This window comes from Lepeophtheirus salmonis, chromosome 13 (genome assembly GCF_016086655.4).
Source record: "Lepeophtheirus salmonis chromosome 13, UVic_Lsal_1.4, whole genome shotgun sequence".
In the NCBI taxonomy this organism is placed as follows: domain Eukaryota; kingdom Metazoa; phylum Arthropoda; class Copepoda; order Siphonostomatoida; family Caligidae; genus Lepeophtheirus; species Lepeophtheirus salmonis.
This window is the reverse complement of record NC_052143.2, coordinates 12,337,384-12,481,562: the sequence shown is the minus strand read 5'-3', so window position 1 is coordinate 12,481,562 and position 144,179 is coordinate 12,337,384. Positions and strand designations below refer to the sequence as shown.

Here is a 144,179-nt window from a genome sequence, read left to right as displayed (position 1 = left end):
AGGGTTCGAATACTTTTGGGCTTAAATATATAATTAGTCTTGTTTGATCGTTGAGTTTATAAACATGAACTTCAATTAAACGCAAAAAGTACAAAAACATATATTTTGTACCGCTTTGTCACTAAACTTTCCGGTTGAGATAATTTACATTCGAGTTATTCTACCACTGCTATTAAAAAATGTTTAAATACGATAAGAAAAGGGATGGTTTAGTTGGAAATATTTCATCCAAAATTAAAGGAACGGGGTTTCCTTGTGCAAGTGTTTATTCAAACCTTTCCAATGCCAGAAAATGAACGTTTCTATATATTTAAAAGATATTTATTTGTTATTTTGCATAGGAAAGATCGGGGTAAGTCAGCAACCTTCTCAGTTTTTGGCATACAACTCCATAATATGTACAAGGGATTTCAACCCATTAGAGGCGATGTGTGAATTATTTTACTGCTACATATAAGTATGATTTTTTTAATCTACGTGCATCATTTAATTAGTTTCAGTTTATCTGTCGCCCTGAGTACTTTGCTTAAAGTTACAAAGGTCCAATATGTATAGAAATTGCAAAATTTGCGCATTTCAGATATAATACCTCTTTGTATATATAAATGTTACTGATACTGGCGATAGGTTAATTAATTAACCGGCTCCTATCCAGATCCCATCAATATTTTGATATTTTTTATAAATATAATTCCCTTATTTGAATCGTATATATATATATATATGAACTACATCCGAGAATTTTTTATGACAGTCCTAAATAATTATCACCTCTAATGGGTAAAAATAACAACATGCATCTTTTGTCAGATGGCGCAGTAGTAGTTATTGATAAATAACTATAATAAATATATAGTAATTTTTCTTTGGAGGCTTTTTGAATTGTATTTTTTCGTTTTCTCCCCAACTATTCTTTAAATTGAAACATAAATATATTACTGAATAATTAACCTATCAACTCCATTTAATAATAAGATTAATTTTCTGATAATTATCATTTTCATAATTTTACAGGGCTTAAGAATGTAAACAAAACTTGACTTTTAGAAGAAAATTAATGAACAAAGGAAAAATTACTCCGAAGTCGTCAATTCAGAAAATGAATCCCAGCTCAAGATTGAGTGTACTTACCACCCATAAAGAACCGTAGCTAATGAAAAACTAATATGTGGTCCTTCTACAAAATTGTTGTCTCATAACTCCTAAAAATTTACAAGAAATTGAAGAGCAATAACCTACACGGATAGGTCGTTATTCTCAAAATTCAAATATAATCCATAATATTCTTGTTTAGTATATGCATGACTATTGCATACATAAGTATGTGAAAATGTACGTATATATGAATATTGCTTTGAATATCTACAACTAAATTATTCATAATCCTTACCAAATTTAGCATTTTGACTTCCCAAATCAATTAATGGTATAGAATTTTCATATATCGTCACGTAGAACACAATGTTATTTTTACGGCTTTCACTATGAGGATTATTTAAGCTATTTGAATATACATACAAATAAAATGGGTTTTTTTTTTCTTCTTTGCATTGTTAAGACAATTTTTGATGTGATGTATATACATATTTATTTCTATTATATTTTATGAAAAGATGAAAAAAAAAAGAAGTCATGAAACATGAATGGGAGGAAAACAACTGTAACAATGCTATTGAATAATAAAAAAGAAAGATATCAAATATTTTTACACCAGAAAAAAGTTTTTTAAGAAAAATATAAATTGTATTTCTTAATTGTAAGTAAGGAAGAAAAAGAGTTTGAAAAGAAACATCTGTTCTTACGCTCAATGTCATCATTCATTTTTTATTTTTTTTTATCCATTATTAAGTAAATAAGACTTTACTCCAAAACATTAATACTATTAAAAATAATAAGTAGCTTACTTGACAACGTGAGTAGCATTTAAGTCAAGGAAGGACAAATCGCTTAGACATAAAGTAATTACAAATCTCCTGAATGAAATGAACATTTGCGGAAAGATTTTATCCTTCTTACCTATTCTTGGAGTGACTCATTCAGTCCAAGGAGCGGAAGAACAAGATGAACTATGTATAGCCGGGAGGAGGTTATTTATCTCTGATATTCAACTTTTTGCTTGATGTTTGGAAATACTTCTGAGGCCCCATCAAACTCTATCTTTAAAGAAAAATCCCATTAGTTTTTTAAAATTATGTTTGAGCGATAGTGCCTAAAAATCAAATTTACTTCTTAACCTCAACATACCACTAAAATTAAATACCTTACAAACCATTTCAACACTTTTTAAACCCATACCCCATTCAGCTTTAGGAGCACACTGACGAACCATAGATGCAAATAGTCTTTTAGAACAGCAAATGAAGCTTCCCATATTCAAAAAGAATCAAGGACAGGTTGTAACTTGTCCTTTAATCTCTTTGAATAGGGAAAACATCTGAGTAATTGTGTTAAAGGACAGATTACATGAGAATTCTAAATTTTAATATATCTAATTGTTTTATGAACGCATGATAAAATAAGCTACGAATTGATCTGAATTCCAAAAACTATATCTTCGCTGGATATGTGTATTCCTACTGAAATTATTGAGTCACTTATTTTTTTTATGGAAAGAATTTCATCATTGTTTACTTCTAACAATGGAGACATAAAATCTTATTTATATATTACGAGGCAATCCCTGAAATACCCGACCCATGAAGAAAACACAAGAGATGCGGGATAATTTTTTTGAATTTTGAATAAAAAAACTCCAAGAATTATGTTCTGTTGCTGTAAAAATTTGCTAAACACTCTATTGAAACTATTTTTGCTCGAGTATGATCACTCATTTTGCTGACATTTCTTATGTTTAAATTTTCAAATAACAGTATACCACAAAATATTTGTTTTGGAACCCCCAGCCTTTTTTTAAGAAATCACGTTTTTTGGAGTATAACTTCGATTCAGATCCATATTTCGAAATGAAATAACTACTTATATAACTTGAAAATTAAAGGTAAATACAATAGATAAAAAACGCAACGATAAAATATTTTTAAAGTTATTTTGATTACAATTCCTACAAAAAGCGTCAATCATACAAAAATAAAGCAAAAGGATGAGGAAACTAATATTTTTTGGAATATTTTCAAGTCTAGGTATCAAATATAAATAAGTCCATCAGATTACTTACATCTTATCAATAAACACTAATCATTACACTACATTGGATAATGTATATGAAACATATTTATAAATTTTCCTGTCTTTAAAATATTAATTACTTATTACAATTAGTGAAATAATTAAGTTAATTATATTTAATTTACAAAAAAAAATGCGTGCAAAGATTCTATAAGAAAATTAAATTTTAAATTGAAAAAAATCAAACAAAATAAAACTTATTTTTGACAGAAAGTCTTTCGAACTGGTTATATAACTTGTCTTCTTTTTTTCCAGCTCTAATACAAAGATACAAATACAAAAAAAAAATATTAGTGTCTATATATGATAGCTATATATGATATATATGAAATATAGCTCTGAATCGACTTTTTTTTATAAAGGGTAAAGTAAGCAAAGAAAAATCATTCTACTTTGGACAATTCCACACAAAATCAAAATAATGCAATGTGCATTTGTAGGTCATAAGTCCATATATGTTAAATAGTGTTGAATTTATTTCTATTGGTTTCATTTCTTACACATTTTCACTTCTTCCTTTTTAGAAATAAAAAACTTTAGATTGATGTTCTATTCAAATTGAAACTTCTAATATTAAAATCCAAACTAACGATGGACTTATTTTTAATCTAAAAATTTGCATAGATATAGAATAAAAATCGGGGAAATCATTTTTTTTTTAATAATTCTTAGGATTGTTTCTTTAGTTATTAGAATATAGGGAAAATATACATACAGATGCATTTGTCCTAAAAGAAAGCATAAACAACTCAGTCTGTTTTTATATCTTTAACTCGTCAAAATGGTTCAAAATATTTACTTTCTATTTGTTTATTAATTTTTGATTATTATTACTTTCTTCGTCAAAAATATTTTTCTGAAATATTTTTTATTAACTTATTTAATTACAGTAAAAAGAGTTCAAATCACTTCCACTAAAATGTTTATAATTAATTCAATAACCAATACCATAATTTATCACAATTTTTAAATCGTTTATATACCTTTCTTGGAAGCTCTTATTTTGTGCACATTTATATAACAGCTGAATCACAATGTTATTGTGTAGTTTCATTCTATTATTTTCTTTGTTATTACTTTTTGCAAGAACATTTAATTCCTTATTCAATCAAAAATTGTGTTTTATTTTTGGTGATCAGCGTTGAATAAAAACAACTGATAATTTTAAATACTGTGCACGATTACTTGAATTCAAAAAGTGTGTTCTACTTTGTCTTGTAGGATTTTATTTTGTTATTTCATCTCTTTATTGGTTCTTCTAAGTTATCAAATCAAGGTATGTTTGTCAATGACCTTATTCCGAACTGAAACTTGGGTTTTCTTAACTTTTGCAATCGTCCGTGGCTAGGGGGCGTTGCAAAATTTGACAAGATATATTCTAAGCAAAATAGATATGAGCAAATTAAATGAATTTATCTGTATGGGGGTGTGGCAGTCTGTAGCTTGTTGTTTGAACCAGTTCTACAAGAAACGGGCATGCTGAGAATAATTTTCAGAGCGCCTTCTATTTGATAATGGAAAAAAATACATTTTGATAGTAAAATCATGTCTCTAGCTTCAATATAAAGAAAGTTATGACAAATTAATCATCGAGATTACACCTTTTTTCGTACAGTTTATATTATAACCTACACCAAAATCTGTAATCTAATAAAATATGATATTTCAATAAAACAACACAACTTTTTTAAACACCAAGATAATTGTTGTTTTTTGAGGAATTACTGAGTACAGTATTGAGCAAAGGATAATACTTTTAAATACCTACAAATTAATTTTATAATATGAATGTCTTCCTACGCTCTCCATACAATAAATGATAATTATTGAAGAAAAAAAAAAAGAATCAGAGTTTAAAAACTAAGACAAAGAACTTTCAAATTGTGCAGTAATAAAGATTGAAGGTGATAATGTCGGGTAAAAAATTATTTACTTCGCATATACAAATGAAGTAAAAACTTAATAAAACATTAGATTAATAAATATTTTAAGATTCATTGTACCTTTTGTTTAATCCATTATTCTTAATTAAGGATTTTGAAGGCTATCTTGAGAAGTCTTACTTTCGAAAAAACGTGCAATTAAACGAAACAACGGATTAAAAAGTTTTTGGGACTCGGTGAAAGATTAAAAACTTATTTACATTAAATATGATGGACATATAATGGGGAAAAAATTCTTAGGTACGTAACTCTGAATTCTAAACAACTTTTATTTTATAATTAAAGAATGTATCCGTCTCCGTTTTTGAAAATACAAAAAAAATTTAAAAATACAAAAATTGAATAACGGAAAAAGGAGAACGTATATTGAATACGAATACAAAAAGGAATTAGGAAGAAGATTAGCAAGTTAGTCTTAGTATGTATCTTTATTATATTTGAATGATGAGCATATTTCTAATGGCTAGAAGGAAATATAATGAACAGAAAAACTTCAAATATTGCCTAGCGACAAGTTTTACTAAATTCTTGAGTTATTTAATGTATTAAAAAAATAATTCAAAATAAAATATAAAATACGGGTATGTCCTAGTTTTATCAATCGGGGAACTGTATTATTATAGCGCAATACGGTGTTACTCTCTTTCGCTTCTTATTTTTAATTAATATGAGGAAACAATGATGTTGCTTCATTTAGGGAAAAAAACTGACTCGTATAATCTCAAAATAGATTTAAACAATAGTGTGCATATGTTTCTATTTTGTGTTAAATTTTGGAATGTCAATTAATTGATCCAGATAAGGAAAGTGTTGCAACTGTTCTCAGTCTCTTTTCTTATACTTACTTAAAATGTGTAATGGGAAGACTGGCATAGTTTCAGAACGGAACAGTTGTTCTTTGTTTTTGATAAAAATAGCTTTTAAGAGGAAAAATATTAATACATTTTAAATTTATCATGAGGGTGATCAATAATAATTACTGTGTTGTATTTTAAAATGGTTGTTCTTTTTCCAAAATTAGTTAAATATAATTAATTGGTTAACAGAATGATAGTTTCATTAAATTAGTCTAATTATATAATTATGATTGGACCAAATCATTAAATGCCTTTGATGAAATACAAAGAGTGAAGTAAATTTAACTATATAATAAATTTTGATGTCAATTTACTTGACTTACAATTTTTCGAAGTCAAGATATAAGTAAACATTGAGTTCTATAACACTCTGGGATCAAACGGTTATCAGTTCAAAGTATTAAAAGCGTATATTAAGAGTATCATATATCATTGACTTAGAATAAGCTCATTTCATAGCTTTTGATTCATAAAAATCTTTAAAAAACTTTATATAATCAATTTTATAAATATAAATATGTATTTTTTAATATATGAGTACGTATCTATGTACAAAATTTTTATCTAATTCTTTCTATTTATTTATTTAATAGAACAGAAAGATAATTTTCGGTTTCTAAACATATTTTTTACCTAGTCATACTAACTGGCAAAACATTAAATAAATATTTTATAAGTATACCCATATTTCAGGAGCGCAAATAGCAAATAGATAACTGTTATGTCCTCTGAATTTATTCAATGCTAAACCGTTCTATGTAGCTTTAAATATAGATTACTTAAAACTTTACACATTGAAGGAATAGAATTGAACATTCAGATAAAGTGCATTCCTATAGTTCCTTGACTACAATAAAATTGACAGTGTGGGACTGACGGTTCACGATATATTGCTGTACATCTTAGTGATCTTATAAAATAAAGTTTATTCATTTTCTATGTAAAAAATAATACATATGATATTTAGTAAGAAATAACTCAAAACTGTTTTGCAAATAGTAACAGACCTGAATCATAATATCTTGTTTCTATTAATATATAAATATCTTATAATATCCCTAAACCGTACCGAACTCTAGAACCATGCACACCATACCGAATCACTGTTCGATACTCTATCGTCCGAGACATCATATATGAATATCAATATTTGTTTGAAATATAAATTCATTATAAATCAATTCTCAAATCTAGCAGAAAAATATTAATCCTTTGTTTGAAAAGGTATGGATTTAGTACATACTTATTGTATGAAGATGGTGGCAGTGCTCTTAAACAAAGCTTACAAATTGTTATGGTAGAGTTTGTTTATATTCATTTCATATTCAATTCATCCATGTGATGCTTTAAATAATATTATGCATAAATTTTCCTAATTTTACATTTTAATCTAAGAACAAAGAAACTATTTAGTGACGGTTGATTTATTCTATGAATGGATAATTTGCTTTTTGAATTCTTTTGAATAGAAAAAAACATATCCCATGTGTCGTATTTAAGTTTACAGCTAAAGAAATACCCAGAGCTTGTGTTTTGATAGGATTTTTTTTTTTTTTTACAATTGTGAGGATGCATTATATTCAGATAATCATTTGCAATTGTTTTTATTTATAAATATTGGTTATATCTTCAAAGAAGACAAAATGGAAGTCAGAAGAATCCTTGTGCTGAAAATCCTCAACGTGTCCAAAAAAAAAACGTGATTGCCAATTACCTCAAGATCACCCAAACGGCCGTGTATGGCATTAAAAAGTGATTCAAACCCAAGAAAAAGTCGCTGAAAAGGTCGGAAACGAACAGTGAGAATAAAAGTCCTTATTATACCTGTTAAAAACTGCCTAACTATTAATCCAGTGAGGACTATTCGCAGTATGGTCAATAAGATGAATGTGAGCAAAGTTGCGCTCCGAAGAATCATTAAAAATGACTTGGGAGCAAAATCAAGAGTATCAAGGAAAAAACATCTCATTAAGACTGCCACAAAGGAAAAGAGGTTGTCCATAACCAAGCTTATTTTGAATGCACTCAAAACAAACCACCGGTCACAATGGTTCGAATAAGTTTTTATGTTTTACAGGAACAACTGTCATTTCTGACAATTGGGCATCCTTTCACAAACTTGGGGATGAGTTAGATATGACACACTTTACTGTTGTGAATCCATTAACTGGAGCTCATACTCAGACGATTGAGGCTTTCTGGAGTAATTTTAATAGTATGCTCAGACGGTTAGGAGTAATGAGTACCTAAGAGAGTATTTATTTATTATAATTGTCATTGCTAACTTGTCATGTTCCTTCTTCAACCATAATGAAGAAACATACTAAGACTAACTCATAGTCATCTTCTTCCTCCATTCACCTAATTCCCTTTTTAATCCTATTTACTATACGTTCTCCCTTTTTCCGTTTGTACAATAATTCTGTTTTTGGAATTTTAATTTTTTCGTGCATTTACAAATCAACAATCAATATCTTTAAAAAAACTTTGAGACACGGGGAATCGACCTTATTTTATGAAAAAAAAACCAAATTATTTATGAAAAAGACAAACTTGCCCTCCAAGTTGGTGTGATCCGTCTAATGTCGATATTTGTCTCCGTTTTTGAAGTTTTAATTATTGGTTTTCCAAAAGAGAGAAAGGAAATCAGATGCAAACATAAATTATTTGATTACTATGTAGGATATTTTAAATCATTTAATTACATATTTGTTAATATTATGCATAATAAAAAAAGGGTGTCTTCGAATATCAGTTCAAATATGATAGAATATACCTACAATCAAGGACACAGTTAATTTTATTTTTTCGCATCTCAATCTTTAATTATCTCTTTCTTACTACTCAACATACTCGTATGTACATGTAGAAGTATTTTTATTATAATGTGTTTAGCTCTCATAACCTTTTGTAGATAATTTATTTAGTTCTTATAATCTTTATATAAAATTTCTTCATCCAGTAAGTCATTTTTATTGTTACAATCTCATTGGAAAATATATATATATTTAAGCAGTGGCCTCACAAAAGGGGAGATGGGGGACATGAACACTCCACTTTCTGAAAATGTACAACTATCGTATAGCTAGGTTTTAAATATTTTGATTTCCAAACAAGGCTTTCGACTTTATACATAAAAATATGCGATAATAGAATGAATGATCTCCCTATTCCTAGTTTCATTAAAGAAGAAAACATTATTTTAGTTTTACATAATATCCTAGATTTAGAACGATACTCAACCGTATAAAACATATTAATAAGATAATGGGCATTGATAAGGCAACATTACTTCCGTTGGTGTTGTGTTTTTATCTTATTGAGATCCATTGTTTCTATTTCCCTTTTGTAACATGCCACACTAATTTGTAGACGATTTTCCCTTTTATCTTTATTATTTAGATATATATTATATAGGCAGTACTTAACATAAAAAAGAAAAAAAAATTAGCGCTAAGTTTTTTATTAATATTTACTAATAATTAAATTTATACAATAGGCAAATTCAATCAATGCTACATAATATAAAGTATGAAGGATAAACCGCAAATCAAATAGGGTAAAAATATGATTAGCAAGTATTTTTTTATCTATCTACAAATAATACTAATGATAGTCTTTAGTTTGGGGTTCAAAATTAAATATATGCTATGTTCTCTCTAGAGTTAAGAGCGGTCCCAAAATTTCGACGTCCTACCCAATCACACCCAGGACATCGTTTGGCACCGATTTTAAGCCTTATATTAAGGCCCAATAGAAACCTAGTTCAATTTATTGGAAAACAACACAATATTAAGAACGAATAGTTCAAAAGTTGAGTTTGACAGTACAACCATCCATGATCCAATGACAAATCATAAATATGTGTTTAATGTACTCAACTTCAAAAAAAAAAAAGGATTTTGTTTAGATTTCGACACCGTAAGGTATTATTCTTATCTTGGTTCTGGGTGAAGTAGCCTTGAGCATAGCAGTTGGTATTTTTAGGCAGTGAAACTTATCAGGTAGGACAGATTTTTCCTTAAATGAAATATACTAAGAGTCTATAAATTATATATTTATGTATTAATTGTTTTTTAAAGAAAAATAGTTTGTTCAGATTTTGCTGTGAAAACATTTCTTTTATAATCACTGTACCTTTATTTTAATTACATCCGCTAAGAGGCCTTTTTGTTTTTCCCTCACCTTTTTAATTTGAATTACTTTATGAATAACCTTTTTATGTATATATATGTTTTGGGAATGTAGAAAATTGGGCGTTTTGAAAAATTACATAACAATGATATCACATAAATAAAAATTCTAATAGTTTTGTCATTTTACGTTCATTTATATGTCAGGTAAAATTATTGTGGGCAATTTGATTATTATTAAACAATTTAATAATTAAGGATTTCATTATGATACAATTTCATTTCAAGCAATTTAATAATCTAGTGCAAGGATGTCCAGCCTGTGGATCGCGGGCAGCATTGCTGCCCACCTAATGTTTATGTGCAGCCTACTATTCATTTCCACTTAAAGTAGTATTTTTTACCAAAATTGTCGCAATATCATCAAAAGGCGTAGAACCTTCATAATACGTACAAACATTAAACATATTTGACATTATCTCGTATTTTCTAAAACTCTAACGGGCTTACCAGATTGACTTTTTTAAAAGAATTTTAGCCTTGAAAAATTAAACTTGGCTTCTTTTTATATTTGCTTTAAAATTGAAATAAATTGTTATTTAATAGTTTTGTTTTATATAGGCATTTTTGATGTAATTTAACTAAATAGGTTTCATACAATAGTTTGATTGTCTGAATACAATATAAATTTCAATTAAAATAAACTAGATCAGTGATGTCTAAACTTTTCATATAATGAATGGGCTGCATTGCCACTTGAAATATTGTTGCAAATTCCAATGAAATTTTACCACAATCAAATCCTTAATGATCAAATTGCCCATGATCCTTTAACCTGACAATGTAAATGAACCTAACATGACCACTCTATTAGGCATCTTGTAGATTCCCAGGGCATTTTGCAAAATGTGCAGGTTTCCATATTGCCCGTATCATATACATATATTGTAAATTTATAAGTTTTAACATTTAAGGATACATTTTAGCTTTCCTCTCCTTAATGCTAAAAATATTTAATAAAGATTACAAATTTAAGGAATATAATTCATAAAGTATATTGCATAAGAAATGAATTAACAAGACATTTGCACTCACTAAAATTTCAACTTTTGTAGGAGGTCTATGCCTATTTCTTTCTTTCTATTTTTAAGAAGGCAAAATTTTATACATTTTTGGGAGTCCTAAACCTCTAAAGTGAGTGCAAATGGCATCTCTGTGTCTATTTGCTTACAAATATCTGTTGCAAATTTTATAGTTTATTGCAACATTAAAATAATACATATATGTATTTAGTAACTTATCTTACAATTGTGTAAGTATATAATTTTTTTGCTAATTGATTGTTTAGTTATGGTATGTCAATATACATGATTCATTTCTTTGACAAAATCAATTAACAACAAATAATAACATTAATCATTAAAAAATATGAAAAAAACAATGGAAGGGCTGAAATGACTTTCACATTGGTAAGAAAATTTAAAAAATGTTTCGTGAGGATCATTTTATCATCCAAAAGAGATTCATACAGTGGGTGTTTATTGCTAAGCCTATGCAATTTGTTTTTGTATGTATCACTTCCGGTTTATCGAAGCATAGATAAATTCGAATGTGTCTATTATGATATAGGGAAACTTGAGGTGACCTGTGTTTATTGTTTTAATTGACTTCATTATTTCCCATTAAGGTATGTACATTGACCAATTCAGTCATATTATATACTATAGCATTATCTGCGCTAGCAATAATCATTTTAACAAAAATATATAATTTAAAAGATGTTAATAGCTTTCCTAAAAAGCTAATCGCTGGCAAAACTAGTTCCTAATTCAGAATGAGTTTTGTCTTTGGAGAGAACACATTAGGGGGAAATTGTAACATTAATTAACTATCGAAGTAAAACAGCGGTTATAATATTACTAAAAATATATAAATACAATATTTTCATTATGGCATCTTACTTCATTATAGGTACATTTATTAAAAGAAAACCAAATTTATTAATTTTTATCAAAGATTAGGATGTATTGGATTCATCTTTTCCTTTTAATTTCAATTTATTTTTCATTTCACCCATTTTCCTTTAGTTCTTTTTTTTCGTATTTTCCAGTTTTATCTTCTTAGATGTGCTGGTGATTATTTTAAATTATACGTTTTTGTCATTCTTGCTGTAACTCAACCAAATTTGAAGAAATGCAGTGGTTATGAATTGAAATTATATATCCTACATAGGGTTATGCAATAGGCATACCAAAACACTAAAACACGTTTTAAGTGTTTTCAAACATGACTAGGGTCATTAAGATAAAAACCCTTAAAATAATATTGATCATATAAATTTTACATATGAAGGCAAAAAGCAGTTAATTCAGCTTAAATCAGCTATTTCTGTTGTTTTTTAGATCAATTCATTTTCTGATTCCCAAGAAACAAGCAACTCTCAATTACCTCTACAAATTTATACTTCCAATATCAAGATGTCCTATAATGATATTTTTAAATTTGCAAATCCCTTTGGGGATTTAACTAATATTAATAGATAATAATGTAAAAGAGAACTTAACTAATAAAATAGACTGTTAATAAAAATTTAGGAATCTCTAATGCACAAAAGCTTCATGTTTATACTAAAAAATTTATTTTTCCCAGTTATTTATCGTAGAAAAATTATATAAATATTCCTTTAGACTCTTTTATAGTTAAAATTTCATTCGTATGTAAACTACTTTTTACAATATACCGGGTGTAGAAAAAGTAATGAGACGTTATAAAAATACAGTTTTTATAAGGTGTTGTTAATTAAATCTTAATGTTCCGATTATTTTTGAAAAGCTTAGATTCAATACCTTTGTTTGATGTACATGTTGTAAACAAAAATTATGTATATGTCGCTATGCATTCAATAAGAGCCATCATAGACAATTTAATCCTTTCTGGGATGACCCCCTCAGACATGAAGAAAACCTTAAACATCAGCAAGGCCACTGTCTTTCAGGTCAAAAATCATTTAGCTGATGGGAGCAACCTTAAGGACAACCCTAGGAGTGGAAGACCGACCAAAGTGAAGCCTATGTACATCATGGAGGCCTTTAAGGTCAACAGAAAGATGAAGATGTCAGAGTACGCTAAGAAGAATAAGTTGCCTCGGTCTACTGTGGGCAATGCCATCCGAAAGGCTGGAGAAAGATCGTTTAGAAGAATTGAGAGGTCACTCCTATCCAACGTCAAAAAGAACTCTGTCTTCAGTGATGTCAACGACTCTTGAAGAATCTGAAGCACAACAGCAACCGGGAAATTTTTTTCCCTGATGAAAAGACCTTTACTGTTGACCCCGTCTAAAATAAGTAAAATGATAGGGTGGTATGCTTTGGCAAGACTGACATCACCATCAGGACAGTCGCCAAGACCAAACATCCGACCTCTGTGATGATGTTGGGGGTTGTGGTATCGACTGGAGAAAAATGCATCCAATTTGGTCTTTTGTTAGATACCGTCTACACACGGCCGACTACTTGTTGGTGTTGAAGGAAAATGTGGTCCCATAAATCACCAAGACATTGAAGAAGTCCAACAAGGTAATTACGTATTTCAGCAGGACACGAATCCAGGCCATTTTATTAATATTGTACAAGACTGGATGGGTAACAATATGAAATTCTGGTCCAAAATACTTTCGCCCTGTCAGAGCCCAGACCTGAATCCACTGGATTACTCCATTTGCTGGCAAATTGAAAAGAAAGCCTGCAATATCTGCCACCCGAATATTGATGCCCTGAAGACCTCCGTTAACCGCTATAGTGTATCATGAAAAATGAATCATTTTCCAATGTGTGCAAGGGGATCCGGAGGAGGTTGGAGGCTGTCATTGAGGCTTATGGTGACCAGATTCATAATTAATGTGCATTGTTATTGTGTTATAGTAAAAAATATTATAAAATAAAATTTTCTATGTACAATATCATCCTAATTAATTATGAGTATTTTAAGGACTACTTAGAGACAGATCATTGTACTTTTTAAACACCTGGTACAATATTATTTAATTATGTATTGTCATTTTCAACTTTTCTTTTACAACACATTTGAAAATATATACTTTCAGTTTTATTGTTATTTTTCTTTATTTGTTTAAAATCTACAAGATGGCCTGAAAAACATAATAATTATATCCTCATATGGTTAATTTTGGAGAATAAATCTCCTAAATACAATTAAGCGGTACATAACATTTTTTTAAATATGATTTAAAATTTTATCTACTCGTACATTTGATAGTCCTTGTTGAAAATGATATTTTCCATATTTTTTTAAGATGTGGTCTTTTTTTTAAATTTGCTATTCCATAACGCTACAATTAATAGTTAAACAAACAACTGGAGGAATTGCATAATGAAAATATAAGTACACATTTTAGTTTAAAATTAGACCTCCAAAAATAGACCAGTTTTTCCATCCTCCTCCACTTAACAGTATTGGGAAAAAAATCATGATATTCATGAAAAACATATACAGAAATATTTTAAAAAAAAAGAGAAATATACCCAGAAAATTTATAAAGTCATAATTAAAAATAAAATAATAATAAATCTAATAAAGATATTCACAGCTATAACATATTGAAGGACAATAATGCTTTCTAAAAATATGTTTCAAGTTTGTTTTTTTTAACTGACGTTCTGATTTTGAGGACATAAACTTCAATATGCCCTAGGCATAAATTCTCTGTATTTTGATACCAAAAGCATTTTATCTTGCTGTGGTATCTATTATTTTGTCCACACCAAGAGATTTTAGTATTTATGCAAAAATAATGTGTACAAAGTTTCATCTTTCAAAAGTCCTTTTTGCACCCTCTCAATCTATTTATAACTTGACAATGAACCTTTTTGTACCGCACTTGTCAATTTTGAAAGGTCTTGAGAGGTCTCAAATATAAAAACTATGAGGTCCAATTTTTTCATATGACTTGGTAATGATGTAGTTGGAACAATTATTACGATTATACATATTTTGTTAAATCATCAATTAGTTATTTAACACAAAAGAACTATAATTATAAATTGGTTATAACTAATAAATAAATTAAAAATTCAAATTATGAAGACCTTTTTTTCTTCTTCTTATCTTAAAAACATGCCCAAACTCCATTACACTACAACTTAATTAGGATCTCAAGTTTAAAAAAAAATTTGTTTCAATCCAGGAAATATTAATTTCATTTAATTTCCGACGAATATGTATGTATTTGTATACCTCTAGGAGACAAAAATACCTCAATACAAACCAAGGGTGTAGACTCGCACTCAGAACTGTGTACTCGTATGTTTGCTATGTTTTAGTAGAACTTGTTTAAATTTAGTACCAATTCCTTCCTTCCGTTTTTTATTATTCATAAAAGTTTATTAAAGCTCTGTCAGTCTCTTGCAAAAGAATTCATCAAAAAATTTACCTTAGCTCAGAAAAAAAAGTATTGAAGGCTGTAATAATTAACTTAGAGAATAGAACTCGACTTTGAGAAAAACAGACTTTGACGCCATAAACAAAGATCCTTTTATATATTTTTCGGACGTATACGTATACCCTTATGTACAGATTAGTGGCATTGCCGTCCTCCCAATTTAGTATCGAACGATTGTTCTCCACTATAAAATTAATTTTATGTTACAAGAGGGCATCAATGAAGAAGGATCTTGTGAATACAATCCTTTTCTTAGGAGAAAACTGGAATATGTAAATACTTGTTTTTTTTTTTTCTTATATAGTATTTGTAAATATACATCATCTAAACAAAAATATTTGGTTTGGAAGATGATGTTTACATTCTGTTTCTATGAAAATCAAAAGTATATACTTAAGTTTCTATGACTCACCTACTTTTGTATGTGGACCACTTTGCAGAGTATGAGAGTGTCTTTTCATATTTTTGTGATAGTGATCATCAAAATTGGTAAACAGATTACAATATACCTATTCAAGCATGTGACTTGCCAGATTAAGGACACGGACATGAAATGTATGTTAGACTAGGGACTTATCTTGAATTTCAAGTTAGACTCGGAACTTGCTCTAGAAGTTAAAATCGGACTCGAACTCGTTCTAAAATTTCAGTCAGTCCACAACACTGATGAATACAGCTTTTGAACTTAATGTAAGTGAACCATAGCTTCTTACCATTGTCAATATTGATACAAAGTACAGTAAATCACTTAATTCTCTTTAAAAAATCATTATCGCAGGTTTCGTTCGATTTTCTTTTCTCAACTGATAAAGAAGAATGTAATAACTTTCTTTTCATTTAAGAATGACAAAAACAAACATACTTTAGACCTTTTTACTGCTCAAAATGGTTATATGTATCAATAGCTCACTTTTGAAGTACTTTAATAGTATAGGATATTAAATAATTAATTACATTACATTAAAAAAATTATTAATGTTATTATTTACCCTACTTGGATATTGTGCGGAAAATATGCGGTGTTCATTCTTTCCGTTCATTTTTAAGAACTCGAACAGAGGAAGAGGGAGGTGAGAATGAACAAACAATTGGGAGATCATTGAACAGCTTACATTTACCTGTTCAATATATTTTTTTCCTTTTTCATTTTGTACTCCTTTTTTATTTATCTCCTTGACTTTGTGGAGACTTTTTAAATCCATATCCTACATGTTTGGATTGATAAATGTTATTTATATTGATTATATCTCTACGATTTAATCCTTAATTAAATTAAATAATTGAAGGATGCGAATGAAACTTTAATTAACCTAATGAGCTTCTCTATTTATAATCATCTTTTCTACTTCTATAGAACTTAATATCGTATCTATTTTAATTATTTATGTTTTAAAGTATATCAAAATACCATTTTTATTAATTTTTTTATCTAAATTGTAATTCTACGTACACAAATAGAAATTGTACATGAGTATTGATTTCTGTATAAAAGTGAAATAAATTCTTTCAGATCACTTTTCTTCACATGCTCGTACATATAGGTATAGTATGTCTCAATATCGGACAGACACTATTATTATGTAAACAAATATGTTAATAACGTTTTTAATACTGATTGTACATTTTTTTTTTGTTTACAATAATTTAAATGGCTACATTATATAAGTTTGCCCGTACGTCATACTTTCTCTTTTTATTTCGTAATTAGAGACAGCGACAATGAATAGTTGAAATTCAATCCGCACAAAGAATATATTATTGGAGAAGGAGAAGAGAGATCCCATCTCAATCGATCACAATTGTTCGAATAAGTTTCAACCAAGGATTAGAGAACAATTGGAGTTTGTACGACATATTTTTATTTAAGTAATCTCCATGATACCTATTACGTTAATTTTGAATTAAACTGTAATAATTCATGGTAGATACAAGAAAAAGTCTTAGTGTTTTAAAAAATGAGATGTGATCTCTAACGGTTTCGTCCGTCATTCCCCAAATCGACTAGAAGTCTCCCCCCTCGAATATTTCATAAGAGACAAACTCAGAATCTCCATTACATAATGGGATCCTCCATCGTCTGAATATCTCAGAAAAGTCAAGATCACTTTCCTAATACTCCAGTACTCTTAGATAATTGAATATTAACTATCTGCTATCTCAATTTGGAGATAGAAAGAGAAAATATGACGTGGGGTAAAATTTATTCAATGACCCCAGTTAAATTAAATAATATCCACAAAGCTTTTCAGTCTGGTAATATCTTTGTGGTAGGTAATACAGGTGTGTTTCTATAAAAGTCACTTCACACATAATAGTCAAGGGGATTTAAATTTTGACTAAAAACCTCCTGATCATCTCTTTATGTCGGATTGAGTTACCTTTAATTTGTGGCATAGAGCTCCATCTTCTGTCCATAGTCAATTCTGAACCCTATAGGATAGGTTAAGAATAGCAAACACATATTAAATGTAATACATTTTGCTATTCACACAGACTCCCTTCTCCAACAATTTTTCTAACCCTCTCTTATATCTAACTCTTGGGCCACATCCTCTAGATTACTGGTGATGTGCTTCGTACTCCTGGAATTGCCCACACAGTCCACAGAACATATTTTATATTAAAAATAAATACTATATAATATGTAGCTGAGTTATTATAAAATTACTCTGATATTTGTTGACATTGTTACTTCAAAAAGTGTTTCAGGGATATTGAAATCATGTTACTATACACTGGTCCATTTCAAATTTTAAATAAGTATTTGGTTAAAAAATAATGACTGACAAATTTATAAAAAGTTTAAAGGTCCCTCAACACCATTTAAGTTTTGAAAACTCAGGTTTTTTTTCAAAAATTTTGTTTACTTTTCATATTACCTTCCAAACATGGCAAATATGAGTAAATATTTTTGTAACTTATCCTTATATAAGTAAATTACTTTTAATTTTTTCTTTATATTTCTTTGTTCTTAAATTAGTTTATATCAATTTTATACAGAATAAGAGTAAAAGATTTTTTTTTTTACTTATTATTCACAGGCCGCATTATTTATCTTTATATATTTAATTAAACAGCAATATTACTACCCATTTTTTATGCTAAGAAATTACACAATACCTTCAAAAGGATTTTTATTCTTCATTAAAATGATGTTCAATAACCTCAATTATCTCTTTTTGTAACAATAAGTTATGGAATTTCTTTAAAAATTTAAAAAATCATTCTTTAAATAATTTTCTTCTCATTTTTTCCTGAAAAATGAAACAAAAAATTGACACAACTTAATTTATTCAAAGGAATGTTTTTAATATTGAAACAATCTCTAACAGTCTTCTGTACTTTAGGCTTATTACTTCATAAGGAACCTCCATAACTCCATCGATACAGTAAACTTATAAAACATGCATTCCAACACAATAATGCTTTTGTAAGAAAAATGAAATGAATATTTTTGAAGCATTTTAATTACAAAAGTAAGGAATTTAAAAAATTTGCTGTGTATGTAACAGCAATTATTAATGATAATTAAATTAATTATAATATACACAAAAAAAGGTAAGAATTAGAACGGAGAGAAAGCCGTGGGCTAGCTAAGGAAGGAAACAGTGAATGGATTATGTAAAATGTTTCTTATACATACAATATATGTAAGAATTTAAATAATAATCTTCTTATTATAGTCAAAGAATGTATACTTTATACATAGACTTGGTATGGACAATATACAATATGGGTAAATGTTATGTATTATTTTAAGAAACAGACTTTAAGCGAGAAATGTTATTACTTTATTTTAAGACTTTCAAAACAATGGCATACATCCATTTAATAGTGAATAGAAAAAATTGAAAAGCTATATTATAAATATAGTCATTATGAAAATAGAGTGGGGAATTCAATGAATCCTTTGATATTTCCTTGGGGTTCTTATACATCCCAGATACTGAAATTCCCTTGTTACATCTTGTATGTATTTAATTTTTGCTTCACATTCTGTGTAAATTGTTAATTAACCATATACTTCCTGTTTCAACTTTTGGAAGATAGTGCTTAATTCGTGTCTGAGTTAATAAAAAATTTTGGAATTCACTATCCAGGTTTCAAGAAATGTTACTCATACATTTATATTACGTATAACTGGGCATAACAATAACAATACATGAGCTGTGAATGTAGGATGATGAGTCTCACAGTTCCACACCCAGGCTCTTTCTATCGAATATTATGTATTTTTATGGAGTCTCTTAGTTTTTATAGAAGTATACGATTATTCCAGGCGTCTAGTAGGAGGGCTGTAAGGGGTTTGACATTTAACATCACTTATATTCAATATTGTACTTTGGTAAGTGGCAAACTATAGATTCTTTATTTGAGAGAGACGTTATCACAACAATGATCTGGCAAATAATGAAGAAAAAAGAGCACACGCAACAAACGTTTTTCCTTTTTCTAACCTCAAAGTAGTTATTTATCGATACTTTTTGCAAAGCCTTAAATATAAAAAAGACTTGAAAGAAGGGGAGTGAGAGATGTCTTATTCTGTATACATAAAACAGGTCTTATTTGATATTAGTTTTGAAATAATTTATCCTCTACAGTCAACAAAATTAAATATTCGACAATTAACATTTTAGATCATGAGTTCCCACTTATAAAATACTATAGAAAAAAATGATTACATTTGTTCACTGATGCTTATAGTAACATGCAAATGTAACAACTACTAAGGGCAAATAATATTTTTCAATGTTTAAATGTCCATTTTAATGTTGGGGTGTCTTAAGACGGCAAGAAGTTATTTATGTTAGAAGTTGAAAAGAAGTCACAGAAGTCCAGGCACATGATGCTATTGATAAAGTGATCTTCATTAATTTTTTACACCTTTACTCAATTTTTTTAAAAGTTTTTTTTAAGTAAAAGTATATTATTCAATAAGAAATACACTAATTGGTCAACTTCACATAGCTGAAAGAATCTTAATTTCTTGTCAGTTTCAAAAGGGGAGCAACGTTCATTTTTTTCTATAAAAAAATGGTTCTAAGTAATTTGGCCTTAAATTATTTTGCCTCAGGACATTTTGCCTGAATCCAATTTGCCTAAAGTTCATTTTTTATGTAGGTTATTTTTTATTATTTTTGGTTAAAATTGATGTTCCTATGGAATTTCCAATCAAAATATGCAATGCGTATTACTATGAAACCCATTAAATAGTTGTGTTCTGTTGAAAAAATTGATATAATCATCTTTCAAAAGTTCAATGCATACACCATCAAAATCTCACTATCTAATGAATTCGAACCAGAAACAAAGTATGTAAGTAATGAAATTAGTTTAATAATAAGAAGAAGAAAAAAAGACACGTCAACGATTCGAATAGAAGAATTAATAATCATTTTTCAGTTAGACACTATCATAAGACATTATAGATTGTTCATAGTAGAAAAGGCTTATGGATTGACAAACAAGCAAGAAACGATATGAAACAAGCATTTAGTGCATATTATATTACTAAATATTATTTTTCTTTAGGAAATTCAAAGGGTGCATCAATTTCAACCAAAAATAAACAATAATAACGTATAAACTTCATATATTTATATATCAACGCTAAATAGTATTGAGTCAAAATGGATTTAAGGAAAAATATCTTCAGCCAAAATAGTTTAAGGCAAAATGTCCTGAGGCAAGATAGCTTAAGCTTATTATTATAGTCACTAATTATCTTGGTAATACAAAGTATGGATATGATTGGGTATCTCTTAAGATTCTAATACTATTTCCAATATGACTGTGCTCTATATAAGTTATTCTTAAACTTGCGAAACTATCAAGATCTCCAAATTCCATCATTATAAAAAACTTAAAAAATTTGACATAATGTTATGCATAATATAAAATATTTGAAGACTACTTGATAAAAAAATTGTTTTTTATATTGAAAATTTAAAAGTTATTTATAATTTTTACAACAAAATTGTAACAAGGGTAGTTTTATTATCTCCTCTTCCCCGCAAATCCCCACCTTACTCAAGCTTACAAAAGTAGTTTACATATCACCATTGGTACACAAATTAAAGTTTGAGAGCCCCTACTCCAAATGTATTATGTACCTATTAGAAATATCTAAAATATATATTATACAGCGAACAAGCAATTATACAATACAAATAATCTCATTTGAATAATATTTTTACATAAACCTCTTTGGTTATATTTTTTAGTATTTAATTTATGAGAGGAATATTTTATGAAGATATATTCCTCATTGGTTATAAATTTTGAGCTGGTGAAGTCTACAGATTTTCTTCTCAATTTGTGGCCAGAAGGCAAAATCGTTTGGGTTGAGATCCGGGATGTAGGGTGCCACATCAACTTACTTCATAAAAGGGCATGGTCATCCAAGAACATCTTGGCCACTGATGAGGAGTAGGCTGGGGAAGCATTCTGCTGCATTACATAGTTCCTATCTGGGGAATCATGGGCCAACTGTGGGACAAATTGCTCTTTTAATATACTATTATAGATAGTTAGTCTCATTCAGGCAAAATACAGTTTTGAAACAAATCAGTGGTCTCCTTTACAACATTGGGGTCCAATTTAGGATTCCTACCAGAGCCAAGGGTTCTATACATGCCTTTCTTGGCGTATATCCTCCTTTTAACACTGCAAAATGGTTGACCTGGTTATTCCTACCCACCTTTGTATATCTAACTGAGTAGTTCCCGGGGGGGTTAAATACGGATTCTTTTGTTTTACTATTCGAATATCTTTGATCTCAAAAAATGTTTTTCATCAGAAAAATCTCTGATTATACGTCATATCTTTAATTTTTTAGTAGTTTCAAAAAAAGTCAAGTTAACTTTGAAAAAATGATTTTCAGGGGTGTAAACTTGTTTTTCGTCATTCCTGCTATATCACTTGCTTCTTAAAGGATCTTGTATCTGAACATATGGAATCTCCAATAGTCTATAAAAATGTATTATTGAACATAGTTTTTAATTTCATTTAGTTTGAAAAATTGTCATTGGGAAAATTTCCTGTCAAAAATCAAAATCAGATACATGTAGCCATTTATGCTCTCTTCAAAAGCTCCAAAATATGCCCCAGGCTCATGAGTTGATTAATACTACGACAGTGACAACAAGAAGGTTAAAAACAATTACTTCATAAAGCATTATGCCCTTCCAAAAGCTCCAAAATAAACCCCGGGACCATTAGTTGATTAAGACTACGGCAAAGCCACCAAAAAGGTTATAAATTACCTCTGTCACTTCACGAAGCAATTAAGGCACCTCTAAATAATTCAAAATAAACCTTTAGTTCATGGGATGATTAATACTACTACTAAGACACCAAGCAGGATAAAAACCACCGCCAACACTTCACAAATCATTTTGGCCCCCTCAAAATACAGGGACTCAGTGTTTGAGTACTCGTAGACAACATGAAAGCAACACTGTGGTGGAACTAATCCCAAGTAGGTGGTAGAATTTGAGTTTTTTTATCATCTATTGGTCGTAATTGCATCATTAATTTTCCTTTCGCTTTGCATCCTCATCAGCGAGTTTTTGTCAAAAAGAGCGTAGGATTTATCGAAACAAATGGACATATTTTTTTTTATATTCACAGAGGTGAATGAAAAAACTGTGTCTTTGGTATGACAACACCAAGTTTTGATGTTTAATGCTACAATATTTGGCACCATTATGAAACTTAGCATTGTGAAAAATATAACAGTTGTCAGGGAGAACTTAGAAAAAAATTACTGTAGGAATAATTCTTTTGTTCAAAATGTTATCCAAATGTTGAAAAGTAGTATTTTAAAGTTCCACAAAGCTGTGACCAGATCTCTTGCAACATTGTTACTATCTTTGTGATCAATTATGCATAACGCACATAAATAAATGTTTAACTGGGTAAAAGTCTGCTTAAAATTGCGCATAATTTTTTGAATTCTTAGGTAGTTCCTAATGTATATAATAAATAAATATATGATTTGTTTTTCTTTGCATGTATTATTGATGTTCCATGTCTCCAATCATAAATGTTATACATGAAAGTCTTTTTACGTAGATATATGTATTATACAATAAAGTAATTTTATGATAAGTGTACTATTAAAATTAATTCTTATTCATTCTATTCTTGTTTTTTTATAGGTTATTATATGAATTGTGGACTATTTATCTTTTGCTCAATTTGCAATATATATAGGAATAAAATCAACAAATTATGCAAACATATAAAATATTATTTTCCTTGACTTTTTATCAAGATATGTATGACTGGTCACATACTTGGAATTAATCGAGCAAAAGAAGAAAGTAGGCAAAGTAAACTGTATATTTAACTTATTTATACAGATCCTTCGTTATTTTTTAACAATGGTCCGGATTTGAATAACTTGAAAATAGAGTATATTTTAAAGGTTTTTTAGTAGGTACCTGAAAAATATTACGATTTATTTGGATTTCAAAGAATACGAATCCACCTTTTATACTTAGATCCACAAAAACTTTTGAATTTCATGAGTTTTTGTGAGGCTCCTTTTCTATTTTCAAAACAAAGGATTCAAATCAAACATTGAAAATGTCTGCATTTTTGCAGAAGCTACACTTTGACTTGGTTCCACATCCATTGAATTATCCAAATTAGATCCCAACGACTATTGCCCTTTCAATAGACCTCCAAGAAAACAAGGGGTACTCTGTACAATTTTATCATACGTCATAATTTCTCTTTCCATCTCCTTTTTGGGGACTTCTTTGAGTTTTCAAAATGGAATATTTAAATTCAATTATATGTTAATTGAACCATGCGTGTTATTTAAATAATTAGCCATCCATGTTCACAAATCGGATCAAAGTGATCCACATGCTACATAAGAGACAAATTTACAACCTGTCTAAAGTAATGAGGACGAAAAAATATTTTCAAGATCTTTCTCAGTACTACTTATCCAAAAAAAAAAAAAAAGTGATATAATCTTTTATTTTATCCTTGCAAACTTGAATCTTTACCCAAAAACAAATTAATAGTTCAGGCCTAGGGGTCTCATTTTTTAAACTAAGCAACATATTTTACGAATAAACTTATTAAATTTGATTTTATTAATTATGTGTACTATACTTATGAAAAATACGGCTTCTCCTGTACTATTCATTTTAATCATATTTTCTTATTAGAAGGCACAATTAACTTATAGATATATAAATACATCAGGTAGAAATTGAAGATAAAGTTTCACATTTTTATTATGATAATTTAAGGATAAAGGTAATTTTTGTAGGAAAGCAATACGTAGGCACTGTGAAAAAAAAATATTTTTAGTTGCAATATGTATTTAATTTTGATTTCTTTGAACCTAATATAAATAGGTAAATAATTGAGTTTGTATATATTATTATATAAATTCCTTTTTTTTACACAATAAAAATAGACACCCCAATTTATAAATAATTAACTAACTAATGTGAATTACTTATTTTTTTCTTACTTAAAAGTTGTCTTAAATCTATAAAAAGGGTACAAAAAATCAGAAAATTCAAATTCAAAAGTCTCAAACCCCAGATTTGCCATGAGAAATCTAATTACATATTCGTAATTCTTGCATTAAGTACTACTAAAATTGAATATGCAATTTAAAATATTTTTTAAACGTTGGTTACTAACGATTTATGTTTTATAACATATTATTATATACTAATGAAATCAAGCATTCATTAGGAAAATTCTATAAACTATAACATTCCATGAATAAACCCTAATGAGAGGAAGAATATCTAATTTTTCATTTCTACTTGATAAATTTGAGGGCAATGTTTTACCATTATTTGGGTCAATTGATGCTAGGGTAGACAAATAATATTTATAAGATGTTGATATTGACAGAGTGAATTAGGTTGAAAGGGTTTGGAATTGTGAGATATGAAAGAGATATTTCAGTGTCATTTAACCATTTGCATTTCTTATATTTGTTGACCGATTGTTAATATATATAAAATTTTAAAAAAAGCTTCTGTTCAAACTGAGTAGTTATTATATAATCCTACAAGTAACTAAAATGTCCATAAAATACAGTTGTTATTGTATTCTCACTTTATTTGGAAAAAAATGCAAATTTATCTATATTTCTTATATTTGTGAATTTTATATTAAAATTCAGAATTTAGTAAAGGCAAGTAAAATTGGATAATTATTATTTTATAACATAAAAACTTTCATGTCAAGTTGTTTTACAACTAAAACGCTTTTGAAAACTAATAAAGTGCATCCTTACGTTTGTTATAGAACTAAAATTACAGATCGATAAGCTTCTTTTTTTTTTTTAATGTTTCTTTGATTGGTTGGATGGATCTCACTGATTAAGTATAAGTAAACATTATAGTATTACATTTACTCCATCTAACCTAGGAATCTTTTGGTGAAATCCATATACATAAAGTATATAAATGGCAAATTTAGTCTTTCACATTTTTTTTTTTTTAATGCTCCTTTAATTGGTTAGATAGAGTTGCACTGATGAAGTATAAATAAACATTATAGTATTACATTTACTCCATCTAAACTAGGAATCTTTTTGGTGAAATCCATATTAATAAAGTATATTTCTTTGTCTAGGAATCACCTGTGCGCGAACGTACACAAACTGAATTCAAAAGAATAACTTCTCTCGAGCGCGTTGTCCATAAGCTACGGCGATTCGAAAAGCTTTTTGTAGTAGGTATAATAGTATTATAAATTTCAAAAGTATTCAGTAATATAACTGTAGATATTAAAATATATATAATTTAAATAGATCAAAATAAAATGATAGCATAGTATAGCTGTTAAATAAAATAGCTGGTTTAATAATAAAACAAGGAATTATAAAACGGAAAAATTGAAAATTTTACACAACATAATATATTATTTCATATATACCAACATGTAAGAGTTGTTTTAAGCGGTAAGGCAATGGAAACTGAAAAAGACATCGCGAAGTGTAAGGGACAGTTTTAAATTTGAAAAATGTCTATGGCTTCTGGAAGGACCACTCTGCTCCAAAGCTCGCGATTTGCATAGTCTTGAGGTTGGATATAGCGAAGCTAAATCCGGGATTTTATAAAAATTGACAAATATCTAATGTTGTTACATTAGATATTTTAAATCAGAAATATAACTTAAAATCATTTGTTCTCATTTTCTCTTTGTTATGTTTTTTGAATAACAAAGGATTATTATTATCGGTTTAATTTCAATCCATTAGTAAAAAATGGAAAACAAAGTGCTAAGCCACAAAAAAAAATTTATAGTATCCTAGTGAAGAGCATATCGGAATCAAAATTTCCAAGTAATAAATAAGTTTTTTTGATGGGCATTAGCAAACGTTAAACGCCTTAAAGTTGATATCTTCCTTTCAGCGAAGAAAAAAGTATAAATATAAAGAAGGCCAATGTGTTACAAATCAAATTTTCTTTTGATAGAAGATCAGTTCACAAAAAGGTTTTGCGTTTTCATGAGAAACTAAAAAAAAACCCCATGCCATTATCCCATTGAAGACATATTGACAAAAATAACCTTTACCTTTTTACCAAAAGGCAAAATTTGTGAAGCTACTTTATTTAAACAAAATATGAGATAAGTGTCCAAGAGTTTGCAATAAAAAAAAGAGATGTGCTAGTCTGAATCTTCAACTTTAACAAACTTCAATTCATCTGATGCAGAAGTAAATCAAATATATATTTTTATATAATTTTTTATTTAATTTCAATTGTAGATTTTTTTAAATATTCATGCCAATATTTTATTTTTTCTCTAAAATTCATCTTTAAATTTTCAAATAGAAACTCAGTCGGAGAGTTATCTTCCTTGTTCACTCAGTGTACATCCCCTCAAGTGTGTGCCAATGTCGAAAACATCGTTAAATTTTTGAATTTGGAGCTTCAGGTTTCTGGCCACATGATGATACTCTTATTGAGTCTGCCGTCAGAAATAATGTTTCAGTCATTGTCTTGATAGAAATAACGCCAACGCTGTCATTTAGAAGATTAATTTAAGTGATGATCAATCCTACAAATATTGTATATGAAACAATTACTACTATTGCAAAAGAAATTAGAAATTCATGTAAATCCCCACCCAATATCGCAGTGCACTGGGATGGAAACTCTTGAAACCCCTAATTGATTGGGGAAAAAAATTAAGCATACTGAAATGTCGGGTATCGTCAGGGTCTTCTTTACTGGGAGACATTTTAATGAGCTCAGGCGTTTTGTGGGGAGAACAATCCATTAGAACTCACCTTTTTCGGGACTGTGGAACTCTGAGTGGCGGCATTATAGAGAACGTTGGGAAGGGTGTAAGATAAAAAAAAGGGAGAAACCATGATCCAAATGAGCTTCTATACGGTTTGAAGGAACCAAGGAGGAACTCTGTTTGGTGCCGAAGGTGATATGCAGGCTCCAGACTCTTATCTCTACAGTACGTTTCAGCAGAGTTGCCTCTCAACCATGAGATGAGAAATATGAGAAAGGCAACTCAGGTGCAGAATGGCTATCACTGGAGGTGACATGTCAATTCATCAATCATCAGCATCATTAAATAACAATGCATCGGTCTTCCAAACAGACATCATCACCATCACACAATCAGTGGTAGCTCTTCTTAGTAAAGATAAGCCATCAAAAAACGTAATAACTCGATTGATTCTCAATCGACAATTGCTGCTATTCTAAATCATTTTTCAAAAAGTGATACAATTAAGAAGTGCAAAGAAATATTAAACATCGGAAAATGTGAAATAAACATATATCTCGATTGATGCAAAGGCCAGGAAACGAATTTGCAGACTATCTTGCAAAGGGTGGTACTGAAAGTCATACCTTGTGTGCGTTGAAGCGCCTGCTAGATACATAAAGAAGGTAGTGTGTGACTCCTTCTTCGAAGTTTGGTGCAACAGATACAGAGAAGATCAAAGAATGAAACATATACATCACATGTTGAAGAAACCAAAAGAAAAGGGTGTCAAACTTTCTTTTCCTACAATTGTTGACCTGTGTGAGACAATATGCAGAAGCTTACCCTGGTACAAATCTGGATCGTATGTGTTTGGCTCTCACTATGGCTATTTGGTTCCACATTATTTGATATATCTAGTTGTTGTGATTGTGTACAATCTATAGAGGAAGTGGAAATGTCGTCACCCTTATTTTCTACTTCATTATTATCAGAAGTTGTAGAACTGGCGAGGATGTTGTCATCAACTCCAAGAGTGGATTCATCATTAAGAATTTCCACTTCTCCACCATCCCAGGCTGTAATGCTACCGTAGTTGTTGTTGTCTTCAAAATTGTTTGTGCGCCTCCCAGCTACATAAAGAAAGTAGTGTGGGACGTCTTCTTCGAAGTTTGGCACAACAGATATAGGGAAGATCAAAGAATGAAACATACACATAACATGTTGAAGAAACCAAAACAAAAGAGTGTCAAACTTTCGTGACAAAACATGAACTTACTTGTTTAAGCCTACACAGGTCATGGGCTATTTTTAGCGTCATCACAGCTGATCGTAGATGATTTAATGAAATGTCATGACGGCTCAAATTTTCAGGGTTACCATGTTGATTTTGGTTTTTTTAACATACCCAAAATAAAAACGATTTTTATCACTACTTATAACTCCCGAGTAATCCCTCATTTTTACCCTCAATTTTTTCTGACCACACCCACAAGCTACTTCATACTTAGATGTTATCTCTTTAAAAATTGAATAATAATGATAACGGCTCAGGAAAGCAAAACCCCTATTCAGTCTGTTATCTATAAAAAGCCGCTTCCACTTTTTTGTACATATTTAATCATCTCTGATAATTATTATTGTATCAAAGATATACATATTAACTATCCTTACTAGGGGTTGCAAGGGTCCTTAATTATATCATGTATAGACATTTTTATTATGTGGAGGTTTTAAAATTCTAAAACTTGACGTTATAGAAATAAAATAAGGCCAACTTTCGATTCTTCAATCAAAAATTTATTATAAACAGTTATTGACCAACTAAACAGAAATTAGTTTCTTCAGTGTAATTGGTAAATTATATTAAAATCCAATTCAGACCCATCCCTTCTTTCGGGTCTAAAAAAACATGGTTTGTATCAGAAAGTGTAACCACTAAAAAAAGTCGGAAGAAAATGTAAACAGAGTCTGCATGTGTGATGACCGAGTGTAGTGGATGTTAGCATGCTAATGCCAGCAGTAACTCATGGAGCAGGCTCCTTGTAGCTGCTGGTATGGCACTTAGTGAACCCATAAGACGAATCGAGTGACAGAACATTTTTCAAAAGCTCTATGTTATATATTTTATTTTTAAGAGCAGCGCTTATTTTACCTGAAATGAGAAAAAAAATACTCATTAGTTAAATACAGACGTTGATGCATACTAGGCTACTTTAATAAATATGGCACTGAATTAGAATGCAAGCTTATAACATTATGATGTTCTGTCCCTCTTACCTCTTTGAATTTTAATTGAATTTCCCTGCTCTGGGTCGCGAAAATTGTGATTTTCGCATGTGAGTCTCGAGAATCCTTATTTCTGCTCTTTGTTTTTTCTTGTATCGACATTCTCGAAGGTGTAAGTAGTAAGTTCATCACTTTATGGTTGAAAAAATATATATAATTTTTTTCTTTCAACTAAAAAGCAAGTACTAACAATAAACAGACTTTCAAAACTATTATCAATGTAATAAATTGTATATAAGATAGTTTTGAAGCTGCTAAATAAACTATCAAATATAATTTAAAACAGTGTTATGTAGGGAAACTATAAGCTTTTTTAATAAAATGAATATATATAAAGCAAGGTAATAAAAATTGTATTCGTCTGCATTATTTTTGTTTATTCGGATCCATGTTTGCTATTGGTTTATGACCACAACCCCATCCTACCTTAATATCACTCATTGTCAAATAAAAAAAATAATGGTGCAACTTTTTTAACAGGCAATTGTTGTTCAATATATTTTGTAAAAAGAATGCATTTAGATTACAAATAGTGTCATTTATTAATTAAAAAATATTTTTGTACGAGTTTTATTATTATGAAGGACAATCAAATTTTTAAAAAGTTGAGGGAAAATGAGTACAACTGATCGTAAGCTGTCGCCATTTCTTGAATTCACAACCTCGGAGTAATTTTTAAGTTCATTCATTCCCTTCAAAAACATAGGTATTCCTATAAATTATATGTGTGATTTATTTAAAAGTTAAATTGAGTTAATCAGTTAAGTATTCAGGTAGATATTAGTGTTTGAAGTCAGTGAGTAGATGAGAGTAAGTTATTACATATGCTAATTAAAGCAACTTTGGACAGTAGGACATGTACATATAATAAAACAGGATTTTTTTTTAATTGTTGTGAGTAAAGAAGCAGCACCTGCACTTTACATGTTTAAATGGTTTGAAATGAATAAAAGGGAATCAAAAATCAAATAATACTTTTGGTCAAAATAAGTTTATACTATTATTTTCTAGTTTACATAATCACTGCTTCAAAAAATTTAAAAAAGTAAATAATTCAATTTGTAATATAGCTAAAGTATAATTAACATTTTATGAAATTTGTGCCAAAAGTAACATATCATTTTGAACTATGCAAAAAAAAACAGGTCATATTCTTATCTTGAGAAGTTTAATACAGCTCTAGTCTACTTGTAGATTTTATTTAAAAATACAAAACGAAAAAATCAGTCTATTAAATTGATGGTTGTTTTGGCAAAACACTATGCCTTAAGCATAGTAATGTTAACAGCTGAAAGCAATGGAACAATCTTTTGCATACCGTGTGCTTTTATATTTTCTTCGTCTAAGGTGCCAACCACAAATGAATAATAATTCACTTTTTAAGCTAAAATCGACGTCTTTAGTCATCACAAAAACTTGGATTTTGTTGATTAGTACCTACTTTACCTATATTTTTAATAAATATAGGTGAACATTAGTTATGCCGAAAAGGAGATTTTGTGCCAACTATTCTCTATATATAATGTGCATACTATTTCAAGGTGTAACTTCTACAAATATATTGAACAAATTGTAAGTTCATTGTCCTATAATGCCTTACTTAGCTATACATCAACCATTTAAATTACCAACTATACAATTATCAGTAATCAAGGAGGGGGGGGGGCGTATGGGGGGTGGAGTCATTCCCCAAATAATGTTTTATAATCGTTTTATTTATTACCCTTGTTAATATTAATGGTGATTTACCAATAGTTAATCAAATCAAGAACCTTAATAGCAAAATCGTGATCACGGCACCGATTATACATTAATGCTTTCATTTAATTTACGATTAATAAAACTTACGTATTTATGATGTATTTGTGAGTAATATAACTATAGAAATTTGAATATTATAATGTGGGCCAGATTACTTGTCAATTATTAATGTTCATCATAAAGTCAAATAGTGCTCCGTTTGATCATCTAATGGAATTTCAAGTATTGCATTTTATACTAACTATCACAAGCTACTGTAAATTCCTCATGTACAATGTTTCTTCTCATTTTTTGGTTGCAACTTGTACAAGTTACAACTCGTACACAATATAAATATAGGTATGTATATTATAAACTTACATCACGATATCACGGCCTTGCTTACACAAACATATCTTATGTATTTTCTTTTCCACTGTCGATTCCCTAGTCTGACTTGAGACGTCATGGCTATTCCATAATTTTTGATAAATAAACGAAGTAATCAGTTATCAATACTTATGTTCTGTTTCCAAAAGAAAAGGAATACAATTTCTTGTTGATCCTTCGTCGTGTAAATATATTACAGGCATTGCGTAAAATTGGGCATTCTACAAAATGTTGGTGCAAAATGCCAGCAATATTTATAAAATTTCCTCTAGAGTGGTCTATGGTCATTTTAACTTCATTTACATTGTCAAGTAAAATGATTCTAAGTAATTTGATTACTAAACAATTCATTGCAAACAATTTGATCATCAAGGATTTGATTAGGATACAATTTCATAGAAGTAGTTTGATCATCAAGGATTTGATTAGGATACAATTTCATAGAAGCAATTTGATCATCAAGGATTTGATTAGGATACAATTTCATAGAAACAATTTGATAATCTAGTGCAAGGATGTCAAACTGTGGATTGCAGGCTGCATTGCAGCCGGCCTAATGTGTAGGTGTAATCCACTACTCGTTCTCACTTCAAGTAGTATTTTTTAGCAATATTGTCGAAATATCATTAAAAAGGATAGAACTCTCATAATACATACAAAGATTGAAAAATAAATGATAGTATCTCGTATTTTCTGAGACTCTAAGAGGTTTGCCAAATTAGCTTTTTAGCAGTTTTGTCTTGAAAAATTAGATTTGCCCCTTTTTTTATATTTGGTCTCAAATTTAAATAAATTGGTATTTAATAGTTTTTTTTATATAGGCCTTTTTCAAAAAATTTAACTTGATAGGTTCTGCAGCCCATTAAAATATTTAAGTAGCAATGTGGCCCATTACATTAAAAGGTTATACATCTCTGATTTAGTACATTTTCATTGAAATTATATTCAGACATTCAAACTATAGTATGATCAGAAATTTTTACAAGAGACTCTTTAGAGAATATTGTTCATTTTATTATTTCCATAGAAAATTTTGGGATATTATTTAGAAATACAAATTTAGAGCTTCACTTTTAATACAATTTTATGAAGCAAGGCTAGCAATAAAGTTTATATTGGAATTAAATCATTAAATAAAAACTGTTATTTAGGATTTTGACAGGCCTGATTTTTTTATATAGGTATATGTTTGACTATTTAAATCTAATCAATATTTTTTTTCTCAATAAAAATATGACAAATGGTCTTTTGAACATATGTTATGCCATTGCTAAAAATTTTCAGTTCTTCTACCCGATTTTTATGGGGTGCAGTTGAGCCTACGATACCAGGTGTCCAGTATTATATGCTTTACAATAACTGTTCTTAGAAGTTGGCAGAAACTTTTAACGCAGCCTCTCATTTTCTCATAATATTTAAGGTAAGAAGAAGGAAGAGAATGTACTGAGAATCATGAGTAAGTTGTTTGAACTGTGCAGAAAAGTGATTTTGGATGTGTGTAAATGAGTCTTATGCATACAAAGATTTCGGATATATTGTAAAAAGAAAAAGTTTAAAAAAAAAAACATATAAAAACTTTTGAATCTGACATATTTCGAATAATTCAAAGGAGTAACACTGCTTATGTTAATTGAAGTAAATAAGAATTAATTATTATATATAGTCCAGAGCCAAATCCAACAAGAGTAATTGGTTTGTCTTACACTGTATGTTAGTACTATATTTTGTTGATATTTCGTTTAATTTTCATGAATAGATTTGCTTGGTTTATAGTAGAGATGAAAATGTATCATTTGAAGAAGCACAAAAATAATCATTCCATTAAGAGAGAATTAAACCTTCTAGAAAAAAGTATAGATGTTATTTATTGGCCCATTCTCAAATGTAAAGTACATTAAATAAAAGTAATATCTTATCGTATGAATATTATAGGTACATACCTATACGAGTATGTATATATTTTATTGGTATATTATGAGTTTGCTGTTATGACTTTACCAAAAATTTCATGGCTTTCTAATGTCTAAAGACGTTGATTTTAGCCTAAAAAGTGAATTACTATTATTATTTTGTAATTGCTACTTACAACTCATATAAAGGACGTGTATTATGAAATAAAAGCGTCGTCAGAGATCGCCAATATTCTTTGTTATCTTTGAGGAAGGATATTTTGATTAATGGCCTAAATCTCACAACTCTAATGCAATTTGTGTGAAATCCACGCATTTATATCCCATTTAAGCTCTCACGCCACATATAGTATTTTCACGCATTTTTATTGTATCATGAAAATATAAACCGCTGATTTAGATTCACAATTTTTGAAATAAAAAATGCCTAATAAAATACCACTTTGTTTTTTTTTAATTTTGTGTCAGAATTTAATAAATATTTATATTTGTAAATGCGATTCTTCATTTGTTAGAACTTGTATAAAAACTTGAGAACCCAGTCAAACTTTGAAATATTAATTATGACGTCAAGTTGAACTCATTCCAGCACTTGATAGTCCTGATAAACTCTGGGTAAATAATGGTTGATGTCTCAGTCACAAAGTAGTATAGATATTATAACCAGCCAAACTATATCTGCAATTTTTTATTATATTGATATTAAAATTATAAACGAACGAGCAGAAAATTAATTCTTAGAGATATATCTATAATCATCTTTGGGGAATCATGATAAAACTAAAAAAATATATTATCCTCAAGGTGGTGTGACAGTGAGTAGTTTAGGGTACAAATATGTAAATAAATTAAAAAGAGTGTTCCCTTTTCAATTATTTTTCTAGTGCCTCAGATACAATTTTGAATTTGAATTTACAAATAATAAATCTATTCATGTATTAAGTAATATTATCATTCAAAGATTTCTATTATTTTTTGGAAAGATAGCGCCACTCTCAATCTTTTGTGAACAAACAAATATATCTATTTTTAAATAGAATATATATTTTTTTTTTTAAATTCAAATTTAAAAAAAGAAAAAAGCTAGCCCTAATGCTTTTTAAATGTTTCTATAAATAGTTTAATTCATACTTATCTTCGCTGATATAGCACCTACTCTCTACTTATATAATCTATCACTTTATAATGATTCCAATATATTCATAAATAACTCATTGGAAATATTTATTTTTAGGTATGTAATATTCTGCAATATCTACATATTTATGACGTAACCTTTATGTTTATTATTCATTAAATACGGTGTCACTTTATAGAAGTATGTACTTATCCTAAATAATATGATTTTTCTCTCAGGACCCGTCAACCCAGGACTTCTTGGGGCTTTACACCTACTAGAATTTTAGGGAATATCCTGCTTTTAATTATATAATAACATTAGGTTTATTCATAGTAAATATGATTCATTAAATTAAACATTAAATACATACTGAGGAATCACTCGGTGTAGAATTTTTACACTTAATGATTTACAAATTTTGTATCAATAATAATAAATGCCCAACGAAGCACAAAAATGTTTTCAATGATGAAACTTAACTACCATAACTGTCTTATAAGTCGTAGACCCTTTTCTTCCTATGTATACCTCATATAGGGGATGTTTAAAACCATGTGGTCCAGAGTTTTTATTGACACAACCTCATGTGTACGCTCCATCCAGTTGTAATTTACTACCAAAATGAAAATAATGTTCTTTCTCACTTGTCGTACACCGTCATCTCTGATGACAACACCCATGATGAGAATTTTTGTGTACATGGTTTTTGATATAATCATCAATGATCTCAAGACAAAAATCCCATAGAGTATGATTCATTTCTTCACAGATGGGTGTGCTAGACAGTACAAAAATAGATAACCCCTTTCTAATCTCTGCCAAATTGAACATGAATTTGGTTTGAAAGCTCATTGGAACTTTTTTGCGACATTTGACAGGAAATCTTCATGTGATGGCATAGACGGGACTGTGAAAGGACTCACTGCAGTAGAAAATCTAACTAGACATACAACAACCAGATTTTGACACCAGAAAATATGTTTAAGTTTTGTGAAAGTCATATACCTGATGTGATATTTAAGTTTTTTCATCAGAAGGAAATGAACCAAGTCTGCACTCTTGATGCTGATCGGTATGCAAACATTCAAGATTCCATTCCTGGTACAAGATCTTATCATCATTCCATTCCAAAAAATTGGAGCTTAAACGATGCAGTGAAGATGTTGAATTTGCTCGCACTCACAACTTTAATGAAGTGTTCTGTCCGGAAGAAGAGATTGTTGTGGGATCATATGCTGTTGTCATATACGATGGTGGATTGTCATGATCCTTCAGAAGAATGATTCTGAATGTGATGTTCAAGTTAAATTTATGCACCCATCTCATCCATCTCAATTCTTTCATTGGCCTCAACATGAAGATATATGCTTCATACAAAATGATTGTGGGATTAAGTTGATTGGAGTACCAAAAGTTTTATACTCTCAACGAAACTATTCCATTAATGATAAAAAAAAGCAGATAATAATCAATAAACTCAACCTATTTTTAAGGAAAGTATAACCTCATTATATTTATCAAATTGTACTTATTCCATTATTTGTTATATGGTATTAAAAAGTATAAACAGGTTTCATTAAGCTTATACTACACATTCTTAAACAACTTTTTAGTGTTTTGATTTGAACTTTTTCTTATGAAAACGAATCAAAAATTGCATGAAATGATAAGTTAAAAATTTCTAACTAACTGATGCTGATCTACAACTATTATTTTCAAAATGCGACATGGAGTAACCTATAACCTTAGATATATTATAAAATATAATTACTAGACATAACGTATCCATAAATCTAAAATCTGTAGTTATCAATCACTTCCTTTCCTTTATAGGAGTAATAATGTGTTTTTCGAAACCTGCATCAAAAACTGATGATATATGCTTATTTTTATTTCTTTATGAATATTCCTTGACACAATAATGTCACTTTTAGTTTTCAACGTACGGTGTAGTCAGACCATAATATTGGAAACCAGGCCTTAACAAAAACGTCAATATCTCTAGAACCGTTCATGCAAATGAAAAGTTTTAAAATTAAATTTAAATAATTCAATTAGAATACTTCATCAGTATTAAATACTAAGTAAAGACATTGAATATGGAACAAATTTAAATTGGAGTTTATCTCCTTGCCTCTAAAATATTAATTACATATTACAATTATATTATATTTTATTAACGTGCGGTCATCAATCTTCAGTGCTCATTGAAATATTTTTTTATAGGGGATTTAAGTGCTTTTATATTGATTACTTTTGCGCGGGGGGTTTTCATAAGGAATCATTCCATCTCTATTCGGATACTGAAGACAGCATCCTATTATCTTATTAATAAATAAGAAGATAATTAGGATCCCTAAGATCTATTGCATCTCATCATACGTCTTCAAAAAGGTGAGAGGGGAAGGTCTCTTTCAAAAATCTCAGGCGAAAAATGTGATGGGGCCTGCCTGATGGGCCCTCTGAGATGGAGACTCCGCGCATACTTTATTAAAGAGCTGTAAGGAAAGGAAATAATTTGAATGCGAAGGAAGAAAATACTCTTTTCTGGTAAAGAAAGTATGAATGGCAGATATTTGTTATTCTACTTGAAGATTATCAGCAGTGATGAACATCCAAGTTATTTTTTAGCCAGCCCGTTAATTTTTGGAATTGGTAGTCTGAAATCTAACCGTTTAATCCAATAAAAATCGGTAATTTGTGAACATCTACTCTTAAATTCAAGACATTACAATTTATTCGAAGAAAAAGGAAGAGAGGAGTATAATTTAAAAAAGAGCTTGAAGATATTTTGAATAACGGATCTATCTTTTGATGCTCAAACACAACAGAAACCGCCGATTTATTTAGTACTTTTGAGATCGCTGAGATGGAGTTGAAAACAGAAACAAACGCATTTTGAATTAAAAATGTTTTTTTTGTGAAAGACCGATGAACTACCTTAATTAAGAAAATCACTAAAGGGGCTAAACTATCACTGATCCACTTGGAATTTTGAAGAATGAAATAAGGTCCGGTTTGAAGATTAACTATAAAAAACCGTTTTTCTTCCGGGTTATAAATGGAGACTACAAATGGATATTCAAATTGCCAGCTGTTCAATTTAGGATACTGTGTGGATATTTGGAATTATATGGGATACAAAAGGTGCCTCTAATTCAAACATTGCTAAAAAAATATGTATGCCGAAAATCTATCAAAAAATCTAATTGACCTTTCGAGACATTCAGAGACTGTGTGGCGAGCTACTATTTCCTCATACCCGGTCTACACTGGGATTAGGCTAGGAACAGATTTTATGTGAAATTATCCCCGTCTTTATTAGCAGCAAATATGATTATTTGGAACGGAATAGTTTCATTTTCATTCACCTCCACTATTGCTATGTTCTGTCAGAACTGCAAAAATTAGTTTTATTGTAAAAACCTCACGGAATCAAAAAAAAAATTGAATGTTTAGAGCCTTATCGAGGGTATCATCCTTTATCACTATTTGAGCAAAGACTCAAAGTTGAGCTGTGGGAAATTTTTTAAACGCCAAAGAGATTCCATGGCATTTGAGAATGTATTATGCACTAAATTATAAGAAGGAAACTGACAAAATCTGCGACAAGCTCTTAAAAATATTGGACCTTCCCAGTTTTGCAATTTCAAATATATTCAGTATGTATGTTCTTCAAGGCTCCTTGCAAGGACTGTAAAAAATTATTTAATACTGTTATTCATGCCTTCTGCGGAGTCTTCTAATCTAACATGGAAGTACATGGGTGATCTGATACGCTACTGCCCAATGTATAATACGCATCCATAGACAATTTAAATAGTTTTGTGCATCTAATATTTAATTGTTCTTCTTTTTGTCTCTATCCTACTTTTTTTAGTCGTATGAAGAAGCTATATTTATCTAATTTTTATTACCATGTTTTTTGCCAGATCATTTTACTTATTTATTTGAAGATTTTTATTAAATGTGATAAGCTACTACAGAGTATCTTTATTATCTTTCTACGCACCTTGCTAATTAGCTGTTGTATTTACTTTTGGTTCATGATTTAATTATAAAATAAAAAATTTATTTATAAATGGGTTGACAGGGTGCCCACGATAAATTGGAGCTATCTTAAAATTCAACCTGCTTGATAAAAATAGAATTTGGAGTGTGTTTGTTAATATGAAAAAGTTAGACATGATATTAAACAATAAATTTATTCAACATGTCCTCCCTCAGCAGCCACCATCTTCTCCATCCTGCCCCTAAAGGATTTGCATGCCCTGATGACTTCCGCAGAATCGACAGCATTCCACTCCCTCGTAATGGAACCCTTCAGAGCTGTGATGCTCTTGTGTCTGACCTTGCACACTTCTCTCTCCAACTTCCCCTACCAGTAGTAATCACACGGATTGAGGTCACATGAGTTGGAGGACCAGGTGTTGCGATCCCAGAAAGTGATGTTGTGGGAGTTGAAGAGGTTAGTGTTCCTCATGGCGATGTGTGCGGGCGCTGAGTCTTGTTGGAATATGAACTCCCTCCCAGCGGTCGTATCCTTCATCCAGGGGATGACGAACTCCTACATTACTTCGCAGTACCTTATCACGTTAACCCTTTCCTTGGGATTGAAGAAGAAAGGAGGCATCACCTCACCGGTGCTGCAGATGACACCCAGGGTCATCACAGAGGCCGGGAACTTTGTAGTGAAGACCGCAGGGACCTCTTCTCTCTCCTTGGCAAGCCAACTGTCATTCTGGACGTTGTAGCTTCTGTCGACAGTCCAGTTCTTCTCGTCGGAGAAGAAGATGATTCTTCCACCATGGCTTTTAGGCTATTGAGGAGACACTTACCGTTGGTGAGCCTGGTGGCCTTCAAGGATGCCGTGAGTATGTGTTGTTTGGCCTTTCGGTATGACCTGTACCCGAGGTCCTCATTCACAGCCTTAGAGACCAGCTGCTTGCTCACTCCATGTTTCTTGGCCAACCTCGACAAGTAAGTCCCCGGCGAAGCCTTGATGGACTTCCGGAGGCCTTCAAGGAAGCGGGGAGTGCGGATTCGGTCACTTCTCATGTTGTGGGTCTTGCGGCAGACCTTCCCCTCAACCTCCCAGGCATTGAAGACCCGGTACACCGTGGTCTTGGGGTAGTTAAGAAGCTTGTAGATAGCAGAGGGCTTGTGTCCCGCGCGAGCCAATTCGAGGATGGCGTCTCTCCTTGCTTGTTCAATGATGACTATCGTTTGTTGTCAAAACAATTGTGGTGGAAGTTATAGTGTATTGTTCACGCAACCTTTTATATTAGTATGATTTAATGCCGAATATCCACATTATGGATCTGGATGAAGTTTAAAGTAGTTCCAATTTATCGTGGACACCCTGTATATATGTAACTTTTCTAAAGTATTTTTGTGGGGAAAAAAATAGTAATAATAATAATTTACAAAAGCAAATTTTAAACAAAAAAAAAGTGTTTTTTTTGTTAAGCCTGGAACTTTTCAGTCCATGTTTTACACTACAAATAAACTTCTTTCACGAAAAATAACAGCACTTTAAAACCTAAGGTCCTATTTATTTTTAAACAAAACCTTGAAAATTTGTTGGTTATTAACTTTAAGTTGTATTTATTTAGGAGTGGGTTACCGTATATAAAATATAATAACATATCATAATAAATCAACATAAAATTTAAAAAGAAATAAACAAATTTTTATGTGGATGATGGATACCGTTTCTTAGAGAAAAGTTGGTTCAAAGGGTTCAAATATTTTTTATAAATAAAATAAAAATTCTCGAAAATCATATTTAATACAAAGAAAATGTAGAGAGAGATTCCTAATTATTGGGTCAATTACTAGTAACTAGAGTTGAGTAGATAAGTTTAAAAAACATTTTATTATTCTATATATACTGTAATGGGTAATTTATTAATGAAGGGATAAAAATGAAGTCATTTGTGCATAATGAACTAGAATGTATTATCATCTAAAAATGCAGTATAGTGTAAGAAGCGTTTGTAAAATAGAAAGTTTTAAAATCATATTTGAATCTTTTATTTTTGTAAATTATTAGTAGGTAAATTAAAAGTTAATTTAAAAGTTTTTGCTTATGTTTTTATAAAGAGGTTTTTAAATTTGTTTTTTCTCAACTTTTTTTAGGAGAAACTTCATTAATTGGTCCTTTCAAGATTGTATCTATTCATTATGATATTACCTTTATTAAGTTGATATAGTTTTAATAAAAAAAGAATGTAGAAAATTCATGATAAGATTTGATCTCGGTCTATTCATTTATTTTTAGTTGAAGCTTGAAAGGTCTTTAAAGTATCATAGTTTGTCATGTATTCAACTTTTATTATGAGTAGTTTATGGAGCTATAATACAAAATAATTATAGAATTTTATAATACCATAAGATCATAAATGTTAGGAAACCACAGTGTTTTGGGTCCTTCAGTGGGTTTTTTTAGAGATATTAAACAAATAATAGACGGTCATTGCATTATCAGAATAGAGCTTTTTTACTGATGTCAAAGATTACTGGGTGTGTAATTGAAAAATGGACATTTTGAATGTAGAATTTTAATCAGTTTAATTTTGGAAACTGGGGATGCTACATTATCTAAACTTTGTACATATTTTGGCACGTATGCTGCCATTTTTAATCTTCAATGTAGCCTCAATCGACTTTGATAATGGCATTGATGCGCTTCTGAAAGCTCTGACAAGTGATAATAAGAAAATTGGAACTCATGGAGTACCATTGCTCATGAACTTAAGTCTTGAGAGCTTTGAGATTCGAAGACTTTGTCCGGTAGGCCCCAGCTCGACATCCAGCCAGAAGGAAAAATCTAGCAGGTTGGCATCTGGCGAGTAAGGTGGCCACATTGTTTTCGGACAGAATGTAATCTTGGTCTCCAAGAAAGACTGTGTAACCTGTATGTGCCGGTGCATCATCTTTCTGAAGGTCGTCTCAATGTCATTAATGGCCTTCTTGGCGTATTAAAAAGCCTACATATTTTCTTAAGTCAAGTTTCCGATATCTGTTGGTGTTTGTTCGGCACGAAATAAAGCAGCAATCTCGATTCTTTTGCCTCTTTGTGAAGCCATTTTTTGATTTATTGTTTTAATTTTTTGGAGGGGTGTCAATACACACATTTTGTCAGGTGATGGGTGGAATTATCAAATTCTCTCTTGTATTTTTCTTATTCCTCTCTATTATGAGTGTGTAGATTTCAACTATGCGCTCGGTACATAATAAACTGAACGTTATTTTATGAAAGAGGCATATTTATGCTGGTAGTTACAATAAAAAATTAACAAATTTTCAAAAAAAATATTTATAAAACCTCATATTATGGCTCCCAAAATGAAAACATATAAACTGTTGCATTATTTAATTAAAAATACACATTCCAAATTTATTGGAATGGGTTTCCAGTTGTATCTATTTGAATAAATTAATCCTTGTATTTTACTAATTATGGTCTCATCTTAAGAACCCTAGGAAGGTTCAAACCCGTGACCACTACCCAATTTGTCTTTGACAATGGTTGTGTCACTCCTGTTCTATATTATTTTCAATTGACTAATATTATGACTATTCATTCTCAAACATTTTATACAAATAATGGAGAGGGATAGAGGAACATCATGTAACTAACTGTTTCGTAACCTTACATCTATATAAAATTATGTAGACTGATTATTAAAAGGTTATAAGTATACCAAAAAATACAACAAACAAACCGAGACCGATAAGCAATATATTGCAGTTTCGGTTCCAATTTTTGGGTTCCGGTTCTAGCAGTTCAAGAAACGAAACCACTTGAACTGCTAGACCAATAAGGGCACAACCTTTGGTCTTTGAGGTCCTGACTTGTAGATTGTCTTTCATTTTTGTTCACACATTCGTACTAAAGGATCAATCTTAACATATTTGCTGAGAATGTGTACAGACATTTCTTATTTCTCGCTACATAATGTACAATTTACACTATTACCTAGCTGATTCAATTTATTAGAATAAATTTAGGAGGCATCTATTCTGGAGCGTACGGTCCATTTTTGCTTAGAAGCAGTAAAATATTTTTTTAAAGTCTTTTTTAAATCGGTGTCGGACCTCGAGAAAACTAATCTGTCCAACCGTTTGGTAACTAGTTCTTTCGCTAAGTGTTCTCCTCGACCTAGTATTTCCCTCATCATCTGTCTATTTTTGATTGACTCGAAAGCCTGAATTCTCCAGTTGTAGTAATATTAAAAACTGAATAGTAATCATTCCTTGTATCCGGTTGTAGTTAATTATTTAGTCATGGCTTAGGATCATTCTAACTTGTAAAAAGGGTTTTGACCCCCCTTCAGAAATTATTTTTTAGGATTACTTAAGCGTATTTCTCATGTTCAAAAATTATATAGTCCCTTTCAATATGTTTCCCTTGAAAGTGATTTTTCATTAGAAATACTTTAATATAGGATAATATTCACTTTTTAGTAGTCACTTACTCTTACATATGTATATAATAATTAACTGGCTTTTAATTTATGTTAAGTGGGGCGTTCTTATAGGGAGTCTAAGGGGATCCATCATTCACCCCCATCTCACAGAAAAAATGTATTTCATAAAATAATCAATCTGTTGTTGATTAGAGTTAAATATAATTTGTCTGAGGTATATTTAACCCTACCCTTACCCCAAAGAAAAAAAAATATTTATATTGGTGCCCTTCTTTAAAGTTTGTAATGATGTTGCATAGGTTTAGTAATTAAAGGTTTTTTAGTTCTATTATGACCTCCAAATGCCCGTACACAGTAATTATTAAGAAAAAAGAGACAAGGATTTTTTTTTTTAAATATACTGCATAATTATACGTCCAAAATAACTTACTTCCAGAATAATGTCTTCATTTAAAAAAACACTCTGTTGACTGATTACATTGAAAGGTTTATCATATTTGATATTCATAAAATCCTATAACTTTTATATTTTGTTTTTTTTATCTAATAGTTTTTAAGAAATAAAAAAGGGTGAAAGTTAGATATCTTCTAATCAGAGGCGTAATTGAATGCAGTGATAACGTGAAAACATTTCAATTATTATTCATTGTGTTTTATGTTGTTTAAAATAAATTAAATGACCATTTAATACGATAATGGCATCTCAACAACAACTATTATAACAAGTTAAAAACCAGATTTCTATCAAGTAAAAACCACAAATAAACAAAAGCACATAAGTGTATATTTTGTAATTATTTTATTGGTTTTCGAAGTATATACTAATTTCATAGAACACTTTGGACCACAATATCAACAATACAACATATAAGATGTTGTAAGGAGGTGAGTAGGCATTATTCTGAGGACGATTTCATTTGGCTTTAACTGGGGTTATGAAATAACATCAATATTTGGAGAAAAAAATGTTGTACAATAGTCAAAAGATACTAATTGTAAGCTGGAACAATTTTTTGAGTCCAAAAATTAGATGATGATACTGATAAATTTATATGTAAAATTGAAGTAAAGTTAGTACAACAGTGGTTGCAGTTGATTTTGCACTCCACATGGGCATCATACTTGATTTAAAATAGAAATTTAATTTTAATTTTTTTTTTTTAAAGTATCTTTGAAAAATATAACAAAAAACGTCATTTAACGATATATGGACACAAAGAAAAAGGATATTTAAATAAAGTCATTCAATAAAAATTATTAAAAAATTTCTGACTTCTAAAAAAATTGTTTTTGGAAAAAAAAGAGAGGTCCCTTCATTTTTATTTATAAAAAGTACTTATATTTTTAAATTATAAGATAATATCTTAAAATACAGATAATTTAATTGATCAAAAATAAATTTGATGTTTTAGGGGTAAAATTACAATTACACAAAATTTTCTCTAATTCTGAGCTGATTTTTTACATTCAACACCTTGTTACTCATATTGTATCTTTCAACCTTTCCTCAAAAAATAAACAGAAAAAAAAACACACAAATCAGTTAGTCATTAGTCCATTTATTTTGCAACATGTAAAATTAGAATACAAAAAAAATACCGGAATAAGGTTCCAGGAAAGCTCATCTTTATAAAAAAAAAAAAAAGTCTTTGGAAGCGTCTACTTGTAGAAAGCTTGTCGTGAGTAAAATTAGCCGGGAGGAGGAAAATTTGCATTCTCTTATATAACATAAATAATAAGATTTTACAAAACATATTATTGAGCATTTGAATATCTATATCCTGCTATGATAATTATAATCTGAAGGGATTATTTAAAATGTATTAGGCTAACACTTATATACAAATTTGTAAAATGTTTTCCTACAACTATGAAAGATGATCATGCTTTGACCTAAGAAATTGTCTTGAATTATCTTATAGAATCGAAGAATTTTCCCAAAGCAAGTTTTCCATAAGGCGAGTAATTCGGGGGCCAATTTTCCAAAGGCGAGCTTGCTTCGATCCGGAAAATAAATAGTGATTAATAAATTAATTATTTGTACATTTTATTTATATTTATAAGATTCCTTTAGGATTTTATATGAAACGAGATTTAATGAATTTAAGGACAAAAATAAATTTACGTATTTTTTTAAAAATAAACTGAGAACTCATTACAAACATCACTCATAGATGAAAATAATATGATAATGACTTTTTGTAGTTTCTACATGAATAGATTTTTTTTTACCCCAAAGCCTATATCAATTATCATTATTACTATTGAAGATTAATAAGAACAATAAGTATAAAGTAATCACTAGTGCATGAAAGACATAAAGTGTTTTGTTGCTGAGCCATGGCTCCTCACACCTAATTTAATGGAATTCCATGACAGCTATACTGCTCTTCTCCCAAACATTCATAAAATTCTTAGAGTGACTTCGTTAATTTTTCGGGTGTTTTTTTAGCATACTGGCAGATCATAATATTTTTAGCTATGAACGGCATCCAATAGTATTTTTCTTAAGCCTCTTTAACTAAAATAACTTTCCTCTAAAAATTATTTACGTTCTTGCACAGTCTCAAGAACATCATTGTCAATGAACAAATTATCAGTAAACATAATAGTGGGTTTAAAAAATGTTTGTATAAAATATTGCTATGTAAATTAAAACTTAAATTATTTTCTTCCATTGAAACTCACTCGAGGTTTTCTTTATACAAATATATTCATTGTTCCGTCATAATATCACCACAAAATAATAATGTTTAACATAATTAATGCATCCCAGACTGAAAAAAAGGGGGGTGGGACTGATATTTACTGGCTATTGTTGAGAAGGGGAAATATTACTATGACCTACCTAATAGTCGAAAATTCAAATTAAGACAATTTTTTTATAGGGTACTTTTCGTATCGATATTCACCTTAATAATATGATTTTCAAGTGTAAGAATTAAAATACTGACATCAGCTTATCATAAAAACTCATAGTAAACAAGGGCTTTGTTGCTTCAAATTATATTGAATATAGATTTCTTGTATATTAAGAATGATATTTCGTAAAATGGAACCTCTCAAAAATAATAGATAGCTATGAAACATGTTCGAGTAATTTTATGATATAATATATTCCTAATAATAAAATACACTGAATCATTGTTATTTCGATACAATGATGAAAATCCAGTGTAGAATGACCATGTTCAAAAAAGAAACCAAGAATCCACATGGTAACTCTGACAATTTGATGAATGTTTCAAAAGTGAGAAAGAATAATGCCCATGACATTTCATTAGATTAGCTGTGACAAGGGAGGAAGGAGATATGGAAATCAACTAGTACATTTGCTAGAATTACTCCGATATCGATCCTCAATTCTACTCTAAATCCAAAAAGGACTTAGAATTATAACTCTGCAACAAATCCTCAGGGTTATCCCAGCTAACTCATACCATAGTATTAACTTTAGAATATAGTTGAATAAAGGTTGGTTAGAACTTTACCAGAAACTAACGTTATATTTACGTTGACTCATGTTTATAAATATAAAAAGTACATTCGTTATTTTAATAAATATAAGACAACTTAATAAAAATTTAGACGGATCAAAATAAAGTTATTATGACGTTGTTTCACTGTTATGAAAATAACGAAACAGCTAAGTTATTATAACTTTGTATCATAATTATTAAAGTATCGAACCCAAAATCGATGATATGATATAACGGACGATTAGACAAGTATATACTGATCAATGGTGCATTTACTAATAACCATTGTATATTACTATTTTTTTTTTTTTTTGAGCTGAATACAAATTTGGCATCAAATTTTAGATTTGAACAGCCAATAAACAGAAAATTGGAACTATATTAATTTAGAAATTTGTCCTATTTTTATATGATTATCTGCTTGGGTGAAAGATAGAGGAAAAATTATTAAAATGACTTTTTTCGACAATAATTCGGGGAAAAAGCTAACAGTTTTTAATCATTCCATTAATTCAAATCAAGAATATTCCACTCTTTGTGAAACGCCCATAATGAAGGATGTCATATAAAATCGGCCATTTTGCAAAATGTCCGATTTCATACATTGCCCATTACATATAGTCTTACCTGTAGTCGCGACCCCGTTTGGGGTCGCTAATCGATTTTGATCCGAACGTGAATATTATATTAAACACGGTAAAAAATGAAGATAGTTAAATAAATAAAATTATAAAATAATATTAAGACAGTTATATAAATTCAAATGTAACAGTTCCTTAAGTATGTCAACACAACGTCTGAGACAGTATTGAACATGTTTCGTTTCTTTTCTGTTTTGGTTGCGCCACCGCTGCCACCCCTCCCATCAGTGTTGTTGTCGCACTTGCAGTGACACGTTGTTAGCTTTATTTGAGTGATTCTTAACCCTTTAAAGTTGAGTGTAACAAAGAGAAAATACAATTATGATTTCTTGAAGTGGGGATTCACTAACATAGTTAATGTAGGTTTGGAGAGCCCCCAGTGTGTAGTATATTTGGAAGATCTTGCCCATGAGTTTATGAAACCAGCTAAACTTCAAAAACATTTCGAAACTAAGCACCCTGCTTTGAAACATAAAAGCATTGATTTTTTTAAAGCAAAAGTTTATGGGGTCAAAAGTCGCCGCCTTGATAGTAGTGGGTTATTTTTTTTTTTTAATTTATCCGCCATTGAAGCTTAATACACTGTTGCATTAAGAATAGCACGAGCTAAAAAACCACACACAATAGCTGAGAATCTTATTTTTCCATGCACCAAAGATATTGTGCGTCTCATGATCGGTCCTGAAGCAGTAAATAAACTATCGCCTCTATCCGTATCAAACAATCCGGAAAAACGAAGGATAACAGATATATCCGAGGATATTTTATGCCAAATTATTCAAGAAATAAAAGAAACTCCTACTGGGCTGTTCAGCATACAGCTTGATGAAACTACAGATGTGACAAACTTTGCACAACTTGTTGTGTATGTACTATAAAAATATATAAAAAAAGGAACAGTTCTTGTTTTGTAAGCCTCTGCAAATGCCAACTACTGCTCCTGATATTTTTGATTTAATTGATGATTTCTTCAAAGAACATTCAATTGAATGGGTGAAATTGTGCGGATTTTGTACTGACGGTACCTGCAATGCTCGGTTGTAAGTCTGGCTTCAAATCGTTTGTTAAAAGGTGAGTCCAGAAATAAATGGGACTCACTGCATGATTCATCGACAAGTTTTAGCTACCAAGACCTTGCCTGAACCATGCAAAGAAGTGCTTAACCGAGTGATGAAAGCCGTAAATGTCGTTAAATCAAAGTCACTTGCAACAGAGTTTTATGTGAAGATTTGGGTTCATCCCATGAAGCACTATTGTTCACACAGAGGTAAGGTGGCTCTCGAAAGAAAAGGCGTTTCAGAGATTATAAGAATTTTAGTAATGTATTCTTATATTTCGAGGCTAGCCTTATATCAAGGCATCTACCTTCAGTTGCTTCCAGCTTAACAAGGGCTAATTTGAGGGATTTAATTAGTATAAATCCCGACTGTAATGTTTCAAGTAACAACTTATCATAAAGCTCGTGAACGGTTAGCACCTCTTCTTCCCCAAACATTTTCAGCTCCAAGGCTTCCTGACGCTCCTTTTCGAGCTGGATTCGTAGGTCACTAGTGGATACTCAGGTTGGTCTAAGAAGAGGCGGAGGAGAAGAGAGGTAGAGAGTAAGGTTTGGCAACACTCAATGCACAGCATCCTTTTGTAGTCTCCTGAAAAGTTAAGTAATTCAATGAAGTACATCCTTAAACTAGTTCTATATACAGGGTGTCCATGATAAATTGGAACTATCTTAAAATTCAACCTGCTTGATAAAAATGGAATTTGGAGTGTATTTATTAATATGAAAAAGTTAGACATGATATTATACAATAAATTTATTCAACATGTCCTCCCTTAGCAGCCACCATCTTCTCCATCCTGTCCCTAAAGGATTTGCATACCCTGATGACTTCCGCAGAATCGACAGCATTCCACTCCCTCGTAATGGAGCCCTTCAGGGCCGCGATGCTCTTGTGGCTGACCTTGCACACCTCCCTCTCCAACTTCCCATACCAGTAGTAATCACACGGATTAAGGTCGGGTGAGTTGGAGGGCCAGGTGTTGCGATCCCAGAAAGTGATGTCGTGGGAGTTGAAGAGGTTAGTGGTTCTCATGGCGATGTGTGCGGGTGCTGAGTCTTGTTGGAATATGAACTCCCTCCCAGCGGCCGTATCCTTCATCCAGGGGATGACGAACTCCTCCATGACTTCGCAGTTCCTTATCACGTTAACCCTTTCCTTAGGATTAAAGAAGAAAGGAGGCATCAACTCACCGGTGCTGCAGATGACACCCAGGGGCATCACGGAGGCCTGGAACTTTGTGGTGAAGACTGCAGGGACCTCTTCTCTCTCCTTGGCAAGCCACCTGCCATTCTGGACGTTGTAGCTTCTGTCGACAGTCCAGTTCTTCTCGTCGGAGAAGAAGATAATTCTTCTTCCATGGCTCTTCAGGTCATTGAGGAGACGATTACCGTTGGTGAGCCTGGTGGCCTTCATGGATGTGTTGTTTGGCCATTCACAGCCTTGGAGTCCAGCTTCTTGCTGACTCCACGGTTCTTTGCCAACCTCGACAAGGAAGTCCCCGGCGAAGCCTTGATGGACTTCCGGAGGTCTTCAAGGAAGCGGGGAGTGCGGATTCGGTCACTTCTCATGTTGTGGGCCTTGTTGCAGACCTTCCCCTCAACCTCCCAGACATTGAAGATCCGGTACACCGTGGTCTTGGGGTAGTTAAGAAGCTTGTAGGTAGCAGAGGGCTTGTGTCCCGCGCGAGCCAATTCGAGGATGCTTGTTCCATGATGACTATTGTTTGTTGTCAAAACAATTGTGGTGGAAGTTATAGTGTATTGTTCACGCAACCTTTTATATTAGTATGATTTAAACCCGAATATCCACATTATGGATCTGGATGAAGTTTAAAGTAGTTCCGATTTATCTTGGACACACTGTATTCATTTTAAAATAACTTAGCCTTTTACCTAACGCCAGAACCTGTTTTTGAGCTTGTACCCATGAGAGAAATAACTTAGTTCCAGTTACCAATTAAGTTGACGACCACTTCCATTTCTGTGGTCTACAGAATAGGTAATGTAATCCGATTTCGTGAAATGGAGGCTGCAGAGTCTTGAATTCTAAATAATTGTTTATATTTTTTAATTCACTTTCAGATCCACTTTCTATTTTGGAACAGTCCTCTCCCATTTGGATTCAAATTCCAGATTAGGAGGCACATTGAAACCAGGAGAACCAGGTATAGGATGTTGGGATTCTTGAGGGTGCCGTCATAACCGTGACGGCATCCGGGGCACAGCACTTTCATCCTATCACCTTAAACTTAAGATTCACGATCGGAATCTTGAAACTATAAGTATATTTCACTAATGAAAACAATGACTAATCAATTTTAAAATTACCCTTATCTTGGAGCCGGCGCGCTTTTTTATTCTTCTGTATGTAATCTAGATAGCTAGAGATGTCATTCATAATTCAAAATTAATAAAAGACTAGAGATATCTGGAAATGAATGAAAAATGGAGCATGCTTTTTTTCAACCAGAGAAGATCTTGTTTTTTGTAAACCACCTATTTCTGTCAGTAATTGGCTCGTTGTTGTTTGAGTGGTTAGTGTTGCTGTTATTCGAGAAAAAAAATTATATTACTACATTTATAAGCTAAATTATTATTTTAAGTTATTTTTTTGCGAATATTCCAGCAATGAGTCAGAAGCGGTTAGCCAGACAAGCTTACAGAAATAAGTAAAAAAGGGTTCGTCAAGAGATTGAATTTGTGCAAAATGGATTGAGAGAAGAAATGCTACAAGAATTCAATGTACCCAACGTTGAACAGCTTGAACCGACACAACAAGAAACTATGAGAATTCGGGACTCTAACCATGATGATACCTTACTGTTATTGTCGGATACTGAGCCTGAGAATATTGGAATACCATTAAGTAAAAGTGTTTGTCCTCAGATTATTGAAGATATAAATAGTATTGAGTTATCTATTGACTTTACATTTGAGAATATTGAAATGCAAAACTCACTCAAGAACTTTTTATAACAATGGGCTTCGAAACCCCATATTAAATACTCGGCACTTAATTATCTTCTTGTTATTTCTTATTTTTATTATTAGGCCTGTGACGATAACACATTTTTCTGTGCGATTAATTACCCTGGAAATTATTTGATAAGCGATAATATTGTCGTCTTGACACCATTTCCAACTTTATAATTAGAATGGCGTAATAATGCAAGTACACCATTTCGAAGATTAATATACTTTTATTTTTAAAGAACACTGGAACTGGAAATCTGGAAGACATTTAAAATATCCAGAATTAATTAACAAAACATCTAAAAACAATAAATAAAATTATTTTAACCAAAAATGCTCTTAAATAAAACCAAACACAACCAAAAACAATAATACAATTTAAACATAAATAAAAAAGAAATAAACCAGATTGCACATCAACAAATAATAAGCATCATGCTCAGACATAGAGGCAAAACTGCCAATTAGGACCTTTGTGCAAAAAAAAAAGAGCAAACTAAAAACAAAAAACATGATTGAAAGAAGATGTCTGAACAGTATGCAAATCTGTAGCTTCTTTAGTATTGCAAATTCCGAGCAAGAAATGCCAACATTGTATTAAAAACTTTTGAGATCCAGTTACTTTGAAACGTGCAGATGGAATATTTTGCAGCCGGCAAAAAATTATAGCACATTTTAATTTATCACGCAATTAATCGATTTATTGCATATCGCGACAGGCCCATATATCATATATATGCTATTCTTTTATCTTATCTTTTTATATTACATAGGTAATTATTATTTCAGTCTTGGTGTTATAAGTAAATTATATTTACTTGTATATGATGTTATTTTTTTAATTTAATAAAGTATAATATTGTGGTACGTAATACTCTGTGCGTTGGAAAGCGTTTTCACTGCAATATGATTATTATCCATTAAGCAACTAAGTGATAACGTTAGATCAAGGTTATATGAAAGTTGTTTTTAAACAAAAAACAACTGTGAGATAACGTTCGATCAACGTAATTTGAAAGTTGTTTTTAACCATTAGATAACATTAATACAACGCTTGGATAACTTTCCTGTATAACCATGTATTAACCATGGAGCAACCAAAGTTAACATTTAGACGACGTTTAGATATCTTGAGGCATTCGTTAATACAACATATATGAACGTTAAATTTTTGCTTGAGTACACTCCGTCTTTTATGAGCACACACGAATGTTCAATCAGGTTTTGAATATAATTGAATCTATTTAGGAAAAGATGGTTACTTCTCAGGAATTAAATAATAATGACAACTGCTAAGGAAAAGAAAATCCATTCTTCTAACAAACAGTTCCAAAATAAAGAGCCAGCTAAAAAATACAACGGATTTTCATCTACAAATGACAATCTAAAGTAAAAATCAATAGTTTTTCGGGAATAATTATCTTTTGAAAGTTCAAAAATTCCAAAATCATTTTTAAAATGTCTTATTTACGCTTAGAATTGGAGTCATCTTTGCTTAAAGTTAAAAATAGGTTCTAACAAAGCATCTCATCTGGATTCCTAAAACCATAGATGAATTGACCTTTTCTAAAAAGTTAAATTAAAAAGAAAATATTTTTTTAGTTTGACTTTTTTTTTTCAACCAAAAAAGGTCATTTGAAAATAGGGCCCACACAGACCCTGCTGGTACTAATACTGGTCTTGGACATGTAAAATATAATATATGCTTTTTATTCATAAAATATCCTTGAGTTCAATTTTGATTTGATAACTTCAGTGAGTTGGAATATTGATGACACTATCAATCCCTTTTATCTATCTTTTTATGTTATGTTTATAGTTGATAATATTGTAGAGAAAAACGCGTGCAAGGAGAAGGGGGGAAAAAAGACATATGGTATCATTGATTAAAATACTGATGTGATTATCATCTGCCTGCTTTATTATGATTTTTGAGGGTATAACGAATGTATTTATTAGCAAAATGTTTAATGAAGATATACTACGTATAATTGACTTAAACGTTTTTTATCCGTTACGGTAGATTTGAAAACGTCACACTCCATGAAATTGTAATTCATTATGAACCTTATTCTCAGAATAATAGCTAATGAAACGACAAAGTAGAGTATTTGAAATATATTTAAAGCTCAAAGTTTAAAAAAGAAGGCTTTAATTAAATATAATCTACATACTAAAAAATAAACCATTAAACATTTAAGTTAAATATACAAAATTAAACAATTAAAATCATACAACTATTAATAATAATAAATACAGAATATTGAAATAATAGATTGATCCAGATAATTTTTTCTTGTTCTAACATCGGAATTCAGTTAAATATGTCATAACTTTAGGTTGCAATACACAAGGGAGACATGGAGTTTAATCAAAAAGATAATCACCCTTAGTTATGTTGCTGTTTGTTTATATGTAGTGATGAAAATTGGGTGTATTTTTTAGCTCACTAGTTTTTTTGTTGTTTTTTTAGAAGAATGAATTTTCTTTCCTAAGCTGTCGTCATTATTATTTTGTACCTGAGGAGTGAACTTCCTTTTCTACTAGATTCAATCATATTTAAATCCTAATTGAATATTTGTTTGGGCTCAAATAAGACATTAAATTTTTGTTACGGAGTAATAATTGTAAGTTTTTGTTCGACATTGAGTGGAACTGAGGATGAACATCGGAGTAATTCTTACTTATGACTTTGTTTATTTCTGTCATAAGTTTCACAATTTAAAAGATAATTCAACGCCCGGGCAACATGACATAAGTAGTTGCCAAGACAAATAATTCCAAAGTATGTTTTGATGTAAAGCAATAATTAATAGCAATTTATTTGTGCTTTTGAAACTAACCAAAAGTAGGATACTTGATACACCAAGAAGATACATGATACAGGGTAGAAGGAAACATGATACAGGGTAGGATAAGATATGCTACAACAAAAGAAGAAACATGTAAATACTGCCATTTGTTACATTCAAGCATTTATTTTACTTTTTATTACAGTTTGTCAGGATAAAGTAAATACTTATAATTACATATATAACATTTTTTTTTTAAAACATTGACAGAAATAGAGGATAGTTAATAATAAAATTAATAAAAATATTTTTTACAATTAATTGTGATTGATAATTAAAGTATAACATGAAATTACAAAAAAAAAAAAACAACAGAATTAAATAGAATATATTTATTGAAACTAACCAAAAGTAGGATACTTGATACACCAAGAAGATACATGATACAGGGTAGAAGGAAACATGGTACAGGGTAGGATAAGACATGTACCTAAATGGGGTATAACAAGTCTCCTTCATAGTGTTGGAATCGGAATAAATGATGTGAACTGAATATAGAAACTATTAATATATTACAGGTATGTTAATTAATTGAACAACATACTAGACTATGACATTTAATCGAATAAAATTAAAATCTCATGTTTTATAATAGAAATATATATCAACAAACACATAATTAAAATGTTTACTTTTTTTGTCAAAAATTTCAATGTTGAAATTCTCTATAACTGTTAGTGTTAGGCAGCCCGGGTCTTATGTTGATTTGATAAACAAATGAATACATTCAATTGTATAAAAGCAGGGTGGTTAGACAGCTTTACATTTTAAAGTTATTGACGGTGCAACATGTCTCTCCCGTAAAAAGTTTCCTCAATCTCCCCTATATTTTGATTTATAGCTGTTAGAGTGAAAAAAATTAACACAAATTTAATTACTCTTTCTAAGAAGTTTATCTTTTCATTAAGTTTAAAAAAAATTAATACCTATAGTGATTATTTTATGAAAATAATTTGAAGCTTTGCATTAAAGGTATTTAAGTATTTAAAATAGTACTTAAAAGTAGGAGTGGGGTATATGAACAGTCATTCTATAGATTTATAGATTGTAATTTAGGCTGAGTTTTTTTAACTTCCAATTAGCTTATCTAGACATATTATGAGAAAAAAAATAGTATCACCCTCATAACCAAGGTGAGCAAGCCCATTTTATTCCACTGGAATTAAATTGTATTTTTATTTGCAATACAGTATTATCTATATCTCAGCTTCCATAATAGGTAGATAAACTATTTAAAACTTTTTCTTATGTATTTTCGATGTTAAAGGCTTCTAGACATAGTTTGGAATTCTTAAATCTAACTTTAGTACAGAAAATTGGAAAAAATTACCATTTTCAGGCACATTTCAATGTAGAAGTTTCCAGCATTTTAGTAATTAGAATAGGAATTACACAATAAGATTTGAAAATGTACTGTATAGATAAAAAGAAATGAATACAGAATGATAATAAAAATATGAACAATATTATTTCTATTTTACAAAATCTATACAAGCTTTATTCCTCCATAATCTTGATAACTGGTAATGTTTGTTCATCATATATAATGTACATCATTAATATTAGGCCTAACCCACTTCCCGTCATTCCTTTGTTAACCCAAACCAAATGATCTATGAAGTGCGTCCCATTCATATTTCCATCCAAGTCAAACCTTAAATATCACAGAAGTTGTCCAAAAATTTTCCACGTTATTTCCGCAATGTAATTTTAAGAAAAAGTCATTTTGATCTTCATTGCTTTCAGTTTTTTCCTGCGAATATACATAGAACCTGAACTTTTCAACTTACTCATTACCTCAGCCTTAGTCAGAAATGTGATGGTTTCTGTTGCTTCAAATGTGCATCCAACATGGCGAGGACGTCGTATCTTCGGTGGCTTTGTTTACGTTATACATACTAGATCTTGTTATTACATCTCTAGGATGTGTTGCTTGTTGGTGCTTAAAGAACCGTCTCATTTATTTCGATGCATTATTTACAATCAAATTCTTTACCTCTTGTCTGAAGTTACTGAACCACCATGCTCTTTACATTTTTTAAACAAGAAATTAACGAAATCGTTGGATCTTTTCTTCTTCTTTATGTTCCTTCATTCATTCTGTTTTCTATGATCAAATACCTTCATTATTGTAATGACAGTCTTTTCAATTACTTATGAGATATAATAGGTAAATATGAGGTTGTCGTGTCCATGACGAGGCCAAGAAGACACAAGCTATTAAAAGAGGAATCCAGGAACGACCGAGAGAAAACAAAGAGAAGGACGTGGAGGAATAAGACTACGATGTAAGTTATATAAACACGTATATTATAGACACAATAGTTACTCAAGGCAACTCTACAAATATATGAGAGTCACAGATATTTATATTATTAATAAAGAAGGTAAAAGAGTACTTTATATACATATATTACATCTTATAATAATAAAAAGGATAAGAAGAGAGAAGGAAAGGAGACACAAATCCAAAAAAGAGGTCATCTTTGATCTTTTTTATTTAAAAAAAACAAAAACTATTCATTTTTTGAGCAGATTGTGCTGCTAAATACCCAAACTATATATCTCACAAATCAGATCATCGGCAGATGTCCCTGTTGTTTATCTGACAATTTATGAATATTTGTAGCTCTCACATCATCCTCTCCGTTCTCTCAGTATCGTCTGCTGCACTGTTACCTCGTCTCTTCTGCTGCATCTCTGCACATCTCTCTCAAAAGTAACTTGATCAAGTTATGTAGATGGTGGTTTGTTGCCCAGGTCTACATGCTTCCATTTTACATGGTATTCTTTTAGTGTTTCTACTAAACCTCATTTTAGTGTTTAAACAATTTCGGAAGATATTCGCATATACTGTCTGATTCGAAATTTCAACACAAATAATAGAACGATGTAGCTCAATGGACAACGCACTTGGAAGAAATTATTCTCTCGAACTTAATGTGTTTAGGTTCACGTCTCCATTGTTCCTAGAGAAGGAAGTATACATTATATATATATATGGATTTCCGACAATAAACTCGTAGGTCAGATGGAGTAATTATAATGTTTTCTTATAGTTAATCAGTACAAGTTCATCTGACTAATTAAAGGAACACTAAAAAAAAGTTAACAAAATATGGAAGGTAGTTATGTGAAGCTTTAACTAATAACAAAGTCAAATGAATTACTTTTTTTTTGTAGAGGCTGAAATATATACATATATTATAGAATAAATGCAATTACCACTTTGGATTTAATAATGGCTTAGATGCGCTCTACATGTAATCACTGAAGTGTGAGGAAATTAAATTTAACGAATTTGGCTTCCTTTGTCATCCTTTAGACGTGTGCTACTCCATAAACGAATTTGTAATAGAAAAAATCACTATAGTACAGATTGTTATCTCTACCACATCAATTATAATTATTTATGTGTATCTTTTGGCATCCCTCTCCTCTTGATCCTTATAAGAGTTCTGATCGTTGATCAACATAACTTGAATTATTTCTTGTGAACATGCTTCAACTACTAACAGCTAGGTAGTATAGCATCATTGAATAATTCCATTAATTTTGGACTTTTTTTTTCACTTTTGGAAGAAAAGTTTGAGAAATACAATGAGATTAGTATCTTGAATGTTGATTCGTAAAATTTGAATGATAATTTATATCTAATTAAGCTGTGAGCATTCGTGTGCGGAAAACTGCACTGGAGAAAATTGCCCTGGAGGAAAATTGCCTGTATTTTGTTCAAACTTTATGATGAATAATAACACATTGATTTCCTTAATATTATTATTTATGACAGTTATCTTAACATATTTGTTTGTTCCATCCCCCAAGGGAGTAACTTCGTATGTTAGTAATATTATTGTAATACAATTTCCTTCCAAAGAAAGAACAACCTGCTCCCAAGAAAAATCGTAGTAATGGTCCTAACTATATTTGCATAATAATAGCAAATAATTATACTCAGGGATGCATATTATATGTCCCGCAGGTATGTTAAAATAAGGGAAACATTAATATGGTCACCCTGACAATTTGAAGAATGTTTGGAAGGAGAGCAACTAAACTTTGATAACCTTAGATTAAATCAGCTGCAAGCTGCTGTAAGAAGAAGGACATAGACACAACTCCCCCTATGTATATAGCAAGGGCATTTAAGCTGGAATGCCTGAGATACTCAATTCTACTCTGAGTCCAACAAAGACTTGGTTTAACTCCGTAACAAACCACCCTCATTTTTACTCTTTTTCTTTCATGAGAACATACATTAGTTATTACTTAAATTTTCTGTCTTCAAGAATTAAACAACAATGATTTAAAAAATAGTTTTGGAAAATAAAAATCTTTTGTTCAGATTTTCAACTACAAAAAGCCACTCCCGCTTTTTATGACATGTTTTATACACCTCTAATTATATTAGAGGAAGTAAATATTATACAGAGGAGAAATTAGCCGAGATGAAAAGGAAGATCAGCTGATCATTACATTTATTGAAACTATAGTTTAAAAACTAAGATATTGCTTGTTTGTATTTGCACCCAAAACAGGATTTTTTTTATTTTCCACATCTGTAAAAGCTGTTCTCCTCCCAAATATTCTTCAAATGGTTAGTGTGACCACATTAACTTGCACTTCTTTTTATTTCAGTTCATATTATTAGAGTCTATTGTTATTGTATTTCTCAACTTTTCCTCCAAAAAGTCTCAAAATTATTATTCCATTGTTTTTTGGAAATTGTTCACAACTTAATATAATATTTAATTCAAATTCTACCAATCAACGGTTAAAACACTCATAAGAGTGGGAAAGCAGACAAATTCACAGTTGACAACAAAATATAGTGTAAATGTTTGTTCACCGTGTCACATGATACATTTACGAGGGTGCCCGGTAATTTTGGCTTAAACTCATTTTGCCTCAAGGATATTTTGCCTTAATATATAAATAAATTAAGTTTATACGTCGTTATTGTTTATTTTGGGTTGAAATCAAAATGTGCAATATTTATAACTATAAAATGCATTAAATATTTGTTTCATGTCGAAATAATGATGGAAGTATGATCTTGCCTCATATTATACTTGTTTGTCAATCCATGAGTATTTTGTAGTAGGAATAAACCATCATTTCTAATGATAATTATTAATTACTTGTGGAGAAGTGATTAACAATTTTTCGTTTCGAATCGTTGCTATGTTTATTTATTTTTGTTTTTCTTAATATACTAGTTTTATTACCTGCTTTGTCTCTGGTTCGAATACATTACATAGTGAAATTTTGATCGTGAATGCCTTGACAAATATTTAATACGTTTTATAGTAATACACATTACATATTTTGATTAAAAAATTCCAATGGAACATCAATTTTTACCAAAAATAACAAAAACGACGTATAAATCTCATTTATTTATATGTTAAAGCGGAATACCTTTGAGGTAAAATTTTCTGAAGCAAAATAGTTTAAGGGAAAATTAGGTCGCGCCATTTACGAAGTACGTTTAATATTTACATGAGGAGATGGCATTTTGATTGAGAAACAGTTAAAGCTCTCAAATAAGTCTAGTAATTCTATATACTACTTCAATACTTGATTCAAATGATGGTATTAATCAGGGCCCTCAGAATTTGTGAGAGAGGCATATTCCCTTCCCAATAATTGAAACTTTTATTTAGTAAAAATTTTACTTACCTAGAATATATGAGGGCTTTGACTGCCAGCTTCTGAGTAATTATAAATTAAAATTGTACGGCTAATAATAATTAGTATTTAAATACTGAGTGCATCCGAGTAATGATACTTGTAATATAATCTAAAAAATAATTCATCATAATTTTATAGTTCAATAACCTGTAATATTGGATTTAACTGGATGTCTTTGATATGAATATTATTTTGTGCCTTCAATAGGACGAGACCAAGACTGATCTCAATGACAATATTACTACTAATAAAATTTTATATAGTCATGTTTACTACTTGTTCCGCACACTCACACTCAAAATACCTTAGGAACATACTTCGATGTACTTTGGATCTATTTTTTCATAGTCATTTGATTGTCTTTGATTAATATAAACATGATTTATAAATGAGGAATCTATATTCAAGTACCTGCTCACTTGCATAGTACACAATATGTCATTCCCTGATACTTATTAACTTAAGACTTGTATTTAGTGACTTTTTGCTTCAACATTAACTCAAGGATTTGAGACTTAATTTGATTCCCACTGCTATATATTAATAATATAGATACTGGAGCAGTATTAATATTGTAAGTCAAAACTAGTCAACTGTTATTTTGTATGACGATGACGAAATATGAGAAAAACGGAACGAATTGAAAGATTGCTAACAAAATTAACACGAATACTAATTTTTACATATATAGTATTGTAATTTAAGTTACAAATTGAATTTCTTAAGGGTTAAGAGTACCTATAGACCAGGGGGCAGCAACTTATGGTACGTGCGCCACTCCTGGCACATGGAGGCATATTCACTGGCACGCGCAAATTATAACATATTCCTGTAGTTTGTGTATGTATTTTATCATTATTGTTGATAATGGCGCACTCATTGATTAGAAATGTTGAAGTTGGTACTCCATGTCTCAAAGGTTGCCTACCCCTGCTATAGACTATAACATAGAACTTAGTATTGGATTGTCCATTGGATGAATCTGACCGGCCCGCGTATGGTTTTAAGAAATTATAAACAGAAAACAAATTGTAAACAAGATATGAAATTTGAAGATCGCTTTCTTTTCGTAATTGCTACCTGAAAATAATTTTTTATATACAATAGCTGTCATCATTTATTCTTTTATCCTTCAAGAGAGAACAATAAACATAAAATAATCACTAGTGCGTGACAGACGAAGATTAACTCTGAGCATTTGTTGGTGAGTTATAAGTATAAGTCCTTGTTGAACTCGGAGTAGAATTGAGACTTTGTATCGCTGTAATTCCTATGTATATCATTGCAAAAAATAAGATGTGGGGTTTGTGTATTTTTCTTTAATCTCATAGTGATCACAGCTAATTTATTGAAACGTCATGACATTTAAGCTGCTTTCCTCCTACAAAATTCTTCAAAATGTTAGGAGGGCCACGTTAATTTTCGATTTCTTTTTTTTAAACATAACGACGTTTCATATTATTTAAATCTCTAATTATGAAATAATTTATCTTCTCATTTCCTGTTATGAATGTACAGCTAGGTAGACATTGGACTTGCCCCAGGCTTCACTCCTGATTAACAAAAATTAAAACAGGATTTGTCTTTTGTAAAGGTCATCCTAGAGATACAACCTTTCCGTTCGAAACGATTTTTATTATTATATAAAAAGGCATAGCATCTTATTTTCTAAACAAGTAAAATATTTTTAAAAAAATCAAATTGTTTATAAAAGAAACAAAATAAAAGGCCCTTGCACATTTATTTTAGCCTCAGGCTTTCTTTACGCTAAAATCGACTCTGTATAAATAGATATATATGGATAGTATATTCTACTTTAGAAGGCACGATCGTTAAAGCAATAAACCGCTGCTTGAATATACATTTTTAGAAATGTGAAAAAGAGTAAGATTGATCTCATTAAACATGAAAAAATAACTTTTAAATACCAAATGAGAAGGTTAGACTACAAATTTAGGGTGCAGACATGCTACCAACTTATTCTTAATTCCTGTATAGAATATTGCATCTTGCATAATATTTAAATAACAAATAAAATTATGGTAAGATGTATGTCTTTAGAAAACTAGGAAATTTTTTCTTACTAAAACTGTTTTTTGTGACAGAAAATGATCACAAAATGTTATACGCTGCTTATTAAAATAAAAGGAACACAATATTTTGAAGAACTGAGTTGTGCCTGTTGAGTTTTGACTCAATTATTTTTGTTTTTTATATGGCATCATAGAAAAAAGAATTGGCCATCCCTGAGTTATAGTTTTACAGCCATACACAAACTGCTCTAGAAAGGAATCTGAGAATTTTACTTCTAATTAAGAACATTGAATTGTAGCCACAGGTTAAAAAAAAGAAAGATTACAAATCATTAGGTATTGTATTACTCATCGTGAATAATGACTTTATATTATTTAGTAATGAAGTTTAACAAAGAAGAGCAAATTATAGTATCAGATTTCACTTCATAGATGACTATTTACCAAGTATCAACAATATCGCCACTTTTAATAAGTTCCTTCTAGAAAAATATTTGGTCTAATTGAGAATTCCAGAGTACTATAAGGGATTATAGGGCTCTGGATAATTCGACCTATAAGAGAATTCCTAGGAAAAAAAGGAGGAAACACTATTGCATAAGCTTAGATAATATTAATGGAACTTGCGTATGAGTCATAACTTATAGGTCATAGCCCAATATACGCAGCTTTTTTATTTTAAAACTTCCATAGTAGTATTAGTATTAGCAATCTGCAGGAACTTCTCGAGATGCCTTCCCTACTACTGGTTTTTTAGAAGGATGCAATTTTTGCAAAAGAAAATAAGAGGAAGCGTAGAGTGTAGGAAGAAGAAGGAAGAGTACCTTTGACGTCATTCTATTATCATATAATTGTAGTCTGTGCAAGATGCTCTAAGTATTTTCTGAGGCGATGACGTGATAGTAAACAGTATTAAGAGGATATAATTTATAAATAAAACCTAGCCTTATCACTGTACGCATATCATTCACTTTTTGGAGTCGTTACAGGCGGTTACAGTTGTTAGGTGATAGGCGATAACAGAGTTCATTGGTAAGGATTTGAAAAGTTATCACCATTGATTTATAATGATAAATTATTTAATTTCAGAGAATTAAAGAAATGGTTTGGCAAACTAATTTGAAGCCAGGGATGGCTGCAGAACCCACGAGCACAGTAGAACTCTCACTTAGAGCGGAGAAACTAGCTGATATGGATCTGCTTGATAAGTCTGATCCATTCTGTGTCGTCTACGTCAAAGAATTTAACGGACAGGCGAAATGGATTGAGGTTGGTCGAACGGAAACCATTAAAAATAATCAATCTCCCAAATGGTCCAAAAGAATAATGATGGAGTATCGATTCGAGCAAAGACAAGAGCTTAAAATTGATGTCTATGATGAAGATAAAAAAGGTTCCTCGAATCTCGGCAACCATGACTTCTTAGGTTCATGTCAGTGCTACTTATCTGAAGTGGTGACTGGTGGATCCTTCGGATCCGTTTTCTCTAAGCCTTTGGTGGGGAAAAAAAAGACTTCAAAGCTATTTATTACTGTTGAAGAATTACCCAACTCAAGGAGGAATTAACGTTTATTCTATCTGCTCATGACTTGGATAAGAAAGATTTTTTTGGAAAAGGCGATCCCTTTGTTATCATTAGTAAATCATCAGTTGAAGCAAAGGAATTCTTTCCCATTCACCAAACAGAAGTCATTAAAAACGATAAAAACCCACAGTGGAAGCAGTTTACCCTTTCTTCTAAATTAATTTGTAGTGGAGATCATAAAGACCTATCAAATTTGATTTATATGACTGGGATGATGATGATTCCAAGGATTTCATTGGTTCTACTACTTTAACTCTCGAAGAAATATTAGAGAAAGTTCCATTTAAGTATGACCTAATCAATCCCAAAAAGAAGGAGAAAAAAGGATCTAAATACAAAAACTCTGGTGTTTTGCATTTTCAAAAAGTTAGCTCAGAGTTGAAGCACTCTTTTATGGATTATATCTTATCTGGGCTTCAAGTTAACTTTACTGTGGCCATTGACTTTACGGCTTCAAACGGAAATCCAGACTCACCTTCCTCTCTTCATAATAGAAACGACCCAAATAATCCTTACTTGACTGCAATTCGAGCTGTCGGTGGAGTGGTTCAAGAGTATGACCATGATAAATCTTTTCCTGCTTTGGGATTTGGTGCTTGTATTCCACCCACAGGACAAGTGTCTCATGAGTTTTTCCTCAATCTAAGACCTGATACGCCTCATTGTCGAGGTATTGATGGAATTATTGAAGCATATAATACATCATTAAATAGTGTTCAACTGTATGGTCCTACGAACTTCTCTCCAGTTATCAATCATGTCGCTAGATTTGCTGCAGTTCATCAGTCAGATTCCTCTAACTATTTTGTGTTGCTTATAATAACAGATGGGAACATTACCGATATGCCTAATACCAAGAGAGCCATTGTGGAAGCTAGTAACCTTCCCATGTCCATCATTATAGTAGGTGTTGGTAATGAAGATTTCTCGGCTATGGAAGAATTAGATGGGGATAAACAACAATTATCAAGCGGAAATGTTACTTGTAAAAGAGATATCGTTCAGTTTGTTGAACTTCAAAAATACATTAAAGGCGACAAAGCTGAGTGGTCGAAAGAATATTTGGCAAAGGATGTATTGGCTGAGATTCCCAATCAACTTGTTGGCTATATGAATATGAAAGGATTTGCCCCTAAAGCACAAGGTTTATAATATATACTTACTCTTCCATACTTATACTTAATTTTCCTATTTGGAATATTTTATCATTTAGATATTTAGCAATTTATCTATTTTGTTCGGATAATTTGTTTTGTTATTGATTAATATTGTTTAAGATGTCAACATTATTTTTACTTGGGTCATCATGAAATTGATATTTTACTTGCGTTTAAATTATTTTATAAACTCTTCATTTAAAAAAATTTTAAATAGTATTTTAGTATTTGTTGTATAATTGTGTCTACGCTTACATTTGAATAATAAAACTCACAAATCACTATCTATTGTCAATTTATTTTGCACGCAGATATTATATTGTTGATAAATTAATTTAATCAACTTAAATGATGAACTATAAGTGATATTCTAGTACACAAGAGGAATAAATTTAATACTTCTATGTCACGATGATGTTTCATTCTATAATATGAGATTCCGTTAAAAACCTTGCATGAATGCAAATATCAACTGCATATTTTTATAGTGCGGTAAAATTCACTCTGGAATTAGAAAGTGATGTGTTAGAATTCGAATAATAATTTATCGTCTCTAATTATATCCCAATCTAGAGTATGAACTTTGAATTTTTTTTACCCTATTTGTGTGATCTTTTTTCAAAATATTTTGAATTATATGCATAATTTATCCAAAATAAATGATTAGTTCTACCTGTTTTATTACGCTACTTTTTGATGTTTCCAATTATCAAATTATGTATTTATTTAATTATTGGCATAATAGCTGTGGTATCTGAACTTTCCCATCATTGCCCTTAATTTGTATAATATTAATACACAAATCATATTAAGAATACCAGGTAAGTGAATGTATGTACATAGTAAACTGTAGAGCGCTTGAAAAAAAGGGAATGTATCAAAATGGCGTATGAACAATAATTCTCTATTTTTTTTTTCTTATTCAGTTTTAGTTTAATTGACATAATATGAAATTATAATCTTAAGAACTTTGATAATTGATTTGTGCTCTATATTTTTTTTCCTCCGAACTTTGGTGAGTATTTTCTTACATTTACGTAGAATACATAAGGTTTTAAGTTAATTTTAGTTAAAATGAGCTATTATCTTTTTGTTTTTGTATTTACACATATATCATAATTTATAAGATTGATTTCATTCCTTTTCCTCTTATTTTCTAAAAGACAGCTTAAAAACTAAATTGAAAAACTGCCTTATTGACGATGCAACACTATTGATTATGTTCAATTAAGGATACCTATGATGAAAGATTTGAAATTATGTCAAAGTTATATGAATTTAATAAAAAGAGAGGCAAGTTGGGCCTCAATGTGTTCTTATAAAGAACACGTAAGCATTGGCTTTTCTTTTCTTTTTGCTGCTCAGTTATGATGCTTTCAGCTCAATTAAATTATGTAGCATTGATCAACAGTATTTTCTATAATTAATATCAATATCTATTACACTTCATTAGGATCATGTATGTCACATTTGTACTTTTGTCCATATTAACGTGTGCATCTTCTATTGCAAAATCAATTGAAAAAGATGACAAAAACAGGGTCAAAATGGGTGTTCTTAACTCCGCCTGTGATGATGGAAAAGTAAGGAAATTTTAATTTTATCACTAGATTATGAAGAAGCTTTGCTTTTCAGGCAAAAATTGAGGTAGACTGGAAAGATGATCCAAGAGCATATGTTTGCTATAACCCCCGAGAGCCAATTTTACCTGTGTACAAAGAACCAAAACTTCATTGTGATAGCCTTCCTAAAAATTATATGCCTTGTGTGTTTTGATTATAAGAATTATTAAAATAATTGATAATTATTATATTCATATATTTGTATTTTTTCAGTGCATTTTTGTATGAATGAAACTATCAAGTATAACTCCACTGTTCCTACATATGGAGATCATCGTCCAATTTGGCCAAAGTTCGGAGAATATGAGTAGGTTTGCTTTTTATCTCAAAGGGTCCTATTTAAGACTTTCTTAATGCATTGTTATAGATATGTCCCTCCACAGCGATGGCTTCATAATATTGAGCATGGTGCAGTTGTAATGCTCTATCATCCTTGTACTCATCACGCTGTGGTGGATGAGTTACGACAATTAGTAAAAGGTTGCATACGGAAGCATGTAATTACTCCATACAATGAAATCCCAGAAGAGAGAGTAAGGACATTTATTATCAATTATACAATTACATAAATTATTCGTATTTTAGCCGCTCTCTCTAGTCGCTTGGGGATGTCATTTGTCCATGAGTTATGTTGATAAGAAGACAGTTTTTGAATTTATACGTAGTAAAGGTAGCACACTCAAAGTTTATTCCTTTCTATTTTTGAAACAATTATGCTTAAGAAATATAGATGTCTTATTTATATTTTATAATTTAAATAGGTCTTCATGGTCCAGAAGGGATGTATCCCAAAGAGGGTCAATACACTTATAAACTCAAAAAGTTGGCTATTCCACCAAAAGGATCTGACCTTGAAGACTCCAAACTTTGTCCACAGATTTAACCATTGTCTTTCAAGTGAAACTTTTTTTTTTTTTTTTTTTTTTTTTTTTTAAATAAAGTACATACTCATTGAATGAAAAATACTATGTGATATGTTTTTTAAATAGATTAATCAATTAATTACGAACATATTTATAAGAGAAAAATTCAACGATTTTATTCCGTATTTTATAAAATATATACTATTTTTATATAAAAAAATGTGTCTACTTTTTTATCAACATAATTATGGAGAAAAAATAGTGAGATGTTAGTTAAAAGTTTATTTTGGACCTAACATATCCTCAGGTTTAACCCATTCCTTGAATTGCTCTTCTGTGAGATATCCTAATGCAATTGCTTCATCCTTCAAAGTTGTTCCATTTTTATGGGCAGTCTTAGCAATTTTGGCCGCTGCATCATAACCAATATGGGGATTCAAAGCAGTTACGAGCATAAGTGACTCATGAAGAAGCTTGTCTACTCTTTCTCTGTTAACTTCAATTCCATTCTAAAAATAAATAATTTTTAAGTTAAAATTAATTGAAGAATCGATGGGTGGAAAAAATATCTTACAACACAGTTGTCTGTGAATGCAACACAAGAATCTCCAATAAGCCTAATAGATCTCAATACGTTAGCGACCATCATGGGCTTGAACACGTTTAGTTCAAAATGCCCATTTGATCCGCCGACTGTAACAGCAACATGATTACCCATAACTTGAGCAGCCACCATTGTTATTGCTTCACATTGCGTAGGATTAACTTTTCCAGGCATTATAGAACTCCCTGGCTCATTCTCTGGCAAAGACAATTCTCCAAGACCACAACGGGGTCCTGATGCTAAGAATCGCAAATCATTAGCAATTTTCATAATGGAGCATGCAATCACATTGAGAGCTCCTGAGACTTCAACCATGGAATCATGAGCAGCTAAAGCTTCAAACTTATTTGGAGCCGTAATAAAAGGAAGTCCAGTAAGTTCGCTCACTTTGGCAGCTATTTTCTCGGCAAAACCAATCCGAGTATTGAGACCTGTTCCTACAGCTGTTCCACCAGCAGCAAGCATATACAATCTAGGAAGAGTAGTTTCAATTCTTTCAATTCCAAATTTAATTTGGGTGACATAAGCACTAAATTCTTGACCGAGTGTCAAGGGGGTTGCATCTTGCGTATGAGTACGACCGATTTTGATGATATCCTTGTACTCATTGGCTTTAGCATCAAGGGCATCATGGAGTTTTTTTAATCCTGGAATGAGAGTGTTATGGACTTCAACGGCAACTGCAATGTGCATGGCAGTAGGATATGTATCATTTGAGCTCTGTGACTTGTTGACGTGATCGTTGGGATGAACGGGGATTTGGAGCCCATTTCTCCACCAAGAAGTTGAATGGCCCTGTTGGCTATGACCTCGTTGGTATTCATGTTACTTTGCGTTCCAGAGCCCGTTTGCCAAATCACTGAAATTCCCAAAAATGAATAGAGAATACTGAATAACTAATTAGAAATTATAAGTACAAGAACAAACCAAGAGGGAAGTGTTCATTATAGAGATCGCCACTGATGACTTCGTCAGCAGCTTTGCTAATAGCATCCGCAATCTTGGAATCAAGTCCATATTCCTTATTAACTTCAGCGGCAGCTTTTTTTAAAATACCAAAGCCTTTGATAACAGGTAAAGGCATTCGTTCAGATTGTCGATCCCCAATAGGGAAATTGATGATGGAGCGAGAGGTTTGAGCCCCATAGTACTTGTCATCAGGAACCTGGAGCTCCCCTGTCAATACAAATTAAGTACCTTCAGTTCACAGTTAGTCATTCATAATTAGTAAAAAGGGCCACTCATTCATTTTCAAAAAAAAAAAGGTCCTTTAAAAAATTCATATTTTTGCTATCATTCATTTTTTTAAATTTTAAATCATTGTTTTGTCCAAAAAAATTCAAAAAAGATTAAATTTTGCAGACATCCAGCCCTTAAATGATACCCACAGCATCATGATTACCAATATTACATTAGAGTTACTTATTAGTCTGTAATAATTAATTATTGAATGAACAAATAAGAGATAAACGCAAATCATAGGAAGAGTGATTAAATAGTGATTTCTATATTGATCATTACCAAAAGTGTCTTTTTCTACTCTAAATGCCATGGAAGTGGTGGAAAAGCAATTGAGAGATGTGCTCCAACGAGGCACTGTCCGACTGAACTGATGAAGTAGCTTCATTTTGCCTTTTTTATATCACGGGACTAAATAAACAGGAAAACAAACCTATTCTTTTTCTATCAAGAAAATCAAAGTTCTATATTGGATCAGCACTCACCCGGTTAAGATTAGACTGATTTCATATGTTATAGCAGCATACATAGAACTATAAATAATGGACTCTTCCATTTTCTATTTATATAAAATATAATTCTGCATAGTATGTACAAACAGATGATGGGCGCATACATCAATGCTAAGCAGCCTACCTTGTCTTTCAACTGTTTAAATAATATATTAAATATTAATCATATGGTTTACAAATAATATCTTATCTTCTCTTAATATTCTAGATTTTTTTAGTATTATATATATTTAGCCATAGGTACTCCATCAGTAATGACCTAAGAATATAAATTATTATGATTGGCTACTACAGATTTATATTAAATCATTAAATAAATTTGTGACGTCTTTTTTATTATTTGATGTACAACTATTACTATTACTATTTAGCAATAGTAGGAACATTTTTGAGTCTTTATCACGTGATATATTCATACAACGATCGGTAGTAATATAATTTTGTATTTTAGCCATTGCTTTCCGAAAATAATATGCTCCAGCTATGGAGTTACTAACCACTAACTTGCCTCACATTAGTCCTTGAACCTTGTATGAAAAATTGATTGGAAGATTTCTTGTTAAGTTATGTTAACATATTGATTGATACTAATATATATACTAAAGGCTATAGTTAAATAATAAATTATTGCCTACTGTAAGATCCTAATCCATGTTAGGCCTTATTTTATTTAAAGAAGAAAAGGTTGGGAGATGCAATGAAAATCCCTTCTGTGAATAAAGTCAACTATTATGAAATAGCTATCTCAAAGTGGCTGAATAAAAGCTAGTTGACTGCTGATCGAGCCGGCCAACTCAACGTCATTAATTCTTTTCTTCTCTTTTTTCACTTGGCCCAGTGTTTGTTTTTCCTTCAATCCGTCTTTGATCTATTGACTATTCCATATTAGAATGTCAGGAGTAGAAGCACTACCCTCAGGGCCCCGACCTGGAGTTAAATACCCACTTCAAGTGGACTACTGCGAGAACTGTTCCATGCCTTTGGAGGTAAGCACAATAACACTTGATTTAGTCACGTGTCAAAGGCTCGTCCTTGGCTAACGTGTTCAAAATCTTATATTTTATGTCTTGTACAAAACCAAGAAATATCTTCCGCTCGCAAGAATAATCCATTTTTGGCTTTTGGAAAATCTACAATGATATTACTTTTTAGTAATTAATACCCTACTTTTAGAATAGAAATATTTAAATGATGGCTTCTACGTACTGCCTTGCAGTTCACATATTGTTTATTTGAACAACTATTAATTGATATTCCTCATAGTTTTGCGAATACTACCCAGATTATGAGGGATGCAAAAAATGGTTGGAGAAGACGATGCCGGATAAATTTGCTGCTCTTGGCTTGAATGGTGAAGAAGATGGAGGTGATGAAGAGGCAAAGAAGAGACAAAAACGCGGAGGAAAAGGTAGACAAGATATAAGCCTATGAATTTACTATTAATTCCATATCAATGAAAATAGGGATGCTAAAAGCTAAGAAGAAGGATCAGGATATCGAAAAAAAGATTTCCCTTTTCATTGCACCAAGAGGGAAAAGGAAGGCCGTTACAGTAGTGCAAGGTCTTAAGACTTTTGGTAAATATACAGTTACATGGGTTACGATTAAATAATTAGAATATATTTAATTGAAATATGTCTCTTATTTAGGGGTCGATTTAAAAGTTGCTTCTAAATTTTTTGGACAAAAATTTGCATGCGGTTCGTCCATAACCGGTGATGATGAAATCGTGATCCAAGGGGACTTTAAGGATGATTTATTTGATTTAATTCCTGAGAAATGGAGTGAAGTGGATGAAGATCTTATTGATGACTTAGGAGAGAAGAAACGAACTTAGGTATTTGTCTGTGTTGTTCTTATTTCGCAAACCAATATTTATCCTGTTATTTTTTGGGGAAAAATATATATATTTATATCTATGTAAGGCAGGTTCAACAAAAAAAATATGTGGTTTACGATTCCAATGTTGAATTTCATTTCTATAAAAGTATAAATGTTGAATAATTTCCTTTAAATATCAAATAAACTTATATCTAATAAACAAATACTTGGTATGACTTTACAGAATTCTCAACTTTCACATTGTCTATAGGTATAATATACATCTAACAAATCATGCTAAAAATTGTTACTATGGACAACAATGAATTATGGAGAAAACAGAAAGAAATCTAATTATATCTATATACATATATGTGTAGTGAGTTGAATTAATGAATTAAACAACTTCTTTAATTTGGTGAATAAGACCATTGATAATGTTTCTTTTGGGCTCGGGTAGACTCCATGTTCCCTCTTGAAGGAGGTAGAGAGCTTGGTCAACTTTGTCTTTGATAATAGCCTCAGACATTGAGTATGATTTAAGAAATTCAAGTAGTTGAATTACCTGCATTGCCGAGTTGATTCTGTCTGATTCAAGAATATGTTTAACCTTACACTTATGGACGCGAATTTGATGACACCTGCATATAACAAATCTTCATCAATAATGAATCGTGTCTTAATTTGTATAATAATAAAAATATGGTCTCTCACCATATTTCGTACTCAAGATTTGCACCTATTTTAAGACTAAATTTCAATGTAGGTACATTGTTATGATCCTGCGTCACCATCATGAAAGTCCAGTCTGCCGCAGAGTAGCTGGTTCCTTCATGGTACGTGTGAACAATATCAAGAGAAAGAAGCTTTAGATCCAAGTTATCCTGAAGGTCTTGAAGACTATTAATAGTTGGCAATGATTTTTTGGCTGTGACGGCTGAATACATGCCTTCATCATCATTTTGGAAATCGCGTACATAGAAGTCATCATCAAGTTGACTCACTTCATCCAACCTTGCTTGTAAATCCAATAACTCAGGAAAAACGGAAGGTTTGGCGCCTTTTTTAAGGGTAATTTTTTTGAGATCCGAAGCTTCTTCCTGATTACTTGTAAAGCCTCCATAATCCGATTTTAGGAAATGGAGTGAGCAAACATAAGTATGATCTCCTGGCTTATGCTTATAAAAAGGAATAGATTGTCGCCAACGCTCTCGTAGTACTTTGTCCCGGGGAAAAAGATGGAGGGATGGCTTTGGGCCTGGCTTGGGCTTTGGATCATTTTTACGACGACGATGGCCTGTTCTACATTTAGGGACACAACACGCCCGAGGCATCTGTAAATCACATCAAAACAAATATAAAATATTAGTTACTACTTACTTATCATTTTTTTTACAAACAGACAGTGTGTCCTTAGTTACTAATTATTATATTACCTCAAAATTAAATTAAATGCGAGTTTAAATTCTGAGATTATAGATTTAATTTATTAATATATTTAGTTTTATGTTAGTATATAATTGTATATATTTGTACTAAATATAATATTTTGTCATTTGAGCATCTTATATGAATGTGATGTAGTGATATACTAGTAAAATTAAAATGACTGTTGTGTGTGGTGTAAATAAAAAAAGAAACATATTGATATTTTAGTACATTTCATATAACTGTATTACTATTAGAAGCAAAGGCCGATGACGTCATATTCTTATTAAATATATTGGCCGTAATACATGATTTAATTTATAGGCTATGAGTATGAACCTATGTTATGATCGTCCACAGAAAATGAATTTAAGGCATGCATTATCATGTGAATGACAATGTATGTATCATAGTTACGGACTACTAAAAATTAGTCTCTATAGTTGTCCTTGGTCGGAGCTGGTAGTAACGTGGCCAATGGATTAGCTGTTATAAACATTTAAATTATATTCATGCAAGGAATTCTAGACTCTGTGTCTAGAATTCCGTGATGGATGAAATTGACTCAATGTTTAAAACCTATATACTAAAACTATACTTTATATCTAAAAACTATAGCTCACATGCAAAATAGCTATGAATTCAAGTAAAATGTTATTTCATCAGCAATTGAGGGAACATATTAATATTTTCCACCCAATACAATATTTTTAAGTAAATTTTTAATTAAGTTATAGTTACTTTGTAACTAACAAATTTATGATATCTGACTATAAGTTTTTATTTTTCAATGTGTTTCATCTTTCCTTCCATGGAATTTTTTTATGGTAAGACATTTCAAATGGACAATCGAAAATATATATTATTATAAAGAGAAGTGATTCTAGATTCTCATATTTTTTTGGAATGTGAAGGAGACATGAATTTTTCAATTAAAATAATACCATTATCTAATAATTATTTATATAATTTATTCCTAAATTGTTCAAAATATTGTTGGACTATAAAAATATGTTACTCTATCCCTCTCGGTCACTATCTGACTTCATTAAGCTGAATTGCAGGAAAGGTTCAAAGTACAACAATATTATGTTTTAACTTAATTTTATTATTAAGTCCACTGTATGTTCCTACTTTAAATAGTTGTCTTTTTAGTCATCATTTTTAAACACTAGTTGATAAATCTATGGTTTAGTAATTAGTTACTTATATTCGTATGTAATATATATAGGTAGTTGATATTGATAATTAATGTAAGATGATTAACACTTTAGTTACTCAACGTCTTTTTTTTCTCCTCTCAGATCGGTCTCTGGTTTGAAAATGTTGTGCGCAAGACAAATACAAATAACGTCAAAATATAAATGTAAATCTCGGAGCAGTTCAATGACGTAATTAAATCTGTAACTTTTTTTCGTTTAGCTTCATTCCCGATCCTATTTTGAGTAATTTACATTTAATTAATTATATGGCGTTCAAATGAATGAAATCAATGATTAAGAAGTGAGTGACTTCCTTCATTAAAAGCCGCTATGTCAATGGATCTACATAAAAAATGGGTTCGTAGTTTCCAGATTGCTCTTTGCAGGAGTGAGTCTGAAGAGGAAGTCTACATCTATAAAGTGACTTCTATTCTATTCCCCCAGAGATCCCCAGAGGCATCCACTCAAATCATTGTGTTCAAATACTTCACAGACTTTATTCGTCTCCATGCAACCCTCAAAAATCTTCACCAAAATTTATTTCCTTCTAAAGGTGTTTAAAGAATCCATTTTCTTCCATGCCTAATGTTGCGTTGCTATTAATTTTGAAAAAATCTCATGCTGTTGCTCACAAATGATTCATTGATTGTACAATCTTTTTTTTAAATAATATAAGGGATTAATGAGTCATGTTTATTCAACTATTGATCTCCTATCTGTTATTCAACGTTATGCTTCTTAACTAATAATTATATGATTTATATCTATGTACCTTGATAAACAACCCTAAATTTATTTTTATTTTAGATAAAGAGTTTCCAGTTTTACCCAAGGGGGGAATGCATTGCCATTCTAATCTGTCTATTATGGAAGAGCAACGAATTCAGTCCCTACTTCTCCTAGAGTATTCTGCTCAAATCCCTGAATTGTATAATTCGGATATATTTACATCATTCACTATGACACATTCCGCAAATAATTATGTATCCGATCTACCGACGCACAATTATTTCAAAGTGGATGAGCCATTCCTTTTTTTAAAAGCAAAGAGTGAGAATGTAACAGAGAGCACATTAAATCCGAATGAGAGTAATAATTCTATAAGTACAAGTCCGTCTATAGAAGAATCCATCCTCTTAGCAGAGACTTTGGAGAAAAAGCAAGAAATCCATCAAAGTGTATCTCATTACAAATTGGCAATCAAGAAACTTTTGGATAAAGCCAAGTCCTTAAAAGATGATAATCCTCTGGCTTCACGAGGTTTGAGTAAAAAAGCGTCAGAATATTTAAGAAAAGTAGAGTCATTAATTAAAAAGCGGGATAAGGTAAATGTCATAAATTAAACTGTATCATGTTAATATGGCTTTTATTTATTGTTATACTTACGTTAGTCATGGGATAAGAATGTTGAAAAGATGGAAAACGTAAGCAAGGACCTGTGTTCATCGAATAACATTCCTTATTCAGATTTATTTGGTGATGTGAAAGATTTAAATCGGTATAAAGTTACTGGAATTCTGGAAGGAAAAAATATTGAAGCCACAGATACTCGCCGTGGAAATATGAAGGTTGTTTTAAAGACCCTACAAAAGTCCTCTTTAGTTTTTAAATGTGGAAAGACCTCATTACTTCCTATTAATATTCGCTTTATGGTAAAACTTATTTGCTATTATGAGACTGAAGATTTTATTTACTTGGTTTTGGAAAATGTTTGTCACGGCAAGATATATGATTTGGTTGATTATATATTTTCTGTTCCTTATACAATATTAGAGTCAAATTCTCGAAAAATTACTTTGCAAGTAAATGGACATTTTTATGATGCTAGTGAGGATGTACAAAATATCTCAGATGATGAACTTACAAGAGTGGAGATCCGAGATGATGGATTATTCTGTTTCGATAAGGATGGAATCGAAGATATATCCTTTAAAAATGAATTAGAGGAGGCTGAATATAGTCAAATAGACCCTATTGAAATGGGAGAAGAAGTTCTTGGTCCTCATTTCCTCAATTATAGAGATATGTCATTTGATACAAGAAATTATCCTAGAGATTCACTCAAAACTAAGGAAACACAAAATGAAGAAAATTCTTCAAATAATCTCTATGAATTTTTCCCTAATGTAGCTCAAAAAGAATCTTTCTTGCCTCTTTCTTTGATACGAAAATGGGCTTTTCAAATATGTCAAGTACTATTCGGTCTTCATGCTCGTAATATTATCATTAAAGACTTGAATCCAGAAAATTTACTTTTGGATGAATCATGTAACGTTAAACTTACTTACCAATGCCAGTGGGTATCTGTGGATAAGCCTTTATCTTCTGAAGCCATGGAAGGAGGTTATGTTGCTCCTGAATTAAACTTCGTAGAACCTTTGACTCCTACTTGTGATTGGTGGTCCGTAGGAATAATGCTCTTTGAGCTTTCATCTGGCGTTCGTTTTTGTGATATGTACCCTTCAGGTCTTTTGTCACATACTCCAATTCAATATCCTAACCAAATATATCATCTTATTGATGAAGACTTGAAAGACTTTGTTGAGCAACTACTTCAGCCTATTCCACATTTGAGGCTGGGAGCTGGAAGTGAGGGTCCTGCATCCATTAAAAGCCATCCTTTTCTTAAGATGTTTGATTTGAAGAATGAATTATAAAGGTCTTGAAACTTTTAATGTCATAGTTTGAATATATCTAAAAATTCTACATTGTTTTAATTTATGAATGTGTTTGTGTTATGTAAAATTCATACTCATTCCAAAGAGTGCATTTTTGTTTGATAATTATTTATCTATTTTCCTCATTGCTAATAACATTCCATTACATTTGTACATGTTATATTCTATTCTAGTCTCGTTATATTTTAGAGAAAACAGAAGTGTCAATTCTCTTCTTTTATTCCAAGAAAATAAATAAAATTATTTACTTATTACTGTTTGATTATATATACATATGTTATACCTAGTATAACCATCTCCCCCCTTCTCGAGGAAAAGTTTCAAACTCTGCCTATCATTGATTCCCCCTCCTACCTCAAGGTACTTTATCGATAAAACTTTCCTTAACGTATCAAAAATATGGAAGATTCCTCCAATTTTCCACAATTAAAGAGTCTCTTAAAATTAAAGAAGCGATACGATGCACCAAACATCAAGGATCTCCCTGAAACATATAAGGCAAATAGTGACAAAGAAAAACTCTACATTTGGGCTGCAGAAAATTTTGTCACTCAAATTCGTCACAAATTTCCTGGTTTACGACCTCTATGTCTAGTATTAAATAATGAATGTGGTGTTCCTAAATTAGCGCCCACTTTCATTAAGGTGATTTTAGTAAATAATGTAGATATACATCACTTATAAATTTTTGTCTTTTAGCCCACTGTTTTACCCTTTGATCATTTATTTGGAGTTGAGGAATGTTCAAAGTTTGTGAGTGACTTTATTCAATATACAACTGGCAGTGTCTCTCCGGCTGAGACGATTAATTCACCTTCAATGGTTCTTGCTACACAATTAGGAAATAGTCTTGAAATATCTTGTATTCTTGTGAGTTTTCTCTGTGGCTTTGGATTTAAGGCCTTCGTAGTTACTGGATTTGTAGATGAAGAAACATACAATATGGATTTACAAAATGTAGATCTATTAGTATAATTAATTTCTTACTCTAAAATATTATTCCCATTAGAAAGAATATTTATCATCTTCAAATGAAGAAACTGAAACAACCAATAATAAAATCTTGAGCAAAGTGTTAATAAACCAAGCAAATAGTAAATATAAAGTGCCCAAACCTAGAGTTGTTGAATCCAAGTATATAAGTTTTCTCCAAAGCTTAAAGGAAAAATCGAATCAAATCAGATTAAATTCAAAAGGTTAGTTCATTTAAGTAATCATAGTTAATATGTATATCGTATATTGTTTATGTTTCAAAAAGATTACACAGGACTAGTAAGCCACTGTGAAAAAACTAATGAAGACTCTCTGAATGGGGTAACTAGTCATTATTTTCATGGATGGGTTTATGTAGAAAAAACATCTGGGGAATCAGGTATTTTCATTGAATCAACTTCTGGAAATAGGGAAGACTTATCTAGCAGAAGCTATCTTTCTATTAATTCTGTTTGGAACTCTAAAAACTATTGGCTTTGTAAAAATGATAGCTGGAGAGAAAAAAAGACGCTTGGCTTGAATAATGAAGAGAACTGGATTCCATTTATTAGTGATTTGAATGCGAAAAATGTTAAGATTGAAAGTCTACCAAATGAATCAAAATATGTATTAAACTTGAATATCATACAAATTAAAACCTAGTTATCGTCGTTTCTATTTCAGGAAGCTCAAGTAGATAATTTAATCACTAATAAAAATGAAAAGCGTTTATTATATAATTTACAATCTTGGGTAAGCTCATTAGATGTTCCCAAGGATTGTTATGACCTTATGTATAGGCTAGGACAAAAAACTTCTTTTTTTTCAAACGTAAAAGTTGAATACTATGCACCATATTTACTCAAAGATGGTTTAGTTCGAAGAGTCCAGACTTTTGATGAAAACACTTCCAATTTGAAATCAATTTTTGAAAAGTTTTCATACCGTACAGATAAACTAATTTCAAGAGAAACCTATCCAGAAAATGATCTTGTCATTGAAAGATTTGGAAGAAGAAGAAAGGACCAAATGAAGCTTCATGCTTATTTGAGACCTTTTCATACAAGGACAATGGAATTTTATTCAGAAGCAAGATTAGGTATTCATTCTTAGCAACAAAAGGACAAGTTACACACTAATTATTATTTCGTAGATAAGCTTTTAAGTCGAGTTTCAAAGGCTTGGGAGTTGGAGGAATCTTATGACGGCCGAGAAGATGGTTTAAAGGAAATTCAAGTCGTATTTACTATCGCTGAAAAGAAGTTTGGTCCAGCTGAAACATCCAAAAGTGGAAGAGATATTGTAAAAATAATTGAAAAATACGAAAAACCATTAAGTATGTGCATAAACTATAAAAAAAATGATTTTATTAACTTTGAATTTTTATAGATAGAAAAGATAGGAATGAACTTTCATCTGCCCGTATTTTGAATCAAAAAGACATTTATGTTAGGATTTTTGACTTTGAAAATAATAGAATTTATATAAAGTTTTTTCATGAGAAAGGCCAAATATTTTGCAAGACAGCAGAATTCTCAATTCCAGGAAATCCTGTAGCAGATGATTTGGAGGAAGATGATGTAAAAGTGTTTATTGTAGACCCTAGAGATCCAAAGCCACTTATTTATGAATTAAGAGATTTATACAATGAACAATTACAAAGTCAAATTAAGGCCATAAATAGAGTTGAAGTGAGTGAATCTGAGATTAATGTTCTTTTAGAGGATCGTATGAAGGAACTTTCTGCAAATGAACTAAATGTATGGATCTTTGATGTTAAAAGAAACATTAATGTACTTAAAGGTAGACATGAGAAATCTATTCAAAAGAAAGATAAAAAAGGTGATGGCACAACTTTATCCACATTAAACATTGAGATAGATTTCTTAGCTCCTTATTTAACTAAGTATGAGGACTTGGATTCACTTACAAAGCCACACGCGATCCAGATACGCGATGAATGTTTAAACAATATACGTATGTCATTAAAAAGTAAAGAAGATGAGTTATATTACCAAATATTAGAGACACAGAAGGAAATAGAGTCCAATTTGCAGACATGGGCAGTTGATTGTTTGAATTCCAAAAAGTTTTTCCAAAAAGTTTTAGAAATGAGACTGAAAAGGCAAAAAACATCATCCATTGCTTATTATTCTAATGCTGAAAATAAAGTGATCAACGATACAAGAATCAAGCATTTATTGAAATAAAATCATTAAATTTATTTTTTCAGTTAAAAACATGACTAGGAATAATGAATAAAACAAGCAATCATAAATAATTATCATCTTAATGGCATATTATATTATTTTATCTATGAAATCCTCATTTCCATTATAAAATCATAAAAAGAAGAATCAACCTTAGACAAGACTGCATAAATATAATATTATTTTTGAAAAATATCACATGTAATAAATAAAAGTATATTAGTAACAAGAAAAGTATATCTCACGAATAAATTTGAAATTTCTAACTAACAGCTATTACATACTTTTTTCTATATTAGAACATAACTTTGTTAGTGCATGATTAAATATATGCGAGTAATTAATTCATTCATGGTCTTTTGTTCACCACATTGGCCATCATTTAGAGTAGGAACAAGTAGTTCTTAATGATATTTTCCAAAAGTTAAAAACTTTGAGGGAATGGTTAATAAATAATTATTGCAAATTGAAAACCGTACAACAGAGGAAAAATAAAATAGATCTTAATTATGTTTTGCAAATATCTCAAATAAGCTAAATAGAAAGGGAATAAAACACAATTTCAGCTTTCAGACAAAGCATACTAGCAAATGATCAACAAAGTCTTTTAAATTCAAGCTAAAAATAATTAAATTATCGTTTTGGTAGGGGAGGAGGAGGCCCTCTATTACTCATAGGTGGTAGGGGTGGTGGTCGACCACTAGGAGGAGGAAGAGAAGGCCCTCTTTTCGGTACAGGAGGAAGTTCCCTTTTTGGAGTACTGGGACCTGTAGTTGGAGTACTTTTTCCACTGCTGTTTTGCCTCTTAGGCAATGAAGGAGGAACTGCACTCGAAGGAATGGTCTGTTCTACACCTTTATCCCAAGATTTGCTTGATTCAGCAAGAGGATCATATCCATCGGGATATTCCAAGCTACCATTTGATGACAATTTTGAGTCCTTTTTAGAACTATCATCACCAAGGCTATCTGATGGTGAGGAAGCAGGAATGTCTTGTTCTAAAGGAGATGTTACTGTAAAAATATCCATAAACCCATCGCCACTTTTATTATCCGTTGAGCCATCTTCAGAATTTTCCTTTTTTGTATCTTTCAAAGTCGGGGGAGGGGGCTTGCGAGGAGGAATGGGAGATCCTTTGGCAGAAGGAGGAGATGAACGCTCAGGACGAGCAGCCTTACTTGGAGGTCGAAGGGGTCTTGAAGGGGGTGCATCAGGCCTAGAAGGTGGAGGAGGTCGTGATGGAGGAAGAGGCCTGGGCGGTGGAGGCTTTTGAGGAGGAGGTGTAGAATTGCTGGGAATCATTGTCAAGGCTAATTACAAAAGCTCATTTAAAAAAGAAAATATAAGAAGTAAATGATACACTTACCTTCTAATTCTTCAAATGAAAGTTTTGACAACTGTGAAAGCAAGCGAGCTGATTCACGCTTTAAATTTAGTTCCTTATCCCCACAAAGAGGATAAGTATTGTCAGAACATAGTTTGAGCTCATTTGCAAGAACATCTTCCCAATTAGGACATCGGAGTCTAATGGTGAGATCATGACCACAGACCTAAATTATCATAATTGGAAATTATATTAAAACAATAAAAATAAAAATAAATCAATATATATATATATTTCAATAGAAAACTTGCCTGAACAATGCCTATTCTATCTGCCACAAGAGCTTTTTCATGATCCATAAAGCCGACCCATATCATTTCATGAATAAATTTTAAAAATCTAACCGGGCCAATTTCATTCATGCTTTCTTTTAAACATTCCATAAAGTGATCATCTAAAATACTATGTATGTCTAGACTTACAACATTTTCAAACTGAAAGAAATAGTAATAATTGTGATAAAAGAATATTACATCTTATTTAATTTTACTTGGAGTAAAATAGAGCCATCAGGAGGCCCGACTAACTTCAGAGAGTCATTAAACAAATTCAAACGTTTTTTTGAATCAATTTGTTCCACTTCAACATCTATTACAGCTAAAATAGGTCTGTGATCACTCTGCTTTAATTCAGACCTACCATACCAATGAATTATTCCAGGATGTTTTGGTTTTAAATCTGAAATTTGTCTTCTTTTCCAGAGAACTCGATCTGTCCATGCAGGAACACGACACTTTTCCGATGTATCATAATCATCAGAGAAAAGGTCATATTTATATGTAGGAGCAAATTTGATATCTCCTTCCATAAAACCATGAAATACATTCTCTCCTTCACGCTCAATGTTTAATTGATCATACTCTAAGAGGGTTTCCCATTCTTCTTGAGCGATAAGTCCTTTGGTTTCCTCTCTCCCCAAATTAATTCGGTAATTGAAATCTCCACACCAGAAGATATAATCATGATTCATGAGAGTTCTACCCATAGGAAATGCTATTTTTTTTACTGCTTCAGCATAGTCATTATTTCTATCTGAAATGTTGTTTTGTCCAGCCGCAAAATGCGAACAAACAAAGCACATAGAAGTAGCATGAAATAAGAATCGAATTGCTACAGCACCCTTATTTCCTGTAGTACCTCCCATTCCTGTTTTAACACTATCGACAGATACATCACGTATGAACTGAGCATGCTTGGGTCTTACGAATACATATAAACATACACCAACAAGTTGTTGAAATGTGACTAACGTATATTTTTCATCACGATTCAGTATCTTATTCAATTCACTGGACCATGCTTTTGCATTCTCTGAGCTTGTGTTGACGATATTTTTTTGCATCTAAATCAACCATTTCTTCGAATCCAATAGCAAATATATCAATTGGTTTGGTTTCATCTGTGGGTGAGGTAGATAAGTCAACCAAGGCTAAAAGAAAGAAAAATAAATAATTAGTTCATCAGCCACAAAATGAAATATGTAAATATATATTTGTCGAAATTTATTATTAAAATAATGTTAATTTATACTTACAAATTCAAATGTGCAATTAATTAATGATAAATAAAAAAGTTGGTGCAGAAAAAAGAAAAACAAAAATTTAGAATGGATGCAAAAAAACTGAAGATAAAGAGAAAAAAGTTGAATAACTTACCATGCATTTTTTCTGTTTTATGAGCATCAAGAAGCCAATCTGATAAGGAAACATCTTTATATACAATGCTCCTAAAATGTTTTCCCCCATTAATATTATAGGTTCCAACAGCTACTCGGAGTGGTACAGGCTCGGTGTATTCATCGTATCCCTTAATCAAGTGATTCAAGACAGACCTTGGTGCTACAAAATATTAAACATGTAGATAATAGTCAAAAATATTCTGCAAGTTTTTACCTGTAACATATTGTGGTGGTAATAGAACTCGGGCTTTATCTGCTATTTCACTATTAAATGAACTTCCAAATAATAAAACATCTATCGCTTCTTGTTTTGTTGAATCTAGCAAGTTATTTTGAATGGTTCTAGCAGCAGACCTAGCACCATCTATGAACTATAAAATTAGAGATGCAATAAAAGAATAGAAGATAGCTCAATGGTTATTTTTATTTACTTTTGATCCGCCTTGCAATGCACCAGTTCCAGCATACATTTTACTAAGTTCATTTCCGTTACTTATCCACATTTGTTTGAACATTTCTTCAAATCTTGACACGATATTTGTCTTATCTGTTAAACCCAAATCCATTAACTGATACTCAAGAACCAATATTCCGAAGTATGTTTGAACACAGTTAGTACGGTCCAAACAGTCCGTGCAATTAGTTCTGACTGTTCCATACTGTTCTCTATTAAGACATAAATAAGGTTGTTTTGATCCCATAAATATCCTATATAAATAATATTACCTTGTTATTTCATCCTTTTTCATTGTAAAGAAATCAAATTTTTGCATATATTTCTGAACTTTGGATCGAAGCTTTGCTAAATTCTTATCAGTTCCATTTTTGACTTCTGCATGATAATCAAACAATATATGAGGTATATCTAAATGCTGTGGACAAGCTTTGTGATGAGTCTATAGAATAAAGGTTGAAATAATAGTTTAAATAAAATAAAACATAAATTACCTGAAACGCCGTTGATAAAGTGGCTTCTCCTTCCTTTGAGCCCACTAAAGAAGAACCCAATAGATTAATAATAATTTGATTGCCGTAATTTTGCTTTAATAATTTCATGTGAGCATCAAATGCAGGCGCAGACAGCTCTGGACCACGAGACATTTTGATTTTATGAGACCCTACATTCACACCAGGTTGTTCCCAGAAAAGAGGCACTGAGCCTCGTATTTGAATAAAAGACGTAACTTCTTCGTCAATAAATATTGCTTGTTCACTTTCACAGAAATTAGCTACATGACCCATATCATTTACACCACGTACATGAAATCTAATTTGAAAATATGAATACAAATGTGATTCAAACTAATTGAAGAAAAAAGTACCGAGTTCCAGCTCTTTCTGAGCTTAATCTGGATATAACAACTGCTTTAGCTTGTTTGGAACCCACATACACAGTTCGAATTTCGACACTACCACACATAACTTTAAGAAGCCAGTCATTTACTTCAATTCCATTTCTGAGAATAGGAATATGAAACATACGATTCCAAAAAAATCTATTTTCCGTTTCCATTTTTCCTTCTGAATGCTTGGCCTTCTTTTGCTCTGCCAGCGTAAGATCAAAAGCGTCACTGCAAATATCAGAAATTTGAAAAAGCTTGTAATTTAAATAATTTATATGTATGAGTACCTTTTTTCACCCTTAAAGCACCAGGAGAAATAGAAAGTACCACAACAAAGCAGTTTCTTGATATCAGACACTTTTTCTTCATCTGCTGAATTACCTCGCATTGACAGCATGGAAACATTAGATATTCGATATATTTCAGAATTTCCAATTTTTCCAACGGATGAACATCCAGTAATACATATCAAATAATATACAATGTGTTCGGCTAAAAACATATGACAGATAAGTGATTACATTAAATGTATACAAAAATCATGAATATTTTTTCCCATTATGAACTAAATTAATGCAGAAAATTTGAATTTACCGATATCTATACTGATAAAATACATTTTATATAAGTTAAAAATGAAATAATAAGCTCATGCATCTAATTTACATAATTGAGGAAGTTTGTATATTTAATAGACTCTTGTTTTGTAAGCAAATAAACGAAAATTGAAATGTTTAGAGATGCTATGATAATCACTGTTTATCGAGATGAAACATTTCTTTAAAATGTTATGTAGATGTATAATGAAATTTAATATAAAAATGGAATGAATATTTACACTAAATAAGGATATTTAAAATTGAAAAAAAAGATAAAATAGAGTATGATTTGATACCTGATCCAGGCAATCCTGCATTTTTTATACAAATGTTATAATAGTATGTATGAGGTATCAAATTAGTAGAGGTAACAGGCATTACGATGTATGTAGGATGGGTTATGAAAAAGAGATAATTTATTACTTATTGCGTCTAAATGGTTATTATATTTTTTGTAAATGAGTATGTAAAATATGAGTTAAAATCATCTGATATATATTGATTCACATAAATAAGTTATATATTTTACCAGCATTAAAACGAAGGATTCCAAGACACCCAAAAGCATCTGTCAATTTGCTGAAAGTTTTTCGCGTTGCTTCATACTCCTGAGGGCCTAGAATTTATGAATTTTAACATTTAATTGCCACTTATAAAAATAAATCCATTTGTATGAGTTAATATTTAAAGGCAAATGAAACAAAAACTAAACATGTGACTTTTGAGTTTTGGTTCATACTTATCAGTGTGGCTGCATAGTTTTCAAATAGCAAGTAATCCGATTTTCCTCGTTGTTCTAATACAAGAGCATATTGGTTCTGTCCTGGATTGTGAAATATTTTGAAAGACCTTCCCATAGCCATGATTATGAATTTAGAAGGAATGAGAAAATACAAAACAAGGTCTCTTCTAAAATATAAAGACCAAGGAGTAGAAAGGCCTTCAATATAATTTCATAAAGGATAGAAAGCTCCTCTCAAAACTAACAGTAACACATCCCTTCCCTTTACTTTTTCCTTAAAATCGATCCCAAGACAATCTATTAGAAGCATTAACCATTTATACCATGCACATAAGCATGGTTTATATGAAAATAATAATAATACTAAGAAAATTCACAAAAGATCAGTTTAAAAAGTAAAAGTGGGAAGGATTCTTTGAATCAACTACTATTACTTTACTATTTACATTTAGTATTTACTAGTAACAAATAAAAATAAATAAATACATTTAAAAAAATATCAACGGAACTTTTAGCTCAAAGCAACCTCTCTACCTCATTTTCCCTCCTTAACTTTAGTCTAAATAAAAACTAATAAATATAATTACTTTATTTCTAAGATTTTCCAAACCAATTTGAAATAATTTAGAAAAAAATAATGAAGGGAAATGAACAAGTCTTATATTTTTATTGAAACATACAAAATTAAAAATCCCTATTAAAAAACTTCATAACGGCGATAAAAGAATACTATATTTCTTGTAACTATTTGATTAAGCTTTTTTTCATGTAAACTTAGTTCCCTTGATGATAATAGTAACTAAAATAGTAAAAATTTAAGCTAGAACGCGTGCGATACTTTTTTTTAGTTGAAAATGAACAGGACTTTTTATTTTCTAAAGCTGTTATCATTGTTGTTTAATTCTTGAAGAGAGAAAATTTAAGTATATAGTTAATCCACAAATGTGTTTGATCATGAATGAAATAGAGTAACGCTGAGGATTAATTGTGTAGCTATTCGTTTAAGTCCAGGTTGAACTCAGATTAAAATTGAGGATCGATATCGAAGTAGTTCCTATCTGTGTTCTTGTTAAATACAGGTTGGGATTTGTGTTTATTTTCTTCCTTTCAATGATCTGGGACCTTAACAAATGTGTCATAAACAAAAGACTTAGTGATACCAATCAACGAAAAAAAACCACAATGTCAGACAAGTTGGTATTATTGTATTTAAAAAACAACTAGTAATTCTATTTTTTATTAATTTCTTTTTAGAGTGGCTTTCCACCTGTGGAGGTATTAAGGCCTCAGTCACAGTACGGGATTTAATTTGTGAATTTTAGGCACCAAGGGGATCGATTTCTTTATCTGGCGATAATCTTTCTTCTTTAATGTTATTTTCCTTGATGATTCCGGTGGACCTGGAGCGTTTTTTTATTTCCCTTTGTTCCTGGTGTAGTTGAAAAGCTTAATGGAAAACGGCTCCCGATGACTGATTTGGAATGTTATGAGGAAGATAGGAAGGTATTTTATCTGCAAGGATTCGCAGATCTATGCAGTGTTGTTCATTTGGTGATGAAGCAGATGGTTCTTCAGAAATAACTCGGTTGGATTTTGGATCTGATAAGATTTCCAAGCTTGGCATAACAGAATTACTAGATGAAGAATCTTTATGTTGATTTTCATTTTCATTTGCGTATGATAGTCCTTCAAAGAGAACCAGGTTAGATTTAGGTTATGATGAGGGGCCTGATCCTAAAATCACAGGTTTCCAGAGGGAAGACTCTCCCGTTGATTTGACTGGATATGAGTATAAACTAAACTTGCTATCAACTCTCCCCTTTTTAATTAACGATTCCAACAAAATATTTTGGTATTCTTTGTACTACAGCTTGTGTAGGTATGCCAGAGATAGAGATATATTACAGGATTTAAGTGCAGGATATTTTTCAAGGTTTTTTTTTAATATTTGCATCTGACCTCACAAACCCAATCTCCTTCACTTCCTCGGTGAAGAGACCTAGTGTCTTTGCTACCCGTCCTTAGGGCTTTTACTCTGAAAGATTTCGTTGGATGTAATTCAATTTCTCTTTTTAAGCCTCTTATTTTGATTTTGAAAACATTTCCCGACAATTTACTCTAATAATGAAACGGGAAACTAAGATTTTTAAATTTACAAAGAATATTTATTGGTTTTTTCACTCTAATAAGATTTTTGGACTTTCAAGGGAATATTTGATTTTTAGATAAAATAAAGTTTTTAGAAATTTGTCTGGAGATGCGTGCGCATTTAAATTTGACACAAAAAAATTGATGTTTAACTGAAATATCTGTCCTTTAAAAAAAAATCATTTTTTTTATCCAACGTCAAAATTCAATTTTGAAGAAGAAATGCTACAAAACGATACATTTTGGACATAAAATTATAGTCATTTCCAGTGGCAGGTGGTTGGTGAGCAAAGTGAGCCTAACAGCTGGGAGTTTGGGGCGTTATAAGCTTCCCCAATAAATTTTTGGATAATTGAGTACTTTAAGGGTCTTTTTGAGGCCTATTGAGGGAGTGGAATCCTGAAGTTGATAGGGGTTTTAATATGATAATTTTATGTTATATATAATATACAGTAGATTTATTTATAATTATGTTGTAATTTTAATTTCCTATAAATTTAAATGCATTTTTCCAAGAAAGATTCTGTTTATTATTTGTTATGTTGATAAGTTTGTTTTATTAATTTGAACAGTAACCTTATAGTTTGTTATCAAGTTTTTTGAAGAGAAATGATATAATCAGATGATTTGTGTTCTAATAAAATATGATATTTCAATAAAACAACGTAACTTTCTTAAAAATCAAGAGAATTGAATGAAATTTTCAGGAATTACAGAAAACAATATTGTGCAAAAGTTGATACTTTTAAATACCTTCAATTGAATTGTATAATATATATTTCGAGGCTATGTATATATATTTTCCCATGCTCTCCAGACAATAAATGATAATTATTGAAAAAGAAAAAGAGAAGTTAAAAATTAAGACATTCATATTGTGCAATAATAAAGATTCAAGGTACTAGTATCGGGTTAAAATCTATGTATTTCGCATAAATATATTAGTTGAAAATCTTACAACATACAAGATAAATAAATTTATTAATGTCCATTTTACCTTTTGTTTGATCCATTACACATTAGTAGTGATTTTGAAGACTACCTTGAGATTACTTATTTTCCAGAAAATATTACGATTAAAAGAACCAATAGATTTAAGAAAAATTAAACTGTGTGAAAGATTAAGACTTTCCCTACGTTAAATATAAATACCATCAAATTGATTTTCCCCATTTAAGTAATAAAAATCTAGCATTTCTATGGGAGTTCCCATAACACTTATAGACTTTAGCGCACGCCTCTTGCAAGTTTTTTTCTCTCCGTAAATCCGCAGGTTTAAAGCTTTACCTACACAATGCGAGTCACAATGAGTTCTACTAATATCTGGAGTGAACCAAGGGTCAATCACTTAACCTCATGTAGGGGAAGGTGTATTTTTTATGGTTAAAAATCAAATTACAATATTACTCCATTTTTATTTCAACAGAATCAGAAAATCTTTTTGAAGTCACGTGCTACAATTAGTATCTCTTCCACCAAGACAACATTTTTGAACTGAAATAAAAATGTTTTTGATTAAAAAAACTTACGTAGAGCAAGGTTAATAGAAATACAATTTGAAAATCAGAATGATATACATTTTTTATTTTTCTTAGACTTCTATAAATAAAAAAAGTAAAAATCCCAAAAGTGATTATTTTTATCATTCATTTATTTATTGAAGAAATTCTTTTTCAAACAATCAAATCATTGCCTATTGTATTCTACGGCTTGAAGGAGATACTCTCTCTTCTTGGGATTTTTAGTTATTATGTTCGCATAGTTAGTCATCCTTTTTATTCCTTTCTCTGCAGTACCCAAATATTATGAATATATTTTTTGCTTTCATGTAGTCTTCATTTCCTGACCATGATACAACAGGCTCATGAAGCCAATCTCACCTTATATTCAGTAAGGCTTAAAAAAAAAAAAAAAAAAAAAAGGATTCTGGACCAACAAGATAGTTTAGTTTTTTCAGATATAATTTAAAAAATAGGCTTGCCTCTTCAAAAACTGTCAGGTTTTTGAGTATTTCTTACACAATATTTTTTTTTGTATTTCTAATAACCTTGGCGTAGAATATATCTATCAGCCTGGAATTGCTAAATACATTACCTTTAACATTTTTTCACAAGACAAATACAAAAAGTAAAGTTTAGATCTAGCATTTTATTCGTTAAAATTAGGAGTCATTTTATTGGCAAATGATGTACAATATATATAAAGTAAATCTTATAGAGAATTAACAAAGAGGGAGGGACGATCAAAGGGTTGAATGATGATTAATTGATTATTAATATTATATTTGACAGTATTGTGTCCGTGCCATTTTCATTTCATCACTGTAAATTATTATTAATTTTTGTTTATATTATAATAGCACAATTAGTAGTATAGTTGTAAAAATAAATTCTATCTGTGATAAATGTGAAAAGGTAATTTATAAATAGCTAGTTTAATGGTTTCACATTTACATTTTTGCTGAGTTTAATAGACATGATTAACCTTGGTTCTAACATTATTTTTTTTATTTTTTCTTCTGATACACTTTTATGTAATAATCATTGACATGTTTGAATAGAAAATTAAATTTTAAGAAGTAAATCTTGGAAAGTATTTTTGTTAGTAGAGGATGTCCCCCATAATTTTGTTCAGCAGTAATTAAATTGCTATTATTTTATATATAAATGCAACAAACAATTTTTGAAACACTTATTAAAATCTTTTTAAATTATAGTTTGTGTAATAATACATTATAAAATAATTTCTTATATTAAATCATAGGCAATTCGGAGTTTCTCCTACAAAAAATCATTAATTTTCCAACATATATATGCAATAAATAATTCCATTGTAATTATTTAGTTTTATAAATTTCTTTTGGTTTATCATATATTCAAAAAATATTCAAAGGACTGTGATGTGTACATTTTATAATTTAAAATGAAATATTAAAAATACTTGTAATTATGAATATCTTAGAATCAGGCCTTAAAAACACATACATAGTAGATATGCTATAAGGCAAAATTAATTTATAATATTCAGTGAGAAAAGGAAAATGGCACACCCGCAAACCTGTCTACTATAATATTAATACTATTAATCAAGTAATCATCATTCAATCCTTCGATCCTCTCTTTTTTAATTCATTCTCCACCAATGATTTACGTTATATATATTGTACATCCTTCACCAAAAAGATGACTCCTAACTTTAACGGATAAAATGTTCAATCTAAACTTTACTTTTGTTAATTTTTTTAATAATTGACTTGTAGAAAAATGTTAACGGTAGTATCTGTATCACTTTCAGATTGAAACACTCACTCTAAGCAAGTTTTTTTAATCAGAAACATTTTAATTTCAGTTCAAAAATGTTGTCTTGGTGGAAGAGATATTAATTGTAGCAAGGGACTTCAAATAGATTTTCTGATGCTGTTGTACAATAAATGGAGTAATATTGTACAAAGTCAGTTAGGCATTGCCATTTGATTGTTAACCATAAAAAATACACATCCCCCTGCATGAGGTTAAGTGATTTACCCTTGGTTCACTTCAGATATTAGTAAAACTCATTGGCTATCCCTTCTTCTATCCGCGTGGCTTATCTATTACCTAACCTATTGGCTATCACATACCACCATACAAGTAAAATCGGAACTATTGAGTACTCAGTTACACATATGGTTACTTTTATTTGTAGCTAATATTTATTGTTTATAGAAATGAGAGGATGTGCAATAATTGTAAGTTTAAGGACTATTGTCCATTGAAAATCATACCTAACTTATTATTTTCATGTATAACAACATATATTAGTCAAAATGTGTTTAAAAGAACTTAATAGGGGGTGCTGCAGTTCCACAGTGCTATTGATAAGCCGCCACTGGCCCTTTCTAACAGTATAACAATGTACTATTTTTAATTTCCGGAACATTTTATTACATTATTTTTGCAATATTTGCAAAATAAACCCGTTATCGAAGGTTATTTTTTCAACTATATTACTCACCATTACTTTTTTGGTTTTGTAAGTTGAAAAAAAATAAAATTGATAAGTTTTTGTTCCTCTTTACAATGTCAATAAATGCTATTAACTACTTTTTTTTTTTTGCAAAATTAGTGCTAAACAGTTTTATTCATTTTTTTTTTGGGGGAATTCGAGTTACCAATTTTTTGACAAAATCAAAAGATGGACTTCTCATGTAGACAAATTTTTTGACAAAATCAAAAGATGGACTTCTCATGTCAGTTTATAACACACTATTTTTTTTAAATTCATAATAATACATTTCAGCTATATTATAATGCATTATAAAATACTCTAACGCTAACCTACACGACAGAGGTCTAAACATTAAGAAAATTACGTTGCCCATTGACCATTGTTAATGTGATTTTCCGCTCCCTCTTTGCCCCGAGCAACGTCAGGGTATTTTCGAAAGAGAAAAATATATTACTGGAGCAGAATTACAGGGACTGAGGGATGATGCCGGAGGAGATCATCTCATTCAGTAAAGCAATACAACTTTTTCTTGGATCTACCAGGAACCACTACAGTATAATTTCAGGATGAACGTAATATGATTCATGGAGAGGAACTTCTATGTTATCAAATCCATTAATTCTGGAAACAGAACTATAAAAATTCATACATAGAAATGTACAGTATAAACTCCAATGATGTATAATTCTACTTGGAAACTTATTCGAGCAATTGTTATCAATTGATTCGAAGCCCTTTCCTCCTCCGGTATGAAACATATTTAAACTTGTAAAAATTCATTTGGTAAATGAGGTACTTATTATAATATTAGTGGAGAGGAAGTTTTCAAATTTGGTTGTTTTTTAAGGATTGAAAAAGGAATGAAATGGAAAGGAACAGTACCTATTTAAAATCCCATATTTAGGACCGATACAACACTTTTGTGTCTAGGTATTAATGTACTTCATAAATATATATTCATATAAAAATAGATCAATAGAAATTAAACAAAATTTGATTAATAAACAAAACATAGGTGAGTTAGGAATGGGTAAAATGTTGATAAAAATATCAGTTTTCAGATTAAAATAGGAAAAATGGTTGATGCAATTATTCTTTTTTCAAATTTGTTTCATTCTTTAATAAATTGTCGTGACGTTAGCATCTCGCTCTGAGTGATTAGTTCCTTCCTACTTTAGGTCTAATTTTTTTAAATGCATAACAATATAATTTACCAATATTTTCCCTGCTTTTGCGTTAGAATAAATGTTGAAGGTTCTCCTCTCTATCTGGTCATTCCAAAATCATACCATATTAACAAGGGTCTTAATTTGGTAGTCTCTTACTCGTACTCTTAGAAATTCTCATCCCTAGGTAAAGGTATGGCAATTGGCCATGCAAAAAGTATAGAAAAATAATAGTTTTGAGATTAAAAAAATGGAAATACGGCTTGATACATTGGGAACATCACTGTCTAAACCACTGACTCTCTCATCACACAATTTCCACAGCAATTTTTTCCCCTTCTTCTTTGTTTGGTTTACAGTATTTTGCACCCCTTCCCTCACCAACGATGTAAAGCGCTGATCTAGAAGGAAAAAATAAACTTAAGACTTCGTTTTGACATATTTTTATTCAAATGAAGGTTTTTTTTATATAAAAGTGTACATAGGTGGATTATTATGGGGAGTCGTTGGATTTGGCGTAGAATTGGTTGTGTAGTAGTATGTTGTTGTGTAGGTGGTGGTTGTGGTAGTTGTAGTGGTGGTTGTAGTTGTAGTAGTGGTTGTAGTATAGGTTGTTGTTGTTGTAGTTGTGGTGGTTGTTGTATACTCAGGGTAATAATGCTTGTAATCGTAGGGCTTTACATCATACTGTTGCTTCGTGTTTCCTGGTACACCATAGACAACATTGGTAGTGTAGTCCTTATGATAATAATTTTTGGGGTAATAATTGGCTGTTGGAAGGGATTTTGTTTGCGGAGGATTGTAAGGGGGTCGTGAGTACTCATAGTAGGGTGAAGTAGTTGGCTTTATTTCTTTGGGAGAATAATACTCCATGGACTTTGTAGGTCCGTAGTGCTGTTCCGGGGGTTGGTACGACTTCGTCTCATAAACGGGTTTGACATCCCTGTACACCTCTTTGCTCACTTTTTTTTCCTGTGTATAAGTTGTTGTCGTTGTGGATGTTGTCATTGTTGTGGTATAGTAGTATGTTGTTGTATATGTGGTAGTAGTAGTCGTGGTTGTTGTGGTAGTCGTAGTGGTGGTCGTGGTGTAAGTGGTTGTCGTTGTCGTTGTGGTAGTAGTTGTGTAGGTTGGGTATTTGTGTTCGTATGGGACCAGTTGAGGTTCATAAGACTTGGGATTTCTGTGAGGGACTCCTTGATAGACATCTACAGTGTATTCTTTTGGTTTGTACTCGTAGGGCTTATATGTAATTGAGGGCAAGGGTTTAATTGTGATGGGAGAGTAGGGTGGCCTCGTCTCATAATAGTCTTTTGTTGTGTATTCTAGATTCTTGGGAATGTATTGGGTATACCCGGGTTTGTCATATGGCACTTTTGGAGGCTCGTGATATGGATAATCCTTTGATTCAAGTTCTGTAGGAATTGATCCATGATTCGTGTTAGGCGACCCATTAAGAATTTTTTCTTCCGATTTCTTTTGAGAGCCTTCTGAAGCCGATTTTTGATGTTCTTCTTGAACATGAGATGATGAGCTTTCTTGAACCATGGAATGAGAGTCAAATCCTTGGTTCTCATTGTGTGAATCTCCTGAAGAAGATGCCGAATTTTGGTCTTGTTTATGAGATTCTTCTTGATGAGATGATGAATCTCCTGAAGAAGATGCCGAATTTTGGTCTTGTTTATGAGATTCTTCTTGATGAGATGATGAATCTCCGTGATTCATGGATTGAGCATCATGATTTTTATCATTATCAGAGTTTGGAGAGCTACCAGAAGATCCTCCATATCCAGACGAACCCAATTCTTCTTCTCTTTTTTTGATTTGATTAATGAGGAAGTTTTCGCTGGGGGAACCCGAAGGCTCCATTTCTGCAGAGACTCCACTTGGAGCATAGTTAAAATTGATTATCACCCATAATGAAATAGTAATTACTAAGCCTGGGTGCTTCCACATTTTGCATCAGAATACCGTTCTAAAATCTATGATATTATTTTACAAATTAAATGATCGTAAATTTGATAAAGTCCAAACAAAGTTTCGATGATTTACTTTAATGGCTTCGTAATTTTATATATGATCTAATTATTTCTTTATTATTTCGAGAATTTATATTGATTTATTATCCTATAAATAAGATTTGAATTGCTTTATCGAAATGTAGATAGTAATATTGTTTCATCCATGTAAGTTTATCTCATAGAATTGGGATAATTTTGAATTTTAATCAGTTTCAAAGTGCCTACTCACACATATTTGATACATTTTGATTATGGTTTCAATTATGTTTAGATAGACGATTTGTTTGTATATTTTTAATGATATTGTGTTTGTTAACTTCCCAAATAAGTAATCTATAAGAAAACAAGTTTAATATTCTTTCTTTGAGGGTATAATAGCCTCGCAAATCAGTGTTATATATTTCCAATACACAAATCTACATTGATTTTCAATCAATTTATTCTATGTATTCGATCTTATTAAAAACCTCTTATCTATAAAAAGATCAACATTTTATTCCAAACTTGAAATGCGACAATTCATCAGTTGATGTGTTAGTAAAATCTAAAAAAGATTACTTGAACTAATTATATGATTGGTCATCGAAGAATATGACATTAAATAAAAAAATATGTCTGTTGCTATTTGAGATGTAGTGCTTGAATGAATCTGTCTTATATATATATATATATATATTTGTATACTTCTGCCTGTCTGGTTATAGAATCTAAAATGACTGAAAGGGTTGTGCTGATTTTTTGCATATGATACCCTTAAAACATTGTATTGAACACAAGGGTCTTTTTTTATCTTAGATACATGGCATTTTTAAGATGTCATTAAATAAAAGGTTATTTCCCAACTTTTTTGTATTAAATATAGATTCCAAAACAACTTGATCGATTAAGCTAATTTTCAAGAAAGTGACTCCTCTGCACTAAGTACAGCCACTTTTAGTGTTCTGATGAGCGTTCAATTCATAAATGAGAAAAGAAAAATGGGGGGCGCACAATAATATGTAAGGCGGAATTGGTAGGTTGAGACTTGAGGGATACTCTTCTATCAAAGCTTAGTGAAATAAAATTATACAGTAAATAATATAGCTGGGTCGATACATACCCTTCTCGGCACGCGGTTTGGTTCTGTAAAATAGTAAAACGGTTTAAAAAAAAAAATAATAATGTAGTTTTTCAAGTTTTTTCCCTATTTTAATCATAATAATTTCTTTTCTGTACAAATTATTTATTCCTAAATATACTAAATATATAATTCTATTATTAATGAATTTGTATTTTTTTTTCCAAAAAGATGAATTGTCTATATTTTTGGGTACCAAGACCCATAAGCAGTCACAATATCTCCAGCTTTCGAAAAAAACCTTTAGTTGCGAGGTATCGTGAAGCTTACTTGGAAACACTTCGAAATTTATCTAAATTATCCCTCCACCATATGACTGGGTTTTCGTCAACTGGGATGCATTTTATACTTTTGTATGTCCATTATCTTTTGACTCAGATTCGTAGGTATCATATCAATATTTAAGCCACAAAATATATATTCGATTTTATAAAAAATAATATCAAATTATTCAACATGTGATTATTTATATGTACCGCACCAAGGGTAAAAGTGTACCGAACTGAGCTGCGGTACCTCCCATACCATACCAGTCCTAGTAGATTGTAAGTTTTAATTTTAATAATAATTATAGTTTGGAAAATAATTTGGAACTATCCAAACAAATCCAAGTTTCTAGAATTTTATCAAATGAACTAATAAAATAGCTTTGATTCACTTGGTTCAAATAGAGTGTTTGGAATCAGGAAGACATATTTGATATTTCGAAACCATAAACTAAATCATAAATTACGATACTTCTATTTAAAATTCAATTTTTATGAGGGGAACATTACAACTTTTTTTTTACATCCTACATTTTCATATAAGAGAGTTTAATAATTATAAAATTTTATGAATTGATTTCATACTTTTCTAAACATGTAAAATAGGTGTTGGATTCTTGGCAACCGTTTTTTTTAAGAGTTGAAATACTGATGGTCCCAGTGATTTCAATTTTAAGAGTAAATGCTGCAATAGACACTGCTGACGTTACGTGAAAACGCTCTATAGGCTACTACTGACTTTTCTCCCCAAGTGCCTCACCTGACCCAGACTTTTTTCAAGGAATTTATTAGAGGAGTATGAAAAATATCATGAACTTATAGATATCCTGTCACTTGTCACAAAAAAAAAGTTTCATATGCAAAGATTCATGTTAAAACAGAGTAAGATAAAGGGTTTCATCCTTTGTATTTTGATATGGAGAAAAGTTTTGTTCAACAGAATGTGAATAGTATAGCAAAAATAGAAGCAAAAACAGAATGTATAGACAACCAAAATATATCCTTGCGCTGAAGGTCATTTATATAATAAAACATTTTGAATTTAGACATTACAGGAGTGAAGTTCAGTTTATCGACAATCTATTTTTCATCAACTGAAAGAATGATATTTTCGAAAATTATATATATATATTAATTTATATATCTACCTATCATATATGTATAAATGGTTTTGATTTAGGTGTGATAACTAAAATTACATCTTTTTGGAAGCACCGTACGTACAAAACAACGTCTTGACCCATACTGTATGTAAATAAATTTATTTTTTGGTTTGCTCAGTAAATATTGTTGAACGCTTCATAAACTAACTATATGAATTGAACACATTTGCACTGAAAATGTAAACTCTATAGCAAGAGAGTAATTGTATGTGCTAAGAAAATCATTCAATCAGAAACAAATAAAGATAAACTTATTTGGTCTATATTTTTAGAGTGTACATATATATACGACTATTTAAGGATTCATCAAGATGTTTATTGACAGATAAGTGAAACACTTAGAGTTACTCCTCATTTTTCCCTGGTCCATTATATGATGATGATATGTATTGTATAGTTACTAATAATACATTGATGGAGCTAGAGGAGGGAATGAAGGCAGGAAGTAGGTACCCAAGAAATGTTGAAAAAGATTATTATTGAGTTCCATTTATTTGAGAGTGGATAAACGCCTACATGAAAAGGTTTTCTTTAAATGTATATAGTACATACGTTCCATTACTCAATACATGATGATCATGAATCCTTGTCTTACTTAAATGTCTTAGATACATTGACTGATAACGATAATTTTACAAACAATTATACAAAATAAATATCTTTACCATGACGAACATTCACACTGTATTTTTTAAGACCTCTACTATTTCTTTTTTGTATTTTAAGAAATTTAGAATCCTAAAAATAAGAAAATTAAATTAGGGGCCTTTCTATCAGAGTAGAAAAAATGGGATGTGAATTGAAAGTTTGGATTATTTGTGCCATGACTAAAAAAAGTTTAGTTAAATAATTGACTGTCATTCTATAAATCTGAAGAAAATTATTAATTTAGAAAATTCATGAGGGGCCCATATTTTTTTAAAATGTCATCTCATATTAGATTCGGAAAAAGTTAAAAAAAAAAAATCAACCCCTTCAAAGAAAAATTGTATCAGCAGCACTGATATCTAAAATTGAAATTTTCCCATGATGTTTATTAGTAAAACCTGGAATTGTACCTGGATTCTGGAATAAAAAAGAATCACCATTTTCCATTATTTTATAATCGTCTCAGCCTGATTTAGGACATTTTCCAATATCTTTTTAAACAAAAAGTAGAGTGATGCAAAATACATGAGATCCCAAGCACTCATAGATATGATTTAATTTACGTCCATAAAAATTATGTGAGCAGTAAGTAAAAAAATACAAAATTAAACAGTGCATTGACAAATCATTTCGTGGCAATTTTTGTACGTAAAATATAAATAATTATTTCCTCGGTAATAATTATTTTGATATACTGGGAATAATTATGTTGATTTTATGGTGATTAAAAAGGATATAGATGGTGAAATGTTAGAATGAATAATTAGGAGCTGAATCATGCTCCATTTCAAATGGATCAACCTTATGGATTATCTGTGCATATACATTATCCGTATATATATAAAAGAGAGATTGTGTGTGTAGATGCCCTTTGCATCACCATTGCATCTAGGAGGATGACATTTTGCATGGGTCCCTCTTTTGAGCTCGGACTGGCTAAGATGGGGGTGTCGATTTTTGGGGAGGTCATATAAGGGGGGCTTATGCTTTACCCAAAACCCAAAAACAGTTTTTTGCAACTCAAAGAGACTAGATAGAGGGTTTAGTTATTTATCTATACAAATAATTATATTTTTTAAATCTATTGAAAATTAAAAAGTTATGAGTAAAAAAAAAAATAGATGAAAATTGCACCTACAGATTTTTTTAGAAGCAAAAAGTGGATTTCCTATGGAATATTGGATTTGTCTATTTAAAAAAACAAAAAACTTTGTAGAAATTTGTCTGGAAATGCTTTTGCATATTATTTTGACACATATAAGTTAGTGTTTAATTATCATTTTCAGAATATATTTTCTCTTTTTTTCATCCAACGTCAATTTTTAATTTCTAAGAAGGAATGCCACAAAACGATGCATTTTAGGCATAAAAATTGTACTTCTAATTCCTGGAAAATTTTATTAAATAATTTTTCCAATATTTGCAAAAATGAATCAGTGATCGAAGGTTATTTTTTCCATGACATTATTCTCCAGAACTTTTTCGTTTTTGTTAGTACAAAAAAAAACTTGCAAGGTTTGTGTTTTTCTTTTGATTTTACAATTTTTTGAAAACAAAAAAAATAAATTAAAGATGGCCTTTTCATCCATACATTTGTTTGTGTATACATTTGCTATGTTATTTGAAGTTTATAACACATTTTTTTAAAAATTCATATTAATACCTATATATATATTATACAGGAGTTACATTATAATGCTTACCCGCAAAGTTTAAGCTTTAAGAATAAATAACATTGAACCTTGTCCATGTATTGTTTATTCTTCACGATATATAATATTCAGAACAGGGCCCTGGTTATTGTTGAAGTGTAAGCGTATAAGTGAATTTCAAAGAATATTCATTTATAATTTAAATTTAATTACGGGTTAGAAACCTGAAATTTACCCACTCAAATTATTCAAAATTCTGGAAACTATTTTTAGTGACTGACTTCAAAAGTTCCAATATAAAATATCAGCTGTATAGAATATCCTTTTTTTCATCAGAGTGGGAAACAATGCTTATGGTCTTAACATTAATTTGTGCAGGTCACACTCCAACTGAAATTTCAAGACTTACTAGAACAGAAATGTGATAACAATAATGGCAAGGATGTTGAAGTATCTTGCATTGCAATTAATAAAACCATTGCAAAACTTGGTGGTAAGTCCATGTTAAGTTTGGAGGGGCCAGTCCTTACGAATAACATGAAATAGACCCATCTCCAACGTTGCAAGGGACTTTCAAATGACCTAAAATCTCCATCAGCTGGAAGAGCAATAATCTTTTATAGATCTAGATTATAAACGTCTTAATGCCCACTTTATAGATCTGGGGGGATAAAAGATGCTAAGGGAATCATCACCACCATAAAAAAGTCTGCATCAGCAATGGTTTTTGCCTTTATGGGATCAAATGGGATTATGGCACCCTGATTACTACAAGTCCTTCAAGACAAATTGTGTCCTTAGGGACAACATTTCCCAGAAGGTAGTGTAGTCTTCCAGAAGGATGGAGCTTCTGCAAACACGGTCAAAGTTATCCAATCATTTTCCCCCAAAAAAAAAAAAAAATCAATTTCTGGGAGAAAACTAAGTGGCTACCCTACAGGCCAGATGCAAGGCCCTGACTATTCATTCTGGCCGCATGTTGAGATGAGGGCATGTGAGAAGCGACATGGGAGGGTGGAATCCATGAAGGCAGCTGTAAATAAGGCATGGATTAGAATGAATCCAGACTAAATACGCAAGACTAGTATCGCTTTCTGAAAAAGATCACTGCCATAGTCATAGCTGATGGTATCAGAGTTAAATAAGTATATATCAGGCATCCTTTGGAATAATTTGTTATTAACTTCTTTTTTTTGTAGTACGAATATTATTCGAAATATGAAGCAATTATGTAAAATTGCTAGCTTTGTAAATTTCAAATTTCGACTCGGTATATCTAAATCAAGATACATTTGTTATTTCTAATATATTGAAAGTAATTATTCAGTATTGAAAAGTTAGATCTACATAGTTATTTTGGCTCAAAATATTTTCAATGCAATTTGTATAAAAAACAAATGAAATCTATTTCTTACAAGTAGAATCAATCGATTATAAACAAATGTAAATATGTTGTGTTAATTTTTGGCCGGTTTATGTCTAGTCCGCTCCCAGGAATTTACACAGAAGCACATTGTGTCCAAAATGTCCTCGGTTTCCCAATACTTATTTCGAAATATGTATAATTCCAGCGGTGCCGCCAGGATTTTTAACACTCATTATTTGTAAATTATGGAAGGGGATTTTGGGGGTTACATAAAATCTGAGGGCGGGATTTCTACGAAGTTGTACCAACATTCTAATTTGTAGAAAAAAGTTCCAAAATCACTCAATCTTTTAATAATGATTATAGGTACATAAATGTAAATTACCTGATGTTAAAAAATATTTAAATACTTATTAATGCTCATTCACAAGTTTTAATTTGAATTAGAAACTGTAAAATAAAATAGAACTCATTAATTCATTATTTTCTTTTTTTTCCTCTTTATATAATTTTGTTTCTTCATATCAGGAAATTAATCAATTAAATCAAGATTCACTTACATTCTCTCTACTGCATTTCTTAATCATATTGATCATTGAGTCTTAATTAAATTAGAAAAGAATAATTTCTATAAATATATCTTACTTTAAAAAGGAAGGAGTCAATGGCACCATTATAAAGAGAAATCTTGGTTTTAATTTTTTTAATTAATTAATTTACAATATATATGAATATGAATATTAGTTAAGTAAATTCGAAGCGTTACTAAGGGAGTATCAATTTTTTGAAGAACGGACTTTCATTTTTGTTTATATATTTATGAGACAATCATATTGATGTTAACACTACGACTTTCCATTCGTTGGACAAGAAGTTGGTACTAAGGGATGGAAAACGGTTTCTTTATAAATAATCTGTCAACCTTTTTCTCAAAAATAAGACCAAAAGTTTGTCAATTATTCCCGACTGTGGGATTGATATTCAATCTTCAATTGCTTACTTGGAAATTATTCAAGATGAAAAATAGAAAAAAATAATTATTTGACATTCTATAAGTGAGAAAAGTAAATAAGCCATTTTAAACAATATTTTGATTGCAATTCCTCAATCACCAATATCGTTTATAGTATAGCTACTGATCAAAAATCATATTTTTTCATGTAAATTGGAAAATTACATAGACCTACAAAGAAGATGCTTCAGACGTAAGTCACATTTAGTAATAGATATTTGATAACTTTCATGAAAAATGAAAGACCATATCTAAAGCTTGACCACATACATTTTAGGTCAACTGAAATTTAGAAGGTTGCACATAGGTAACTGAAATTCAGTCATATGGAATTTCAGTTAGTATCAACCTTCAAAGAATACGTTTACAAGTTTGTCAGTTGTTGCAAAAATGGTTCGTGAGCACCAACGAAATCAACCGTGGAAAAATGGTTTGCAAAATTTAAATGAGGCAAAATGAGCCTCGAAGACAGGCACGCAGTGAACTTACGAAAGAGGGAGTTAAGAACGGAAACATCAAATAACGTCATCAATTTTTTTTTTTTTTGAATGATCGTAAAGTAAAGTTGAATGACATAGCTGAGATTCTACAGCTTTGGGACAGAAGTGTATTAAAAATACTGTTTTAATATTTGGACATGCAAATCTGTTTGCAAAACGGGTGCCGGGCATTCTGACAACGAATCAACGTGTTCATGATTCGGAGCAATTTTTAGCGAAATTATAACCTAAAAAAGGGAATTGTTAGATAATATGTGACTATGGATCAAACGTGGCTCCATCAATATACTCCAGAGTACGGTCGACAGTCAGCTGAGTAAACCGATATTATGTTATAATATTAATTAAGTACCTCAAAAAGTGCTAAACTATCGTCAGCGGTTATTACATAGCACTTTTGGAGCTTTGGAAAAATGAGATCACGAAAAAACATAAGCCTTTTGAAGTAGAAAAAAACTGATGTTTCGGCAATACAATGATGCACTATATTACAAATCACTGAAAACGAACGCAAAATTGCATTGATTGGGGCTACAAATTGCTTTCCCATCTACCGTATTCTCCAGATCTGAGCCTAGTTACTTTTTCCTGTTTGTAGACCTCAAAAGAAAATTCATTGGTTATGAATAGGTTATCGTCGAAATTTAGGCCATTTTGAGACTAAAGATAAATCGTATTATGAAAGTGGTATTAAAAAGTTGTATGACCTCTATAACCGTTGTATCAGCCTCAAAGGTAACTAAATTGAATAAATCAATCGAATTAAGTGAAATAAAAGTGTAAGCTTACAAACTTTTCAGACGACCTGTTATTGGACTTGTTGTACATGAGAATGAAAAAATATCTCAAATTCATGAAAGATAATTTTGTATTTAAAATAATCAAATAAAAACTTAAGGGGACCCCTCTCAATTGACATCTCACGAGGAACATAACTAACTGAATTTGTACAAAAATAGATCAAATGGTCGTAATTTCGTTTTTTTTTTAAAATAAATCGGTGAATTGAAATAAATTAATGATTAAGTGCCTGAAAGTATATTTATCAGAAATAACCAGATGAACAGGTATAATGATAAATCGTCTCAACTATCGACAGCGAAACTAATGAGAAAATATCTTTACAGATACAGAAATAATGAATCCACGTTCAATTTTAATAATTCCATTCATAAGGGTTGGATTAAAAATTTAATTTGTTTCCTGTTTTTCATCATATTTTATCAATATATTAGGAAATGCTTACATTCTCAAATAGTTTTTTATCTAATTTACAGATAATTTAATAAAAAATTGATGATATGTATTTTCTTGAAATTTTTCTTCTAAAAATTTAATATTTGAATGCCTTTTCAAAAAATCTTAAATAGAAATTTAATTTTTGAAATTTTTCTCAAAATTTTTTTTTTTTTTTTTTGGTGAACAGCTGTTGATTTTGGAAATTTTTCTCCAAATAATCTATTTTTTTGTGAAATAGCTGGAAATTTTGATTTTTTTTTCTAAAAATTGTAATTTTTTTATGAATAACTGTCAAGTTTTGAAAAAATTTGGATTATCAAATTGTATATTTGAAAGTTAATTTTTTGAAATTTTTAACCAAAACATTTAATTTCTCTAATTTTTTCCAAAAAAAAAAAAAAAAAAAAAAAAAATCGAAAAACCAAGCAAAAAAAAATTAATAATAAAAATATATATAATCCTTTGAACGCCCCTGATAGTAGTAAAGGTTTAAAGGCTATGATTTAAAATATTAAAGAATCGGTACAGGGATCGATATCAGCAGCATCGGGAATTTTACTAAAATCCACATCGGGATTTTTTTTTTTTTTTGGGGGAGGGGAATTGTCCCTTCCCAAATTATTAAATACATTGAGTTGCTTATAATTTCATCAATATAAGAATTACTGACTGAGTATGAAATGACACAAATTCTAACCAATTGAATTCTATTTTTTACTCTTTTTGTGATCATACTATGTAGAGTCTGCTCCTTAGAATTTTACAAGAGCCAACTCATGAAAAAAGCAGAAAGAAAAAAAATACAGTGTATTTTTTATTTTATTTCATAAAGTTAGTCGTGTCCATTGATTTCTGATATTGATAGAACTCATTGTATATTCTACTCTTTTGTTCTTCCATGCTCGAGCAATGAATTCTATGAATAATGGCTCGTGCCACTCAATGAAGTTATTATATCTATTCCCGAAATCTCTGATGTAAAATCAATAGGATAATGTTTATAAGTAGATGATATCAAGTTATTTTCCCCTCTGATTTGTTGCATTTGCCTCTTTCAATCTTCATTCAGAAGAAGAAAGAGCCTCTACAATATTGAATAGAGTAAATTGACCATAAGGAAATCGATTTATCCATCATTCTTTATCATAGTATACATTTATATATGTATTCCTTATCCATGATTACTAATATACAATATGTTCTAATCTTCATCTTATTTATTCATAAATAATAATAACCATAAATGATGGGAAAAGGGTTCCAGAGTCATTTATATGGATATTATCCATCAGTATACATACAAATTATGATTAGAGTGTGTTGCGGAGGGAATATTAAGTTGTTTGTTTTCTCCTGTTGTTTCATCCGCTATGCAGTTCTTACTTAATATCAATTTTGTCATACTTTTAGAGGGGCGTCTGTAGAAAGTGGGCTGGAGGGGCTCTAGCCTCCTCTCCGAATTAAGGTATTTAGGCTTTTTCCTAGAAAATTTAACATTTGAAATTTTTTCCCCAAAAAATTTAATTTTCTCCGAATAGCTATGGATTTTTGAAATTGTTCTTTTAAAAATTTTATGTCTGAACATTTTTTTCAAAAAATTTTATATTGAAAATTTTATTCCAAAAAATTTTAATTTTTGAATAGTTATGGATTTTTGATTTTTTTTATACAAAAAATTAATTTTTTGTGTATTGCTAAGGATTTTTGAATTTTTTTTCCTAAAATAATTAGTTTTTCATGAATAGTTGTGTATTTTTTTTTGTTCATTGATACAACGTTAATAGAAATGCAAGGTTAAACCATAACACATGTACGACTGATGTTTGAACTCCACTACGCATTTAATATTGACGCCATAGTAGATGAGTGGTTGCATGTTTTGTCAAAATCTGGTTTTTTTTGTCCGCAGTCGGTACGATACATTAAATTGAAAATTCTAGCAATAATGACGTCATAGACTATGAGGGGGTTACGTGTTTTGTCAAAATATGTCTGTCTTGCAAGCAGTCGGTAAATTACATCAGACTGAAAATTCTAGCAAGCCCCATTACATGATGGTTTAACCTTGTATTTCTATGAACCTTGGCTAGATGGAGGTATACTGATTAAGTAAAAGTTAACATTATAGTATTACATTTACTGGATATAACTTAGAAATCTTTTGGTGATATCCATATACATAAAGTATATTTCTTTCTCTAGGAATCCCTTGGGCGCGAACGTACACATATTGAATTATATTTGATTGACAATGGGTACAAAGTAAAGAAAAATATTATAAAGTTAATAAAAATTGCCGATATTTCAACTGGCTTGACTTTAACTGGGGAATACGTAAATATTATCACTCCTACATAGACCACCATAGATTCACAGAATTTACATCCCAATTTTAGTTATTGTTATTATTTTTTTTTAATTTGGATCTTGTATTGTTTTTTATAATGCATTTTTCAGGACAGTGAGGAAGGTACCTCGGTTTAATTTTATTTTTATTCAAAAAAATTGAAAGAAAGAGCAGATTCAACAACTGTTTTTCCTTTTTCAAATAGCTAAACTTAGTTTTTTTCTTTATACAAATGATCTTTTTTCATAGAATAAACAAACAGATATTTTGATAATAATTCATTTTGTATTCATTTTTATGACAATTTTTTAATAAATTGTATGAATATTTCGTGGAAAAGCTAACTTTTTTAAAATGACTTTTTTTTATAACCATTTCAGTGCCAAAAACCAGGTCAGGAGTCCAAGCACTTACCTCCTGTGCTTCAGCCTAAAAAAGGCTCTGGAAAATAGGTGAAAATCATATATAAAAATATGAAAAAAATCAGCTCTAAAAATTCTTGATTTAAAAAGTCCGCGTCAATGTGCCAAGTAGTTCTAAGAACCAGAACGTTTCTTGCCTCAGTCTTATCTTATATGAGGTACATTACCCCTCGTTATCTAATAGAAAACACACATAAATAGTCAAATTAAAAAAAATCGACAATATGGTAGTAATAATGATTGAGATAATTAAGCAATTTTTTTATTTTACAGTGTGGTCGATAAATAAATTATTTACAAACATTTTTGGACCAACTTGCGTGACTAGAGCGGACTATAGTTGTAATTTTCTTGTGCTTACCCCTATTGTTGCTCTGAACGTTGATCACATTGTTATCTGTATTGTGTCTCGCAATCATTTGTTAAAAAAAAATGAAGAGAAAAAGGCCCAAAATCAATTGGTTACTAGCCAATTCTTCCCATTTGTTGCAATATTCTTTATTTAATAGTAGATAGTTGTATATTATTTAACATTGAGGTAATTGAAGTTTAAGAGATTAAGGTTCAGGACAGCAATAAGATGGTCAAACGCATAGAGATATGAATTATTCTTTTTTCAGGTTCAAAAACTAATATTTTAATAAAATACCAAGCCATCAGATAATATTTTTTTTTCGTTAGCTCCCAAAGCTTATATTATTAATAAACAACCCTAATAAAATCATTTTTTTACTACATAAATAAAACTTTTAAACAGAAATATTTCATAGATATGTTTTTTTAATCTATAGGCAAACGTAACAAAAAAATTAACAGCTCACAAGGAATAGGTTGTAAAATACAAAAAGGATCGCAATTAATAGACGGTTCGGGTTTTGAAATAAACGAAGATGTAGAGTATTTTCCATTCAGCTGTTTTCATGAATTTTCATAACTTGAATTTTTGTATAACTTAAAGCAGCTGACTCAAAAAAGATATTACATAGGATTTGGCTTTTTATATTTACTTATTTCAATCAAGGGGCTTTGTCTAGAATTCTGGTATAAATACTTATTTTGATGAAATTATAAGTATTGGGCGATCTAAAAATACTGCAGTCCGGTCTTAATAAAATTATATTTATACGTCTTGAATCTTAAAAGGTAGAAATAGAAAGAGGATGATGCAATAGAAGGAATACATTTCGTAGAGGTGTGAGATTCAGAGTGACCAGATTCTTATTGTAAAGTGTTGGTGTCTGTTTCTAAAATAGAGAGGGCAGAACGGAATTACAAATGTATAGCTACGCTATGACATAAAATGAAGTATACTCAAGTATTTTACATTCTAGCTATCATTCATAATTTTCTTTGTTTTTATATTCTTTAATTCTAGCCAGGAGTGAAGAAAATAAAAGATAGCCAGGGCTGTAGGACTGAAGAACAGACTAATCAGTCCTTGGGACCGTTTAATGGTAAAAAAGTTCGGATTGATAAAAGAAAGACTGAAAAGGGGGGGGGAGATAGATTAGAGAATCAGTCCTAGGACCGATCCAACACTAAAGATGATTATCTCAATGTATGTTATAGTTAATAAATAATAACTATTCTATAAATAATAATTAATAGTTGCCTACAAGAAAAATACAGGAGACTAACTACCATATGTTTTTGTTTTTTTTCAAAAATTTTCATTCCCTTTTGACAGTCGAGGTTGAGAGTGGATAAAAAAGCTACTCGATATGGGATGTGTTGTTGTAATCCATATGAGATAAAGGATTAATAACATCCTTTTCAATTATATACAAAATTAATATGTATAATGAAAAAAAAAAAAAAAAAGCTGGATAAATTGAGAGATTGAGGAAGAAGAGATATAAACTCAATATATTATACCGACGTACTCACGTCTGTAGTGTACATAGACTCTTAATATTCATTTCCTTAACCCCAATTATTTATTTTATTTTTCACTCAGGAAAATAAAATAAATAAATGAAAAGGCTATAGCTTGATTAGAAGCAATAATTTTACTTCATGCTGGAATTTCTCTTCTCTTCTCATTCCTTCTTTCTTTCTTTTTTATCTCTTATTTTCCTCCTCTTTCTTCTTATATGTAATTTTCGTTTTTAGCTTTAATTGCTCCTATCTTTACTACTCTCATATATATATATATATTTCTAAAAGGAATATAAGAAAAAGGAACACAAAGAGTTCCCTATGTGATATACGACTCGATCGTGGAGGACTTTAAATAAAACAAATACAAACAAATAAATTCTTAATTCCAGAATCGTTTGACTAATAAATCAACCTTCCTTACTTACTTATGAATTAAAAGACAAAACTTATTTGTTTCGCACCCTCATGAAGACTTTATTATTATGTTGTTATGGTGTACACATTACATAAAATGACTATAAAGGTTGAGTGAGAATGTGAATTGTTCCGAATTCTTTAAAAAATACATTATCTATGCAGAGACATGCTTAAATACGTCATGTATAATCTATATATTTGTTTTATATAATTGATTTCAAGTACTTATGTATTAGAACCATTTATTTTCTTTTGAAAGAAACGCCTACGTGATTTGCTGTAAATGATTTTTAAAGGCATACAAATGTATTTAAAAGCATTCTTAAATAAATAGGTAAAAAGATAAAAATAATCACTTAAAAAATTGGGTATTTTAAAGAAAAAGAAATATCTATTATGATGATTATTAAGAAGTCATTGGGAGGTGGGACACAGAAAAGAAAGAGGAAAAAATTATATATATTATGATAAGAGGAGATGTGTCTGGTGTGTGAGGTACGAATTCTAATTATGGGTATACAATATCCATAGAAAATAGATATCATAGTATATATACTATCTCGAAATCCTGCTTTCCCGGGATTTATAGGGGTTTTACACCTACGGGAAGTCCAGCATTTAATTATTACACAATATATGTTTTATTTAACTAATATATTGTAATTAAATCAAACGTATATACATATTGAAAGAATCACATTTTGAATATAATTTGTGTTTTTGAGGGAGTATGAGATGTCTTATTTTTGTATAAAAAAGAGTTACATACACTCTAGAGATGCGGGAGGAGACTTTTAGCCTGGGAATTGGGTTGTGTATTTTGCAATTATACAACACTCAGCTCTACCAAAAATTAACTTCTTCAACATTTACTATTTTAGTTTTTTCGTTCTGGCCCGGATCGGGGGTTAGGGTATTCAAAAAATCGAGAGCCGGTGTATCTAAAATAACCAAGCTGCTCACAACCAGTTATAATAATAAAAATAAAGAATATGATAATTGAGAAAGTGATGAAAATATTGTGTATTTTGTGCATGTTAAAAAAAAAACAAAAAAAAAACGAAAATTAGCCTGGTATCCCTGATAATAATCAGCTACAATAAAAAGGGAGGAGGAAGAGAATGAAATAGACGAGAACATTGTCAAGAATTATTCCGACTCTCAATTTTCTATTTCTGCAAAAAATCCTCTAGGTTACTCTCCGTCTTTTATGAGCTCATACAAAGATTCAATCCGGTTTATAATAAATTTGATTGTTTTATCAAAAGAAGTTCACTACTCCAGAGTATAATATTAATGACAACAGCTGAGGAGTATAACATTCATTCTTCAAATTACCAATTTCAAAAAAATGGGCCTGCTAAAATATACACACGATTTACATCAATAAGAATATATCCACCATGTATGATTAGGACCACAAAGACTCTATTGAAAGATCCGACGAGTATATTAATGGGGATGAAATTATCAGCTTGAATACTTATAGTTTTAAAACTGTTTAAGTGTGCTATGTTCATCGTTTGATTCGCGTCATTGTTAGAGATGGAATTTTTAAGAGAAACATATACGTTTTATTCTCTTTACGCTCTAAAAAGCCGGACGCACAACTGGTGTGTAAATGCAATGCGCTAGTGTTGCGACAAGACTCGATAGGATTTTAAACTATAATTATGACTCAGAACATTATAAAATATGCCAAATCCAAACTCAAAGAAAACTTTATATCACAGGAAAATTATGCAAGGGGGTAGTGTCAACATACCTTCGACCTCCTATTCATGTTTAAAATTTGAGATCTTGTCATATTTTGATTGCATATAGGGCGCTCTAGTGGCTATTTTTACATCAAACAGTGCCAATGAGGATGCCCTTTTTTATTCTGCGAGCTTGAATGAATGAACATAATTTACATAAATGTCTTGTTGTTTTATTATTACTTCAATCGCCTTGCCCCTTCTTTCCATTAGAGTATCTTTAGATAGCACTAGCTTAAAATATATTCTTGTTTCCTAAAGTATATGTAAAAAGAAGTACTTAAATGTCAGATTATTTATTATTTAATAACAAGATCCTAAAATAAAAAGAAAAAAAAATCCCTTGGATCCGGATAAAACACAATTTCCCGGGAAATGAGAACATTCATTCATATATTCAAGTTAAACATGAAATGAGAGTTACCAAGGTCATCATGTACATACTCTTCTTATCCCTTATAAGGGTCATTGTGATGTACCAACCTTAAGTCAGAACTAAAACAAACAATAAGACATTTCTTGGTTATTCACTATTCAGTGATAACTGAATAGTCAGTCTAGCATGAAAGGTTTTTTTCATTCCTTCTTTAAAACATTATTCCTGCATTATGTATGTATCGTTCTGTTATTATTATTAGAATTTTAAAAATAATATGTGCTTCATCAAGTATTTACACAACCCTCAAATGCATGAATCAAAGATTGATTATATTTAATGATTATTGTTGTCATTATGTATTATAGGGGTTATTGAATCTACTTGCCACACGAAAAACCTCTGGACATAGTTATATAGGAAGAAAGAACAATGTTTTATTCTATGTAAAAAAAAAAAAAAAAAATACTGATTTTGATTTATACCGTTGATCCAAGTACAAACAACTACCATTTATACTAATCAGGTAAGATCGCCTTATCCGAAACCAAGACTTTAAGGGACTCATTTTCAAACTCTTTATATTTCTTACTACCTTTGAAAATATCAAGATCTCCAAGTACCACTGTTACTTAAAATTGGTATTTTGTTGACAGAATTTAATACAAAAGTTTAGAGGTTTGTTTTTTAAATATAAAATTACTACTATTTCTTTGATAAAATTAAAACAATTTTTGAAGAAGATTTATTTTTATTTTTAATCATTTCGACTAAATGCTAAATTTGTCACCTTTTTTTTGTTTTGTTGAAGCAACAAGAAGCTCTTTAAATTTAATTTTTTTGGGAAGATATTAAATTTGAACAAATGACCTTCTTTTTTTCTAAATTTATGAAATTTAATTTTTTTTAAATAAGAGACAATTACATATTTTAATAACTATAAAAATTCTTCAAAAGTGGAAGGGGGATGTACCATTGGTCCCTATGGTTCTGGCGCTACTGATTCTCCCTCTCTGACCACCTAGGCTTTAGAGGGAGTTTGCGTATCAAAGTTTGAGAAAATTGTGACGAAGAACGATCCTGAGAAGCACATCACTAATTAATGCATTTGTTTAATTAATCACATACATACTATTTACTCTTTGTTGGTCACTAATAATACTTTAATTCATCAATTAATGACTTGACTTAATCAATCACATTTTTATGTACTATTGTAATCCATTCTTTAGGAACAAAACCCACCTTTGTCATTGTTTTAAAAGTACTCTCATGTAGACATATGTAGTCCTCAAAAAGATCTGGTATTATGTTAGTAATAGCTGAAATTATACATTCTAATATTTGAATATGTATACAAATAATTATCATTTAACAAGTAATAACTTTTGGAGTAGAATACTTCTTTTTGTTTCAATGTGCCTCTTGATGGACTTTTAGTTTGACATACCTACTCTAATGGAAATAACGTTTTAACTTTTTTTTTTAAATGTCAAGTGAGCATTCAATCAGATTTATTATAGTCTAAAACCCTCAAATCTAAACGTTTTAACCCCTTCGATTAGGATTCTCCCAAAATCCCTTATTATTCCTCATAAATTAGGATATCACCTTGAAACAGAACCTTGAATTTTGACTTGAGAAGAAAAAGCATACAGTTACACCTCACTCTATGAGGATTTACGAGTACTAGAGAAGGAATAACCTTTATTCATATTAAAACAAAAACCCACACTAAAATACCCTTAAAAAGGTACGTCATTTACTTCATAATAAAAAACAGGTCGTACAATACTTTGATAGATAGATAGAAAGAGAGTTGAACACACCTTTAGACCATAGACATTTTAACCCTTTAAGAGACATTATATTATAAAGATTATGTTATAGATACATGACACACTTATAGAGCATAGATATAGGTATACAAATCTTACCTACTTACAACTATGCTACAATTTCTACAAGAAAAAGTTTAAGGGGTGTTTATTTTCTATGCCCATCCCTTTTCTTCTCATCTCAGTATTGATATAAGTACATATTATCTACATATGCTATGAAGTAGGATCCAGCCTTAACTACCTACTTTTTCGTTTTTCACTTTAATGGATTCAAATCAATCATAAGGCGGGAACTCTGTGTATGTACTTACTTCCTTGTGAGTACATCTATCATTAAGTATTACTGACATATATACAGTCAGTCATGGATAATACGTATACATATGTATACGTATAGATAGATAAATAGAAAACGATCTCAATCTTTTCCCCTCACTCGGTCCCTATACTATTACTAAATACATAATAAATAAGCCACATTCTTGAAATATTTTATAATATATGTGTATATATATTAAGAAATTGTCAATTTAGATTATTTTTGTTATATTACACATACACTTTGAACATTTATTCGTTAAGTAACTGGTTGATTTATGTGTTCATAGAGAATGTTTCATGTGCTCAAGATCTTCACCAGCGTACCCTTCTTCAATCCCCCTCCCACGCCCTTCTTGAAACAACTGATTGACTCATACATTTGTATAGTAGTAGGACTTATACATATTAATATTATTAATGGAGAAACTATTATTTTTCGTAAAGAGTAAAAGTTTTTTCCCATAATATTCCACGAAATAATACCTCATTCCTTTTCTGGGAATAAAGAACTTCTTACACTTGTAATAATATTTAATGTATTATGTACAGTGTTATCATGTGTATTTTGGGCATGTTAAAGAAAAAGAAACCAAAAATCCCCTGACAATTGGAAGAATGTTTTGGAGGAGCGCAGATGTCGTGACGTGAGGGAGGAAGATGATAAGGAAATAAAGAAGCACATAGGCCTCAATTACTACGATTTTGATCCTTAATTTTCTCTGAGTCCAATAAGGACTTAACGATATAACTCCACAACAAATCCTCAACTCTTTTCTGAGCACACACGAATGTTCAATCAGGTTTTGAATATAACTCAATGTAATAGAAAATGAAGTTGACTCCTCAGGAGTTAAATGATAATTTCAACAGCTGAGAAATGGTAAATTATTTCTTCAGATTACCAATTAAAAAAACCAAAATAAAAAACGGGTCAGCTAGAAAATACTCACGATTTACAGCACTGGTTCTACATATACCTACCTACGATAAATTAAAACAAACAAATCCTCCCCTTCCTGTTCATTGAGCCTTTGAAAAATATACCTTAATTATCAATATGCATTTTAAATGAGTTAAAGCGTTATCAATATGGCTGTTATTATAGCAAGCAATCACGCTGGTCCCATTAAGATGGAATTTAAGTACCTGTGCTCATATTTATGTATGAATTATAATTTAATACCTGCAAATATATAATATATTCAAAATAAAAGGGATGATGAGTTATTCATTACCAATTTGAATGTTTTTATAAACAGTTAGGGATGATAACTTATTAATATGAGAGACCATTGTAAGTTATATACATACGATGTAGCCTCTATTTGGAGTACGCTATCGGATATGTAGACGTAACAACTTGTTTGATAATTGTCAATTTATTAATAAAAACTCTACTTTTATATTATAATCTTTCAACCTTGACAATTATCCTCTCCAAAGTCATGAATAAAAGTTAAAAAATGTTTCGTATTTGTAGGGAAGAAAATGTAAGAAAAAAAATACATTGAGAAACACTTTAGGACTGTTATGACGAGTTTTTTCTCCTGCCCGCAAACTCGATTTTCCAAAGAAAAGCGGAAAAAATTAAATGATCAAAACACAACTTATCGAGGTAATGTAAAGTTTTGCATACTTTGATGTATTTTCGTTTATTCCAAAAAGCGGGTCGCGTGTCGTGCTTTCAATATTTAATTTATTCTGTCATTTTTTATTCTATTAACAAGAAACGTTTTAAATTCCAGAAATCCTCATTTTGAAAAAGATAATATTTGAAGAAGTTGAAAGCAATGTTATTATAACAAGGTTAGTCAGCAACAATGATCAGTTCTCACTCAAAACTGACTAGCATAATGGATGATGACGTCATTATAACTCTAAATACAGAAATATAATAATAGAGAATAATTAAAAAAACTAGATATAGCCTTAAAAATATAAAAATCAATGGAAGAAATTAATTTCATTAATACACTCCTTACTTTTAATGTATTACTTTTAAAAAGAACAAATTACCCAATGACGTCACCAGAAAGAGAGTTATTTGATAAACCTGTTGTGTTTACCCTATAATTTTCTTTTTGACTAACTTTGTTTTAATACAATTGCTTGGAAGATCATAATATTCCAAAACTAAGTACTTCTTATCGTCAGACGGTCAATAGATGTGGAAACACACCGTTATCCCCTCTATTTCCTAACATTTAAAATTTACTATCTATGTACAATATGTACAACTTTTCTACTAATCAATATACTCCTTATTAGAGTTTTAAACCTTAATTGGTTCAACTTAAACTAGATTTGATTAAGCTGTGAACAATTCTTTATTACCCGTTCTATTAAATGAAGAATATCCATACCTATAGACAAGTTGAGAAGAAGAATTGCCAAACTATCTTTTAATTTAGGTCCTTTACCTCCTCTTATTGATGGAAAGGTTGAAAAATATGTACAATGAACTAACATGAAAACATATGTGTACATCCTTAGAAACACATAAAATCATTAACATTGAAGAAATCCAAACGCACATTAAGAAACGTCGTAATAAAATATCAGCAAGCTTATAATAAATCTTAACTCATGATTATATATTTGTTGAATATTTCTTACTTTAATGTAGTAATTAATTCTCATTATTACACTGCTTCTTATCATCAAACACCGTTATGAATTGAAAGGAAATGCTTTTTTTTCTTCCACTTCTCTATTGGACAGGCCTGATGCAGAAGCAATAACAATTAATATCGAGTTTTATAGACATTAATATATATTATTTCCTTCATTGACTGAAAGAGAGAGATAATTGAGAAAAGAAAGAGAAAACCAGAGTAATTAATAATAATAACAAATAAAACAAATAGATATTTCACCTTCTTTATGTTATTGTTATTGTTATAGAAGATATCCATTCAACTTGGAGAGTGCTAGGTGGAAGACGCGGCTAGACAAACATAAGCCATCTGTTTCCCACCAAAGAGGAAGGAACATAGATAAGAAAATATAAAAGGAATGGAGAATATGTATATACTAAAAAAAGTACAAGTACTGTATTAATAAAAATCAAATTTTTTATATAATTTTGAAACCCCCTAGTGATGCTGATGATCTATGCAGAGGATCGAAGTGGATGTTTGGAGCGAAGAAAGAGAGAGAGAGAGAGAGAGTCACTTCTTGAATGTGAGTGAGTTTGTTACCTTTACGTTAAAACGGGTGGTCGTGTCATACGTAACCAAAAAAAAAAAAAAAAAATCATGGCGCTTCGTTGTAACTTGTACATACATATATTGTACGTATTTGAATTCTTCCCTCTCTTTTTTTTCTCTACCTTTGGTGGTCTTTCGTATTACATATTATGTATGTTAAAAAAAAAAAAAAAAAAAAAAAAAGAGATTTAAAGGTATAAATTCATAAGCCATAAAATATAAATTACTCGTAAAAAAATAAGAAATGAATATTCATTTCAAATTTATGATGGGATTGAATATTGGGTGTATGTGCATGTAATAATAAGTAAGTAAGTAAGTATGTACATTGAAGCTTACCATATGTTCCATGTACATTTCATACATAGCCACAAAATTGAAACATGATCAGTTCATTCCAATTAGAAGGAATCTATTTATACAGCGTCATTAAGGAACGTTTGTCTCAATAAGGCAGTGGTTCTCAAACTGTTGATAGTGTGTTTATATCCCTTGATAAAACATTAAGATCTCACCGTTATTTATGACTTCCCCCAATCTATGTACTACTAGAGGGCACATGCACATCTCAGTTTGAGAACCACTAACGTAAGGTATACTTACATAGACGATCCGTTAATGGGCTATTAATACGGCAGATACTAATAATAAGGATTATAAAACAATAATTATATTGTAAATTAATTGGTGACATTTGGGATACGAAGTGGATTTTCCTTCTGGACTTATAGATCATATCTCTGAACAAGAGGTAATCATTTTATACATAATATTATACTTTAGTGCTTCTTGTTGAAAGTACGTGTCTCAATTTTAAGAATAATAAAAGTATCATACATATAATTATTTTCCTCTTTTACTCGAATAATTATCATTTCGCTGCATTTATGAATATAAGTATTTATCAACAGCAAACTGATGGAGGGATTAGTTCTTTTAAAGCTAGACTACATACAGTATGTCTAAGCAAATCATACCAGACTAATTAGAGCTCTATAAAGGATTTATTTCTTGTAATTGCTTTAAAGTTATTTAAAAAATGTTCCAAAATTTATCAGCTTTCATACACAGTAATATTACTTGCGATACGTCAAACAACAACGATGGGGGCAAACATAAAAACAAGTAGGCCTAGACTAGAAGCCTTGATGGCTGCAGAAGGAAGACATTTTGAGAAGTAATTGCGGATATTATAAGGTATAACTAAAATTAAAAAATATTTCTTACACTATATACATATTGTTCTTGATGAAGTTGATTTAAATTTTACGATTAAACACCGTACGATTTACTTATATACAAAATCTAAATTTTTAATCATGAAACTGTTTAGAATTAGATTATTACTCCACTATTTACTGCAACCTTTCCAATATCACGGCCTGACCTCGCTAACACAAAAATTTCTTAAGTATTGTTTTGTCCACTTTCAATTCACTCATCTCACTTGATATGTTATGGCTGTTTCATAATTTATTCTTTTTGAAAATAAGCAAATCAATAATTACTTATACTAAATTCATGCTCCGTTTCAAAAAGGAGAGGAATACAATTTCTTGTTGATCCCTCGTTCTTACATATATATATATATATCGGCTATCTCATTAACTTTATGATAAAATGTTGGCTATTATAAATAAATAAAAATCTATAGATACACTTTTTTAAATATTACTATAATAAGTAATATCCCAATACATTATCGAATAAAATACTATGTAGGATTTTAATATTATGAAATATATATGTAATTCATTTTAAAAAATGTAAATAAATAATTTAACAATAATAGTCTGGGAGGACGTAGAGATAAATAGCAGTTGGTATGATTGACTTATTAGGCTAACTACCAGATGATTTCGTGCTTTTTTTTCTTTTTCTTTTTGGAGGAAAAGTTGCGTGATGGAAATAAAGGTAACCCATGATATATGAGTAACTTCATATGGGGTATTTTTACTGACGTACTAAAATGCATCATAATTGAAGGTGACGCACTCCGTGGGGGCTCATAGTTGGTATTTTTACTATTTCAAATTGACAAAATTCCCAATACATCTTGAAAAAAACTTCATCAAAAAAAATACTGAGTACTTGCATTGAATAATACTTGATTCCTATGATAATCTTGGAATTATAACTATTTCCAATGTCATGCTTTATTTATTGTTTACAATATGGAAATAAAATTGTATAACAATATAATAGCATATATTTAATACATATTAAGGTGTAATATTTAATAAAACTAGGCCTAGGGGGATAAACATTTTTTAGACAGTAAGGCTTAAGTATTTTATTTTTTGTTCCTATTTTGATATCTAATACTTTCCTAATAATGAAAAAGGGGATTTCGTTGAATAAAACGTGGTTGTTTAGGCCCCCAAAATAGACCAAGATCAACTATGTTGACGTCAGTTAGAAACGTTCTATCCCTTAAAGTGTTTTTATCAGAGATATATATATGTAATAAATTATTTTGATGTTTGACTTCAAATTTAATCTAAAATATATTAAAGTCTATGTATAAACTTCACGCGAGGCTAATCTGATCAATTTCCCTCTTTTATGAAATAATTATATCATTTATGTGGACCCTTCATACATAGGTAGATACGTTCGAGCAATGTAAAATAAATTAATAACGATATTGAACCCTCTCACCCAACCCCAATTGTTCATAGGTGGTCTTTGTGTGTGTGTGCGTATATGATACATTCGAAAGCGCTGTTAATATACCTAGATACTTTAATATGTAATAAGAACAAGAAAAAATTTAAAAAAAACAAAACAGATTCAAGATCAAATATTTGATCATTCAAAGATATTATTATTAGAATAAGATGGGTTTTTGCTCGTCTTTCGTTCATTTCTTGGTTCTATATATGTTGTGTAATTGATTGCTCTTTGTGATTTTTCAAATGAGAAAAATGGAAAATTATTTTATTACTCTGATTAATCTTAGAGAGTCTTTCTCCTTAATACTATATATTACTTTTTGAAATAATAATAACACTCCAATCGTTCTCGATTATGTCAAATAGGCTTTTTAAGTATGATCGATCTTTTAGATAATCATTAATTGGAAAAATCCACTTTAGTCATCATCTATCTTATGATGGTGCCGATGGTAGCGGAGATATTAAATGTACTTAGATGTACCTTAGTATCATATTGCACCTATGTTCATATAGCTAATCGATGAAGGTATTCTTGAAATATATAACCTTTTAAACAATGCTGCTTGAAGGCCTTAGTCTTCTTGTGTTTGGCAAAATAGATACTTATATGCAATAAACGTTCACCAGGTTATTGCCTAGTGGTGCATCATTAGAGAGGGGATTTGTTCAAGAATGCAAAAAGAAGTTGGAAAAAAGACATATGGTACATCTTAATTAAGACCCTTGTTGATATCAGCTGCCCGTTAGATGATTTTGGATGGAAAAATGAATTACTGCTATAAAAAAGTGAAACTTTCTATATTTAAATTAGCATTAGTACTAGGATAAGGATATAATTTTATTTTATTTCATTTATATTCATCTTGCTATGCACTTTTAAATCAATTGACACCAAAGAAAGGCGATAATTCTTCTTTTAGAATGAGATATTAACACATTCATGTACAGAAAAGAAGAAAAAGCGCACGCATAAACCATTTTTCCTTTTCTAATAACTAAACTTAGTTTTTTTCTTTGCATAGATCCCTTCTTTGTGCATAATGTGTGTTTCGCCGGTATGTAAAAATTAAAAAAACCAAAGGTGAACGTAGTCACCCTGACAATTTGAGGAATGTTTGGGAGGAGAACAGGTTAGCAGCCATGACGTTTATTAGATCAGTTGCAAGCATCTGTGAGAGGAAGGAAATAAACACAAATCCCACTTCGTATATAGCAAGGACATATGGGGTGGAATTGCTCCGATATCACTCCTCAATTCTACTTTCACCTATTACTCCCAAATAAACCCTCAATGATACTCTTCGTCGTTAATGAACAGAATATCTAATTACTTAATAATTAGAATTCTGCCATCAAGAATCAAGAAATAAAAAATACTACTGATATCAGCAACTATAAAACGCCTCCTGCGCTTTCTAGGACATGCATCATAGGCCTTTATAAATGTGTGCTCAGAATTTTTTAGTTGTTTGAAATTAGAATCCTTGTGAATTTTAAAAACTATTTTTTATATAAATAAGTCAGAACCGTAGATTTTCGATTTTTATAAATTGATATCTTTGAGTTGTTGGCTGGAAATTGATATTTTTAAAAATTTAAAGTAACTGACTGACTGTACTTGCAAATGTTAATAGAAAAATAAAGTAATTTCTTTTCACACAGACTCTAAAGTTAGATTATGATTTTGTCGAAAAAATACGTAATTTAGCACTTTTTGAATAGGTAATATGTATTCAATACAGGAAAGTCATTTTTAAGAAATTCACATTTTTTTTCCTATTTAATGATCACTTGATTAATAATTTAAAACTCAACCTATGATATTTTGAACCCAAAAATTGTCAAACGACTCAAATCGAGGATTGAAAAACTCATTTATCAAATATGATATGTAGGGTATAATTTATTTACGAACATACATATATTTCAAAGGCATAATGATGCTTTTATAAAGTATGCATGAAAATCACATAAGCCACAAATCCCTTTAAGTTATACCAAACTGGACTATTAATCAACTTTTGAGAAATGATTACGCGTTAAGAGGCTTTATTTTATTCAAGATTTCTTTTCGTTAAAATTTATATTTATTCGAATAATATTTAACAAATATAGGGAAAAATGTGAGAAATCACCCTCGATATAGAATATATTTAGTATATACAATGTACATTTTTATCTGTGTACATAATTTTCTCTTTAAATTATCAAGAGCATATGAGAGGATTACATAGTATGTCTAATCATAAATTGTCAATTATCGTAAATTATATTTTCCATATATATTCAATAGATTTCGACTGATAGGGTCGCTTGAAATGAAGTGTATTGATATATACATATGTTGTACATATATTTATATGAATGATATATTTCTTATGAAAAGCAAATAAATAATGATCATATCAATTATACAGAGATTTCTAACCCTCTTGATTCTTATATATATTTATCAATGATGCACCACTAAGTCAGTTGATTTATCAACATTATTTTTGAGTAAGCAAATGCACACTCATGGATATTTAGTGCTCTCATCAAATGAAATATTTGTAATTTACATATTATTCATTGCTTGCTATTATTACTGAGTATGATTATTTGTCATTACTCTTCATAGCAAATAGGCATGATCTGCAATGATTTTCCTCGTGACTATAAAAAATGTGTTGCTTAATTTCTAATATTTTTTGTAAAAGACAGTGGTTGATGTAAAATTTTATTAAACTTGTCAAATAAAAGAAATTATGTTGTTCAAATGTGTAAGAATAAATAAAAGATCAATATTTTCCTCCAAAAAATTTGCAATACATTTGCATAATAAATATGTCTAGAGTGAAACTAATGTTATCAATTTTTTTAAGGGCAAAGAAATTCAGCCATTTATTGAAAAAAATAAAAAGACGCTATGAATATCAAAGAGTATCTAATTTTGTATTCAAACACAATATAGAGAGTATCCAAATTTAAAAAAAAATATGAGTTAAATTTCTCTTCCCAAATGAAATGGTAGTCACGGTCATGCATCCACTTGACACATATTTACAGGGTAGATTGCTCAGAAGAGATATACCTACTAGTGTTGGCCTTTGTTCTGGAAATCCTAGACCATTCTGAGACTGTTATATTTCATGAGAACACTCACTAATGCTTACTTAATAATTAGATGCTCTTCCTTCAAGAATTCAATAGTACTTTCTAGGACATATATTATACAACTCTGTACATATATATGTGTAAGAAGCTCCTTAAAAAATCCCTCAAGTATCATATAGGATTTTATAACTGTTTATTATTTAACAGATGCATGACTGTAATAAGAAGCATCTGTGTGTTATTGTCATTGAGCTTAATAAAATAGGTATATATATATATATTTTATTTTAGTTTATTTCACAGTTTTTTTATTCTTCTACTTACCTTCTAACTACTACACAAAGCATACATTCTATGTATGTATGTACCTCGCCTAGAGAAATGATTAATTTATCGACATCCTTAGGCAATTTTGTATAATGATTCCATAGAGTAATAAATAAAGAGACGCACAATAAAAAATATATGCAAGTAATGTGGGTTGAATCTATTTGTAATTTTCTTCAATCTAGAAGTAATTAAACTAATCACATAGATACATGGAGAGTTTCTGATATTTAGCACACAATTGTACTATGCATACATGATTCAAAATATGGACCATAATACGTTATACCTCCATCATCCGACCATATTAATAAAATATCTGACAAATAGACGTAGTAAGGACCATAATTAGTCTCATTACCTGAGCCCAAGTCATTATTGCTACATTCAAAACTATAATAGTAATAGTTGTTTTTTTACTTATACAAAAAAATGGTACAACACTCTATTTCCCCCCTCTTCTTTTTTTCTGCCAACTAAGTGTGAGTTTTTTTAGAATGTTATTATAGTTATAAGAATAATTATTATTGTTGAATAAAAACCATCATCTAATGAATCCTCAAGGAATTAAAACTATGTTATAAGTTTGATCTATTTATCTAATGTAATCAGAATAATCATTAATAAATAAAGTTCATTTAATTGGTTATCTCTAAATTGACGCATTGAAAAGTACGTAATAAATCGATTACGTCCTCGTATTATCTATATCAAAGTTTATGCAAAGTTATTGAAAAATTTATTGTGGAGTAGAGTATTAAGAACTTTATACACTGATCCATTCCATCTCAATTTTCACAACAAATATAATTGTGGTATTTATTCGCTGCAGAGATGATATAAAATCAAAAATAGTTTTCTTTTTAAATTTTAATTTTAAAGGTACCTTGTGAAACTTTATGAAAAAAAAGGTGAAACTTTATTTTTGATGATTTTTTGTTTGTTTCTGTTTAAATAAAATAATTATAATTTTTTTTTATAAAAGGGTTCATACACGATTAAATGGATTCAATTCTACCGATCAATGATTACTATTTTATTTATTGCAAGATAGAAAAAATACCCTAAAGTTGGTCAGAAAAAAAAAAAAGAATGGAAAGTACTGGAGTAATGGTCGGATGATAATTATTATTAGTTCTGTAAATCATGTGTATTTCTAGTTGTCCCGTTGTTGTTTTTTGGAGTTGTTAATCTGAAGAATGAATTTTTCTTTTTCTTAGCTCCTGTTATTACTATTTAACTCCTGATTAGTGAACTTCCTCTTCTATTACATACATACAATCCCACTCAAAATCTGATTGACCTTTGTGTATGCTCATAAAAGAAGGAGAGTGACCTTGAACATTTGTTACAGAGTTATAATTTGCAAGTCCTTGTTGGACTCAGAATACCAGTTTCAATAACAAATTTAGTACCTATACATAATACCATTTAAAATACGGTAGCACTACAATACCCATATATATATCAATACTTTGTTTTTAGTTGACAAAATACATAAAAAGGTTTGAATTCATGGAATGAAAAAAGAATTAATAGAAAATATGATTCAATGCCTAGTTTTGTTCAACTATTTTAATTTATGTTTATTTATGTACTTTGTTATTCTAATATATGTACATTATATTTAACATGTAATAGCTCTTCTTCCAATATTGTACACCTTATTTTGGATTTTATAAGGGTTTAAATGTGCTCAATGATTTTTGGTTGCTCTGTTGTATCAAATATAATATAGCAAAATTTTCCCTTAGTTCAAGTGATAGTTGTTGAACAAGGAGGAGGCACAAAATATTATCTTTAATAAAACAGGTAAGCCGCAAATTATTGAGTACCTTTCAGACTCCTTAAACTAGTATGAACCAGCCGCACAATATTTTTTGTTCAAGTACCAAATGCTAAAGAATATTTTTTAAAGACAATTTTTCACTCATAGCATCAGCCTAAAAATGTCAAATTTTGACCCAATAATCCCATTTTCTTCTAATTAAAATTAAATTCCAGGACAAAAATTTCCTGAGAGGTCTTAAACTTTCTCGCAGTCAGATTTTTGATCGTCCCACCAGTAAAGGTCTTTGTGCAGGGAAAAGAAGATTAACGCGAAAACTGAACGGTCTAGTGTATCCCACAAGTTATTTTTAATTAAGAGTTTTTTTACGTAATCAAATGATAGTTGAAACAAAAATTAAAAAGTTTTATTTTTATCCGATCTAAATAACAATAAACAACACATGTTCGATCTCCTTTCTGTCGTGTCGGTGCTAAGAAGGCTGAAGAGACCGTTGACATCTACATCCTGACTGCCTAGAACATGAATAAACCAATTGCAACCCCATCCTATTAAGAAGAACCAAAACTTCAAGAGCAGCAATATGGCTAATTTCTGACTCTCTTCATGTGGTCCTACCCCAGTCCTGACCTCACCCACACTCTGACTTTGCATTTTAAAGTGTCTTGGAGAAGAATGTCTACTATGAACACGCCCTTCACATCGTCAAGGGCTGTCAGGGCTATTACTGTTGGTGAAGGAGGACATATTGAATAATAAGTATAGGTAAATAAAGCTAAACATAGTCTTTAAACATATCTCAAAATGGTTCTGAGTTGTCTTTTCTTGATTGTATACAAATGAAGTTCTTTGTAATTAAGGCATGCTACTTCAAGTTTTGGTTCTCCACTCTGTATATATTTTTTCAATTGTGAGCAAAACTATATTTGATTTTTCTATGTATGTAATGTCATTACTACATTAAAAGCCAAGGGTATGTGTGTGCTTTGTACAAATTAATAAAAAATGGCATTAATAAAAGTATTGATGAAAAGGAAAAAAAAATAGTTTATTATTATTATTTGAATCAGTAATGAAAGAGGGATATAGAAAAAAATTATACACATTAAAAAAGAAATTAAAAGCAGAGTTTGTGCGTTCACTCTTTTGTTCAAATAGTCATATAATAATATTTAAAAAAATCTACGTTAAATATAATTAATTATATCGTTTCATGCCAGAAACCATTTGGGACATAATTTTAGCAATAGAAAACAGAATAATAATTAGTAGATAACACGATTTGCAGTTTCCATTTTTTTAAAGGTTTATTGTGAAGAAGACGGAATAAGATCCATACTATATATTTATAGCTTGGAAAGAAAAGATATGTAAGAAGTTGTGTGATATTCAAAATAAAATTTCAATGAGTGAATTAAGTGTCTTTTTGAAATTTTAAAATTATCCATGAAAAGGAAGACATTGTCCTAAAGGCTCTGCAGACTGCAACACTCTTTTCCAGCCAAAAAAAGAATTTAGCCTGTATTTTTATGACGTGTTTATATATTCTAAAGTAGAATGACCAACCGTTTTGATTTTCCTGGACATACCCTCATTTCCGTGCGCAGAAAACTGCCCTATATAAAATTGCCCGTATTTTGTTGAAACTTCAAATTGAATAAAAATACATTATAAATTCGCTTAATATGTATGACAAATATCTAAACATATTAGTCTATTCCATTTCCCAGGGGAGTACCACCTCCAAGTATGAGTAATATCATTGCAATATAGAAGGAGGAGGGGGATAGGGTTTAAAAAAAAATACGGTTGAATATTCTCCACACTGGACTCGGGGGGAGTAGTGTGGGATCGTTAAACACCACCGGCAAAATATCTTATACATCTAAGAAACCACCCCTTTAATATTAAAAAAAATATTTTTAAGCCTTCAGGTTCAGCGAGATACTTGGGGGTACCCCTGGATCCTTAAAAACCATCGCCAAAGCGTCACATACATCAAAGGAACCCCTTTAATACCAAAAAATAGCTTGAAGGCCTCGGGTTGGGCATTGAAGTCTTAGTTGTGTTAAAAAGCAAGGGTTAGTGGCCGAATCAACAATGTGAATGTCTCAGATCCGCTAAAAAAAATTATAATCTTATAATTAAAATTTGTTCAATTCATACTTCTGTATATTACCTCAGCAGGCACATATTGCTGATATTTTTTAGAACATATATATATTATATTCAATATAATCATTTTGCAGTTTTTTTATTGATTAAAACCGTGAGGTCCTTTCCTGGAGCGAGGAAGGTATTCTATATTTTGTTCAATCCATCCGATGGTTATGATATTGTCTCAGTAACTGAAAATGAACAAAATCGGATTCCTATATTTGGTACATATCCAGGATTGGAAGACCTTGCAATGTTTAAAAAAGGGCAATATATGGGACTTTTAAAATCGCACCAGACATATACCATCAATTCGTTATAATTCACGCAATTGTTCAAAATATTTCCATCCCATGAATATTTGCACTCCTACCCAGTAATACAAAAGAGATATAATTAATATATAATCAAAATTAATGGAAATGATTTCAGAATCTCCTGACTCTGTTTTAGCTGATTTTGAAATGGCCCCTATCAATAAATACACTTCAGACTATTTTCTCTAATTGTAAATTGAATGTTTTTTTTTTCATTTCTCTCAAAATTAATACAAAAAAAAAAAAAAAAAATGTCCATCTTGGCTATAAACAACGTTATCACAGAGAAAGTGACTTCAGTTTAAAAATGAGACAATTTTCTTCATTTGAATTTCTATCACCAAATAATGTGATCGATACATTGGAAGAACTAACTGAAGATGAAACAACCCCCATTGAATTTATTGCATTCATCAAATTGATGTACATTGAAAAATTAAGAGGAATAAGACACAACATGCGAAGAGATGCACCAAGATACCCCATCAAATTATAGAATGTGTTTGATCTAACAAAAAATGGTCAGCCCAGGACGAACAATCGGGTGAAGGGATTCCATAATGCAATTAGTATGTGTGTTACGACTTCGCATCCTCATCTTGGGCATTTATTAAAACATTTAAAAAAGAAGAATTTATGTCAGGATATAAGCTTATTTAATACAATAGAGCTGATATTTTTCAACAAAATAAAAAATACCTATAAAGAAATTAATAAGCGCATTCTCAATATTGTTAGAAAATATCAAGAAAATGATGATAAAATTTTATCCTGAAAAGATTTGTCTATTTCCCATCTTTAAAAAATATTGTAAGAAATTTATTGTATTATTTTATGTAGGAATTTATCAAATATAGATATTTGTTAAAACAAAATTTTATTTTAATAACCATTTACTCACAGGATTAGATACATTATTTCAAACAGAAATCAGTTATTTACACTAACCTTCCAAAAAGTAATTTAAAATTGAGTGTACACATTACAAACTTAAAGAAAAACAATTATTTATTGATTTGACTATTAAAATACAAAAAATGTAAAGTATCCATAAGAAAAAAGAGTTAAATGGCGTAAAAACACAGGTAAATATTATTTTCAATTTTCAAACATAGGGCTTAAACTATTTGTTTGGTATTACAGGAGTTCCTTGGATGTATGCTTTGGTGGTGGTTTTTAAGGATCCATGGGTACCCAAAGTACACTTCGTTTCCCGAGGGTTTAGAATAATTTTTTGGTATTAGATGGGTTCTATATATGTTTTGGATGAATTGGTGGTGGTTTTTAGAAATCTCACACTACTCCTGTACCAATCCGATGGCGGAGGTATTAGACCATATTTTTAGAGGCACTAAGCTATTAATCCCCCCCCCCTCTTACCAATCCTCTCGATCCACCACTTCGTAGTGATTGAATTTATAAAATTTAATGACAAATATCTAATGCATTATTATTCATCAGGAAGTTTAAACAAAATCGGGCAATTTTCCTAAATGGCAAATTTTCTCTAGGGGAATCTTCCACTTGCAATTTTCACTAGGCTGCTTGGAGCGTTTGAGGACTTTTTTATAAATTAATTGAAATGTTGAGCTAATTTGTAAGATAAAATAAAAGATATTGAAAATTGACTTAAAATTTATGTAAAAGATTAAAATATAGAAATACAAAATCAAAGATTTTGTAAAATAAAATAAAACAAAATCCCAAATTCATATGAAAAAACAAAACAAAAAAAAGAATCACAAAGTTATAATTTTTATCTAATATTAACCCCTCCCCAAAAATCAATTCTGATTAGCCAAACAACGTCTTACGTATCATATTGGATACATGAGTTTTGGAATCCTTGATTTGAGCAACCTGCCAAGCTTGGGCTCAAAAGGTTCATGAATGCAATTACAAATATATAATCAATGGGTCATTAAAGATAAAAAAGATTATTACCTTCCTGCGTTGCAAAAGTATTGCATCATTGTTTTTTGTTTTTTTAATCAATTACAAAGTTGATTTTATAAATTTTTTGGCAAAATCCATAAACATCAACAATCAATCAATCAGTAAATTTAAGAAATCTCAATTACTAACCCACAACTCAAAATTATCGATTTAAAATATAAAAAAAATCTTTGATTATTACCGAAATTAAAAATAAAACACTTAGTTTTTTGTCTTATAAATGAACAAAAGCTATGACATCAGAAAATTCTGACCACTCATTAACCGACAGGGCATTATTGGACATCAAAATAGAGAACACTTTAGAGTAAGTAGAACTCGATCGTTCCATCAAATAATGAGTAGATATATAATGTACTCTATGATTACTTCTTAAAGACTCTTCTAACAATTTATTTCATATATTTGTATCCTCTTTTAATACATATTTCTAGGTCTAAGGAATTTTCCTGGATCTATATTCTTTTTTTAATCCGAAAGTTACGATACCAAGCAGTGCCTTAATCACAATTTTCTTATGAGAGAACCTGATTGGAGTGACTATGGATGACTTGCTATTAATAAGCCAATAAATATTACTAATTAAAAAGTTATTGGGGCACTGCCCCCCCCCCTACCCAGTGGTTATGACTCTGTTAAATGGGTTTCTTGCCCTGCACATTTATTTTTCTCATATACTTAATGTTTTTATCAAGATATGAGTACTTTTTTTCATTAACTCTCTTCAGAAGATATTATAAAAAGTTCATTCATAAGATGTCAAAATGGATTTCCCTCCCTACGGACTGCTGGGTTTGACGTGTACATACATTTACCTAAATGATTGATAATTTATTACCCTCTTTTTATGTAGAAAGGGAAAAAAATGACAGAATGGATTAATTTTCAATTAAAATGAGATTTATTTCTATTTGAATTAATATTCAGTTTCAAGGCAAATGAGAAAAAAGAATATAATGATTTTTACATATCTTATTTTATTTTTTGGGTCTTAGGGGATATTTCAAATGAAAGGAATGAAAACTTTTCTTAATTGTATCAATTTAAGTTTCTTTATATTTCTTTTCTAAACTCTTTACTACATACAAGAGATAGGTTTGTCTAATATATCTACATAATAAATATATGTATATAACTGAAAACGTTCCTTTCTTTACTAAATTGGAAAAAACTTTTTGAATATTTTAGGAGGATGGACTCATTGCTTTAATAGAAAATTCGAAAATCAAACGTATTTTAAGGCTCTAACAAGACTCTTCAAAAACTGAGTTACACTTAAACGCATAACTGGAATTCGAGGGGTATAGCAAGAAATTGATTTACATATTAATATAAATTATTTATGTTGTTGTTGTTTTTTTAATTTTGATAAACTTTAAAACAATATAACGAATAATAATAATAAGGCTATTTGAAAATTAGAATTTAACATAACTTTTTTTTGTGTAAATCAGTAGAGTAATAAGGTTAGTATCCATCCATAATTAATCGGAGATACTTACATTGCTTATAAGTTTGGAGTACCTTTGAAATACTTTATATTTTAAATAAAGTATTTTTTTAATTTTAGTATTTTACAGAATTTCAAGAGTACTTTAAAATTAAATAAAATAAAAATTAACACTGGCATTAAATACTACTAAATTTATATTATAATTAAATCAAATTAATACAAAAATATATCTATTTAAAATCACTATGAAATGGCTTGATCTTTAAAATTAATTTTGTTTTGGATCGATTAGGGACAATATAAGTAGGATAATTAGATGACATAAAATATTTTCTGTTAAGTAAATAAGAATGTAAAATGATGCAACTAAACAATTTTAATGTATAAAACCAGACCTTAGAAAAATATATTTTTGATATACTTGTGTAATATAAAAAAATAAACTCCATCTTTTAAGAACTACAACCTGTAGAAAATAAATAAATTAAAATTGATAATTTTTATAAAAAATATATTTTAAATATTAGTCAGTATAACCCCCATTGGCTGCACGGACAGTCTTTTGGAAGTTTATAGTTTTATTAATATTTTGATAGTGCTCTTTAGGGTATCAATGTTTGGATGGCGAAGTTTACTTTTTTCAAGTTTTAGCGCTTCAAAAATGTACATTGTCCTCCAAGAAGTACTGGATCCCTTTTCAAACATAAACTGAGACAATATCCTAATGTAAGACCTTCCAATATATAAACTCTTCAATTGGGCAACTCTAACAGCCTCCCTTATAATATTAGGGTCCAATTGAGACTGCCTTTTTCAGCTTTTACCCTCATTTTTACATTGCAAATGGTTGCCCTAATTGTTATTACCGTCCTTGCGATCTCCAACAGAGTAGTTGCATGTGGATTTATGTTTCAATACAAATTCTTTTGTCACGTTCTTCGAACATTTTTGACAAAGGGATGTTTTTGTTTTAAGAAAATATCTACTTGTGGTTAATCTTCAATTAATTTTCCTTGCTTTCCAAAAAAAAAAAAAAAAAAAAAAAAAAAAAAATCACATAAACAATCAAAAAATCATTTTTATGAGTTTATTTTTTTGTTACGCCCCCTAGAGTAAAGGTTTAAATCATTTTATTTATCACTCTCATTTTGACGTCTAAATACAACGTAGTAGTTCAACATTTTATTTCATCTTAATGATAAAAGGGATTTCATTCATATAGAATTTGGTTGCTTAGGCCAGCAAAATGATGGATGTCAAATGTAAAGACGTAACATAAAAACACTTATTATTTCATGATTTTCACTCAATAGATGTACATAAGTTACCAATAAAAACGACTGAATTGTAACTTTACAAAAGGTCAGTTATTTATTATTTTGCCTTAAAAAAATATATGTAAAAGATTTTCCATTGATTGTATGCAAAACTTAAAAGTTCCTTACATGACCATAAAAATATAGCTGTAGTTGGTTTTATTGGTAGATATTTTATATGGCTATCTTTGAGTGGAATTAAATACTGCTTAATTGAGAACTCTCTCACTATTCCTTAACCTTTTCACTAACTACATTCCATATTTATTATATGTACATTATTGAAAACTGTATAAAAAAACAAGAGCCGTAATTTATATATGAGGGATCAAAATGAAACAGAACTGCCAATTTAAATTTCACGCATATTTAATTCCTTTTCTTCTAACTAACTACGACAGAGAAAAGTTCTTACATTAATCATTTTTGGAATGAATTTTCTTCCCATAATATTACAAGTCTCACTACATACATACATATACGTAGAAAGGAGAAGATAAATAAAAGGAGGGGGTTGAATTGAATTGTGGATTGTTTTCCGTGGGGTCTATGAGAAATATAGTTTTTTTTTCCCTTTTTATTTTTATATTTAATTGAATGTGTGAAAATGAAGACATAGAATCAATCTTCTCTGTGTTTCGTAATACAATAACAGAATGAATTACTTTCTTACCTATGTATGTACAATGTACTTACATAAGTAATTAGTTACTTAAAAGTAATGAATAACAAAAATCATTTGCTTTTAGTGAATGGTTACTACAACCATTTCAATATTTATTCATTTCTTCCCCTCTCTTGTTATTTCTTCTTGTTGAACACGTATAAAAATGATTTTAATGTTTTTTCTCATGAAAAAATAGAGTCATTAAGTAATGTGTATGGACGTTTACGTACATATATATGTACAAAGTTGAAAATAACCTTTTGTTAAGTAGGATGTTAAAATATCTGTTCACTCCGAGTTCAAATTCTACAATAAAACAAAAGGGAAAACATCTTTACTAGCTAATGCAACAGTTTTGTCCAACTATACGTCAATTTAATTTATCATAAGGTACTTTTTAAAATAAGCTAAAGTAAAAGTTAAGCGTATTATACACAAACAGGCCCGTCAAAAGCTTTTCAACATCAAGGCACTGGGAACCCAATATTTTTTTTTTTTTTTTCATTTAGGAAAAAAAAGAGAGTTTTATCAAATTTATTGAGAGGTTGGGGCAAATGTCCCTCCACTTCTGACACACCTACCATTATATGAATAATTTATACATTCGTTCCTGGAATAAATTTAAGAGAAATCTTGCATTTAATTATATTACAAATCGTATTAGTTTAATTTAATGTATTTCATTCATTAAAATGTTGAATAGAAAGGAACATTTAATTACAATTTTATACCCATTATTTTTATTCATGAAGCTTGATTAGGCAAGAAAACGACAGCTGATACAATAATAGACAAGTTTTGATTTTATCCCATGTCCCATTTGTAAAAACAATAAAAGAAACAATAAAAAAAAGGCAATCTCCTTCATGCGGATGTCAGTGCCGAGAAGGATGCAAAGACTGTTGGCTTCAAGAAGTGCATTAAGGAATGCCCCCTCCAATACACCCAATAATAATGAAAACTTCTGCAGGAACAATTTGGCTGAATTCTGGCCTGCATCCATGCGGCCAGAATTCAGCTTTGACCTCACCCATAGACTTTGCTGTTTAAGTTGTCTTAGAGGATCATATTTTGCGCAGCTTTTTTACAAAATTAGGTTCTCTAGGAGGTGTCATCATGACAGTGTAAATCGTGTAGAGATGCCAACCTATTTCCCGTCATATTGAAGCTGTTATTGTGTGTGAAGGAGGATGTATTGAATAAAAAATATAGCTAAATATAATATAGAAGCTTATCAAAAATTGGCAATGAGTTGTCTTTTCTGGACTCCATAAAAATCCAGTTTTTCATAATTTAGTGATGCGCCTGCAAGTTTTGGGTCCTCATCCTGTACAGTGTACAGGGTATGAAGATTTGTTTGAGGTAATGTATTTAATTATTTAAGCAACAATGCCAATGATGTAGATGCATTGGAAAAAAAAAAAGTTCATATAATAAACCTACAAATGAATATTTAATAATAGATTCACCGCCTGATAGAGGAAACATAAATTAACTTTGTGTCTTTCACGAATATATCCAAGTAAGATTATCTTAAAATTAATATTTTCTCCTCAAAATATAAAATGTATTTCTTTAATTTCACAATATTGTATATTTACAATCTCACCCGGAGTTTCCTGGAGCAACCTATGTTTGTTTGATTGTGTTTAAGGAAAACTCTAGTTATGTTTTATGAATTACTTTGCTATATTATGGAATTCTAGAGAGCTGAAATGATCACAAAGAGTTTTTATTCCCACATGGGGCAATATAACAGGAGTAAATGTTGAAAAAAAAAAAGGAGAAAATAGTCAACTTCATTTTTTACTCAATTCCTTCAAGAGGGAAATAGTGTGAGAAACAATTTAACAAGCTACATGGATGATTATTCCATGAGTCTATAATCAGAGGCGTCTTCAGGGGGTAGACTGGAGAGGCTGTGGATTCTTTTATTTGAAATATAAATGTTTTTCCTCATTTGGGCAAAGTATACACCAATATTTGAAAAAAAAATTCCAAAAAAATTAAATTTATTCGAAATAGCAGTGAATTCTTGAAATTTTGTCTCAAAAATTTACTTTTTGAAATTTATTTCCAAAAAATTACATTTTCTGTAAATAACATTGAATTTTTGATATTTTTCCCCAAAAAATGTCATATTTGGAATTTAATTTTTGAAGTTTTTTTCCAAAAAATTAAATTTTCTCTAAATAGTTATGGTTTTTGGAAATTTTTCGCAGGAATTTTTTTTTTTTGTCAATAGCTTTGGATTTTAGATTGTTTTTTTCAAAAAAAAAAACATTTTCAAAAAATTAATATATTTTTGTAATTTTTTTCCAAAAATTTAATATTAAGAATTTACCTCCCCAAAATAAAAAAATATATATATACATATAATCCTGCGGACGCCTCTAAAAATTCTATGGATGCATATTAATGAGAGATGGACCTATAATTAATTAATTAACAAGATGTAAAATATTTTTTTTTCCTTTATGGCTTTATTATTATTAGTGAAGAATGATGTAATAAATGTATTTTGTAAAATGATATTTATATAGAAGCTAGTGAGAAATAAAATTGATTTTTTTAAATGAATTTTTTTCATACTACAATTTTCAATTTTTTTTCTTAAAAAAAATCAGAGATCTTAGGAGAATATTATATATATATATATATATGTGTGTATGCATATATATAAAAAGGGTAATTCAAAAAATAACATAATAATAATAATTAATCATAATAAAAAACTTACCGGACATTAAAAGAGTCACAGCTTTTAATTCTTATTTTACATATGTTTTAACAATGGTTTTTTGTGTTTTTTTTTTACAATTTTTGAATATACATGGACTATTTAAATATAATAATAATAATAATAAATTTAATGGGATTCTAAATTTTTTTAAACTTGATTTTTTATACATTTGATTTAAATCTGAATGTGTGTGTGTAAGTTTGAATTGAGTAAAAAAACCGGGATTGATTATAATTTACTAACTTTGGAAGTGAGTAGTTTTCCGCCGCCAAAGCATCATCATATCTTAATTATGAATGATAACAACTAAATAAAAGTAAAAAAAAAAACTAAAATATAATTTCCATGCACCAGGTTGGGTCATATTGATTTTTCTCGTTACTTTTTTCTCTGCGGATTTCAAATAAATGAATAATAAACGAAGAAAAAAAACAAACAAATAGCACTGGGTTGATACAACAAATGATTAAGAAGAATTAACAAAAAAATAATACTGAATTTGTAAGCAAATGAACTAAATGATTCAGTAAGTAAGTAAGTAAGTAAAGGGGGGATGTCCTTTGTGTATCACATGAATTAATTATATAATTTGTGAAAACATTTTCATTATTTGTTTATTTATTGACTAATTTGTCAGAGGGGTCAAAAATTGATGATTGAAAGAGAGATATATATATATGTAGTAGAAGGTATGTATGTAAATAGATGTATAATTTTTGTGGGGGCGGGGGTGGGGAAGGGGTCAAGGAAGGGGCATCAAAGAATGATATTTATGTATAATAATAATTGTCATAACCATAATAATTTTTCTCCCTTATCACATAATGAAGAAGAAAAAAAAAATACAAAATAAAAAACTGATAGTTGTCTAAAAAGTAAAATTGCTTGGCAACACTTTTTTTATTATTCTTCTTTAGGGAGGGAACTGAGGGAAATATATATGTAGATATTTATATTGTTTTTGCTTTGTTTTGTTTGCATATATCCATATATAGGTTGTTTATATGTGGTACAATACAATATATATTACTGTATAATTTGATTGATAATTATCAGTTAATTGATATCTTCGTCATCACCTTTTGAATGGTTATTATTATTATTGGGAGAAGAGGAGTCCGACTCATGAGGATGATCCTCGATTGATTCATCTTCGTTGGATTCTTTATTAAAAGCATAACTATTTAAAACACAGACACCATTAATAGTTTCACTTTTGGAAGATGGATGACACGTCTGACCCGCCACTTGCTGACTGCTGCTACCCTGATCATTTCCTCCTTGAGGTGAGTCTTCCATCCATTCTGGACGAACCCATTGAGGAGCAGCTGCTTTTCTTCTGGAACGACTCCCTACAGAAGAGGAAATATTGGAAGAAGGATTGTTGGAACGAGAGGAGGATTCTTCATGATCGGAAGACTCTTTATCAGCTATGTCATCATCCTCATCACTTTGTTCCTCAGATCGTTGACGAAGATCTAGACCTTCGTTTCCTCCGCTCCCACAACTCTGAGTCGTCATTTGTCTCATGAGAGCAGATACGCTTTCCTCTCCGGAAGCCCCTGTTATATCTAATAATCTTTGATGAAATAAAAGTCTAAACTTAATGGGATCGAAGGCCAAACCGCCTTCTTTACCGGAGAGAAGCGCTAAATTCTCTGCGGCACCAGGTAAATGTTGTTTCAGCCTCATACGATGGTTATGGAACCAGTTGGAAATACTCCGGGACTCGAGATTCAGTTCCTGACTTAAAAACTCCATGGTGGAGTTGGAAGGATAGGGATCTAGAGCAAAGGCCACTTTGAGTCCTTCTTTTTGCTCTTCAGTGAAGAGTGCTCGTGGCTTCTTTGCTCCAGTTCCCCCACCAGGGCTTTCAGCACCTGAATGATACATATCGGATGCATCTGCAGGACTTGAACGATCAGAATTAGAGTCTCCACTTCCTGGAAGACCACGTTTTCGTTTGGCTAATTTCTCATTTTTCAAGAGTTGAAGTTTCTCAATATTTTGAGGATCATTCAACCAAAGTTGCATACGAATAAAAGGCTCACGCCCTTTTATACTCAACATATGCCATGGCTTTGGCTTTGAGAGCAGCTCACTCACTGATCCTTGAGATAGTCCTAAAACGCTTTCCCCAAATAACTATTAAAATAAAAAATAAACAAATGAACAAATTGAACTATTTTATATTCTATTGTACATACATACATAGATAGATATGTGTACATACATATAATTTATTTCAGAGTAAAGTATTAGGAAAAAAAAAGGTATACATTTATTTTTGTATTCATTGATGATGAATTAAGGGCAATAGAATATTTTTATTTTGTAGAAAATAAGAGCTTCATCAATCACCAATGATATTATAAATATATGTATGAATCAGCTCTTTCTCTAAGAAAGGGCGACTATTTTACCTTTTGACCTACATTGTTTGCCAAAAGGACTTCTTTGGCTTTTGTGGTTATGGCTTGAGTGTCGAGTTCTTGAGTAAGTGCAGCCATCTCATAGAGGCTTGGTGAGGGGACCAACCCTCCCGGACTGGCTGATATATTAGAAGTAGGAATTGGAAGATTTTTATGTTGTTGATGCTGTTGTTGGGCTAAAATTTTTCGGTGAATGGCAAGTGGATCTAGAAGAGAGGAATGAAGCTCTCCTCCTACTCGATCCGGAAAACTGGAGGTATTGGATGTTGTGAGAGGGGATTCCATTATAGACTTTGGAAAGTCTGGTAACTTTGGCATTTGTTTTGAATTGGGTGGATCTATATATTCCAAAGAAAGGGTATCGTTAGTATGAGCCTTGTATTATTCGCCATAATATGTACTACTTACAAATGGGAGATCCTGCGTATCCACCTGTCCGCATTAGTTTTTCAGGTGCAATTTTATATTGACTCGCAACCAATTTATGAACTGCATGCTCGTCTTCCAAAAAGAGCTTCATTCGAATAAATGGTTCTCTTCCTTTTTGGGTCAACATATGCCAGGGTTTCGGCCTGGCTAATAAGTCTGATACAGAACCCTGGGATAGGCCCAATATATTTTCTCCAAATAATCTTTGACTGATAGAATATTGGGAAAGGATATCTCGAATCTATGGTAGAAGAAGACAAAGTAGAATAAATAAAAGTTAATGGTATATGTATAAGGCTGTAATGAGGAAATAATAATTATGATTAAAATCAAAATAATGTCTTACCCTTCGAACTGTATCATCAGTATTCAAATGTGAGAATCTATCAAATTGTTGCTGAGTGATAGGTGGTAAGATGGCTCTATTTGGTCGAGAGTTGCCACAGGATGAAGCAGTTTGTGGGGGTTGAGTCACAAGGGAATTGGTGATAGATGCCATTCTTTGTAGTGGGCTGAGAGCAGCAACCGCAGAAATGGATTCAATGCCAGGTAAGCCTGACACTGGACTTGCAGATCCTGATGTGGGATTTGGTATACCAGTATTTGGTGGTAGATTTGGGAAAAGTGAGGATCCTTTCGCTGCTGCAATTCATAAAAGACACACGGGATCATCATTTTTGAAATTACAATAGATGCATAAGCAAATAAATGTGTACACTTACTCAGGCCAGTTTGGGACGAGGAGTCTTCAGAGTCCATATTCTTGGACTCTAATTTGATGCTCGGGGATGTTTCAGCAGATGACACAACTGTCATTGTAGGAGGAGTTCCGGATGTGGGTGGAATACTTTCCTCTTGGTGTTCTTTGCTATGAATATTGTTATTATTGTTGTTGCTTCCACCATTTTGAGCATTCAAAGCTGCTGCGAATGCATTTTGTTGGATACGCCCCAATTCTTGTTGATAGATATCCATAGCTCTTTGGATTTCTTGTGGACTAGGACCTCCGGGAGCCAGAGGATTTACTCCACCGCGAGAAAAAAGTCCCCCTGCTGCTGCAGCTGCTCCCCCAAAGGAAAAAGTGAAGCTGGGTTCATCAAGTCCTTTCCTCCTTGATTCATTAAGCGAGCCAGCTCTTCTTGGTAAATCTTTGACATTCTCTCTTGTGCTGACTGCAGAGTCTCCTCTCCTCCGGAAGAATGATTTAAAATTGGTTGATCTTTTCCCATGGCTTTGTTGGCATCATGAAGGATCTTTGTAATCCTATCATCCGACCCATCATTTGATGGTCCACCACCATAAGGAAAGGATCTCATGGCACTTTGATCTATTAAATTGAAGGAGTTAAATCCCTATTCCATTGAATGAACCCCCAATTTGTCTTACCTTTCATTAGTATTGCCGCTGCACTTGAGGGAGGCCTCACTAGCTCTCCTTTCCGAGGGATGAGAGTTTTGAGAAGAAGAACAGCTTGTTCATCATATGCCCAAGCATGCATTTTCCTGTATGAGTCCCGTCCCTTTTCAGTAAGCTTTTCCCAGCTCTTTGGCTTGGAAAGTAACTCACTCACCGTTCCCTGTGAGAGTCCTAGAACGTATTTGGCAAATAATCTTTGTCCAATGTTATGGACTGATAAGAGTTCTCGGACTCTTCTTGAAGTCCCTAATGTGTCCAATGCCTGCCCGGCATACTTTTCCATGTTGTAGCGCAACATATCTTGTAGCCTAGCTTCCATAGGGTCTGATTTTGGGATTCTATTCGAAGACATCATTTGAGGCATGATGAGGGGTAGAGATGACATTTGATTTGGAAAGGGAAGACATACGCCGTTGTTGTTGTTGTTGTGATTACTATTATTCGGTGAGGAAGTGGAGGAAGAGTCTGTGTCCATTTTAAAGATGGGTGGAACCGAGGATGGACTTCCTATTCTGTTACCTCCGTCGCCTCCATCTTCAGATGCGGGTTTGGATGAATTTCCACCTCCGTTGGTGACAGGTGAGACTGAGGGTCGAATAAGGTCATTGATTGAAGAAGGATGGTGATGGTGGTGATCTGGAGAAGAAGGGGATCTTCCGTTATTCGGAGGTGATGCAGCAAGAGGGAATCCACATTGTGCTGAGGATGGAGGAGTGAGAGGAGTATTGGAGAGACGTAGTGGGGCCGGAGAGGAAGAAGGGTTAATGAGTCCTCGAGATGAGGGTGTTGTCCCTTGGGGACTAAGAAGGGCTGCTTGTTGCTCCAGAGATCTCTTCCATTGGTGCATTACGTCTTCATTCATGAAGCCTCCAAGTGAGTCCATGCCAGGTATGGGTGGAAATAGAGGATGTCGGTTAGCCAGGCCACTAAAGGGAGAACCTGCAATCAAATAATAACCAGGGGTTAAATCAAATAACTCTTGCCACAAGGCATTTATTACCTTGCAAATCTGCAAAAGCTTTTAGAGCTGGATTGGCCTGCAACGATTTTGCTCTTTCTAAAAGTATCATTTCTATTGAATTAGCGCCGATGCCTCCTTTCAACATCCTAAAATAAAGCAGTAGGGTATAGATAAGTACAAAATCAGTGAAACATCTTTTCATTTTACAAAGACAAAGAAAGATATATAGGGAGGTAGGATGAGCCTAAAGCCGATAAGAGCGGCAGGGCGTAATAATATGTGGTGTTTGAGTCGTACAGTTATAAAAAGAACATATTATGTACATTGATAAAAAATCATACGAATGACTTCTATCCGTATCGCCTCATAAATTTTGATTTATAAAAAAGAAGAAAATATATTTTTCCGGGGAAAAATATGCGTCTTTTTCCCTTTCTCTTTCATCTCACAAAAAAATCATATGTACATAAAATGTTCATATTTTGAATATACATACATACATACCTCTATATTTAAAGGTAGAAATAGAAGGGGGAAAAAGAGACAAACTTACTGAATCTCTTGCTTGAGGTTTTCATAGTCGGATTGTTGTTGAAGCTGTTGTTGAAGTTTCTCAATGGTTCGAGAAGCATCCTCTGACTCTTGCTTCAACTTTTGTATGGTATCCTCAGATTGTTTACGAAATCTCTCCAGGGTCCGGTGTAGCTCTGCCACTCCCAACTTCTCAGGACAAGACAACAATTTATCCACATTCTCAAAATTCTGAAAACCATCAATAAATATATCATTATGGATGGGAGGGGGAAAAAAGAAAAGAAACAGAAAATTAAATATATGTAAAATAATGAAATTGACAGTTTGATTAAAATGAGTGAAAATGTATCCATATTTTATATTGTATAATTCAAAAAGGGGTGATGGAAGGGAGAAGGGGGAAAACAAAAACTTTGGGTTTATTGAACGATAAATAGATGGCTATGATGATATTTAATATATGCAGTATCTAATTTTTTTTAATTAGTAAAACATCTGAATATTCATTGTATGTATAATATGAGGGAAGAAATATGTAGAAGATGAGACGGGGGGAAGCAGAGGCTGAATAGTAATCTATACACACACACAATTCAATTAATATGCCAAAGAGAGAAAATGAAAAAAAAGTTTTTTATGAGAAGGTTTAATTAAAATAAACAATGGACTAGCTAAATGTTCCTGCATGAGGGGGAATCAATTTCGATACTTATTATATATTTATCATTTTTCTTATAATCTACATATATTAGAAAAATAATCAGGTTTAGAAAGTTGAAAGAAGCAAGATCCTTGCTTGTATTGACATAGATTCTTTTGCATAAAAGCAAGCTAGAAGGGTTTTTATCCAAATATAGTCTAAATGATACTTTTTATAATCTTGGACGATTAATTTCCAGTGTTGTATCAGCCCTCAATTAGACTGGAGTCCTGCATATCAGTCATAAATCTTATACAGTTTGGTCTTTGATGGCACCACTCAACTTTTTTTTAAATCAGTTCCAAGGACCCTAGATCAGTTCTAGTACTGACAGTCTTAAGGACTAGTCCCAAGGACTGATAAGACTTGTCCTGAGTATGTACTGGACCTAACAATTATCGTCTGTTTTTAATATCAATAAACAGACTAATCTGATGAAACCCATTGTCAATTGTAATAAAAGTAACAAAAAATATTCGTCGCAATGAATTAATTTAATTTTGTTATTTGCTGATTTTAGCATTTATTTTATTGGGCTGAAAATGATTGACGACTCATCATACATAGGGCTGAAAAATGCCCTCAGTGAAAAAAAATATTGGTTTTTATGTTTTATTTGAAAGACGATATCTTGGCTAAATTAACCCATTACAGGCAGTAGATTAATTAGTTTACTAAGTAAGAATTTTTCAATCTACATGCAAAATGTATCAATCAATTTCTGTTTATCTATCGCCCGGAATACTTTACTTAATATTTTATTAAAAATACAAGTATTCATTATTTCATTAGTCAAGAGCCTACCTCAAATCGAGAGCCTTCTTCAATTAATCAAAGTAATTTAATGTGAATATATTGTTTTCAAGGGAAATATCTTACTGCTAACAAAATTTTAGAGACAATTTCAAAGAGAATCAATTTCCTTTCAGTTAATTAAGTATCATGGATCAATGAAGGCTTTAAATTAGATATAAATATTATTATTCGTAGGTATCTCAACTCGTCCCATCAATTTGAATTGCAAGGTCATACTCGAGTGGAATAATATTAAACATTCCTTCTTGGAGAATGATTTTGTTCAAAGTTGTTTTTGTGTTAACTCAGGAGTCAGCAGCACATATCTATTATATATGTGTATGAGGAAACCGTCATCAGCATCAAATATTGTAGATGAGAGTCTGGTAAATGTCAAGTGACCGGGGATAGTGGTGGTGTAACCGTAAGATGACAAGCATACTGATTGGATGCTCCCGTTTTTGTTTGTTTTTTTCCCTTTTCTTTTTGTCAATATTATTTAGATTACTTCGGAAAGAGAGAGAGAGAGAGAAATGAAGAAGAAGATTCAGGTACTGTGTTCTGGGGAAGAAAACACAGTTTCTCTTTCTTATTGTGAACCAAATATTACAACAACTTAGACTTACTATTACAACTATTACTCCATTTTCTCTCTTTGATTGGATAAAGAAAGAAGACGAAGAGTCTCTTTATATATATATATATATATTACTCTCTTCTTCCTTTCTTGAAGGCCTTACTTTGCTTTGCCTCCCACTACTACTACTACAACAACAACACACCTCTCCCTTTGCTCACACACACACACACAAGAGAAGGAAAGAGGGAGAGACTGTCAATAAAATCAATCGATCGGCCAATACAACACACAAAATTCCTCCTTTTCCTTTCTTGTCCAATCAAAAATCGTTCGTTTTCTTAAATGGGTGATTGGAAAGGTTGAAAATATAACTAGAAAAAGAATGAAGCGCGCTTTTTTTATTTAATTTTTATTATTCCTTCCTTCCTTCCTTTGACTTTTTCCCCACTCTCATGGAGGAGACTCAATATGTAATAATATTATGTTGGATGACTTATAAATGAGTACATACATACGTACTCAAATGTATGTAAAGAACATGAGAAGAAAAAAGGGATTTATTTACCTGAGACGAATCTTCGTCTGAATGCTGCATTTGTTTCATTTCATCATTATTACTTTTATTTGATGATGACTTTGGAGATGAAGGAGATTCGTCAAAGTCTGGCATGTTGTTTGTACAAAGTCCGAGCTCTCCACGCTGTTCCTTTTCCTTTTCACTCACGACGACGACAGCTCCTGGAGAATCACTTAGAAATGAGTTGCGAATACTGTTACTACTACTACTATTGTCCATGGTCTGCTCACTAAAGGATGTTCGCTGCAAAATAAATAATGAAGGAAAAGTTGGATCACCAATATTTAACACATAAATAATAATAGTATTCAAGTCTTAAACACACGTAGAGTCTAATTAAAATAAATAAAAA

The 144,179-nt window shown here is 30.6% G+C and overlaps 9 protein-coding genes and 4 long non-coding RNA genes across 24 annotated transcripts in view; 8 read left to right on the top strand and 5 right to left on the bottom strand.

The window, feature by feature from the left end:
* Window positions 1–45,219: 45,219 nt before the first annotated feature.
* Window positions 45,220–50,885, bottom strand: LOC121128282 (uncharacterized). The gene is made up of 2 exons (XR_005868123.2): window positions 50,751–50,885; window positions 45,220–49,446 (listed from the first exon to the last, which is right to left on the bottom strand). It is a non-coding gene; the product is annotated as an uncharacterized lncRNA (long non-coding RNA).
* A 366-nt stretch (window positions 50,886–51,251) lies between these two features.
* LOC121128283 (uncharacterized) lies at window positions 51,252–52,702 on the top strand. The gene is made up of 2 exons (XR_005868124.2): window positions 51,252–51,391; window positions 51,484–52,702. It is a non-coding gene; the product is annotated as an uncharacterized lncRNA (long non-coding RNA).
* A 10,808-nt stretch (window positions 52,703–63,510) lies between these two features.
* LOC121127674 (copine-8) lies at window positions 63,511–65,439 on the top strand. Its single transcript, XM_040723101.2, is given in 3 exon segments — window positions 63,511–63,906; window positions 63,948–64,190; window positions 64,193–65,439. Coding segments are annotated over 3 exon segments (1,593 nt in total). The 3' UTR covers window positions 65,147–65,439.
* Window positions 65,440–66,008: 569 nt separating this feature from the next.
* On the top strand, window positions 66,009–68,145 carry LOC121128723 (uncharacterized). Its single transcript, XM_040724315.2, has 7 exons — window positions 66,009–66,166; window positions 66,605–66,734; window positions 66,787–66,916; window positions 66,987–67,080; window positions 67,141–67,306; window positions 67,359–67,443; window positions 67,535–68,145. Exons 2-7 carry the CDS (start codon window positions 66,609–66,611, stop codon window positions 67,654–67,656), a joined length of 723 nt encoding a protein of 240 aa, XP_040580249.1. The 5' UTR covers window positions 66,009–66,166; window positions 66,605–66,608; the 3' UTR covers window positions 67,657–68,145.
* On the bottom strand, window positions 67,787–69,996 carry LOC121128721 (fumarate hydratase, mitochondrial-like). The gene is given in 5 exon segments (XM_040724314.2): window positions 67,787–68,145; window positions 68,211–68,998; window positions 69,001–69,099; window positions 69,168–69,416; window positions 69,762–69,996. Coding segments are annotated over 5 exon segments (1,470 nt in total). The 5' UTR covers window positions 69,868–69,996; the 3' UTR covers window positions 67,787–67,917.
* An 838-nt stretch (window positions 69,997–70,834) lies between these two features.
* DENR (density-regulated protein) lies at window positions 70,835–72,238 on the top strand. Of its 2 annotated transcripts, XM_040722841.2 has the most exons (5): window positions 70,835–70,977; window positions 71,255–71,399; window positions 71,455–71,568; window positions 71,641–71,828; window positions 72,084–72,238. In XM_040722841.2, the coding sequence occupies exons 1-4, from the start codon at window positions 70,882–70,884 to the stop codon at window positions 71,826–71,828; spliced, it is 543 nt and encodes a 180-aa protein (XP_040578775.1). In that variant the 5' UTR covers window positions 70,835–70,881; the 3' UTR covers window positions 72,084–72,238. The 2 variants fall into 2 exon arrangements, with proteins under 2 accessions (XP_040578775.1, XP_040578774.1); XM_040722840.2 differs by lacking the exon at window positions 72,084–72,238 and having other exon boundaries at window positions 71,641–72,036.
* Window positions 71,984–73,481, bottom strand: LOC121127463 (uncharacterized). 2 transcript variants are annotated; one of them, XM_040722838.2, is made up of 3 exons: window positions 73,249–73,481; window positions 72,527–73,146; window positions 71,984–72,453 (listed from the first exon to the last, which is right to left on the bottom strand). In XM_040722838.2, exons 2-3 carry the CDS (start codon window positions 73,144–73,146, stop codon window positions 72,210–72,212), a joined length of 864 nt encoding a protein of 287 aa, XP_040578772.1. In that variant the 5' UTR covers window positions 73,249–73,481; the 3' UTR covers window positions 71,984–72,209. The 2 variants fall into 2 exon arrangements, with proteins under 2 accessions (XP_040578772.1, XP_040578773.1); XM_040722839.2 differs by lacking the exon at window positions 73,249–73,481 and having other exon boundaries at window positions 72,527–73,229.
* A 385-nt stretch (window positions 73,482–73,866) lies between these two features.
* On the top strand, window positions 73,867–77,371 carry LOC121127462 (uncharacterized). 10 transcript variants are annotated; one of them, XM_071892824.1, is made up of 6 exons: window positions 73,899–74,067; window positions 74,545–74,606; window positions 74,663–74,799; window positions 74,887–74,995; window positions 75,250–75,767; window positions 75,834–77,371. In XM_071892824.1, exons 3-6 carry the CDS (start codon window positions 74,773–74,775, stop codon window positions 77,097–77,099), a joined length of 1,920 nt encoding a protein of 639 aa, XP_071748925.1. In that variant the 5' UTR covers window positions 73,899–74,067; window positions 74,545–74,606; window positions 74,663–74,772; the 3' UTR covers window positions 77,100–77,371. The 10 variants fall into 10 exon arrangements, with proteins under 10 accessions (XP_040578771.1, XP_040578762.1, XP_040578764.1 ...); XM_040722833.2 differs by having other exon boundaries at window positions 73,917–74,471; XM_040722830.2 differs by having other exon boundaries at window positions 73,890–74,067; window positions 74,663–74,995.
* A 148-nt stretch (window positions 77,372–77,519) lies between these two features.
* lobo (lost boys) lies at window positions 77,520–80,302 on the top strand. The gene is made up of 7 exons (XM_040722936.2): window positions 77,520–77,765; window positions 77,820–78,077; window positions 78,130–78,316; window positions 78,379–78,719; window positions 78,777–79,191; window positions 79,246–79,428; window positions 79,482–80,302. Exons 1-7 carry the CDS (start codon window positions 77,520–77,522, stop codon window positions 80,300–80,302), a joined length of 2,451 nt encoding a protein of 816 aa, XP_040578870.1.
* Window positions 80,290–86,491, bottom strand: LOC121127533 (synaptojanin-1-like). Its single transcript, XM_040722935.2, is given in 15 exon segments — window positions 80,290–81,612; window positions 81,669–81,852; window positions 81,938–82,120; window positions 82,177–83,022; window positions 83,024–83,115; window positions 83,342–83,524; window positions 83,579–83,735; window positions 83,796–84,030; window positions 84,091–84,260; window positions 84,313–84,631; window positions 84,687–84,935; window positions 84,995–85,199; window positions 85,603–85,617; window positions 85,836–85,922; window positions 86,046–86,491. Coding segments are annotated over 15 exon segments (3,726 nt in total). The 5' UTR covers window positions 86,170–86,491; the 3' UTR covers window positions 80,290–80,935.
* LOC121127535 (uncharacterized) lies at window positions 83,017–83,671 on the top strand. Its single transcript, XR_005867853.2, has 2 exons — window positions 83,017–83,166; window positions 83,260–83,671. It is a non-coding gene; the product is annotated as an uncharacterized lncRNA (long non-coding RNA).
* Window positions 86,492–86,960: 469 nt separating the features above from the next.
* LOC121128174 (uncharacterized) lies at window positions 86,961–89,270 on the top strand. The gene is made up of 2 exons (XR_005868084.2): window positions 86,961–87,241; window positions 87,303–89,270. It is a non-coding gene; the product is annotated as an uncharacterized lncRNA (long non-coding RNA).
* A 45,853-nt stretch (window positions 89,271–135,123) lies between these two features.
* ct (homeobox protein, cut) overlaps window positions 135,124–144,179 on the bottom strand; it is a 19,791-nt gene continuing 10,735 nt past the window's right edge. Inside the window, 10 exon segments of the mRNA XM_040723209.2 lie at window positions 135,124–137,548; window positions 137,827–138,173; window positions 138,244–138,505; window positions 138,611–138,906; window positions 138,987–139,288; window positions 139,291–139,591; window positions 139,651–140,619; window positions 140,681–140,787; window positions 141,195–141,403; window positions 143,816–144,070. Of these exon segments, the coding sequence (XP_040579143.2) occupies window positions 136,460–137,548; window positions 137,827–138,173; window positions 138,244–138,505; window positions 138,611–138,906; window positions 138,987–139,288; window positions 139,291–139,591; window positions 139,651–140,619; window positions 140,681–140,787; window positions 141,195–141,403; window positions 143,816–144,070 (4,137 nt within the window). The 3' untranslated portion in view covers window positions 135,124–136,459.

Coding starts and splice junctions, on each gene's coding strand:
- LOC121128723 (XM_040724315.2), top strand. CDS start 66,609: ATGTATGTCACATTTGTACTTTTGTCCATATTAACGTGTGCATCTTCT. Junction 67,307..67,358: donor ATGAAATCCCAGAAGAGAGA/GTAAGGACATTT, acceptor TTCGTATTTTAG/CCGCTCTCTCTAGTCGCTTG. Junction 67,444..67,534: donor TGAATTTATACGTAGTAAAG/GTAGCACACTCA, acceptor TAATTTAAATAG/GTCTTCATGGTCCAGAAGGG.
- DENR (XM_040722841.2), top strand. CDS start 70,882: ATGTCAGGAGTAGAAGCACTACCCTCAGGGCCCCGACCTGGAGTTAAA. Junction 70,978..71,254: donor ACTGTTCCATGCCTTTGGAG/GTAAGCACAATA, acceptor TATTCCTCATAG/TTTTGCGAATACTACCCAGA. Junction 71,569..71,640: donor GCAAGGTCTTAAGACTTTTG/GTAAATATACAG, acceptor TCTCTTATTTAG/GGGTCGATTTAAAAGTTGCT.
- LOC121127463 (XM_040722838.2), bottom strand. CDS start 73,146: ATGCCTCGGGCGTGTTGTGTCCCTAAATGTAGAACAGGCCATCGTCGT. Junction 72,454..72,526: donor AATCTTGAGTACGAAATATG/GTGAGAGACCAT, acceptor TGTTATATGCAG/GTGTCATCAAATTCGCGTCC.
- LOC121127462 (XM_040722828.2), top strand. CDS start 74,773: ATGTCAATGGATCTACATAAAAAATGGGTTCGTAGTTTCCAGATTGCT. Junction 74,996..75,249: donor AAATTTATTTCCTTCTAAAG/GTGTTTAAAGAA, acceptor TTTTTATTTTAG/ATAAAGAGTTTCCAGTTTTA. Junction 75,768..75,833: donor TAATTAAAAAGCGGGATAAG/GTAAATGTCATA, acceptor TACTTACGTTAG/TCATGGGATAAGAATGTTGA.
- lobo (XM_040722936.2), top strand. CDS start 77,520: ATGGAAGATTCCTCCAATTTTCCACAATTAAAGAGTCTCTTAAAATTA. Junction 78,720..78,776: donor TACCAAATGAATCAAAATAT/GTATTAAACTTG, acceptor TTTCTATTTCAG/GAAGCTCAAGTAGATAATTT. Junction 79,192..79,245: donor TTATTCAGAAGCAAGATTAG/GTATTCATTCTT, acceptor ATTATTTCGTAG/ATAAGCTTTTAAGTCGAGTT.